The following is a 144,179-nucleotide window of genomic DNA, read 5'->3' on the forward strand; positions in this document are numbered from 1 at the left end:
ATTTCTCAAAGCAATACTTAGTCCCCTTTGAAAGACTAAGTCTGAAGTGATTTAATTACAATCAAATTTATTCGCAAATAACCCCATAAAGCGTAATTATTTCAGCTTAAAATTGTCAGAAACCTCCTTGACAGTTGTTACTAATAAATATATGTAATTATTTTTTGGCAAAGAATAACAAAATTTAAATGTCGCCAACAACATTATGGCTTTAACTGCTTTCTTTGATGCATACTTTAGAATCCAAAGTTCACAATAGGCAATTCCCCATTTCGTCAGATCCACACTACCCATATGGAAGATTTTAGAAAAATCTTTCACATTGGGGAGTACAAATTTCAATTGGAATGAGCACATTAGACATCTCCATTTGAATACAATACAACCTGATCTTACACAGAGATGACTTTCAAATATAGCTGCCTAATATATTCATTCCATTTGAAATTCATACTCCCACTGTGAAAGATATTTCCAAAATCTTCCAAAGGGGTAGTGTGGATATTAAATGGAATAGCACAATTGACATCATTTGTCTCAAGGGAACAGAATTTAAACAATTAATATTAATGCTCTGCGTGCTAGCCATGCGCTTCAACGGAAAAAGTTCAAGTTTTGAAATATTTTCTCAAAATATCAAGAGCTATCTTAAGAACCACTGAACCAATACTAGGCTTGTTTGTACTCATTTTAATGCATCTTTCATACTGATTCCAAATATGATCATGACAATTTACATTTCTGAAATTTTTGAATTAAAATTGAAACATGTCGTCTGCAGTCGACACCCGCGTGAAGGGAATTAAGGATACATGGTCAGATTGACTAGTGTCGGTATAAGACATCGCAGTATCAGTTTCACGTCCGTCCAGGTACAATGTTTAACTATATTACAACAAGGTGTATGGTGTATTAAAAGTTTGTGTGTGGAAAAAAATTATAATGTTATTGTAATCATTTGTATATATCTTTAAAAACAGCCGATCTAAATTTTGTCGACAGAAAGATTAGATAATATACACTAACGCAACACGCAATGTATGCCCGTGTCATTGCACCGACGAATTGATATTTAGTAAACAATCGCATCAAATATGAAATATTTTTAATAAGCGGTCTGTACTTTGCACTTCAAAGATAATTCCATGTTTGGTTGATTAATCATAATTCACCCTACTATATAATTTCAATTTAAAGTAACTTATAATCATACAATGCTGGTTTACAATCCCCCATTTTACGAATGTGATGATCCATCGCTGACCGACCCAGCATCACTGGGTACAGTGGCGGATTGTTGGAGATCCCTAACAACGCTATTTAGGACGCCCAACGCAGAAGCTTCCTCTTCTTCTCTCCGCCCATGACGATGATGATGATGACGTCGGTCTCGCTTATCGCGAGGCTGTTGATCACGACGACGTCTGTCATCGGATTGCCGACTACTCCGTTCTCGCCGTGGGCTTTGCTCGTGGTAGTGAGGTTCGGGATGATGGGGATGGTGATGATGACGTTGTGGTTCTGGACTATGATGGTGGGGATGCGGGTGATGATCATCATGTTCTCGTCTTTCAGCTTCGCGTCTTTCAGCCTCGCGCTTTTCAGCTTCTCGCTTCTCTGCCTCACGAGCATACTTTGTTCCTCCGCATATAATGATAGGATTTGCTCCGTATTGGGCATAATCGCGGCAATTCTTCAAGCCCTCAATCGGAGTGCCTATAACCACCGGGTCCTTTCGTATGGGACTGCGATGTCGCCGACGGGAAGGTGACGGGGACCTATCCCTTGGAGGGTCGCGTAGGTGACGTGGTGGTGCCGGATTCCGGTATCCTCCTTTTGGTTTTATGTAATAAGGAGACGGGCGCTTGACGTAGGTTCTGTAAGTGAACAAAGACAAGAAAACTAGCTACTGAAACATGTAGACTAACTACTGGAACACAAGCGTATACGAACTACCGGTAACGTGGTTGTGCTCTTGAACTATACACAGATTGACGTGGATAGTATATTAATACACTACAAAATACAAACAAGTAAAGAGAAAAAGAAAAGACAAATTTCTATCAGTTTGAGCTATACTGTCATTGCTTTATCATCTTCATCTTGTCAGTAGTTATTTTTAAGAGCAGTTTGCTTTCAGTCCATATATATAGTAGCACGAATGAGGACAATGTGTACATTTTCCAGAATTTGGATCTACTGGGTACCTTTCAAGTTTTGTTTAAGAAAAAAGGTATCTAGTAACTATAATAAAGTTTTTTGAGAGTGTCTTTATGGATTGTTGTTCTATACTGTAGAGTCCCTGTAGAGTACAGCAAAAATTCGAACTAAAATACCGTAAGGATTCGCCTAATGTCGCGCATGTGATCCTTTGTGTAAGGGTAAATTCCACGTACAAATAGAAAGCCCCGGAAGATAGCTCCCTCCTCTGAAAATCCCAATAAGAATTAAGGGTCCGTGCCATTATTTATTTATTGTAATTTCTACAGGAGGCTATTTTTAGTTTGTGCCTAATCTGCCAGTTATGTCAAGAGAGCCCATTGCGCCATTAGGCGAATCTTTACGGTAATATGCGTCAAGGAATATAACAGTCCAAGTTTGTTATTTTTTTCGCACATTAAAAACAATTCAAAGGTAACAGAAACTCCTATCTTACCGACGCACTCCATGACCGCCTGGCCTCGAGCGTAAACACACGATTAGACAGATGGTGATGATAGCCAGACCAAATATGGCAGCGATAATTACCACTAAAAGACAAAAAGACGACAAAAGTCAACATAAATGCTGTTCATAAGGGTACACAAGAGAATGGTACCCCTTACTAGTCTTGCTAAATAAGAACTGAAAACATCTAAAAAACCATATGTTAAGAGTTTACTAGGTATTGTTGGTCGAAGCAGCCAAAAAGATCGTTTTTCATTGTCTAAATCAATATTTTATTGAAAAATAACACCTTGATGTTTTGGAGAACTTGAGTTCAGTCTACAGATCATATACTTTGAAAACTTGCTTGATTTTATTGTTGTCAATTAGTTATGTGGTTTTACTAGGTGATGAGGTTTCAGCCCTCTGTACAGCATAACTCAGGAACCACAGGACTTACCAAAGTATTATCTGTAATATTTGAATCCGTCTACATGCTCGCTATGAAATGATTAATAAAATGCAATTTTTGCCACAGTTAAGGAATCGGATAGCAACGTTTGAACAAAATTTTGTGGGACCTGAGAGTACATCAGACACACAAAACTGGAAGGTTATGTTCCGGGTTATGTTACTCTTTGAGATTGCATGAAATGTTCACAGAATTCCTCATGCCTGCGTATACATTATAAGATGTATCCCTCCTGACATTAAAAGTTAGGTGTCTATAGCTCATTCATTTTAGGGATTGGTTACTATATTGGGAAATATTGCAAATAATGATATGTCATTGTATGTGTGGAGAATAGATATACAGCATGTAGGCAATAGGATGGACAGGTGAAAGTAGACTCTCATTTCCCAGCTCGGACTGCCCCATAAACATTGACGTATTACTTACCAACAATAACCCACACTGGCAATGCCGTATATTTCTTAGCGACTGGCAAAGGTCTTGGGCATTGAAGCAACTCTTCCCCGTTCTCCCAAGTTCCGTCTGTCCTACACTTAAGTACAAAGCAATAGTTACTGTTTATGCAGCAGAGACCAATTTCATCATCGTCTCTAAAGTACGTTCTTCCTCCAGGGTTTTGTAAGGAACCGTTTTCGTCCGTTTCTGGTAACACGCATACTGGAATGAAGAAATCATCAATATAGTGTTATTATAAAATCGACGCGCATTCGTAAAAATATCCGTATAATTATGAACATTATTATAAATTTCGTTGCTCCAACAATGTGTGGAGGGATCCTACAACAGTGTTGCAACGTCGATACACTTTTGTAGAGTTACAACGTCGACACGCTTTTGTAGTGTTACAACGTCGACCAGGTTTTGTTGTGTTACAACATCGACACGCTTTTGGTGATAAAAATAGTTTTTGCCAGAATGTGAAAATGTGTTGTTGATTTGCCCCAACGTTCTCTGAAGAAGCCACCTCCAAAATGAGTATTACTGTTGTAGTGTTTATGACGTCTATGCGCTATTGTTGGCAATATGAGGTATTTGACAAAATATGAACATTATTATGGATTTGTCTACTCCAAAATGTCCAGAAGTGACACATACTGTCTAAAAGTACAAGTAAAATACATTGGAATCGAGTGCCTGATATAAAAGATATCTTGACATGGTCTATTGTATCAGGCATTTTACTTGTACTATCAAGATTGCAGAAGCCAAGTTTTAGTATCGTTTCTTTTTTTTCTTGAGCTCTAATAAGAATCAAAATGTTAGCACTTAAAACTTAAGGTACCAACCGACAAAACAGACTGTAAAGTTGTATGTTGTCCATGTTATCGCTACTGTATGCTGAGACACTTTGAAATCATACTTAGCAGGTTTTGGAGAAGGTTTGACATGCATTCTCTCTCAGATATATTGGTCTATATGCTTTACGTGTTTCTTTGTTTGGTTGTTTGTTGCATAATATGTTCACTCACCTGCCGCAGGACATCGCTCAAGATAAGCTGCATTAGACCATCGTCTACTAGACAGACATACCAACTCAACACAGTCGCTATTCTTATGGGTGCAGCAATGGGTTATTCTGTCTCCTTCGTAGAACACCGCCTTGTAGCCAGTGCCTTCTAAAACACCAGTGTCTGTATTTATGTTTGGCCGATAGCATTCTGTACAACATAGAAATAAGATGTCATTATAAACAAGTGGTAAAGAATAGTGATGATTGAGAGATTGTGATATTCCAGTTGAAATCCATACGTCCTTATGGAATACACGACCCTAATCTTCCGCACAGGAAGATTGATTTTCAAATGGGGTTACCTGAATGGATGACACAATTTAAAAGCTACACTGCCTGTGTGGGAGATTAATATCATGTCTTCCAAAGGGGTGTATGGATTGCAACTGTCATAGAGTTTAATTTGCATTAGTCCAGTCCCTGTCAGTCATGCCTGTGAACGTGAGCATTCTTTTGACATTTCCTCGATTGATTTCAATCAATCTTTGGAGTGGTGATGACAGCTCACAATGTCATAATCACGAACTAAGTTCAAAAACTTAATGTAACTAATGCAAGAACATACAAGACAATCAAATTAAAACCATATTCAATCCGCTCAACTAAACTCGATCGATTCAGTCGATCCAGTACGTGAACGGTGGGTAAAGTGATGCAGTCATGTCTACAGTAGAATTCATCTCGACCTTTGCAGGACTTAAACCCCATTAAAAGCTATTAAACCAAGATAACACTCATTGAAACAGCTCAACTGATTAAATCGGATCTTCTCTGGTTGTGCACATGTGTCTGTTTATATGTGCGGTATCGCTATAAGGTGCTATAATACAGCTTCAGTTGGGAAACTGATTATAAAGGAAACGCAAGGAAACAATGGTATGTGGACCTTTGTTCACGAAATGAGACAATGGCCTGCTTTTTGTTAACCAGCATTCTTGAAAATGAGCAACATAATGATTGTTGACTTAACATGGTTTGGAAATAATTTCTTCATATTTTTGGTGTTATCTGTCGTTTACATATCCTTCCTAAAACACAAAAGTGCGACTATTTCCAAACACCTAAATTAGCTAAAAATTTAGGACATGTTACAAAACTATATTTTCTAGAATTTCACAGAATAGTTTAAATGTAGCTTGTACCGGGTTTTTTTTTTGTGGCATCCTTCAGAACGGAGCGGTCCGTTACCAATACTGCTCAATATTTTCGGTCAAATCTCCATTCAATTAACACGGGGAGTTGGCTCCCTATGAGCTAGCTATGCTTTGCCCTCACTCATATTCTACGAAAGTGCGACTATTTCTGAACATCTAACCTAGCTGCAATTTTAGGTCATGTTAGAGAAATATATTTGCTAGAAGTTTAGAGAATAGTTTAAATATTGGCCGGTTATTTTTCACACAGTGATGTTAACTAGGCATATGCAGTATACTTCTAACATACACTATTTGTAAAGGTCGCGCGTCAATGGTGAGAGCACTGTGTATTGTGTACAGGAAAACGGACAGTAACTGCAGTATGATATGCCAATACATTTCAAAATGCGTGTATTGTTTCCAACATGTAAATCTTGTCAATTTGCATGATTTGTAAGCGCTCTTTAGGAAAGTCATAGTTCATTGAATTTACACAACCGTATGACAAAACAGGCAAAAACACTAACTTTTTGCACAAGATTTGCAATGTAATGGCCATTGGTGATTGGTATGTGGACAATACTAGTATAAGTGTGTTCTTTCATTTAATGACATTTAATGACATACTTAACAGATTTACCACATTCGCCTTGCTATAAACATTAAATTACGTTATCTGTTGACCTAATGTTAAACAATGGGAGGGGAGGGGTAGCTTTCATTCTATAAAAAAAAATCTGATTGGATGAAGGGAACACTTAAGATTTTGATAAAAACCAATCATAGATGTCTATTTTCCACTAGATCTCACACAGTTCTTATGATGCTATGCACTCAATCGTGTAGTATAATCACAAAATGCGTAGAGGCTAGACATTGCTGTGCATGGAAATATCTGTGTGTTCGGGTGTATCGAGGTGGAACCTATGCGTAGATGAAATTTATAAGAGAACCGCATTTGTAGTTCATATGGGGCGGTAACATTACTAACATTACTTACGAGCTATTGGTGGCAAAGGCGGATCTGTGCGAACAGGCGGTGGTGGTAAGGGTTCTCTTGTGGTTGGTACCGCCGGAGGTGGTTGTGTTTGTGGAGGTGGCGGTGCTTGGGTGGGTGGAGGTGGAGGCAGCTGGGTCACCGGTGTTACAGGTGCAATGGTAGTGGAATCTGGCTGTGTAACCCTGATTGCTGTAGATTCGTCGATCGGAAACAGAGGTCGCTTTGTTGTTGGAATTCCTGCAATGGTAAAGATGGTAAATGTTTAATTTATCCATGATTATAAATTGTGTGTTTAATAGATATTAAGTATAGTTTATTTTATTATTTTCAATAAATATAGTTTATTTTATTATTTTCAATTGTTATTAATATTAACAAATACCATAAACCAACTGGCAAGGTTAGCATTGGAAACTAGCTAGGCAGCTTTAGTTGTCAATATAAATAAGTCTCGTCTTATTTAAGTTTTTGTCGTCACCATCATGGAGTAGGCTAAGTGATTGTCGACATTTAAATACGCATATCTAAAACTCCTCTCAGGATTAGTACCAGACTTATAGTGTATAAAATTATGGTATAGCCCAGAATTGCGAAAATAGAGCACCTGAGAGAGTTATAATTACAAATGCGGACATAGTGTATTATAGATTCTCCCAGCACTCACAGCAGTAACACACTTTTGTTACTGCTACAAGTAACACACACCAGTCCATATCTTGGCGGCGCCCTTCAAATGAGGTCAATTTGAGGTCACATTGTTACAATGTTACTGCATGCAGTAACATCTAAAACCATTAAAAAACATGGCTGCCAAGATGAGTGTTACCCTACCAAGTAACACTTTGAAAATATTGGCCATAACTTCCTGTTTTCAACTGACAGTCGCACCTACAGAAATGAGAGTCGCAAAGAAATGAACTATGTAAACATGATCTCAAAGTACCAAGGTAACAGATTATCCAGATAGAATTTCAATCTTTTGATTTCTTTTGGTGTAATAGACCCCCAAAGAGGAGCATAATCACACCCAATTATGACTCATTTCAACACTTTACAAACCACAAGTCCATCTGACCTTCATCAGTGTCCTATGTTTATTTGGGGAAATACTATTCTCTTCATCCAGACACACAACAGTCACTTACTGGCATGATACATTATGTTATTTAGCTCCTATAAGTGTGAATTGTAGAGACTGTTCAGATGTCACTGCTGCAGGTGACATCATCTAAACATGTCACTACCACCAGTAACACATCATGTGTTACTGCTGTGAGTGCCGGGAGAGATAGTTACAGTGTATGATACAGAGTATCGTAGCAGATTAACACCGGTATATGTATACACAGTGACAGCAAGTTCGTTTATACGTTGGTCAACTTACTCGAACATGATCCGTTCCCGACCCACGTTCCATCCAATTGACAAAGAGCGCCGCTAGAGCCTTGATATCCAGGCAGGCAAATCGGTAATGGACATTCTCGTTCATAATAGACACCTGTAAGGGATTGCCAGTTACCCCCCTCGACGATTGGAAGATCACTAGCATAACAATGCTTACCAACTACAAGACAGTATAAAAATAAAGGTGAAATAAAAATTAGGCGAGAAATAATAAAGGTTATGAATATGACATCTTACCGCCAATGAGTAACCCTGGTATTATTTATGAGAGCTAAATTCATATCGAAAAGCATTGCATGTATAAAGTATTAAATGACATGCCTGGTACCATAATAGCTTCCAATAGCCTACCCCACCGTAAATGGCTCTCTTCATTTCCTCGCTGTGCCAATATATACGTGTCATGTACGTAATTTCGAGGCATATTTTGTTCAAAAATGATAGGAAGGGACTGTTTTCAGCCAAAATACTGGCTGTCACCAGATGCAGAAAGGTAAGCGTACTCATTATTAATTCAAAATATCACCTTTTAATGAATTCGGATGCGAAATCCGAAAAGGGATTGACAGGTCAAAATTTTCACACTAGAAATATTGTGAAATAAAATCAAATCAAATTTAGGCTCCGCAAACAACGTCCAATTATTCCCATTGGTGTTTGCTACACGTGTATATAATAAATTATGATTTGAGGCTAAATTGAGAAGAGTTATGGCCTCGAATTTCAAAATACACCATACTCACAAGTATGATCTTCACTGGTAAATTTTGCCATGATTGTACACAATCACAATATGATTGGGTCATCAAGGTCATGCTTTAATAGATGTGAGTAACATGCAAGTCTTGTTCACACTGGCCTTACATTCGAATGTATCTCCATACATGTAAGATATCTATGTAAAATCGTCAACTTGCATGTAGCTACATGCGAGTGCGTTTAGACGGGCAAGTGACTTTACAAGCGATCGTCTGAACAAGCTTATTTTAAAATAATGCCTCCTTTGGCCTCCATGGGCCAGATCGTATTACATATGAAGCATAAAAGGACAAAGTGTGCTATTCCATTTGAAATCTACCCACCCCCTGTGGAATACTTAAGACAAGTCTTCTGCAGAGGATGTTTTTCTAATAGAATTGGCTAGGTTAAATTATTTTGAAACCCACACTCCCTATGTATGGCTTAACATAACTTCCACAGCTTAAGTATTTCAAATGGAAGTGGCTTTACATAACTTCCATGGCTTTACATAACTTCCATGGCTTTATATAACTTCCACAGCTTAAGTGTTTCAAATGCAAGTTGCCCGATTGCCTATTCTATCTAAAACCATGCTACATCTGTGTGTGACTTTTGTTCTTGCACAAGGGGAGTGTAGATTTCAAATGGAATTAATAGCACAATCATGTTACTTAACTCTCTTCAAGCGGGTGTCGACTGCAGAAGACAAGTTTCAATGTTTTTATTAAACAAATTAAGACATAAATTTTCATGACCATATGTAGAATCAGCATGAAAAAATGTATTAAAATGAGTACAAACAAGCCTAGTATTGGTCCAGTGGTTCTTGAGAAAACTCGTGATATTTTGAGAAACTTGGTCCTTTTATGAAGAAGCCTATATGGTTAGCATGCAGAGTATTTAGTATTGATGATTTTGAACTACTTACATTGGTAGTAAATAATGACCCCTTCGTCACCAGGTGTGTTTGGCAAGACATTTGTTTCCACTTCAAACCAGTCGGCAGTGTTGGTTACCCATCGCTCAGGAAGATCTAGGTTTAAATTGCCGGTTAAAACTGCTCCATATTGACGCGCTTCAGATCTGTGGAAAAGGGTGGACATATATTAACGGTATTTGTAAAGAAATTTTGTGACATTAAACATACCAAATGTGAATAAAAAGAGTTAAAATAACAACTATAAGATCAGCAAGAAAAGAACATGTGAAGCGTAATGACGGGGAAAACTGCAGAATCTCAAAAACAGCGCAAAGACTGAATTTCACATGGTGTTATGTAAGATGACTCTGTTGAGATACTGATGAAAACAGAACATACACAAGGGTCATACACACAAGACCCTCGAACATAAGAGCTCATTTTGTGACGTGATCAAGCAAAATCAGCCGGAAGTTGGAAATATTGATTTCAAGATATATCCAAACAAAGGAAATATTTCCTTATGTTTCTGTTGGTTTTGGAAACTCTTAGCTGTTCATATAAAGTGGTTGTCCAATTTCAATGGGGTTTTCTATAAAATACAGCTTTGCAAGTGTTTGTAACAATCCAATAAAAAAACCTGAAAATTAGATATAATCGATTTCAGACTGATTTTGCTTAATCACCACATTTGAGAATTAATAGATGATGAGGACATTGGTGAGCCAAAATGGAAATAATTTACATTTTTCATTCTTTTGGATGAGAAACTTCATGGTGAGAATTGGTAATCCACAGTGAGCTCAAAATAAACAACATCATTATTTTCTCATCCAAAAGAATGAGAAAATTTGGTTCCAAAACGCCCTAACTCCAAAGGCTTTTTTGTATACAATACATCAGTCTGAAGATATTCCCAAGAGTAAGCTTGACAATGTAATGACATTGAACCACAAGAATAGTTATAACAATATTTTGGTTATCTTTAAGGCCCATGAAAGTCAATTCCGAGTTTATCGTCCCTTTTTTTTCTCAGGTTGGTGAGGTGACTTTTTCATTTTTCATTTTTCATTATTTCATCAGATTTCATTATTGACCTAAAGTGCGTGTTGATTTAAAGCCATACTCATACATGTTATTTATAAACATGTTTTTATATGGGCAGGGACTAGAAAAGTTAGAAAAGAGCCTGGTTTTGGTTCCAAGTTATAAATTTATATGTTTTACAAACAAAAATATATGTTTCCAATTGCTAAAACTGGTGAAAACACTGATACTTTGAAAATAATTAATTATTTTGGCATTTTTGAAAATTTGACGCGGGTGTTTTTGGTGTCCAAAAAGTGACGCGGGCGGGGGACGATAAACTCGGAATCGACTTTCACTCGCCTAAACGAATACTTACAAATCTCTTTAAGAAGAAAATAATAAATATAAAAGAATTTTTTGTTGTTCCAAAAGGAGCTAAATCAAATGGAAGCTATTTTTAAACTTTGCCTTGGAAAATGTTACAGTCAAAACGATGTTGAAAATAGTTAGAAAATAAGCTAGAGTTACAAACATATCAATTCCAATTGTTACATGTCATTTATACTTGAATGTTTTAAAATATACCAGAAAAATGTGACACAAGTCAGTTATTAGATTTTAGCGCCTTTTGGAAACAAACTCTTCAATGTATTCTTCACCTCTTTGAAGTATATATCAAACCGTACCTTAAAGTTATGCTATCCTCGTCTGCCAAGTTAAATGACAATATATAGAGCACAGCGTAATCGTAGTCTGCAGGAATAGTTACCCGCCATATTTTATCATCATCACCAGCGTTATAGTTTCTACCCCAACTCGGCCAGATGATGTGTGGAGCCACGTGACCATCTTCTATGATATCCACTGAAACGCAGACAGCAAGTGAATGGATTAGTGAAATATCTGCGTAACGTTAGGGACGCACAATTAGATATTATCGGGGGAGTTTGGGTCAGGCAGAATTTTTTTTTTTTTTCGCTGGCTTTGGAGGCAAAATTGTTTTTTTCGCAGCCTTCGGCGGCGAAGTTGTATTTTTTCAATTTTAATGTATACCTTTATACAGAGTTGGGTAGGGGAAAAAATTTTTTTTTTGCTCATCAATGAGGCAAAAAAATTTTTTTTTACTCATCAATGAGGCAAAAATTTTTTTTACTCATCAGTGAGGCAAAACTTTTTTTCAAAAACTCCCTAGCCCCCCGATAATATCTAATGGCGCGTCCCTTATGTAAGCAGAGTGTACATCAACTGGCAGCACCAAGTGCATTGCGAGGAAATCAACTTGATAATAAGCCCATTTCCTATTGTAACTGCGCATGCGCGATGTACAGGTCCCGGTAAAAAATTAGAGATAAACTGAAAGACAGAGATGCAAAGGTTTTATCGCGTCTGATGTCCGATCTGTCAATCAAACTCGAGCACGGTTTGTTTACAAGTGTCGTGATGATGACTTGCTGAACACGGTGGTATAACCGAACGCCTTATTGTTAATTTTGCCCCTTTCAAAGATACAAACCATCTTAAAAGTTAGGTCTTTATAGTAGAAAACTTTCTTTCGTGAAGGCACCCTGTCAACAATGCCTAGAAATGTTGCTTTTTGTCGTGTAAATGTACGTAATTTTTCGCCATTTTCTGCAATTCCTTTTCTCCGACCGGTACCTGATAAATCGGCCATCATTTAACGCGCTATTAACCTGTGTAAACCAATCAAGGGTCGAAATTGACATTGATATCAGACCCGATAAAATCTTTTTCTCTTTGTCTTTCATTACATCTCTAATTTTTTACCGTGACCTGTACTTCGCACATGCGCAGTTACAATGGGAATGGGGGTTATTTAATGACTGGCCATACTATTAGCAGCTGTCTTCATCAGGTTTTATCAAAAGATAACAGGGACAGGGTGGTGTTATTAATACGTACACAGTGAATTTTCTTTGGATCAGACAATAAGGTTTGGGATTTACCTATCATGTATATTGGGCTAGTCCATTTAAAATCCACACTGCGCCTGTGGAAGATCTTCTACAGTGAGAATATGCATTTCATTATACAGCAGCTCCATTTGAATTTAGTACAACCTATGAGGAAGATTCAACCTGAATCATCTACTGAGGAAGGTTGAGTTTCATATGGAGCTGCAAATGTATTCATTTCATTTGAAATGCATACTCCCCGTGTGGAAGATATAATTTCCAAAATATTCCACAGGGTAGTGTGGATTTTAAATGGAATTAGGCCATGAGTACTGAAATAATGATCCAGATAATTTTGTAGATGATCTTATAGATATTGATAACCACGTGACAGTGAAGTCAATAGCAAATATCCCTTCGTGAATATCGAGGGCTCAGTGCCATAGATAGAAGGAGTTATTAGAGGTTGGGCTCTGTTGCACTGAGCCCTCAGCATAAACACTAATCCTAAGCTTTACTTCATGCTTACCAATAACGATTTAAGTACTCGAAGAAAGTTGCAAGCCTCAAATTGGACATCTTGACCAAGAATAAAAGAACGTAAGGAATGAAAACAAAACTCGACCGGCGGTTGTCCGCCGGTTCCGTCCGGTTTTCATTGTATAGAACAATAGAAACTGGACGGAACCGGAGGTCAACCGCCGGTCGAGTTTGGATTTCATCCCTAAAATTCTAACCTCGCCAACTCAAGCTGATTGAGGGAAAAATTTAAAATATGAAAACAGTCAGTGTACTTACAGTCATAGACGGCCGTTCTTAGATACGCCCCACATTGTTGATACTCATCCCCCGGACAAGCCTCGTAACACTGATGATCATGTTCCATAATTGTTGGAATATTGATGCCATCTGCTCCACAAGTGCACTCGTGCTGGCGAACTCCCGCGTACCGAAATGGCCCTGGGCTCTTTAAGCATGCATCAATACAAGCATCAAGTGTCATGGTCTCAGATATGATTTCATGGTCGAGAAGGAATCCAGGAGTGTCATAGCGGTAACACCCGATGTATCCAGGTACTGTTCGAATAGTGACAAAAAGACAGAATGGAATAACCGTAATTTAGTACCATAAATGTGACGTGTCATGTCAAAAGGAGACACTTTTGGACAGGTTATCAATTTAGAGGTTTTTACATATCTCAAATATAGAGGTAATTTGCTCCACAACACCGTTTTCCCATTGAAATCGGTCATTCCTAAGTGAAGATATTGAGTTGTTATGTTATGGTATCATAAAATTGGAAATTGAGATATCGGCCTTTAAAAATATTATTGACAATGTTGAGAGTAGGAATTACTATGAAAAATGTCTAAAAATACAAGATGCCAGTTATATTCCGGTCTGACACTATCAGACAATATTTTAAACATTAATAACATCACAAATTCGCAACAAACTCAAATTGTGAAAAAATCACCCCGGCCAGATTTTTGGTTATTTCTCCATTTATGATCCTGCCCAAAAATGTCTCCTTTTGACATGAAACGTCACAAATGTATTATTTAGATAAAGTTAGCGCACTTTTGAGGTGAATCACGACGCAAAAAAGAAATGCGGAGTAATGTAGCAAATACCCAATCAACGTCGAATTCATGTTGATGTATCAAGTCATCGATCACCAACCTGATTGCAATCGACGACCAGTTTACGAAATTTGGGTGACTGGTGTTAAATATTATATACCTGACTGGGCCTATCAAGTAGGGAAAACATAAAAAGTTTTACTTCACTTTATATTGACAATCGCATGCAAGGTAAAACGTTACGCTCTTTTAATAACATGTTTGCAAATCAATTTGGCACAAAAGAACAATGCGTTACGTAATAAAATGTCGGCAATTTTATATGTTTTTTTATTTATTTTTATTTTCAAAGCACTTTACATTGTACCGGTATTCCGCTACTTATACTACTGGGATTTATCACACCATGTGGCTACCTACAACAAGGAACCGGTGGTATGACAACCTCGAGCAGCTCTCCATTATACACCTGGGTGGTGAGAATCACACAGACAGTGACACAATGTACTGAGTTTCATGACAAATGACTCAAAACACGGAATGTGAGCTCAACTTACTGTGACAAACTACACCACTGTAACCCAGTTTGTGACCGTCATCACATTCGGATCCCCATCTGATTTGCTCACAGTCCAGTATCCCATCAGCTGTCGTGTCCCTGGAACAGTCTACACTGGTTAGCCGGACACCATCGCTTGGTTTGCCATATCTTTCTGCTGTCTGATTGCCGTTAAGAACCAGCGCCGCACCATCGGTAAATCCTGTAATTTGAATTAATACAAAATGGGTTTTTTCCGTCTCGAATGCGATTTCGGAATGATTTCCAAACCTCTTTCTTAAAACTTCTTGGATATGAGAAGATGATAGAGAGCGGATATTGAACTGAAGGCCTATAGATAATAACATCACTGCTCTTCTAGCTCAGTTGGTAGAGCATCGGTCCGGTGATCCGAAGGTCCCAGGTTCAAATCCTGGATGGTCAGTGAAATTTGTTCACTGGCTGTCATTTATGTGTGTGGAGACTTGTGTTAAAAACCTTCATACTTCAATTAAAGTGCTTACCTAGCTGTTTGCAGAATACATCTGCTTCAGGGAGTTCAAATTGATGTTGATTTGTACCTACAGCGGCACCAGAACTGAAGCATATACCCCTCCAGTCTCCATCGTAGTATACTTCGGCTCGACCTTCCAGCCCTTTGCTGCTTCCAACAAGTCGGACGTCACCATTCTCTGTTCGGTACAAAGGTAAAGGAGAATTACTTTAGTAAACTATCCACTGATACATGTTGCCAAGGTATAAACAGGCTACGTATTTATTTTTTTGCAACCATAATGGGCCGCAATGCGCTAAACCGAACCCTAACCTAGCCCTAAATCCTAACCGTAAACTCTAACCCTAAATCCTTACCCTAACTCTAACCCAAACCCTAACCCTAACCATAAACCCTAACCCTAAGTGTTGTTGGTATTGTGACCCGTTATGGTTGCAGACCGACATAAGCATCCAGGCCATGATGAGGCGTTAGCAATTTCAACGTACTTCATCCAGCCCTTCTTCACTGCCCTTCAGACAGTGTTATCGTAAAAGATCATACAGATCTGACTGCATTGTATGGGTTAATATGAAATGATTAAACCATTGTGTTAATCAAAATACCATATCATCATGGTTTTTATAGTAAATTGTCATTGTCATTTGCATAATGGATGGAATTCGCAATCAAAGTCATAATGGGTCACTATACGAGATACCACAGAGGCATGAGTATAAAATGAATCGTATTTAACCATAGAACTACTGAGCCATATTTTGTAACATGGACTGAACCCCCTCTTCTTCAAATCTAAATACCATTGTATAGCTATTGGTCCCCCTATCAAGTTATACCAACATATTTACAAATACCCCCACATAATGTCGCTATGACATCATAATGTTTGGGCGTCCATGTAAATTTGGAAAATCTGGCTATGTACAAAAGTATAGGCAAAATTGATATTCGGCTAAAAATTCAATAAAAATTCACTAACAAGTAAAAAGTCAGTGGGTCTTGAAATACAAATCATTGATTTTCCTTTACTGTAGAAACCAATGGTGGACCTCAACACTCCCCCCCCCCCTCCGGACATCTACGACTTACACGGTAAGGTACTGGTTGGGGTAAAAATGAGCGCAAAGGATGGATCTACGATTAGCTTAGGTCGTTTGGGCGTAAACGCGTGCTTTTTGTTTTATGACAGATAACAAATCTGTAGCTCTAAGTTTCTACTGTTAAAAGGTACTAATCGATTTTTCTAAATAATTATCTGTCAAAATTAGCATGGTAATAAGTTATAGGTTATTATAGGTCCAATTGGACTACAATTTTTGCCCAATTGGTGCAACAAAATGATTAAAAAAGAAAAGTTCGAATGAGTCATTCTGATCATAAACATGATAAAAGATCATGTTAATTTCATCAAGGAGCGTCGGAGTAGTCATGGTAGTTCAACTAAAAAAATAAAATAAAATAAAAAATATCAATTTTCACTACCTAAATTAGGGTTTAATTAAAAGTTACACCTTGAAGATTTGAATGGGTACGGAAAGCAAAACATGCGCTTTCAAAATTTGCTTGATGTTTTTACATCATAAATCAAGGAGTATAAAATCATAAACCTATATAAATTTGACTGTGATATTGAATTCTTCATCAAGCCTCTTCAAAAATGAAATTTCGCCAGAATTCATTATACAGGATATCACGATCTACCAATTAACAACAGCTAACTACTTGGCAAATAACTTTATACCATGTATGTTGTGATCATGGTACAAATAAATGGTCAACTCCAGATTCGACTTATCACTATCGTATGGTAACAAGTTTTCAAATTCGTTAGCCTTACATGCACAAGATATAGGCCCCATGTTACATGAAAAAATGGTAAATCGCACATTATTTTTGCAAAATCTCTGCTCATTAGTAGATTTTTGCGATTTTAGCTGATTGATCCAAATTTGAAACAATTTTGTAAAATTTACTTCAATTTGCTGTGGTTTATTACAATTGAGCACGATTCGTAGTGATCGGTTACAATTTAGCATAATTTTTCGGCAATTTACTGTAATTTCCAGCAATTGTCGATTTTGGGCAATTTCCCGTTAAATCGCATGTGACATGGGGCCTAGCTGTATGTAAGGCCGTGTATTCACACTCGTCATGTCAATGTATTCATGTTTGTCACGTTTTCACGTTTACCACGGTTTATTATGCTTGTCTTCAAGAATGAAAGTGCGTGTGTCAAATAATGGGTATATGTCCTTTGTTAAAATAATGTCAGCTTTATGATTCTTACATTATATTCATGTTTGACACAGTTAATATCAATGTTTGTTTATAAATTACCAGATCATAATTTTGTTTCGTAAATATAGCACTGTGTTCAACACACTGCTAAATAAATTCTGTCTTTGAAAGCGAAGGGAAGTTCCCTTTAAAGTGACCATATCCCTGATTTGCACAGAGACTGTGGTTATTGACCCGAAGAATACTACTAACAAAGCCATAAAGGATTGTACATGGAAAATAATTACATACGTTGCATGAAAAGTTTACTTTAAAGAATAGGAGCTCCGCAACAAATAAGACATTTAATAATATTAATATTTTTACACAAACAAGAATTTAATATGTAGGCCTATATTCTACAAAGAAGTCAGATATTAATTATTAAACAGTGGCATAAATGAGTAAAATATTTGCATATGGTTTTACCTAGTTTTTCAGTTTGATACTTTTTTTACATAATTATTATCTTTAGGTAAAAAAAATGCTATGTAATTTATTTTACCTAGTTTTATGATATCCTGATACATGAACTTATTATTTAACATAAATTCTTCATTATGTCGTAATAATATCATGTTACGTTCCTGACAACCTGTTCTATAATATCCGGCGAAAGATCAGTGGCGGCGCTAGGGGGACATTTTTTAGTCATATGATATCCCCACGTTGTACCAACCTCCTATGATTTTTTATCAGTCATTTTAAAAAAACGCGCGCGTTTACGCCCAAATGACCTGAGCTAATCGTAGATCCATCCTTTGCGCCCAGCAATCACAGATGACCATAGAGGGAGGTTTGTGAAGCCCGCTATTGGTTTCTACAGTAAAAGCAATGATATTCACTTCGCTCTTGTGAAAATATTCCAAGAGCTACTGACTTTTTAGCTTTTGTGGGGCCTGTGAGAACATCAGACATATCGAATATTTTGAAATATGCGATATAATACACATTTTAATGCAAATGATTAAGAATTGATATATTTAAATTTAACAGTCTGCGAAGTAAATTGTATAAATCTAAAAATCTAATGATTATGTACTTAGAGTGTATGTAGCTGGGATGAAAAGCTGTCCATCATATGAGCATTTTAACCTTCCGCATAGACTATGCCATAGTCGAATTTTGATCAAATATATATTATTATTATTTAATCATGATGAACGCATTCCGTTGAACTCAAAATTTTTTATACTGATGTTTATTAAACATGTTAAAATTAAAGTGTTCAATAGTAAAATGTTCATAAAGAGTTTATATAATTAGATGATTAGTGCCAATAAAAGTTATTGAATGCAAAATATCTTGCATAATTATAATGGCTCACTTCAATACTAAACAATTCTGATTTTGGAATCTACCAGTTTATTGATCGCGAAAGCCCGAGTAAAAAATCCCACTGGGGAAGCTAACAAACAGAGGGAGTATGGTGACTGAAAATATCAGATGAGAAAATCTATCAATTGCACACAAATTAATACAAATAAGTGTTTTTTGCTTAAATGTAATAGCCAGAGTATGCAAAATGGGCAAGTGGACTACGGAGAAGTCTACCTTCCGCATTGAAGATATAGATTTCCCCCAAACACCCAAAAATGCAGGTCAAAATTTTCAGTTGATTTTCGGCTTTTCATATTAGCTACATACACTTTATACACAAGTATATGTCATTAGATTGATAAAGTTTACTTCGAGGACTGTTAAATATCAAAAACTTAAAAAACATCGAATTTTTATTATTTGCCATATTATTTGTATTTCAAAAAATCTAAATTATTTGATATCAGAAGAATATTCCTCGCAATTCGATATGTCTGGTGTGCTCTCATGTCCCACAAAAATACTGTGCAAACATTGCTATCCGATTCCTTAACGAAATCACACGGGTAAGGGTCGGTTCATAGTGAATATTCGAAGGCGAATATTCGTTGTCGAATACTTTTGTGACGTCAAAATATATACGGCAACGAATAAAATATGATGACACGCCGAGTTGAGTCGGATTAAATATCGCGCAACTGATAGCGAGATACTATTGATTTATATGAAAGGCTCGAGGTCACCTGAATATCGTTCGACGAACGATGATTTCAAAAATCCCCAATGAAAATTAACCTGCACAGTTGTGCAAAATACGTCTGGATAGTTCCAAAATGGCTGATAACGAACTGAAAGAAAACGTTATTAGTGCGCTACAAGCGTACCCATTTTATATGACATAAAAGTAAGGGACTATAAAGACGTCCTGAAAAAGGGAAATGCCTGGCAGGCAATAGCATTCCAATGCTGTAGTGATGGTAAGTTATGTTTTATCAGAGAAGATTACATCTTCTCTGGTTTTATGCAAATAATATGATATTTAGGCTTACAAACATAACCTATAAGTGAACGGTTCATTGTTTGCTAAATCCAAGCGAGATCACCCGAAAATCTATGCAAGAGAAATTTCTACTGCTGCTGATGAAAAATCCTAGAGTGCGTTTGGAGTTTTATTCTTCACTTTACCAGTAGGCCTAATAAATTCATAAAAAAATAAAAATCAAATAAACATTTAGAGCGAATGTTTTTACTCACTGCTCATCTGATCCACTTTCCCAGGAAATATCGATACTCCTTTTTTTCCTGACTTTCCAGACATAATTATGAGTAAACATCAAAATTAATGTTTACAAAACAGTCAAATATATACATTCGTTTGCATTTTGTACATTAATATTAATAATGTACAAACATTAAAAAAAGGGGGCCTAAGAGTATGTCTATTTTTAATCATATATTAATTCCGCCATGCCCAAACATATTTTATATATGAAATCGTGTAAAACTGACCCTTGTAAATCTATGGAACCCCAAATTCCAATCAAAAATAAAATAACTTTGTTATCAAAATACACTAGGACTATACATTGTATTACAGGAATTTAATAGATGGTGCATTTTAATAAATAAATAGATTAACACGGGTAATGGACGAGAAATGTTTGGCAATACCGGATTGACCACATAGGCAGTGAATAAAGAAATTAATAAAAATAAAAATAAATTAAATGAGAAAATGAAAGCAAGGACATTTGGTGAAGTATTGTTTTAGAGTGCGAAGGAGTCCTACATGTTATCCTGGCCCAGGACACTGATTAATGTAAATTCGACCCATAGTTATTTTATCCACTTTTGCCAGCATTCAACCTGTTCAAGGTGATTTATGCCTATTTTAAATAAAATTCCGAAATCTGAAGTATCAACGTTGTATCGTGCACAAATTATGATCCGAGGGGTACCCCGGGGTAGGCCTAGCCTATATTATGAACCCCAAAATGTTACATCTCCACTTAAAACGCATGGTCACTTATTGACTTATTTATTGACTTATTTATTTCTTTATTAACTTATTAATTTATTTATTCATTTTTATTTTCAGACATTAAATCATGACAGTAGTTCAATATTGAGTTTACCTATTATTTTATTGACTACGTTATAGAAATTCTCTAATTTTTGCTTACCTAGGTCAACGGGCAATACTTGTTAACAGTCGGGCAACGCTGTGAATTGTAGAAATATATCTTTCTCCGGTTCATAGTTTTATATTCGAAGCCGCATATATTTTGACGACCAAAAAGTATTCGAAGCCGAATATTCGCCTTCGAATATACACTTTGAACCAGCCTTAACAAGTAAAGGCCACTTTACATTTTACTTGATCAGTATTCAGTCTAAACGCAGGACAACCGATTCTTTTGTTCTGCTTAGTCGCGCTAAAAGTCGATCGATACATGTTAAAATCAGCACAATTCCGAGATGCACCTTTTTGCTATGAAATTTATTTTCTCGGTCAAATATAAAGCAAATTTTTTTTTTTCTTCAGTAATGTCAAATAAAAACATAGTGCTTGGATGAACATTTTTTTTAAATCCTGGTGTTAAAATTAAGCATCAAATTGTGTCTTTTAGTGTGATATTTTTGATTTTTATAGGCCTTTAGTTCGCCCGTGAGCTTTTTACAGAATTCATTTTTAGCGTCTCAAACTAATATAGTTTGCTAAAGAAAGATATTTCCCACCTCTGTAAAGCACATCGTGTGGGTCTATATATTATAGTTTTGTCAGAATTTCCGTTTTTATTTTACCCTTTTTCCCTTCATCCTCCGAAAATGTCAAAATCAGTACTTTATCTCGAGAGCAACCAGCTGAATTAATCGATATTTCAATTGTTGTCAACCAGGTCCCTTTTCCATTGAAAACCAGGATTGCCTGACCAGCGATTTGGTAGCCCAAATCCCCAATTCTGGTAAATGAGGTGAATTTTGGAAATTTGCTCCCGTGATAGCCTGCAATTTCAATTTATAGGGATATGGATTCCATGATTATGAAAACCATTTTGTCTGTTTGTTTGTTTGTTTATTTACCTAGGATGAGGTCCATGGGAAAATCCACTGTCCAAACCTAGAAAAATTCGCGTGTTATTAGAGGGGATTTTAATTTTCTGTCCCTCCTATCTCCAGGTGAATTTTGAATGACCCCCCCCCCATCGGGCATCGCGGGTTGGCATTTTCATTACACCCTTCAGACTTGCGTTCGGGTTTGTGTAGGCCTATTTGTCATAATTTAGCGCTATAGGACCTACTTTATAAATGTATAGCTATAGCCGTGCTATATAAATATTATAAGGTACCGGTATGTAATATTATGTAGGCCTATGGGGTGGGGTGGGTACTCAACACATTTTAACCATGACTTACAATGCAAGGCTCATTGTTGCCATAAATGATTTTTCCTTTAGGTCATTATAATAGGTTGTTATAAACTTCCATGTTTAACCTTGTATTGTTTTGGCTGCTTCATTATGACTTTCGGTGGGTTTAAGCAATTTCAAACAAACACAAACTAAAGGCACTATACCCAGTCACCTTCATGACAATTGAAACACCGGGTAATTTCTTTGCTATATTGAAGTTCTGGCAACACTCTATCCAGGCCGGGCACCCAGAGATATCGATCCACAATGCTAGTATTAGCCGAAGATTTCACGCGTGGATTTGAAAATATTTCAGCTGGTAGTAAAAAATTATGGAATCAAAACGGAAATTCTGACAAAACTATAATATATAGACCCACACGATGTGCTTTACAGAGGTGGGAAATATCTTTCTTTAGCAAACTATATTAGTTTGAGACGCTAAAAATGAATTCTGTAAAAAGCTCACGGGCGAACTAAAGGCCTATAAAAATCAAAAATATCACACTAAAAGACACAATTTGATGCTTAATTTTAACACCAGGATTTAAAAAAATGTTCATCCAAGCACTATGTTTTTATTTGACATTACTGAAGAAAAAAAAATTTTGCTTTATATTTGACCGAGAAAATAAATTTCATAGCAAAAGGTGTATCTCGGAATTGTGCTGATTTTAACATGTATCGATCGACTTTTAGCGCGACTAAGCAGAACAAAAGAATCGGTTGTCCTGCGTTTAGACTGTATTATTATTATAAACATCTACCAATAAGTAATTAGTAGTTACCCCCCCCCCCCCCACCACCACCTTTAATGAATGACCATTATATTCCAAAACGGATAAATGTATGCCAAATGTGGGATATGCATTCGAAGCAAGATTCATGTCTTCACATTATGCCGACATTATGGCACCTCATTTGTTGCAGTGGTCCCAATATTGCTGTAGCAGAGTACATTTAAATAAACGTAACCCAAGTTGCAGCGAAATCATATTGCCTTGTATTCAGTGTCCATGGAAGGCAATGTTTTCAGCTCTCTTGGATTAATCTTCTTGTTTCGTGAATTTGGAGGCGGTCAAAACACGTGACAATCAATTTTAAACATCATTATTCACAACAGAGGTCATTATTTATATAATCCCATATTAAAACATGACAAGTTCAATGTTTTTTGGGACCAAGAATATCACGAGAAACGGAAGACGAAGAGTTACATCTGTTGGCAGTACCTCCCAATCAGGAAATGTTGGAACTAACTTTACCTCTGCAATTGTAGACCATTTAGGACCTTGTTGGTCAGAAAAAATCTAAAAATCTTCATGTTACAATTATACATTACGGGAATTATGATTACTGATGTAAATAATGACCATTGTTATTGATTATCACATGTTTTGATCCCCTCCAAGAGCAGGAAACAAAAGGGATAATCAAATGAGAGGTGAACACATTTCCCTCAATGGACACTGAATACAAGGCAATAAGAATCTACTGCAACTTCCAAATATTGGGTTACCTTCATTTAAATCTACGCTGCGGCATCAATATTGGGACCATTGCAACAAATGTGTCATAAAGCGCAGAAAATGTTGGCATACGATCAACCATTTTGGAACAATGGTCATTCATTAAAGGGGGTAATTACTTTTTGGTAGATGTTTATATAGTGTATTGCCATTTTTAAAGTATCATGATCAAGTGCAATGTATGCATGCATGTACAATACATATTTACGGATGTTTTTGTCAGCTTACTCGATAATTTGCGCATTAAGTCATGCAGTTTATTGACCAAGTGCACGAGTAACTTGACAACATAATGTCAAATTAATTATTAGTATTTTATTTCTAGCGTTTCAAGTGCCAAGTATGAACGTACATTGTATTATTGTCATGCAAGTTCAATAATATCAGTATACATAATTATACAATTCAGTTATTTTATAGGTATTTTTATCAGCTTATACTCGATAATTTGACAATGTAATGCATGTTTATTGACCAAGTAAATGAGTGTCTTGACACAATTGTGTCGAATATTGTATGTATTTTATTTCTTTCTTTTTAAAAGTATGAGTGTTTATTGTTTATTTTAACCCAAACTTACGACACAAATACGTAACTAGCATTTATGTAAAAATGTTTCTTTCATACTTATCCCAAAATTAATACTTATTATTTTTAAAACATAATAAAATAATCTACTTACGCAAATTATCCAGTATAAATCCAGAAACTCGAAGCGACGATAAAGCCAAAATAGTGGCAAAAACTAAGACACCTATCGAGGTGTCCTCCATTTTGTTTTTGCCATATGCATACATGTACCTTTGTATATCTTACATTTAGTGTGAACTATACACCAATTGTACATGCAGGGTCACAAAAGGGCCAGATTTGACGGTGCGGCAAAAACTTGAACTTGAAGTAGTCATGCATGTCTAGAATTTGTATGGAACAATAGAATTTAACCTTTGTTCAGTGGGTTTGCGAGGTTATTCCACTGTCACGATTCACGAAGTTGATATTTTTTTCTTGATTGACTAAATTAAATAATATTGGCAGATTTTAATTGCAGAAATAATTGTGATATTTAAATGATTATTTTAATATATGAATGACATGTTTGCAGTTGGTAAGTAGACCTTTGCCAAAAACTAAAGAATAACTCTGATGTTATCCAACATTTGAGTGCGTTTCACAGCTTGATATAAAGTAAAGGGTCTCTAAACATTTAAAAATCGGCATTTAATTTCCATAATAAAAATAATAATAACACTAATAATGATACTAATAATATAAAACAACAACAAAAACAGCAATAATAATAATAAATACTACTACTACTACTACTACTACTACTACTACTACTACTAATAATAATAATAATAATAATAATATATAAAATAATAATATAAAAATAATGATGATAATAATAATAATGATAAAAATATTAATAATAATAATAATAATAATAATAATAATAATAATAATAATAATAATAATAATAATAATAATGATAATAATAATAACACGTAGAAAAACTGTAATAGCCATCAATTTGTTTTTAAAAGTTCAAATTAATGCGAACACATTTCATTCTGCAAAGTTAGGTTTCGAAAACGTCCAAGATTATTTAGATATTAGCGCTACAGCAAAATTGTATTTATAATATCATTGCAGGTCCAACCATATTGTGGCAGCGTTTTTACATTGACATGCTCAAAACTTAAAAACTGTCTCCAGCAATCACAACGTTATGCCTTATTCGTTTTTATGGTCAATATGAGTTTGTTTAAATAAAACCATGTGATTCGTATGATATTTGTTTTTCTAACATATAGGGCATAATGTGATTGCCTGAGTGTTCCTTTAAATTGGCGGTTAACGTGCTCCTGGGCCGCGATAAAAAAATCAATATCGAACTTCTGGCGATTGGGAATGCATGATATTGGCACAGATTTTACGGCATTTTAAAAAGTATGACACGCTCTAAAAGGCTGAGATAAACAGTACAGAAATGTTCAAATATGGCACGTGCCGAGGCGGGGGGGGGGCAAATATATTTTAGCAGGCTGGGAGGGAGAGGGCCTGGGGAGAGGGCAACTTGAGCAATTGGTCGGCCCCATCCCAAAACACACTCTATTCCCTCCCTCTTCTCTCTCTCCCCCTCTCTTCTCATTTCTTTCGAGTAATGAATCACTTGAATAAAAGTCGATAGCTTATATCTGATGTTTCTATCAATCCCCAAGAACATGAATTATTGAATAGATGTTGTTTGCACTAGAATCACCCCTTTTGTAATATCGATAGTAAATATTTCAATGGTCTATATTTTTCATATTGAACCACGTGACCAAAACCAAAACTAAAACTCCTTATTTGAAACGACTGACTGTTCAATAGCGTCATAGGCGGGGGTTTTAAGGGATCTGGAATGAGCGTTATGAGCGTTTCGACAGTATTTTTGGTGGGACATGAGAGCACATCAGACATATCGAATTGCATTCTGAATACGAAGAATGTCTTTCTGATATCAAATAATTTTCTGAATTTTTTTAAATTCACGATATAATACAAATTTTATGACAAATTATTAAAATTTGATATTTTTCACATTTTTGATATATAACAGTCCTCGAAGTAAATTTTATACGTCTAATGATATATTCTTAAAGTGGATGTAGCTGGGAGGAAAAGCCGACGATCAATTGAAAATTTTGACCTTTCATATTGAAGATATGGATTTTTTTCCCAAAAAGACCTAATTTTTTTGGTGGTTTTTTTGGGGGTGGGGAAAATCCATATCTTCAATACGAAAGGTCAAAATTTTCAATTGATCGTCGGCTTTTCATCCCACCTACATACACTTTAAGTATAAATCATCAGATTTATAAAGTTTACTTCCAGTACTGTTAAATATCAAAAATATCAATTTTTAATCATTTGCCATAAAATGTGTATTACATTGCGAATTTCATGTTCCACAATAAATACTCTTCAAACGTTCATACCCCACCCCTTAAAAGCACGAATAAAATATGATACACTCGCATATTGGCAGGCAATGGAAATTGTGTTGATGCGCGCGTGTACATCCAAGTAGTCTACTCATCTATAATAGTAGAATTTCATCTACCAGCATTTCCTCTAAATTAGTATAGGTTTAATTTTACGAATGAGACGAAAGGCAGACACCAGCCACAAAAATATTAAAATATATTGGTCTTACAAACATACATGTTTGTACAGCCGCCTGCATCAGTAATAGTTGCTCAAATTCCGATTAATATTTTTGTAAATGTCTGGGGGCGGGGGTTCTTCAGAATATTTTGTACGGGGATGTGCTATGCAGACTTTCATTTCGGATCCTGACTTTCTCTATGCCTACTTTTTGCTACCCATCAGTATATCAAATAATAAATTTTCAACAAAAATCAGCCAAATTTGCCGTAATTGGGCACTTTTAAAGGCAATTTTTGCCAAAATGCGCCGAATTTGTTGCATCGGTCTACTAAAATCACTGAACGGTAAACTAAAACCATAACACATCCACGTAAACCTTCAACCAGGGAGATCAATGTGCAACGAAGATCAATGTGCAGCGAGTTTTCTTGGCTATTTTTATATTTTTTTTTTTTGCTTTTGCTTTTACGTATTTATTTCTTCAAATTTCGTTTTCTTAGTGTTGCGATCTGTTAAAGACTACAATGCGTTTTACATGTTATAGAAATCCACCCCATGCTATTTATGATGGTCATCGTTGCTTCAACATAAGCAATCAATTTACAGACTATATCTTGGTAACTGAAACTTGCCCAAGTCCATCTTCCTGTAATGCAAAAACAGATTATATTGTTAATATCGTGTTTTTCCAAGTTAACAACAATACATAAGCTGTGAGAAAGATTGATCAAAAGATATAGGACATGCAGAGAAACAGACAAACAAACAGAAACCAAACATAAACAAATAAGTGAACGATTATAACAAAATAACAAAAAACAACGACAACAGCGAAACAACCAGGCTACAGATATCATCATGATTCATTACGACTAAGGTAAACTTTTAAAGACAAGTTTTTTTAATTAATATCCACGACAAAAGATTATTCCCCAAAAGTTAGAGATTGTGGTTCTAGTTAGGCAAGCGCAACAAATGTGTTCCATTTTTGGATCGCCCGTCGATACCGCATCGATGCTTGTTATTAATGAACTATCAACTAGGCTATACCATTCAGCAAATTACTTCAGCGGTGTCCGTCTGCTCTGTCACTAGGTCACTGCTCTAGGTCACGCGTTGCTACACAACTTGACCAGCGAATGAGGTTCCGATGTGATGATGACGTGATTCAATAAGCCAATCAAAACCACACTTCCGTATACGCAATAAACGGCGCCAAATTGGCAGACCGCTGAAGTTCTCTGCTGAAAACTATGATAATCAGAATTAATGCTAAATTTATATTGGTCAATATTAATTGCTACAGGCAAACATTACTATGTCATCACAATTAGGCTAACAATAGTAAATTAATTGATTTCATAAATAGTATGGATCGACCAAGCATCGATGGTCGAACGAAAGGTCGAACTAACTTGTTCCTATTGCCATAACCTACGCAATCTGCCATGGACACCATGCATGCCTCTAATGCTTTGGGCATCGGTTGATTCGGACATTGCATTTGCGATATTTTCCTAACCAATGCAGCCCGTCCGACGGGGGCCCTGAATTGTTTATTGCTACTATACCTAGTAATGGCGTAGACGAAATACCGAGACAAGATTAATAACGTATGTGATGCAACTTTTCGCGCGCACATGTCCAGGTAAAAACATTTTGTTAGCGGGCCAGCTAATTGCAATTTGGCCCGACACAACTGATAACTAGACACTAAGGCAGCACCCGAGCACCAATAAATCAAAAACCAAATGAACGGTTACTTTCAGGCAGGACAGGTTATTTTTAGGAGTAACCTGTCCAACGGACAAGTTGCTTTTTCGCTGAATTTTACACATTGATAATAATGTCACTTGGATTAGATCATGCCACATGTCATTCTGTCTGCCAAGATTTATTTTACAACCCCATTATCCTCAAAAAGCACCCCGCGGAAAATATGCCCCTATACGCTCATACCAGGGTTCGCAGGTTTTTGCCGCATGTGGAAATATCGCGGTTTTAACCGCGGTTAAAACCGCTTGGCAAAAACAGTTTTGCTAGTTTATGCTTGCAAAAATGGCAAAAACTGTATGCAAAAACTGTATGAATATGAATGAAACTGTATGAATATTAATGACACTGTATGAATATGAATGAAAGTGTACTGCGTCGGAATTTCCGACTACCGACGCTCGAAGTTCATACCATATTGTACAACAATAGTTGTTATTGTGCAGCTCGTATCGTTACCTTCTAGACTTGCCAGACAAGAAATATCGAAATGACTGGGATTCGTCAAACATCTCCATTGTAAAAAAAACAAAAAAACAAAACGGAACATATTACGCAAAGGCTTTGTATTTTGTACCTTATCGACAGCGTCATCCTCTATTTTTCTTCATAAACACCAATATGTTTGTATCGCAAGAAAGGTCGCCAGTTTTCTCATCTTAGGATTACAAGTATCCGATTAGTTTAGACGGTGCGAACAAAAACGTGGTGAATAGTAGTATCCAAGCTGGAAGTGTATGGGCCTACTATCCTATGGCGTATTGTTAAACGCTTCTCATATCAAAACATTTGGAGAAGTATTACTCAAAATTTGAAAATATATTGTTCGAATTTAAGGTAGTTCTAAATGTAACATAACAAAGAGAACTCAAAAGATTGGACCCATTTAATTCCGAAATATAGTAACAGATTTCTATCGTGGATTCGAATTCGGGTTTGCTTGGTAGCCCTTTGAAACGAAATAAATTAAGAAAATCTTATGTTATTTGCAGCTACAGACTTCAGTATTCGAGGTAAAATATTTGATGTAACATATCGACGTTATTTAATCTATTCCCATTCTATTTCCAGTAATGTTAATGTTTTAACGAATGTTTGATGACGTGAAATCGATAATATGTTACGTAGAATAATAACTGGTAGAAATATAAGCTAGGCTCAAAAAGAAACTTACAATCTTTCAAATGGCCATATCTCAAAAATCTGTCCATCAAAGTGATCCAAAAATAAACACATGATTACTTCAGTACTCTACTCTAATGACATGCCAATAGCCTATTCAAACGGTTACCTTAGGCGATGAAAAAAGAAAACCCTGTTCTACGGGAGGCTGTTCTGTGGTCCAGAAAGCTGATCCATGTCAGTGCATTTTGATGTTGTGTCAGTTGGGCAACTGCTTGTTTACTGACATGTGTTTAGAGTAATACTGGAGTGTGTAGCCTAAAATAATGTGGTTCATTTTGATGGAGAGGATTTTAAGATAAGGCCTCGCTATGGACCACAATGACCTCCTCCCAATGACATAGTTCAATAACCTCAAGTAAACACTCATAGTGCAAAATTTGACCTCAAGTTGCAGAGTATGAGTTTTTGTATCCAAATTTTCTAAGGTCATTCAATGAATGTACAAATGTATTGGGGTTAAAGAACTGTGCCCTGATAGATGAGCATGTTGTGGATCTTATAGTGCCTTGTAAAAAAATACAAGTTTCTTTTTGAGCCCAGTTTATTATTGATTTTAGGCCATCACACAGTCGTTAGAACTTAAGCATTACGGGAAATAGACGGGAATAAAGTCTGCACAAAAAGTAACGCAGCTGTTATAAACACGCCTATAGCTTCAGAACTAATAATTTTTTCCATAATATTTCTGCATAGAAAGCAGGATGATTTATTTACGCGCATTTTGATACCTTTTGTCAAATGTCGTTCAACATTAACAACACAGTAGTGCCTTTGAAGAAAAATACCCGAATTTAAAAGTTGAAGTTTGCAGCGATCAATGGTTATTACGCAAGCATTGTGGCACGTAAAACCCTCTATTATCTTCGCGCTAAACTTCAAATATCTTTAAAAATACTGATGTGTTGTTAATATTGAACGAAATTGGACAAATGGGGTATCAAAATGCGCGTAAATAAATTATCCTTCTTTCTGTGTTGAAATATTGTGAACACAATTATTAGTTCTGATGCTATAATTATGCGTATTTATAACAGCTGCGTTACTTTTTGTGCAGACTTTAGATTAAATTATGTAGATACGTTACATCGAATAGTCTACACCCAGGTCTGTAGGGTTCTTTAGTGAGGCAAATTACCAAAGATTTAAGTCGAGTTAGAGTATCAACCCTTCAGTATAGTGCACACAAAAAGTATCCGTACACACTGCTTTTACGCGAACTTGCCGCTAGATCCTTAAATAGCACATTATTTCCAAAATAGAACCAGTCAAAAACTATTTCAAAAGTGACAACATTTTTATCCAGAGAAACGCCGTCACGCTAATTTTGAGCACAGGTAGCAAGTGTTGCTCTGTCACGCTGTAGTGATCCCGTTACAAAAGAAGCATTCCAAATGTGTCACTTTTGAAATGCTCGTTTTTTATTTACATTGTTGTAGCTTTAGACAATTAAGTCGCATCGTGTCGAATGATGTGTCAAAATATAGAAACAAAATTGCCCAAATTATTTTAGGCCGTATAAAATCACTGTTTTGAGGATTTTCTTGAATTAATGAGGGAGGGAGGGTTTTTTTTCAATGTAAAACGAGCATTGTCAGTAGTTTTCGGTCTTTTCCAACAGTGCTCGAGGAAACAACGAGGCCTTTTTGTTGGTTTCAGATGTGCGATTCTGAGGAATAGACCCTTACGAAGTGATCCGTGTTCTCTAATAAACTTATAAAGTTTTCATAAATTATATATACCAAAGTCTAAACAAATTGAAAAATTTAGAAAAAAAATGACAAATTCCAGAAATTGAGGAGGTAGGGGACGAGAACCAAAACATTACTTTTATAGCCTTTTATATAGTGATTGTTCTTGTTTTAAGGGATCTGGAATGAGCGTTTTGAGCGTTTCGACAGTATTTTTGTGGGACATGAGAGCACATCAGACATATCGAATTGCATTCTGAATACGAAGAATGTCTTTCTGATATCAAATAATTTTCATTTTTTGAAATTCACGATATAATACAAATTTTATGACAAATTATTCAAATTTGATATTTTTCACAAAATTTGATATATAACAGCCCCAGTAAATTTTATAAATCTAATTATATATTCTTAAAGTGTACGTAGCTGGGAGGAAAAGCTGACGATCAATTGAAAATTTTGACCTTTCACATTGAAGATATGGATTTTTTTCCCAAAAAGACCTAATTTGTTTTGGTGTTTTGGGGGGAACATTGTCGGCTTTCATCGTACCTACATACACTTTAAGTATAAATCATCAGATTTATAAAGTTTACTTCGAGTACTGATAAATATCGAAAATATCAATTTTTCATCATTTGCCATAAAAATGTGTATTACATTGCGAATTTCAAAAAATCTATTAATTATTTGATATCAGAAGGACATTCTTCGTATTCAGAATGCATTTCGATATGTCTAATGTGCTCTAATGTCCCAAAATAAATACTGTCCAAACGTTCATACCCCATCCCTTAAGTGTAAGAATACAATTGTGTGAAGTATAATGATACCCGTTAATGTTAGAAGCTGAAGAGAACACCAAAAGAACGCAAAAGAAAACCAATTATTATAAACAGTATACTTTAATAATATTAAAAACAGACTTATATTACCATTATAATTATCTTAAATATATTTAGAATAAACTATACCACCAAATAAACGCTAAAAACAACACTTATTTATTGCAAACTAATTTGTAATGGTTCTGTTGATCGTACAGTCGATACACACACTTAAGACGCCAGTTGCTTTTAAAGGACTACGAGTGCAAAAATTCGACCAAATGTGAATAAACTGGAAAGTCTATTTAGTGATATCGCCTGGGTGTCGTAGGTTATTAATAACGAAATATTACTGAAAATTATTTTAAAATAAATACTGGATTAATTAATGAATTATATGAGTGCGTAAAAGCATCGTGCTGGTAGGTATAGTAAACATTCTGGGCTATTCCCGTTGAAATCCACACTCCCTATGGAAGATATGAACTTCGTCTCCCACACAGGGAGTGTAACTTTCAATGTGGTTATTACCTGAAAGGGCCATTCCGTTTCAAATATACACCCCTTGTATGGGACATCTATGTCATATATTATGTCTTCCCCTATGGAGGACACGACCTTCATCTCTCACACAGGGAGTGTGAATTTCAATGGAGTTACCTATGGCATGTATGGATGACTCGCGTTTTAAATAATTATATACCCCCTTGTTTGGGAGATTAATGTTATGTCTTCCAGAGCGGGTATATGGATTTCAACTTGAAATGTCGTGACATTCCACAAAACATTTACCACCAAACCGGGATCGGACTTGCCGCTAAAAGGCGCATTTTGTAATCACCCTAAACAATAATAACCATCGCAGCCGGAACCTTTTTCAATAAAATTACATTAGTCGTAAATATTCAGATGCCAGCAATACCCTCTTCATGTAAAAGAGTAAAAAACGTATTCTCCAAAAGTGTGAGAATGAGAATCAGTCCAAAGGAATGAAAATCACTCCTAAAAGAGTGAAAACCCCTCATAAAAAGAGTGGGAACTACTTAATGTAGCCCTATGATAGAAGGGACATTACTCGACAAGTAGTAATGTTCCTTATATTATATACCTATTAGTGGTTTCCACTGTGGTCATTTCCTTACAATGCAGTACCTGGCATTTTGTTCGTATCTCTGGTATTCATCGATCATTATAGGTATTCAGGCATAAATGAGTAGCCAATATTTGTTTCTTGACATTTGACCTAATCTCGCACGCATGCAAGTCTTGGTAAATGTTAAGTAACCGGTCATCTATATAGACTGTACTTAAAAAAATTGTATAATTACGTTTTGAGAATTCTTAATTTAATTGTCATCAAGTCATCGAAAGTTTGCAAGTATTAAAATTGTTGTTAATGTTAAAAATGTTATAGTGTTCACCACTTGTTTGACACATAGTAGCAATCAAGTTTATTTAAGCTGTATATACTTGTTGATTTATAAATCGGTATAATTTATTACAGGAAGAAATCAAAACTCGACCGGCGGTTGAAAACCGGATCCGTCCGGTTGCTATTGTTCTTAACAATGGTAACCGGGTGGAACCGGCGGTCAACCGCCGGTCGAGTTTTGATTTCATCCCTGAGGTGGTTGCGTTAATCAACTAATTTTTAGAGTTAACTACATCTTATACATGTCTTATGTCCGGGTCTAAAAAGGCGGCTACTTTAAATACCTTATACTATTCAATTTTCCATGTAAATTTGATCATCTAAACTCGTTCTGTTATACTCTCGTTGGGATTATACTATACTATTAGCTAGGTTTACCAGATAGAGTTATTAGAAATAATTGTATATGAAATTGCAAAAACGCACTTGTAGTACACAGGTCTTTTTTACCCCAAACCACGGTGTGTATTTTACTTGCATAACATTAGCAGAAATACATAAGGTTTTAGAGAAACAGGCTAAGTGCTAGGTGGACTTTATTTATTTATTTATTTATTTATTTTTTTTTTTCTGTGTCTGTTTTGCTCCGCAAATTCCAATTAAATGGGAAGTTATTATTAGAATGAAAGTGACGATTTTAGCACATAATATTAGTTTATACAGTTTAAATAAAATTTGAAACAATAGAGCTGAGATGTTGCATGCTGTATTCCTATTCTATATTTAATTATATTACATTTTTGATATTTTTTTACTTTTTCTACATGGACATAATTTGTAAACACATCACATATAAGATAAAAGAAGAGAGTCAGGCAAGTATCTCCCTCCTATATCGCATTACACAGATCCTGGAATATGGGTCCACTTCACAAACTATGTACTCCTCAGAATTTACATGATTTGATTTAGAATATATGTAATTAAAATCTTAAAACATTCATCTGTCTACCTCTGGAATTATAGTCATGTTCCTGTATATTGTCTCAATTGTAAGACTTGTATTGTAACCTGTTCACACGAATTGAACGCAAAGTCGCAAGTTGGTGGTTTCGACACCATCGAATTGTTGAGTTGCTGATCTTCCTTTGAAGCCACTTGTATAGTCAGTGATATGCCCTTTGTGAATGGTGACATGACGGTAATTCCGTGTCCAATTCTGTCCCTATACACAAAGGATATACCACTGCCAATACAGATGTGTTTAAATAAAGAACATCAACTTAACAGTTGGTACGTCTCGAAACTCACAACTTGCGACTTAATGCTCATTTCGTGGAAGCAGGTCACATTTATTCATTCCATGTAATTTCAAAGTTTAAATGCAAAACCACATGTAAAAAGTGGGCCCAGTTACATAAAGCTCACACAATAACGATTTGGTCACTTTGCGTAAGACACAAAACATTGCTCAACATTATCATGATTTACATAAAAAATTGTGTTGGTTATATTTGGTTCTTTACAGGTATGCCTGCATACGAAGTTTGCAGTATTAAGGGAAGTATCATCGTAAGTCGGGGCATTCTCTCCAAGTTTAGCTATAGCACAACAATAAAATGATCATAATTTCGCCTTATGAGGTTTATGTAACTAAACCCCTTTTAACATGAGATTTTGCATATGAACTTTGGAATTACATGAGGTTTTTCTTACCCAGTGACGATACGCCAACATTTTGAATGAAGGCAATCCATATACGTCACGTGAGTTGATAGCTAAACACTCCTCTTATAATGTCATTACATATATAAAAGGCAATTTTCAAGACATTTTCTGACGCATGCAGCTTCTTTGAAAGTTGGATAATTTATAAACTCCTCAACAAAAGTTTGGAAAGTTTTTTCAAGCATCTATATCTCAGATTATTTGTGATATGTTCATATCGTGTTGCATATCAATGGATAGCTACTTTATTCCCCTTTATTATCACACCATATTTGAAATCATCACCCTTTTCACACCTACGTATACGTCTTGTGAATGTGGCGGTGTCTTAAACCGAATGTGCCAAATTGACCATTATGATTGCCATCAGCCCAGACCTCAACCCGTGAATACTTGTGAGACCAGCTTGGGATTCGTCGCAGGTCATTAAATGGGGTTGCATTGGCTACTCTAGCACGCACAGTAGCCAATACAACATGATATTAACATGTCACAAATAATCTGAGATATAGATGCTGGAAAAAACTTTCCAAACTTTTGTTGAGGAGTTTACATGACGTAGACACACAACTTGCTTAACACTTTGAGATTATTTGGGTAAACAGATTAACAATTAAAAGTAAAAGTAAAGTCATAATACAGACTTAGTTATTTAAATACTGTTGTCAGAAACAGTTGCATAATAAGCCCAATCGCCATTGGAAGTTTGCAATGCATTGTAGGACAGTTTTTGCAGTTTTAGGACACTTTGTCCTTTGACCTTTCAGAAAATTCAGAAATATTGGGTTTTTGTACGTTCAAAATATAATCTAAAATGTTTTACAGTATTTAAAACAAATATAAAAAATATTAATGCTTTATAAAGTAATTATTTGGTATTTTTAATGATCAAAATTGTGACAATAATAAGAAAATTAATAATAATTACGTACATTTTCTCGATATGTCAGAGGTCAAAGTGTCCCAAAACTGCTCTCAAAAACCGGAAGTTAGAATGGCGATTGGGCTTATTGTGACACGATCCAATCCACTAAGACCAGAGTCGGAAACTAACTTGCTCAGATACTAAGCTTATTATAAGCTTTTTATTTATCTTTTTTCGCCCTGGTTTTACCCATTATCTCAATATCATTATCGCCGACAATGCCGACTCAATGCATGAGATCATGTCACAATTAAGACTGTTTCTTTCACAAATGAAAGACCAGTATAGGAGATCCAGAGCAGTGAAGGCGGCCCAGAGCAGTGTTGGAGAGGCGCGAAATTTAGACCCTATTCGTGACACACCAATGTGAGGGTTAGAATTTCACATCCTCCGCACCTTCCTGTATTACGCCACTGTTGCTCAGAACAGGCGAGATATAAGTATTTCAGAGTTTCCTTTTCTCCCGTTATGCTCATTCTATTTCCACAACTGGATAGAGCAAGAGTTGATTATTAATAATTCCAAGAAGAAAGTCAAAGGCGTGCTACATAGGGAAGATGTTAGCCGGTGTGTCAGAAGGAGTACTCGCCACCGGGTTATTTATAGTAGACATGGAAGAATGTAGATGATCATCGTTCTCTTTGTGTAAGGTTGAAGGTCGTGGTGAGGAGAAAGGTGAACTTACGTCTGTTTCCGCTTCCGGGTTAAAGGTTGGTGGAGGTGGTCCTGGCGGAGGTGGTGGTATGTACCCATTGTTAATTCCTTGGTTAGATTGAGGGAGAGGGCCAGCGAATAATTTAGCTATGGATTCAGGGGGATTATCTTGGGCTTCATAAGGTGGTGCCGCGGTGTTTCCTACATCATATATACCATGACCCATCATGTAGTGGTCGTCAAACGCATTGTTGTAGCGAATACCACCAGAATCACCGCCATGGAGTGGCACCTTTCTGTCGCCATCCATACCGGGGTTGTCGATGCCGTATTCGGTGCCTACAGCTGAAAAAGCATCGTCGTCAATCGGGATAAGGTTGATCTTCTTCTCTTCACCCATCGCTGAGAAGCCTTCACTCTGCTTGAGACTGAAGAATAAAGAAGGTGAGAATGTGAGATTGAATTATTAGGTGTTCTTCGTAGAGTATCCGTGAACAATGAAATGTACAAGGTATCACTTATCAACAAACAACTTTGAAAACTTCGTCTGCGTAATGGGAATAATGTCTATGCTTATATATGATATAGGAATGTTCATACAACGCAGAAGAAAGTCCTTTAAGAATTTTTGGCAAACCAAAATGCCGGGGGTGGGAAGTAATTTTTGGCAGGAAAAGGGGCGATCAAGTAATATTTGCCACACAAATTTATACGGCGTACCTTTTAAATACAACGTTCTAAAAAGGCTTGAGAAAAAAAATACAGAGACGTTCAAAACGTTCGGTACGCTCGCATCATAATATATCTAGATTCTAGAGCATTAGAAATTCTACCCTGGGCTCAGTCATAATTGTTGCAGATCCCTAATTATCTGTGAGCACTTGAACACCCGACTATCATCATTATTGCAGAATGGCCAGATAGAGGTGTACGGATAAGGATTAACAACAACAATGGCGAACAAAATGGCCGCCAAATAGAGTATAATGTAATATTTTACCTTGTTTTGGTGTAGTCCGACGTGCGATGACCAGTGCAGCAGTGGGTTGAGAAATAATTGCCCCATACCAATGCACAGCTTATAACAACAACGAATACACCCAATAGTCCCACAGCCACAACCACTACAAAACAAGACAATATCAGATTATCTTAACAAATAAATAACTTGCAGTTCCCTACTAAATCGGAAATTTTGTGTATCTGTTTGCCATTTCTATGAAACTTTCTCATCCAAATGAATGAGTATTCCAATTAACGTGTCAACAACCTGTCATAAGTGTTAACTTTCTCATTTAAAACAATATGACAGGCGGTTGACACGTTAATTGGTATTTCTCATTCATTTGGATGAGAAAGTTTCATATAAAAGGCAACATTTTTCAATTCTCATACTTTTGTCCAATTCTCATCGAAACGGGTCGATTTAGTTATTAAGTATTACTATTATGCGCATCGTTTGACATTTAGATTTCATGTTATCAAACAATTGTCATGATAGTTCTGTATTTTGGGGGGGATTTGTATTGATGATATTTTTAAGCAAAAGTTTACGGTTATACTTACTCATGATAATTTGTGAAAAGTTAAGACCCTGATGAGGCTCGGAAATATCACCTGAAAGAGAGTGAACCAATGTATCAATTTAGTACATTTAATACTTGGAAACAAGTAAAGAAAAATAGTTACGATTCACAACAGAAGACGGCGTCAGCATGGCCGGTCATTTCAAACGAATGAGCAATTTCTGTTGATGTGACCACAGTATGGTACAGATTTGGTACCAGATTTTTGGTGGGTATGCTCCCCGGAATTTTGAGGTGGTGGGTTGGGATCTGTGAGCGTACAGGTAAAAAGGTGTCTTTTTTGGAGCTGCGAAATGGTAAAAAGGGGCCTTTTGGCGCTGCGAACAGTCAAAAAATCAAAAAAATCAAGGGTATTTCAAACCAGAAATGTGAGGAATGAGCAATTTTGGGGTCTTTTAGAGCTCTTTAGAGCACAAAACCAATGTGTCTTTCAGAGCTCTTTTTTGGTAAATTTCAGGGGTCTTTCGGAGCTGCGAGGTCCAAAAACAGAGGTATTTCAGAGGAGTGTTGAGTGTCCCCTGGGGTCTATCCCCATCCAAGAGGTAAACGGCATCATTTACTGAAAGTAAACAGTCTGAATCACGTTACGCGTTACGTTACAAGTGTCTTACAGAATGTGCCACTTTTCAACCACTTTTCAACTTATTGGTTCCAATCCCAAACCGGCATATTGCCTTTGCTTTTTTTCCAGTTTGGTTGTCCCGGATTCCATTTATATGTTGTCTTGTGTAATTGTTCATTTTTATGTTAAATAAGAAAAAAATATGAAATAGAATATAGTATTAAGCAAATAATTATCTGGTGTACCTACCATCACATTTGATTTCAAAATCGAATTCCCCTGTCTCCAGACATTTCGCTACCATAAAATGGGGCCTGTAGCCAGGGTCACAGTCTACTACCAACATATCACCTTCGTAGAGATGATCCAGGTCTGCGGGCATGATTTTACCATATTTCACCACTGGAATATCACAACGTCGTTTATCTATAATGATGTACAAAGAAAACAACGAAGGCCATTTAGAATATAAAATAATGATACGTATCTTAAAACTGTACCGTACTTGAATAGAAAATCAAACTTTCGGTACCGCGATTTTTGATTAACAAGTACAATTTTTTCTCATCATAGTTAATACAATTAAGTGTACCGAAGTAGGTCTATTGACCTAGTGCTGAATTTGACCCCATGCCCAAAACAGAGGAATACGACTTAAAAACACTGTTTCTCCCACTTAAGTATCAAATTGGAAGCAATCGTGCCTTGAGAACACTCGCGATTGACTATTATGCTGTGACAACATATTCTAATGCTAGGCTATGTTGATTCGATATTCCATACTGAAGTAGTTTGGTCAAGATCTTGCTTTTTGAACTACAAACTGGCTTTCCTCGGAATGGGCACATACCGTAAAATCTCGATAGTTAGCATAATTATGTGCTTACTATCGAGCGCTTTTAAAACATGCAAACATGAAGTGCCATCCACAAAAGTGCTAAGGGTTTTGAGCAAATTATCGATAGTAATATACGAACAAGTGTCTCAACCCCATTAGCTCAGTTAGTAAAGCGCGTAACTTTGGTCAATTTCATGTTTTCAAATCGCCCGATAGTAAGCACATTTGCTAACTATCGACTTTTTACGGTATTACAAATATACAAACATCTAAACATACGAACTCTTACCTCGAGTTGTAACTTGCAAGGAATAAGCACGATTATACTGCTGCCAATGTGCATCAGTCACCGATTCCCCCATATTCATATCATCAATCGCATCAACGAGTGCATCGTTCAATCGCCAAACCAACCACGTAGATGCTTCAGGAGTTGTGCCCCCTGTAGAATACACTAATGGTGACACATCGAAGTAGCTGACCCCAAGGTAGTCTCCTTCGCGGAATGGAATCCACTCGTCTTTCGGAATGAGTTCCACATTGGATACTCCTCTTGGCGGAGTTGCTGGTATGTGTATGCGACCAACTATGTAGTATTCGTTGTGTCTTTCCTGCCTCCATACGCTGATGTTGAATGCGACATGTTGCACATATCTCCACTGTAAATTTGCCACGACCCCTACCTGTCTAAACCCGATTAGAGTTACCATAATCCTTGCTCTAAAAGCATAACCCGTTTTACAGCATGTCAATACTGTCCACTTGACAAATCTAACCAATCAGCGACAGAGCTGCAGCATGGATTCGTTGCCTTAAATAAACACATCATTTGCATAACGAAGGCCCATTCATCAATACGTCACAGCGGAGATCGCATCACCTAGTGTGTTTCTATAACCTGATGGAAAAACGTGAGCGAAAACCTCCGGGATATTACAGAAAATTAACATCTTCAGCTTTGGATTGTAGAAAACAAAGAGAAAAAACCAGAACATGGAAGGAAACTGATATTTTTGATGTGAAAGTAAGTATATTCTTGCATTTGTATCCATTAATTTAGTCGACGGCGAACTGCTTGACAGTGCCGATACGTTGATAGCTCCAGTATTTATTTTGTACTGTAACGTATAAAACTCGATAACCAGCGAACTCTGGACTATTCCAAAGTAGTTAAAGCAGGGGTTTCATATTTAAAGTATGTCGTATAACATGCAATTTATTATGGTTGTTTTTGGAAAATGGAATCAAAAGTTTTTCAAGCTATAATGGGTTACTTCAACAACTTTTTTGTGGGAGTATTTACGTGGAACTTGTTCCTTGACCTAGATACCCATACTGTTGATTACAATTTGGCAATTTCACTACAAGAAATTATATTAATAAAATGTCTAGTATTAAGCTATGATAGTATATTCGTAACATTTATATAGTTTGTTCTTTATCTTTTCCTCTCACAAAGAATTCAAAATTATCCCATTTCCGCCGTAGCTATTTCAAAGCAACGTTGTTGTTTTGGTGATTTTTTTCTAGTTTTGATGTCTTTGATATCTGCTTATTAAATATCATAAAAAAATATCTGTGCCAAGAATCTTAGACGTATCAATGATTGCCAAATAATGTTTCTTCAGCTCATCAACGTTCGCCATCGTTGAATTTGACATTATTTTTTTTTCGTTTGCGTGTTTCTTTTTTTTTCGTATTATATGAAAGCTGTATAGAATTATATTTGTTATGTATGCTACCATGACAACATGTACTTGTGTTCCCGCCGAAAGAAAACTTTTTACACCCATCATTGTTGGTCAATCGGGAAACACTTCAATACTTCGAAGTGTTTTTATTCATATGTTAATTAGATGACAATAGATTAACCATGATGTTCAGAGTTGCCTGTGACTTACAAAGCCCAATATTTAGTGGTACTTAGTAATATACAAAATATTGTTTTAATAAAGTAGGTCTTCACTGTATGATTACAATTTTGTATTAACAGAACCAGAAGGATAAGAAAGTTTCCATAGGCCTAATTATCATTATTGTTTAATATGATTTCATTAACCAATGTGCATCCGTATAAGAATTATTTACAATATTTAAGAGGCGTCTTATTTATTTAAATTTATTTTTTAGTTGTTTTCAGCCCACTCCCATTTCTTTCTTGTCCCAATCATTTTTTATTTGAATCATTAATTTGCATTAATTTAGCTTTCGTAATGGAATATGTTTGTTTTATTCATGTACCTGTATTTTATCTTTTTCAACGAAGGGAAAATTGAATTCCCAAGTGTTATTACGAACATTGGTTATATGGGCATCGTTAAATATTTTATTGACATTAATTATAATGTTTGAGGAAACAGGAGTATTATTTAATGTGCTTCTGTTCATCACTTTAAAATTTCCACTTAATCTTTTTGCGCCCATTATGTTACATAAACCAGGAAGCGTCATCTTATTATTAATAATAGGTTCATGGAACAATAGACTGATGATTGACAGGTTGTCGTTGAATGCGCCCAATTTGGTGTTTTTGTCATTAATCGATGTTGCTATAGTTCCGTGCTGTTGTGTTTAATTAGATTAAGTATCAGAATTGTTTTGATATGAGAATTATTGAATTAAGGTACATATTTTGAATTAATTTGCGGTATTTTATAGACTTATGGAAATTTCGCCCCGTTTTGATAGGTATTATTTAATACTATAGGCCCTACGCGAAGTTGAGAATGAAATTAACGAAATAATTTATAATCAGCACTTTGAATCAATTTAGCTATTTTCTTCATTTAACCCGATTTTTAAGGCTCCCAAAACCAAAAATACCTGATGGCTTTGAACATGTTGAAGGGAAATAGAGACAATACCGTAGGTCATCGGGCAAATTAAATAACATGTCGTTCGCAATTTTTCAAAATTTTGATGAGGGAGGCCCTTCCTTGATGTTTGTTAATTTGTTACATATTTTCTGTTAATATTTGTGTAAAATTGCAATTGGCTTTCTCAACACATCATAAGAATTAAAGCAGCCCCCAATATTTTCGTTATTTCCCAAGGTCGTACCCCTAAAAAATATTGAAAAATATATTTATTGTGTTTAAAAATGATAACTTACCAAAAGTGATATTTCTATTATGTTTTTACAGATCTTGGAAGAGACTCCCACTCATTTTAGAGTCCATTGGATTGGTTGGGATTCAAGGTATGATAGCTGGGTCAGAAGAGACGAAGTAGAAGACCGCCAGACAGGAGATCAACGTGTGGACCTGCCATCGGAGTCCTGCTTCTACTCTTCCCTCCGGTCCGAGGTGAAAAGGAAACTTAAATTCGGCCCAAAAGACACAACAGAAGTCAAACTGAGACTTCCCTGTACCCCTCAACAGTTTGAGAGCATCTGTCAGGTACCGCATACCAAAGAAGGTCGGAGAACGTATATCAAATTGCAGGACTTGACGCCACTTTTAGGCCAGAATTGGTATCTGCGCATTTTGAATGAAAGGCGAGACTTTTGCTATATCTTAGAAGATAGCCTCTACGTAACATTTTCTCGGCAGAGATGTTTGAAAGAATTTATAGTAGACTTAAGTGACCCTACTGGCGTGAAGGCTGTCAGCCATCCATCTGGACATGTGCTCACTATGCGGTTCGTGAGAGTTGAAGGCGCAGCCCAAAAACTGTTATCCATGATTTGAAGGACCATTATAGCTGAAGAAGTGAAGTTTACTTTTTTAACTCTCCGATGTTGGTATGGCTGTTTTTAGATTTTAATATTTAAAGTGACACTCGATTGCCATGTCATAGTAGGCCTACTCACAAGTGCCACAATGGCTGAATTTGGTACTTAATTTGACGTTTTCAATTTCTGACATTGTTTCAGAGATTTGTTTCTAACTTTTACCACGGATTCTAGAAGTCCAGAATCTATGAACAGTATTCATATAGTTGTCTTCTCATTATGTCTTGAGCCCAGCGATGCTAGCTAAATAAGCACATACCCTAGAAAAAGAGGGTCTGTGACGTAAGCGATAATTTTCGCGTACAGTTATTTTCGTGATTTGAAGTATTCTGAATTTTGTGTTAGGCATAGATTCTGTGCGTTTGGGCACAATATTCATATATATATATAGTTGTTAATATTGACGTCACTCATATTCTCATGATGTCTTGAGCCGAGCAATATAAGTAGTAATTTTTGCATACAATTATTTTCGTGATTTGAAGTATTCTGACTTTTACGTTAGGGCACAATATTCATATAATAAATGTCGATATTTCTGTAACTCATATTCTTATAATGTCTTGAGCCGAATGATATAAGTGGTAATTTTCGCGCACAGTTATTTTCATGATTTGAAGTGAGAGTTAATTTGACGTTTTGAATTTCTAACATTATTTGAGAGCCGCTTTTTTTGACTAACTTTTGCGTTATTAGGCATTATTCATAGGCCCTATATAGTTATTGATATTGTACTCATATTTTCATGTCTTAAGCCATTTTTGGTATAAAATTACCTCGTGCAGTGATTTTCGTGATTTGGAGTGAGGGGACATTTTTGCGAGTGGTATTTTCGCAATTGCCAAGTTTTGCCTATACTCGTATTAGGGCCTACATATATTCGCGAGGTGTAAATCAGCGAAAATAAAACCGCGAAAATTGCCACTTATACGCCTTTTTCCTATTAGTTTACAATGTAGCATGTTTGACATCTTGTTAGACTGTTCTGTCAAGGCTTGAAATTTTAAAAGATTATGTGTTTTATATAGGGCCTACGGTATCTTTGGAGTTAACCATGATGTGCTTTTGTGACGCTCTTGCTTGAATATCGCTTTGATCCCTTCCACTTCAGGACGCTCTATTTGCCATTTATTATATGTTTTTCATTTGTTTGTTTTTGAGCAAAATAATTTAAAGGTCTGCTTTTATATGTGTTGAATGAGCTCAATCGTTTCAATATGGAAAGCTTGTGTATTCCTAAGGCATTTGTTTTGGATATACTTTCAAAGTCGCATTCGCTCAATACACCAGCAATTGTACGCAAAGTATTTGATGCCGTTTGTCAATTACGAGACGTAGACCTTGTATTTTCCAAAAGAATTGAAAATCAAATAAAAAGATATGTGTGCAAAGCTCGTGTCGCGTTAAGAAGGAAACCAGGACGCCGCGCAATTAACTTGGTAAAGAGGGCAAAAAAGAAAGCAAAGCCTGAAGTGTGGGGATTCAAAGTATTGCTCTCAGAATATATGGTGTCAGCTGTCAAGGAACAATATAATACGGTTCTCTTACAAAATTCACAACTCAGAAGAAAACTAGCAAAAGTAAAGGAACGTTTAAAGAAACTGAAACAAAAGTACAGGGACAAAAGGAAAAAATCAAAACAGAAGGGTAAGTTGTTAAAGAAAGTGTCATTGGAAATACTGCGTCGCGCGAGGAAAATTAAAGATCCGAAGCCCATGTCCGCCTACTCTCGTTCTTGGCAGCATTCTCTTCGCACCTCTATGGCAGACAAATGCAAAATAGCTCTCGCCTATGTAGGCCTTCGTGGTTATGATTGCCATAATGTAGTGGTCAGAAATAAGTCTACAAAGAAACTTGAGACGCTAACTATTATTGACGACCTTCCAACTGCCGAGAACGAGGGCCATGGATCACGGGGCCCTAAGCAACTTTCACCCGAGAAGCTGGAGCTTATCCAGCTTCTCATCGTTATCAAAGATCGTTATAACATTTCAGATAGGGCTTATTCGGCAGTTGCGTCCATCACAGACCTTCCGACATTGTATTCGGTGAAAGCCGAGATGGACAAAGCAAGCAGCAGTATTGGATTCAACAAAACACCAGGAAAAGAACCTGGAATAGAGAGGGATTTAGAAGGGGTGCTTAAGTGTAGGATTGAGGGACTTGTAGGTAGAGGGAAGCTTGGGGAGGGTGATAATACAGTACGTGTGAAAATTAGTGGGGATGGGACACAAGTTGGAAAGTGCAATCATTTTGTCAATGTTACATGTACTATATTAAACGATTCAGATACTGCCACATCCGAGGCTGGGCATGAACCAGTGGTAATTATCAATGGGGACGAAAAATATGAAACATTGAAAAGTCATCTGGTAAACCTGGTAAGTAGTATTGAACGATTCACAAAATATGTATATATGGGTGTAGAGTATGAAATTGTATATTATTTAGGGGGGGATTACAAGTTTTTACTTGAGGTTCTGGGGTTGGGCGCTGCCAATTCGCTACATTCTTGTATATACTGCAAAAAGAACAAATCAGACTATCACAAGTGCAGTATCATTGCCGATCTTAGAACATTGGAAGAAATTGTGCAATTTTCAAAGAAACCAGTTCGTTCTAAGACTAAATTTTCCTGTTTACGTGAACCAATTTTCTTGTCGATTCCTCTTGAGAGAGTGGTCATAGACACGCTGCATTTGTTTTTACGCATATCAGATAGACTAACAGAGAAGTTGTTGAGGGATTTTGAAATAGCAGATAATATGAACAGAAAAAGCAAAGAAACTCCACATATGTCTGCATTTGAAAGTATGCTTGCTGATTGCGGTATTAATGGAGTGGGTTTTCATATTGATGGGAGCGGGGTGAGGAAGCCGAGAGATCTTAGAGGTCCTGAGAAATTGAAACTTTTTCAAAATTTGGACAAAGTTGAAGCTGTGTTGAAAATGTGTAAACATAGGAGTGATGATGAGGTACAACAGATTATGAATGTATGGAGGGAATTTTATTCTGTGTACAATCTTATCCGCAGTTATGATACGTTTGGTGTACTAGGGGTTGATGGTGTAGAGCAGCTCAGGTCTCTTTCTAGGCAATGGCTACAAATGTATGTGTCAATATTTACTAGCAACCATGTTACACCCTACATGCATCTTCTAACAGACCATGTTGCTGACCTTATATATACGCATGGTAGTTTGGATATCTTTAATTCCCAGGGTTTGGAAAAAAAGAATCACATTATCACAGTTGACTATTTTAAATCAACCAATCATCGCCGTGGACCAGAGGGTATTGAGTCCCTAAGTCAGCTGATCGAAAAGTACAACAGAGATTCATTCTTTTTCAAGAAACAAATTTCAATTCAGAAAAGGAAGAGAACTTGTAGCCATTGCCTGAAAGTTGGCCATGATATTAGAATATGCCCAGAAAAATGAATCTGAGGCACATGTAGGCCTACTAAAGTACTATGTAAGTCTGAAGCTTGAGTAACTGTTTATAAATGAGCATGCACTATAATCACCAAAATATTACGTGATTTTATGCATATTTTCTTTTCATTTATAAATAGGCCCCCATAGATGATTGTTTCCTTGAGATGTGCTCATTGAACAAAACCATTATGCATTTATACCATAATGCATGCATGGTCTAAGTATAATTGGGCGTGGATGATAAGAATACAGCATCGCTGTGCGCATTGTGACGCCCTATTGTTGCAAAATCTATAAACACGGAACTTGTATGCTTGTTATGTGTAATTACCAAATCATTGATCTTTTTTAGATGAGTGTTATTCAGAGCCCAATTGGGCGTATTGTACTTTTGATACTACAGCAATAAGTTACACTGTATCCGTGGTAGTTTATCGATTTGTTTGCATCCAGCAAGTTGAGTATAAAGAGTTGCAATATTAATTATTATAATTATTTTTTTAAAGGTCATTAATGTACGTAATTAATTATTTTTGTGTGTGTGAATGTAAGAATATCTATTAGTCTATGGGGTTTAGACAAAGGTTTGTCTCGTGCCCTATGGCAGTTTCAAAATTTATTTTATATCTATTTTTTATTAAGCACTTCGGCTGTTTGATATTTGTCTTATCATTCTTAATATTCATGATTCTCATAGCAGAAATGTGTCTTCGATTGTGGATGAACTTGAGTTTACAGAAAAAAAATGCATTTTTAATTTTCGGGAGATATTTTATCAACTTAAAAAAAGTTGAAACAAAATTCAGAAACGCGCAATGAAAATCCAACGCGTGCGGAGGACATGAGACAAACCTTTATTATTATTTTTTGTTTTGCCTTATACAAATGTTATAGAATTCAAGTAACCATTGACATTCAAAAAAGTTACTATATTCCGATCGCACAAATGATCCTGATCCCTTGCACCATGTCTGTGCAACTTGTTACCCGGACTTATTACCTGGTCAATTCATGCCGATGATTTTCCGGCAGATTTAAAGTGATAAAGAAAACATAACCTAAAGTTTTAGTTACTTTGGTAATAAGGCTAGGAATTAAGGTGCAAGGAATTTCATCATCAAAAAAAATAACTGATTATGAATACCATGTACTAGAGTGTTTGGTATTAAAATTGCACGCTTGAACATGTGCTGTATATATTTTGATATGAAAATGTTTCGGGTCACGAATGAAGATCAAGATGTTGAACATTCATAATAAAGTAGGGCCCTGTGGATGCTTAGATTTAAGTATTTTTCTGTATATATTTGACATTGTGATGTAAACTTTGCTCGCTATGATTATCAATATCAAGTGAATAATACAGTGTTTCTTAATAAATCATTTTGAAGAAAAACACATGTTTGTGTCGTATTTTTTTCCGGGATTTTTTAAATACTTTTGTTATATAAAGCAGGTCTAGAAATAGGCCTACTTGGTGTTATATTTCAAACTGTAGAAAGTGGGCATTTTTAGCAAAATTACTCGCATCGCATAACCAAATTAAAGCTGAAAATAATGAATTCAAATCAGCAATTGTGGCCTACAATGTTCTTCTTGTCCGGGAATGTTAGCGCATTAAAAGGTATAATTCTTCTACATTCATAAATTCAAAATTAGGCCCTATGTCGTATTTAATTTTGTACAAAATAGTAATGGACAACAATTAATTGTGTACCATGTTTAGTTTAGAAAACTCGTTGTCCATGGAAATAAGCATCTTTGGGCCTCATTTCATCCATTTCTTTGTATTTTTACCGTTTCCGAAGCCCATTTCTATCACCATCCAAACAGACCCTATACATGCTATAGCCGCAAACATTATGTAAAACACAGTATCCCTCTGTCACCCCTGTTTCAAAATGCACGCACCCATCGATTCTCGATCAATATTGCCAATTAAGTCATGCAGTGCAGGCGTGCCATGGTCTGGCTAACTTGGGTATCGAGGAAGGAAAACCTGTATAAAACTGTCACTCATTCAAAGGGGTTGGTCGATCCTCATGAAGGTCCAATGAGGTTAATTGTTTAATAACAACACAGAGAAACGATAGAGCTTTATTGACGTGTGAGTTTCTAAGGGGTGGGGCTTCAGTTTATCATGCAGTGGCTTGATGAAAGTGGGTAAGCATGAGACGAAATTGGTAACAAATTGCCATTGGATTAGCACGTCTGTGTGGCCGTATTTCAGAAACTTTCAGATGACATCGGTCCACAGGAACGCTCGCCTCGCCTATGATCATGATAGTTATTTCTTATTAAAAATATATATTATAAAAGAATAAATTCCCTACACAGTGATGTGAGTTTCTAAGATTTTGAGCAAGTATATTCGACACAACAGCGCTAACTAGCTAGTCGGCTATACCTTCAACACGGGCTCAAAATTTGAGGTCACGCTCTAATTACATGGTTAGTGTGTTGCGTGTATAGGAAAACGGACAATATGTGCAGTATGATGTCTCTCTTCGACCAATGACTGGCTCCGGTGATGAATCCATTACAGCTGAACGGATCGCCGATGTTGATCATCAACACGGAACCGGTTGGATCGGTGTCGATTCTTTGGATGACTTCTGCGCCGTGTGTCTCGCTACATTGTTCATTACCTGTAATATAAGAATTCATGGAAAATATTGCGTTCAATTAGACTCTTTTTTTTTACTTAAAGCAATATTATAACATTTGCTGAGGAAGACGCCCTCACTGAATTTTTAAAATTCCTTTTTTTACACGATTAAACTGTACTTTATTAAACCAATATACCCTGCTAAAATCAAGACTCTAGGTGCTGTAGTTTTGTCATATTCCGAGATTTGGAATAAAACGCCCGAACCGGCGCTTTATTATTACGATGGAATTATTAGTCGAACGCATGCACGATGTTCATAACACACAGTACGTACACGGCGTGCGGGACGGTGATATACACAACAAAAGGTCGTACCATAACATGACCGAAGGAGTGGTACGTATTGGCGACATGTGCGCTGGTAGTAAATTCCAATTTTCTTTGCTTTGCCGTAGTTGTTTGGCTCAAAATTAAAAGGGGATATATCTGACAATAAAAGCTAACATTTTATGGCAAAGAAATGCTAATCCATTTTGTTTGAAAATGTTATAATATGGCTTTAATATCCACTTGTCCCTTTAGTTTTGTATTGTTACTGTTGCAGTTCCAGTACTCTTATTTTCTTTTCTTTATCATATTTTTCATCTTTGTTTGCTTTTTTGTGGTAATTTTTATTCTATGAACTGTATATGGTCGAATCCAACGAAAAGTGTACACGGCATGTTCAGGGCCATAACTTAAAAGTATTAATCAATTGGCATTCGTTTTTGTATTGTGTTTATTCGCCTTGATCATACGCTTCGCGCCATATATAGTAAGACCCCCTTCTGTGAAAAACTTAGACACAGAGACCCCAAAACATGCTATTTTTACCCATTTTTTCAAAATATTTCTTAAAGTGTTTTTAAAAACATCTAAATCAGTTATGAAAAGAAGTCATTGGATTGAATCTAAATTGATTTCCTGAAAGGTGTGTATTCAAAGATTGCCTGTTTAATTTTTCACATATTTGTACATAATTATGAATTTTTTGTGATAATTTTTTGAGTGGTATTTTTTTACATTACCTACGAATACAATTTTTCATAGCACTAGATATATCTTTAAAAAATGGAAACCACAATAAATGCGCAATTGATACAAGCTTTGATATGTCCAATACTGAAATGCATTGCATTCGGACATCTTTATTATTGTGTTTAGCTGCCAGAAATTCTAAATGGCACAAAGGTAGGTTTGGTAAAAAATATGCATTACCTCCGAATACATGTTAAAAGCTGTGCCATTTCCACAAAGTGAGAGAATAGTTATAGTTAAGCAATAGGTGCAGGGTAATACACTCTTTATTTCTACCAAGTTTCAATAACCTGCGTTTAAATATTTCTGAGATGTCAACAATAAAAGCAAGTATTCGTAGGTAAATTTCGGTAACCGAATGTTACCTACGAATACACTTTTTATCATGACAGTATTGTGAAACACCGCCATTCATGCCAATGCCCATATTGGTACATAACGAAGGCCTGTATGTTTGCTATCAAATCATATGTAAATGAAAGTTGCGAATTCACATACATGCCCACCATGCAAAACTGAATACGGCTTAACTGGTGAAAAATATTTACTAAAATAGACGACGGTCTGCTCATTCGAAAGAAAAATCAGATTCAAAGAAGATTAGAAGGGATAAATACTTGGATTTGTCAACTGTCATGTGTGCTTCATTTTAAATGTTTACCGACCTTCTGGTTTCTGAGTAATTTGTGTCCAAATTGATTTATTCGAAGGTAACTTTTGACGTTTTCGCTAAGGTTACCTACGAATACCATGGAAAAAACGACTGTTCTCATTGTCTCATGATCTAGACAACACATTGATGGACCCTGGTATAAAGCTAATTGCAGTTGCCCTCAAACGAAAGGTCACAAGACGTAACTGACTCCAAGATGGACTTCACAAGTCTGCAATAACGGTTTTAAGCGATTTGTGTGCAATTAAGCAAATTAAAGTCACTTTAGTGCCTTTGTTTCTTACTTCAATCCTCTTTCAACCGCTGTGAACCGACATTATTAATACATGATAGGGTCTAAAGTATCAATAAACGCACATAAAGAAAATAATACATCCAAAGTGCTTTATAAAATGAAGTTTTGATTGCGATATCCACCAAAAGTCTAATTCTCACCTACAAATACTGAAATGTTACTTACGAATACAGCATAATACATGACATGTGTAATGAAGTGTCCCTACCAATGGAAATTAATTGTCAAAAACTTTAAGCGGTACCCCAGGACACTATTATTACCCATATACGGATTCATTCAACACTTATTTATTATGTAAAATTGCTGAGTAACTAATTGTATATCAAAATGAAGTGGTCAAAATCTTGCTAAAAGCATCAAAAAAATTTTGATCTAAGGTAATAGCATTTATTCATTTGGACTTACCATCTGGAAGAGATCTAAAAACTACCATTTTATTAATTCATTACCATAATAGCAAAATTTAAACCTATAAACTCAATATAGATATTGTTAAATCGCTCATGTTACCTACGAATACCCGGGTTTCTTCACCTTTTCATTGTATAAAGCGTTAGGTGTATGCGTATAATTCCTAATATTCTTGAAAACATATATCATACTCGTTCTTGTACAATGTGTAAATTGATTCATACTCATTTGATAAAAAAAAAATACAGAAACTGACCTAATCTTCATTTTCAAAAATAAACTAGCATAAATTGACTAAGATCATATTGATCGCGTTATAAAAATAAAAACAAATATTTTCTGGTTGAGTTAGCATTTTCCTGACACCCTGTGGTCTAAAATACAAAAAAAAAGCGTTAATGGGAATATTCCATTTGTTTTAGGTTGATTAGTATTGCGATAGTGAAAGCATCCTAGTGGTATTCGTAGGTAACATTGGGTTTTGATATCACATTTACTATCACACGTCCTGGATTTATTTTTCAAGATTAGTAATGGCACTTTTGGTTCCTATAAGGCCAATATGTCCTCAATCAATGGGCAAAAGGAAAAAATTGTGGAGACATTTTTATTTCGGACTTTTATTTTGGGCCCGTGGACACTTTTGGTTGGATTCGACCATATATGTGTGCAAATTGAGGGCGCTTTTTACATTATATTGTTAATTTAATTTAGCCCAATGATACGAGTTATTCCTTTCATTTTATTATAAAAAGTAGTTTGAAAATTTCCTTGCTACATGATACTCATTTTAATGATGTTTTAATGGCATCATACTAGTGCCTATCCCTTGTAAAGGAGCAAACGAGATTAAAAATAAATAGCGCTATCAGTGTTCAGCTTTGCTTAAAAATGACCACGTTTATATATACCATCAAACAAGCGTTTTCTATGGTTACCTTTACCATGTTTAGTTTAATATCTTTTTAATATAGCCTATAGTTGTTGGTATATTAATATTGGGAGAATATCTCATTCAAGATAAAAACAATAATGAAAACTAATGCAGCGGTGATAGACACCTAAGTTAGAAAGATATAAATATAAACTTCGCTGCTAATATCAGAGACTCAAAAAACAAACAAACAATTATTTTTTAACTTGCAGCAACAACATTCAGACATTTGAAAATGTTTTAACCACGTTTCCTGACCTTTATTTTACCTGATATTTAAATGTTATAAAAAACTTTCAGACCAAACCAAAACACGTATTTTTATTACAGACCTCACACGTTTTAAACGTTTATATTACTGGAAAAAAGCACTTTGATGTTTTGCAAAAGTTTATTCTACAGAGACTTTGAAAACTTGCTTGATTTATTGCTGTTATGTACGCTTTATAAAAGTGTTGTTGTTTCAGCCCTCTTTACAACATAACTCAAGAACCACAGGACCTACAAAGTGTATCTGTGATATTTGAATTCTTCTTCTACACACTCGCTATGAAATAATCAATGCAATATGTGCCAAAGCTCACTACCATTCACAAGATGCTGTGAACTACCAAATCGCGACAGTTTAAAATAGTTGCTAAACCTTAAAATAATTTTGGTGTTTGCTGGGTAAGCACATTTCCCATGGTAATGACCAAAATATAGTTATTTGTTTTCCTTTTGGATCCACTGGTGCACGACTAGATATGCAAATAAGGGAACAATGAAAAATACATCTGAATCCCCCGTGATGTCCTTTTAGATCCTGATTGACCTTTTTTGTTTAACGTGCACGCCGTTATTGAATTCATGTTCTATATAGACCCTCCCTCGGGTCCGTGGAGAACGACTGGTAATGTAGATTACATAGCATTAAAAATCAACCCAATACACGGACCCTCCCAGTCTGTAGGCAATTTGACTTCCAGCTCCCACAAACTGCTGGAAGTTCACTTTTACGGATTTGGAGTCACGCAATCTTTCTATATACCACGTCCATGTTTTCACTACATTAACGTTTGTGTAAGCGACTAAACAACGATATTGTATCCGACCAATCAACGCAGCTTGGCAGCGCGGGGATATTTGAAAAGGCTTCCCTAGCTAAATAATGTGCAAACCCTGGCAGAAATTTGATATAGTTTTGATAGTATCAAAATTGTATCAAAATTGTATCAAAAAGTACTGTATCGAAAGTGTATCAAATTGGGACGTTTTTGATATATATCAAAAATGTATCAAAATATATCAAATTGTATCAAAATATATCAAATTGTATCAAAACATATCAAAAAGTATCAAATTGTATCAAATCATATCAACTTTGATACAATTTGATACACTTTCAAAATTTTGATACAGTTTGATACTTGCAAAAATTTGATACGATTTGATACACTTGAAAGATTTTGATACAATTTGATACACTTGAAAGATTTTGATACGATTTGATACACTTGAAAGATTTTGATACGATTTGATACACCTGCAAAAATTTGATACGATTTGATACACTTGAAAGATTTTGATACAATTTGATACACTTGAAAGATTTTGATACAATTTGATACACTTGAAAGATTTTGATACGATTTGATACACCTGCAAAATTTTGATACGATTTGATACACTTGAAAGATTTTGATACAATTTGATACACTTGAAAGAATTTGATACAATTTGATACACTTGAAAGATTTTGATACAATTTGATACACTGGAAAGATTTTGATACGATTTGATACACTTGCACAATTTTGATACGATTTGATACACTTGAAAGAATTTGATACAATTTGATACACTTGAAAGATTTTGATACGATTTGATACACTTGATTGTTCAACAGCCAGGTTTTTTTTGATACACTATATTTTGATACTAGCTGATATCATATGATAACAGGATGTATTCCAAGTGTATCAAAAACTAATGCATCTATTTATACTTTCTTGAAGCAGCGTAACCCCATCAATGAAACGCTGATTTTCCTTGGGGCCCTATCAAAATCTGTATCAAAATTATATAAAAAATAGATTGTGATTACGGCAATAACATCATACATTATACCCTGCTGCACTTACAGAATTGAATAAATTAAATACGGTACTGCAAACATAAATTATGTATCAGCTCTCTCTGTAATATACATGACATCTTGGTTTATTCAAATTAACCATTTAAATAAAATCTTTCTGAATATAAGTTGCATGACTGGGGCTGGTGTCTGACCCCTCATATCTGACAAAACTCATTTAAAACCAATGTCAGTGATACAGTGTTCAGTCTACACATCTTAAAATGCATTTGCGATTTAAACAGCATTGACAATAGGTAGTCCAGAACACTGTTACATATGTATTTATGTCGGAGTTTCTTAATTATTTTATTTACATTTTCATGTTTTTAACTCGACATTGTGGCCCCGATCTTCATGATATACATGTACCCATATTTTCATGATTGTGGGAAAAATAGTCTTAAAGTTTGTCACTCATATTCCTAATTAAAAAAATGGCATCCCTAATGAAAAGTTCTGAATCTGATGAATCCATTTTCCACAATTAAGACTGTGAGAAAAACAGTCTTTAAATTTATGTTTTTCATGTTTTGTCATCAATTGGAGGCATTTATTTTTTGCATATCTATCTTCGTCACTGTTTTGCAGGGCTGGTAAATGTATTCTATCATCATTCATGTCCCATTGTAGTTTGCAGAGCTTGGGTCCCATTTCAGCAGCAACTGAAAGAAAATTGTACATAAAATTACGAATTAGTTTAACTTAAAAATTAACAAAATTAATATTTTATTGCCACTTACACATCTGGCCGTTTTCCAAAACAACTGAAAAAATATTTTGTGTCAGTGAGAAATTCATAATCATCAAGGGTCTATGGTTAGCCAGGTATTTCCACATCACTTTTTTAGAGTCCGCCAGAGAAGGATACAAACATACATGTAGAGTACTGTCTTAACTTAACCCCCCCCCTTTTTTCCCCTTAATTTTTATATAAAAACTGAGATTTTTGGTATTGGCATAAAGCTCATATTTTACTCGTTAACATTAGTAAAGTACGGTAATACTAAAATTTATCGCCTGAGATAAATTTCGTTTAGTGCATAATCTGCAATATTCTGCATATCCTGTGAGGCATTGTTAAACACACGTTTTGCTTCTCATCAAAACTGCGCGAACAAGCTTAAGCAACTCAAAATTTGGAAACAATAATTTTAATGGTACATTTTTTTTGTAAAGCCTCAATATGTACACTGTATAGAAATAAGAATACAAAATATTTTACCATGTCCCTTCCTTTAAGTTTTGACTTTTAAAAAGCTAAATTGCACTAGCAGTAGTGGTTTTAATATTTAGAAGCAAAAATGTGTTTCACAGAATCACAGTGGACGTAGAAACGTAAGTATATCAGACTTAAAATTTCAGTGGGACCCGGGGGGGGGGCACTTCAATTTGAAATGGATATAGGTGTAGGGCTGGCACTTTTGCACTAAGGGGCATTCGGTGAGAGCAAAATGTAAAAAATATGGGGTCATTGGGTGAGAGCATGATTTTTGGCAGTCGGAGAGAGCAAAATGTAAAAATATGGGGTCATTGGGTGAGAAAATGACAAAAAAACAGCGTCAAAAAACCTCGAAAATCGAATTTTTAGTTCAAAAAGGCTTCAAATTTCTTAGTTTTTTCAAAAATAGGTAACAAAATCAGTGATAAATGAAAGTTGCTGTTCAAATTGAAAAGTAAGGGTCTTTGGGTGACAGATCAAATGGAAAAATAAAGGGTCTTTGGGTGACAGAACATGTGTTAGTAAAAAAAATATGGGGTCTTTGGGTGAGAGCGGCGCTGAAAAGGGGGTCTTAACAGCCCTACATACGCGTCACCTCCAAAGTGGGAGTGCCCCGGGCACTGGGATTTATGAGAAAAATAAAAGAATTTTCTTCAGATTCAAAATTTTGATAAAGCGGCTTTAAATACCGTACCTTTGGTAATCCTCCAGACTACAGTATAGTGATTTATATGTTGGTGTTTGGTGTTGCGACAGGTATGGAACTTCATGGTTGCATATCACAGAACCTGTATGAAAAAAATATAATTAAAATTAAAATGGTATTTGACAATCTAGTCTCTTATCATAAGTGTTGGCCTTTTGGTTCATGGAGAGACAGTCATTTTACTGGGTCAGTCCCTCTCAAATCACCAAATGGGTTGGCTGGTCACCATCTCAGATTTTGTTTAAAATCACTTATACCATAGCCCTAAGTGCCCAATGAACACATTTCAAACGGTACGTCTCTACTCCTTGTCGTTTCCGAGAACCGGCCTATTAAAAATTGGGTCAGACCCCACCCCCCCTTTTTGCACATGCGAGTAGAGACCTACCATTTGAAATGTGTTCATTTGGCACATACATGTAGGGCTATGATATAAGTGATTTTAAACAAAACCTGAGAGGGTGACCAGCGAACCTTTTGTGAAAACTAGGTGATTTGAGATGGACTGACCCTACTCATTATTCTAAAAAGAGCATCTCAATTGCAGACCATGCACATAGCATTTTTTTGCCTTTATTATTTTTAAAGCAATTATTATTTAAATATTAAAGCCATTATTATTATTAAAGCCATTTAATGCAGGGCTGTCAACTCTCACGCATTGGGTCACTTTCTCACGGCCTCACTCCATACAACCCCCCCTTACATATTCTAGGGCTGCTGTGGCTCAAATAATCACTGGTCAAAATGAACATTGTAGTCGGCAAATCCTGGTACGGCTGTCTCACGCCAAGCAATTCCAAAAAGTTGACAGCCCTGTTTAATGTGTGATTTGCTCCACAGTGACATCAATATTTCTTGAATTTATACTTTTTGCATGATTTTAACGCCCAGTGGTACATCCTAGCCCCTTTTATATCACATGAAAGACAAAGTCAAGACAAAGCACGTTTGTGTGCTTATCATGTTAATCAATTCCCGGTTTTATACAGAGTAATAATATGATGATTCTCATTTGCGAGAATCAGCTTCTCATGCAGTAAAGTCTGATTCTGAAGCGACTTGTATGTTTTTGATTCTCGCAAATTGGCATGAAATTGAGGCCCTGCTTAAAGCTCCAGAAGAGCTATTCAATGCTCTCGATCTCCTGCAAAAGACATGTCCCTGTCCCTGAATTTATATAATTTAAATTATATGTAAATATTAAATTATCATTATTTAAAATTACCGTAATCAAAATGTCGATCAACACTGTGCCGCAACTGCTGACCTTGATGAGCAGAAGTGTAGTATCGTAGCACCACTGCAATGTGACTGCATTGTACGTCTGTGTGATGACTGTAGCTTTATGCACATGTTCATGCATGTGTTTTAAGCTTACATCTTACATCGATGTTGATCTAGCTCGATCTTCCTTCCAAGTTCCAATAACAGCTCTCAGTTGTCATGAGCTGTCATGGTTGTTTGAGAATAAATGCACAATGGCCATAGAAACTAACACAGTGACTTTTGATGTGGAAATTACCTCCATAACAATTATTATTTTCGAAAAGTTTTGCAGAGCTCTGTAACCGTTTATTTCATACTGGCTGCCATTTTAAAAACTGTACAAAAAAATTCTTTTAAAAGGGGATGGTTAGCTACATCAGAGTTTTCTGGTCATATGGGAAGGAATACTTGTAGAGTAATCAGCAATGTCAGAGAAAAAGATTCTCAGGGGCTGCAAGATGGGATAATTCAATATTAGTAAGCACCTCCCCCCAGAAAAGGGGGGGTATATAAAAAAAAATTGCATTAAAAACCTTTGAATAAAAAAAGAGCTTTTAAAAAACAAAAAATAATAACAATATAAATAAATGGTTGCATTTTTTTTAATTTATTTATATTTTTTTTAATTATTATTTTTTGTGTATTAAAAAAAGTGTGTGGGGGTGGGGAGCAATTCTGTTAAAAAAAATCAGAATAAAAATGATTTTGCATTAAATTTTTTTAGAAATAAAAAGAATTCGAAAAAAAGAGCATTAAACATAAACAAAAAAAAAGAATAAATAAATAAATGAAAAAAAAAAAAAATGAAGAATGAAAAATACTGAAGAAATTATTTTGTATAAAGAGAAACAAAAGAATTCCAAACCAAAAAAAGAGCGCATTAAACAACAAAAAATATCATAAAATAAAATATATAATAAAAATAGTAAATAAATAAAATGAAACAAAAATAAAGTAAAATAAAATTAATTAGACCTTTTTGTATTAAAAAAAATGGGGGGGTTGGTAGGTTGAAAAAATCCAGAAGAAAAAAAATAAAAAAATGAAGACATTTGTTTGGCATAGATAGAAATAAAAGAATTAATAAAAAAAAAAAAAAAAAGATAGCTGCAGTGTTTACCAATCAAATCCTTTATAATTATGTTCATGCATGTATATTCCTTGGTTTTTTTGGTGTTTTTTTTGTGTGTTTTATTTTCTTATTTTTTTGGCAAAATTGCATCAAAAATGGAAAGTTTTGTAATTTCAGGGTTTTACTGGGGGAACAGTAGGGGAAGAGTACTGATTGGGGGCATTTCCCCCATGCCTGTGTGGGACGATAAACACACTTCCATGCTTTAATGTTTATAATTTAATGTCCAAATCCCTGTGCATGCTCATCAATGTTTAATGTAAAAAAAACTAGTTTGATAGCCATTTCAGTTAATTTTCAAAGTTCAATTTGATACATTTTGATATTGTCATTTCTATAGCAAAATATTCAAAGTCCAATTTGATACAATTTTGATATAGCAATTTATGTAACAAAATGTTCTAAGTCCAATTTGATATGATTTTGATACAGAAATTTTTTTCAAAGTCCAATTTGATATGATTTTGATACAGAATTTTTTTTCAAAGTCCAATTTGATATGATTTTGATACAGAAATTTTTTATCAAAGTCCAATTTGATATGATTTTGATACAGAAAAATTTGTCAAAGTCCAATTTGATACAATTTGATATGATTTTGATACACAAAAAATTTCAAAGTCCAATTTGATACACTTTGATATAGATTTGATACTATCAAATTCATATCAAAAACAATTTGATACAGTTTTGATATACTGAAACTATATCAAAACTGTATCAAATCAGGATTTGATACAGTTTTGATACATATTTGATATGAATTTGATATAGTTATTTCTGCAAGGGAACATTTGCAAACCGCACGCGATAATGTACGCAATATGGACAATAGGCCTAAGTCCGAGTCGAGTGGTTGCCTTTTATTATTGCGCGTACCATGGGTCTATCAGACGCGTGCCACTTGAGCTCAATACCTCTCAGTTGTTGACAAGTGTCCCATCCGATCTTGCGTCACATCCCGCGGCATAGCTTTGTGCTACCATATTTGAATTGAAACTGGGGCGGGGCTTTCGTAATTGACATCGGAATCACCGTGCTTCGTTGAACGAATATTTGGAAGTCAGTTAGCAACCTGGACAACAGATTCTTTTGTTTAGCAAGACTCACTCAGTCATTTAATGTGGCAATACAAACGATCGAATTTGGTGTTGAAACGAGCTAAATTTTGAGTTACACCTTTTCAATGTAAAATTAATTTTCTCGGCCAAATGAAATGCAATCATTTTTATTTTTCAGTAAATGTCAGGTCAAATTGTAGTGCTTGATACTGTATTTTTTTTTCCAATCCTAGTGTTAAACTTAGGCGTGAAATTCAGTCATTTCGTGTGAGATTTTCGATTTTGATAGGCTTAAACTCTGTCCGCGAGCCTTTTCTTGGATCAACCTTTTAGCTTTTCAAAGTAATCTAGTTCGCTAATGAAGGATTTTTCCCAACTTTCTAACGCACATCACCGTGAGCGATATATCATAGTTTTGTCAGAATTTACGTTTTGATTTCACCATTTTTTCACCGGCTGAAATTTTTCAAAATCAACGCGTGAAATATAAGGCTAATAATACTAGCATTGTGGATCGATATCCCTGGGTTTAATAGGAATACCGGCATGATACAGTGTTGCCAGAACTTCAATATAGCAACGAAATTCCCAGGCCTAATAGCGCTCCTATACTGATCATGTTTATAGCACGATGAGGATATTTCATCATCACGTGAGTGATTCGGACCAATGTGTTGAAATTTGCTTCTCCTCAAAACAACTTTGCCCGAAGGCTTACATGCAATTGGGCAATATTTTAAACAAAACTTTCTTTTACAAAACATTATATTACGCTGTATGTTTTATGATCAAGCAAACTGTTTGGAACACACTTCCAAAGAAATAACCTTCGTAACGCCCCGGCGTAACGCCCCAGACTTTCGTTATTTAAACGCCAGAAATAGATTGTCCTTATAAGAACCATCAGCGATTGTGGCTTATATAAGAACCGTTCATTATCATTGTTAACTTAAACAGGTTTTTGTTTTTAAACATCTTTATAAATTGATTGTTTTTATGTTTGTTTGTAAATTTCGTGCTTTACGCGCTTTGAGAGCCTCATCAGAGATTGTGCCTTATAAGAACCATTCATTTTCATTGTTAACTTAAACAGGTTTTTGTTTTTAAACAAAAACCTGTTCAAGCAATTATTTAAAATTGCTTGCCTAAAAACAGAATAACTTGGATGTTAATACTTGACGTAGTGTTTCAATTGTCATGAAGGTGACTGGGTATGGTGCCTTTTGTTTGTGTTTGTTTGAAACTGCTTTTGGAAACCCATCGAAAGTCATAGGCCCTAATGAAGCAGCCAAAACAATACCAGGTTAAACATGGAAATTTATAAAACTTATTAAATAACCTTAAGGAAAAAAAAAAACATTTGTGGCAACAATAAGCCTTGCATTGAAAGTCATGGTTAAAGTGTGTTGATTACCACACCAAAGTTTCCCTACATACACCCCACTACCCACCTCACACACCTCTGCACCCACCCCACCCTATAGGCCTACATGTACATGATATTACATAATAATATATAGCATAGCTATACATTTAGGTATAGCGCTTAATTATGACAAATATGGTTTAGGCCTATATATAGGCCTACATGTCAAATTAAAAACAAACCCGAACACTGATGAATCTCTACAGAAACCCGAACACAAGTCTGAAGGGTGTAATGAAAATGGCAACCCGCGATGGGGGGGGGCAGTGGGTAGGTCATACAAAATTCACATGGAAATAGGAGGGACAGAGGATTAAAATCCCCTATAATAACACGCTAATTTTTCTAGGTTTGGACCGTGGATTTTCATGAACCTCAAGCGTGCGTCTCTTAATATGGACTAACCTAGGTAAACAAACACACAGACAGACAAAATGGTTTTCATAATCATGGAATCCATATAGATTGAAATTGCAGGCTATCACGGGAGCAAATTTTTAAAATTCACCTCATTTACCAGAAAACCCAATTGGGGATTTGGGCTACCAAATCGCTAGTCGGGCAATCTTCATGATCTTTGCTTTTCAATGGAAAATTGCCCTGGATGACAACAATGAAAATATCGACTATTTCTGCTGGTTGCGCACGAGATAAAAGCACCGAGTTTGACATTTTCAGAGCATGAAGGGAAAAAGGGTAAAATAAAAACGGAAATTCTGACAAAACTATAATATATAGACCCACACGATGTGCTTTACAGAGGTGGGAAATATCTTTCTTTAGCAAACTATATTAGTTTGAGACGCTAAAAATCAATTCCGTAAAAAGCTCGCAGGCGAACTCAAGGCCTATCAAAATCAAAAATATCACACTAAAAGATACAATTTGATGCTTAATTTTAACACCAGGATTTTAAAAAAAATGTATATCCAAGCACCAAGTTTTTAACTGACATTACTGAAGAAAAAAAATATTGCTTTATATTTGACCGAGAAAATTAATTTCATAGCAAAAGGTGTATCTCTGAATTGTGCTGATTTTAACATGTATCGATCGACTTTTAGCGCGACTAAGCATTTCTAAAGAATCGGTTGTCCAGGTAGGTGACTGAAGTGAGATCTCTAACAGATTGGACCAGTCTCGGAATCAGCGCTCAATGGACTTTCGCGTTCACTTATAATACGAGTATATTTCTATATTGCTGCATGGTTGACTGTGGTGGGTGTAATTAGTGGCGTCGATTTGTGGATGAAGAGGAATGGGTTTTTGGCATTGAAGAAAATAAGGGGGGAGTTGGCATTTTTTTCATAAGGCATTACGTAATTATTTATTGTTACATTATCCAGAGATGGAACCGAACCGAGACTGGGGGCCAGTCTATGTTCTATAGAGATTGGCGGCTTGACTTGAGGTACATAGCATTACATGATAGTTGCATTAATAGTCTGACATTGATCTCTTGGCTATTGAAATTAACTTATCTTTATGCACTTTTTTTCTTTCTATATTATTAAAAGCCGTTTGGAGATAATATCAAACTGTCCTCGCCACCCTGCATCCGCATACAAACGACGATTGTTGTTTTACACGCAACTTTTTTTTTTTTTTTTTTGGAAAAATTAGAACAAGTATACATAAATCATTAAACATCAATCAAATCACAAATTGACATCAAACATACACAAAAGTTCTGTGACCAAACATATCAGATTGAACCATGCGAACATACAAGATTTACCTGCCACCACAAAAGTGGGCATACTTAAATTACATGTACATGTACAGGAAGAGCATGTAAAAGGTGATTTATAAACAGTACATTTACAACCAAAAAGTGAAATCAAAAATCAACACTCCATTTACGGAAGTGTTGAGATAGTTTCCCTTTTTTCAAAGCAATTTGATACTCAATCTTACGTTTGATAATGATAAAGGATTTAAGACCACTAAACGAGGGAGAGACATTTTGGAATTTACATTTGTAAATAAAAAATTTGTAGCATAAAAATAAGAATGTCAAAAAAGGTTCATCCGGTACACCAAACATTACATCAATCTGGTTGAAATTGTAGTCAGAATGCAGTTTCATATTAATAAAATTTTGAAGAGCCTGCCAAATGGGATTTACTTTTTCACAATCACAAAATATATGTAAAATGGTCTCAGGATATTTATCACATAAGGAACATAGAGGTGAATCCTTTCTCCCAATTTTATGAAGGAACTTATTAAGTGCAATAGCCCGATGAAAAACTTTGAAATAAAATGCTCTTAATTGTGTCTCAATGGTACAAGAAAAATTACGAGAGTGAATATTTTCCCACTCCCAATCCATAGCCTCCTCATTACTATTATCATTAAGCAATTCATCCCAATACAGTTGAGCTTTATCAGGAGGCGATTTGTCAACCATAATTTGGTAACAATAACGAGGGACTTTAGGTGCCAACAGAATATTGCTTGAAAATATATTTAAAAAATCACAATCTTCAACAGTGGCATCATCAAGCAATTCCCTTTCAACAATACTATTAACCAATGTATTGTATTTCCTCCTGTCTCTATAAGGGATATCAAATCAAATTCAATAATAAGATCATCAAAAGACTTCAGAACTGGAGTGGGAGTGTCAGTATAGAGCAAATCAGTAATATTATAAATTCCTCTTTCATACCAGGCTGCATAGTAGAAATACTGTTTTGATTTGGTGCGGACATGTTTATTATACCAAATTCCCCCCTGTAATTTCAATTCGTTCAATTCAAAGCCAAGATCTTGAGCTGCCATATCCCTAAAATAATACCAAGATCGAAGCGAATCAGAAATTTGAGTATTCTTGAGCTGTGTAAGAACTTTTTCTGGGGCATAAGCTTTCCAAAGAAGATTTGTATCTGAATGGAAGCATTTAAGGGCAGATAATTCAATTGATTTCCATGTACAAAAATAACTATCATCCAATAAATGTTTAACCCATGTCATTTTTTGTGACTGGGCAAAAGTAAACAGGTCAACCATTTTGAGTCCGCCTGATCCATAACCAAGGCATAAGATTGACCTTTTAACCCGATCATTTCCACCATTCCAGATAAATTTATAAAAATAGAATTTAGTTTCTTAAAAACAGATTAGGAACTTTGATACACAGCACTGAAAAAAGATATAAAAATTGAGGCAAAATGAGGGATTTAATAACAGAAATTTTACCAATAAGGGATAAATTCCTGGCCCTCCAGCAGTTTAAAGTTTTTTCGATAAGGTCTAATTTTGGTTTGTAATTCAATTCATATAAAGATTTTATATCCAATGAGAATGTAATACCTAAACATTTAAATTTGTCATTTTTCCATTGCAATCCTTTATCTCGGAATGGAAAAGTAGCAGCACCCTTTTTTGAACCAATCCAAATTGCTTCAGATTTAAGTAAATTAATTTTACAACCTGAACATGTTGCGAAAATGTCTAGAGTTGAAAATAAGTTGTCAAATGATTCAAGAGCACCATCAATGAAGCAGGTGGTATCATCAGCTAACATAGATAATTTAAGCTCCTCACCATCAATTGGAATTCCACCGATATTGGGATTACCCCTAATGGCAATCGCGAGCACCTCCATAATAAACAAAAAGATGTAAGGGAGATTGGGCACCCTTGAAATATCCCTCTGCACATATCAATAGAACTTGTAAGGAACCCATTGTTAGTAACATAAGATTTCCTGCAAGAATAAAATGTTTTAATCCAATTCAGAAAATTATCGCCAAAGTTAAAATGCTCAAGGACTTTAAAAAGAAACTCATGACTAACGCTATCGAATGCCTTTGTTTTACAACTGTTGCGATTTGGTAGTTCACAGTATTTTGCGAATGGTTGCATTGATCATTTCATTACGAATGTGTAGAAGAATTCAAATATCACAAATATACTTTTGTAGGCACTGTGGTTCTTGAGTTATGTTGTAAAGAGGGCTGAAACAACAACACTTTTGTAGAACGTACATAATTCATTAACAACAATAAATCAAGCAAGTAAGTACATGATTTGTAGAATGAACTTTGGCAAAAAAATCAAAGTGTTATTTTTGAATAATATATTGATTTAAATAATGAAAATCGATTTTCTGGCTGCTTTGACCAACATATCCTTATTGCATGGTCACCAGTCAGGGTTTGAAGTACTTTGAGTATAAAAAACCTTTTAAGCTTCGTTTACCACATGCACACGTTTTGACGGCAAAAGTTAAAATTCAGATACATGGGTGTTGCACCTCAATTCCCAAAACATGAAAAATGCTTAGAACTTTAAAATTACTAGCCTTGATCAAGTCTTCCTCTTTACTTTTTCTCCATTCATGCTATTCTTTAATAGGACCCATGGTCGAAGTACTGCCATTTACTGGGCTCCCTCAGATTTTTAGTCAGGTCAGAATTTTTGTGTAGGACGAAGCAACATGAGCTAGGGAGGAAGTATGCCTTTTGGGCATGGTGTGGATTTTGCTCAAACACTACCCCTACAGTGCACAGTATGCCTGGGGTAAAGTCGGGGTAAAGTATGATAAGAAAGTCCACTATCTAGCAATTCAAGTGTCAAATAGATTTTCACAAAGTCATGATGGTATTTACTGAATAATTATTTTGAAAGAATAGATAACTTCAAAACTTTGGAAACAAATAGAAATTTTTGGAAGATGTGGCAAAGCTTCCATGAATTTTACATTCACTAACTATGGACGCCAAAGGACTTGAATCAAGTCTATAAATTTACAGGTGCTATAATGCATGGTAAAGATGTTAACATGCTCTTTAAATTAAGTTGTCTTGCAGTTACGTTGGTGCATGTTTAACATGAATTTTCCTGTAAACCCCCGTTTGGGTCACATTTGTTACTTTTTTGAGTAAAAAAGGACCTACATTTTGAATCCCCTTTGCATTATGTTATTTCATGTTTTGTTTTGTTTTGTTTTTTTGGTTTTAAATTACTCAAGGAATGTTCAGTGAAATTTACATGCATATTCTATGATGTTTTTCATGTTTGTTTTATGTTGTTAATGTATTTATTTCCATCTTTTTGGGCGGACAAACTGCAGCACGAGTTACCGTAGCACGAGTTACCATGTTTTTTTGCAAGCAAATTATAAAACTGTAAAGGGCAAATCTAAATATCAAAATAAACCTAAACATAAACCTAAAATAAACTTCAACATATCAGTTACTTATCATAATCAATTAGGTTATTAGTTGTTTTTTGTTTTTGTTTTAGGACACCATCAAAATAAAAGTGAGTGATTTTAGCATGTCCTCTGCTCGTAGCACGAGTTACCGTTTTTCATAGCTGTCCAATACGTACAAAAGTTGGTATCTTCATTATATATAATAGCAATACTATGAAGATCTAGCCTTGAATGCTGGGTATTAAAATACAACAAAATTAAGGTTCCACTCAAATGAGTTTGAAAGCTGGAGCATAAAGTTTGTAAAAGGATGCTCAAAAGTGTAGCACGAGTTTCCATGAAATTGCCGATATATAGGCCTATATACGCATTTCATCAGTGATGACCCGTAAACAGGTAAATCAATTGAATATACGCACATTGAGAGCATGTGTGTGGTGGTAGGGTGGAATATTGAGTATTCAAGCTTTTTGTGTGAATGGTCAATGAAGCTTAAATTGGTATTACAAATGTTGGTGTAACTTACCTGAATATGTTGGAATTGGTGGTAATGTCTGTTTGGTAGTGGGTGGCTGCGTTTGTACTCTCGTTGTCTGAATCATTGGCTTTTGAGTTGTAGCTTTTTGAGTAGTAGTAGGAGCCGTTGTTGGTGGAGCAGTCCTTGTTGTTGCTGCAGTGGTGGTAGCCACAGTAGTTGTTGTTAATGTTGTAGTTGGTTTAGAAGTTGTGATTTGAGGAGCAGATGATGGTGGAATGGAGGTGACTTTAGAGATAAACAATAGACAATAGTAAAACAATAGAGATAAGCAATAGACAATAGAGATAAACAATAGATATATAAATGGTGATACCGACCCTAATGTACAAGGTGTGCGTAATGTTTTTAACTGAACAGAACTTGAACATGAATGTTGATATGTTAATTTGTGAATCCCACAAAAGTTTAAAGTTCAACGCTGTAAAAAGCTTTCATCAAAACATGAACATTACAAACACTACGTGGGAGCAGTTGTCATGCATGGGATAGTCGACTCGTCTCTTCTAGTCTCCGCAACATTACTGCTATCTTCAGTAGATAGCAACAACACGGTTTAACTCAGTTGACTTGTCTCTTCTAGTCATACGGGCTTAGGGTTAAGTATGTGTTAGGCTATTACAAAACTACTTCTGATTTAAGGCCCGTCTGAACAAGTATAGTGTTAACAAACACGACGCTAAACACGAGACACCACTAAAGCGATCAATCAGTGTTAGCTCTATCTAGCAATGCTATTTTAACATGGTATAACCGTATACTCAGCTAGCTTAGTGTTAAGCTCGGTGGGAAAGGACTGTGTGAACAAGTATCTGTGTTTTAAAGGATGACCTTGCACTACCCCCATTACACTAACACAGAGGTAGGCACCTGTGATCGTGGCTAATAGCATCTAACACTGGCTAACATAATGGTAAACAAGACAAGTCCCTGGACCGTTACGTAGTCATTGTAACCAGAAAATGACAAAAACTTATTTACAAAACAAGACAATTATGGAGGAATTCAAAGGCCAATACTATAGGCCTGATGGATAGCCCTTCTCTAAAAATAAAGGGTTTTCACAACAGTTGTTCCCGGGAGTACTTTAATTGTTGAAAACAATACGGACTTTTTTTTAAACTTTGCCATGCAAGACACACTTTTAACACACTGTAACATTTCGGCTGAGTTGTCATATTAAAATCAAGTTCAAGGCCTGTTGAAAGCTCAGGTCAACTTTGTAACGCTCCACTAACCAAGCATGAATTTCCAGGTTTTACCAACTTATGAAGGACAAATATTGTGTAAAATGTACACTATGACAACACAAACTAAAAACCTTTGTGACGTATTCGGGTCACCATATTATTCAACTCCCGACAGTAATATAACCTCCCGGGAAAATATCAATGTTGTGCTCGTCTTGAACGATGTGAATTGTATGGACAAATCAAATGTTACAATACAAATACAATACAATACAATACAGTACAATGCAATACAATACTTTGGACTGAACACGATTATGAACCATTTGAAATGTATATAGTTAATTGACACTCTGAACCAAGAATATAAAGTGCATACATATGTACGTAGGTTGAATAGAAGTGCAGTTGAAGTTGTTACGACATTATTTCAAATCATTGGGACATGTGTGATAGGCTCTGCTGTTATGTTTTTTTAAGTGTCTTAACTACCTTCAGGTCAATTTTTTACGAAAAAGTTTTGGGTCATAATATCACTAATTGAAAAGCCTATTAAATACAAAGGTATACGCATGCCCTATAAATGTTTTGAAAGAAAAATCGTAACAGCTTCGACTGCTGTGACAAGATCAAGAGTTAAATCGGATTTGGTTATGGATGTCACTTGTTCTTCCCAATCGTTTTCGTTGTCCCGTCCCCCTCCGGGCCGGTCATGACAAACAATCACAGAAAAACCACAATCTTTGGCCAATGTTATGATTTATTTTCTTCCAATTTTTGCCCTCCCCCTTAATCCTAATGTCGTCATTGGGATGTCACAACTTACCATCATAGTGAAGAAGAAATCCTTTCCCCTCTGGTTGAAAGTAGTTAGTCATAAACAACACGTCAAGTCTCTCCGTTTCTTTGGACCACCATACCTCAGGAATCGGCCCTGAAAAGAACACACTTATATCTCCGCTTAGCTCGCCTGACACCGAGACGTAGTCTCCGCCCATGACATCAAATAAAGAAAACCAGACTTTTGCGTGAGATGGTTGAGAGAAGGTGATCTCCCAAGCCACTGTGACTCCTTGGGTATATGCACCAGGATAGTTGGGAGAAGATATGATGCCTCGTTCGTCTGCTGTGTTGTATCCAGGAGCTCCAAGCGAAACTGAAAAAGCAAAAGAAATAAGAAGAGGTATAAATGTGTGCGTTTTGGGGAAAAAACTGGAAAATCATGTTGCTTAAAATATGCCGGTTAGTCACCTTAGTTTGGAAAATCAGAAACATAGCATATGTTGCAAGATTCACAAATTGCAACGTGGTTTCTATATTTTAGGAACAAGAACACGGCATCTTAAGTTGCACTATTTAGAAAAAGGAGCAACATCAACATGATCAACAACAACGCCACTAATGGGATTTACAGCGTGATCACAAAAAGGCGTACGTTGTATTATTATTATTATTATTATGCTTTAGAATAGCACAACAAAACATCAATAATTGTGAAGACTATACATGGTATGGTTCACCCAAACTTCTCGTTGATAATACGCTACAACTTTTAAGTTTTAAAATTGCCCTGTATTACGGAGAAATTGCTACAAAATGATCTTCCATGAAGCTACTACGGTTGAACTTATACACAATCAAACCATAAAGCAATATCAATCTTCATTGAGTCAACGTGGTAGTTTGATATTGCGATCAGGAGATTGTGTGTTCACCTGTCACGTAAATGGCTTCACTAAATACCAAACGATAGCAATTTCACCAAAGTCCAGGATTTCCAAATCTGGAAAACAATTTTGAGGGGTATTCGCATAAGACAAATGCATAAAATGTACATTCTGCATTTAATGTCTCGTAAACTATGACATCAAATGAGGGGCATTGTATAATATTGAATTTTAATAGACATGTATCGCCCACGCGTAAAATTCCTGTTAACATGTCAAAACAAACTTCCATATTTTCTTCTTCTCTTTCTTCCTTTAACTTAGTGGCCTCTGAGAGCACAATTGCGTCTTACTTGGCTTCGTCGAATGTTATAAACAAATGAAATGGAGCACAATAACAGGACACTCTATCTCTTTAATGTACTACATAATAAAATAAAATGCGTTCAGCCAATAAAACTTTACGAGTGATTTTTCAAGTCAAATTATTTCCATCAAATCATTTCCAATTTTCCATAACCTCATCCGGGAACATCATACAACCAGTACATACATATTAAAATACATTTTGGTACACTTCTACAGGGAGCTTTATTTACATGTTTACGAAAAATTTAGCTACTTTCACATTTATCATTTTCTCTTTTGGGACAAAGGCAATGCCTCCAATGGGCTATTCCAGATGTATTCCGCACCCCCCTATGGAAGACACTTCCGGAATTTGGGGCTAAATTGACAGCCGGAATTCACATGTCAGGAAAACCCCATGGAAGACACTGCCGGAATTGTGGTAATATGTCGAATATGGCCAGCCGGAATTCACGTAAATGTAAATGTCTTCCATAGGGTTCCAGCTGGAATTAGAACATTTTTTGTTTCCAGCCAGAATTCAAGTAAATGTATTTCATAGGTTAATCGAGATGGTGATCATAAGTGAAGATTCTGCTGGAATTGGAGCATTTTTGACTATTTTCCAGCCGGAATATTAAGGAATGTGAATGTCTTCCATAGGCACATCATGGCCTTTCACAATCCCCACTCTTGTTTTTTCGTTTATTTTAGCAGCCGGAAGTTCACCTAATCTCAATGTCTTCCATACCCTCCAGCCGGAATCTTTGCTAAAAATGACTGCTGGAATTCTAGACACATCTCAATTCCAGCTGGAATTGTATTTTTTTTAAATGTCTTCCATAGGGGGGTGCGGAATACATCTGGAATAGCCCAATGACAATACGAGGTAGGTTAGTCAGTGCATAGATCCTAGAAAAGAAGAGTAAGTTGGGGTGTTTTTTTTTTGGTTTTTTTTTTCTTGGTTTTTTGTATACAGTACTAAAAGTGTTCTTTTGGGCTGATTAGAATCTGAAACATTACAAAGTTAATGTAGGATTATGGTGTTTTTCTGAGGTTTACTGTTTTGCTGGTCTTGTCTTGTCTTGTTTGTCGACAATAAGTCAGGTCAATTAATTAGATTTCCCATTAAAACATTCATATTATATTTACTACAAAAGGTGACAGAAACCTGGATGGATGACAAGTTAGTCAACATTATTGTCTATTAATAAATGCAGCACCTGATTCCATTTTGCGTCAATTTTGGTCCAACAAATTTTCAACTTCACAATTCCCCCCACCCCTTCCTTTTTATTTGACTTACCGTCATAGTAACTCGTTATCTGTTGCGCTCCTCCACAACTCTGAGTAGAATCCCCAGTACAGGGCGCATTGCACATGGAAGTAAGAGTAGGTGTGCCGCGGTTTCCACTATCGTTACCACAGACGCATTCTGAGCCACTGTAGAGAGCTGCTATCTGATGGTTATGCCTCCTGCAGGAGTCCAAGCATCTTTCGATGGTAAGAGCTGATATTGTGCTGGATGAAAGGTGCCATGAGATGGGTCTGTTAACATAGCACCCTAAATACCCAGGTACTGGAGCAAGTATAAAAGACAAAAAAAATCATAAAGACAATTCAAGTTGAATTCCATACATCCCATATCCGGGGTGGGTGGGGGGGGGGCTTCCAAAACAATTGTACTTGGATGTGCTGACTTTCTCCATACCAACTTTTTACTGTTTTGCAAACCATATTATACCAATTTCTCACAAAAAAAACACCCAAAAAGAACAGAAATTTGGTGCTTTTAATGGCACTTTTGCCTAAATGCGTTCAATTGGGCGCATTGGTCTCCACTGAAAACCCACCCATCGAAATACCAAAACCGTGGCACATCCCTGTATACCCCCCCCCACGGCACACTGGGGGAAACATGACCTATAAATCTTCCACATCAGGTGGTGTGAAATTCAAATGTGACTCCTCGCCACAACTGAGCCCGGATGTCGCCAGTGCCACTATTGAGATATGCTCCATCGAACTTAACAATAAACAATAGGAAAGAAAGGATTTATTGACTGTTTTATTGATTTTTCACTACTTAAATGTCAAGTACTATAGACATGATATACATCATTTTAAAGCTAATTTCAAGCAGAATATTTTGGTTGAATATCTCAAAAATGATGATTGGCGACATCCGGGCTCAGTTGTGGCGAGGAGTCACAAATGTGGTTACCTGAATGGGTGACTCCATTGAATCCACGTCCCCTGCCCTGTGTGAGAGATGAGGTCATGACTGGGATAGGGGATGTATTGATTTCAAAAGCCCATTGAGGCAATTATCGAGTTTTGTTTGGACGAAGATTTGTTTGGACGATATGATAGATCGATGAGGTCAGAATTTCGGGTCACGGGAGTGGTGGAGCTTTAACATGAAACGGGGTCATCATCATAATGTATATTTTGAGCCATTTTGATCGAGTTTGTATTGAAAATTTGTTTGGAAGATATGATGGATCGATGAGGTCAGAATTTCGGGTCATGGGAGTGGTGGAGCTTAAATATGAAACGGGGTCATCATGATATTAATGTATGATCATGATCACAGTAAATCCATATTCAGTGTCTATAGACATTGCTGCTGTTTAGTAGGCCTAGTAAACCTTCAGGCTATCTACATGTACTGTTGTGTGTAATAGATTCATGCTTCACGTTTTGACGTCCAATTAAAGTTGGAAATGTAAAGCATTGGGTGATTTCACTTTCTGTTTTTGCATTTTTCTGGTGCATGGTGGTGATCGGCCTACTTTTAACTCGTATCAATTATCGGTTGCCTATTTGTGTTCAAGTGAACAAATGGGACATAAAATATTTGGTATAGGCCTATTGTTCTTGTTTTTTATTCACACACAGTTGACATTGTTTTAGTTAAATTCGTCAATGTGTGTTAAATTTGCATTAAGGTTTGTATGCAAATTCTTTGGAATAAATGCTAAATGTACATTAAACCTGTAGCACGGCATGAGTCATCGGTTTTATTACTCATGTAAACCATGGAAGAAAGTGTAAACTTTGTCCAGGGGCTTTGTTATGCTTACACATGTATGTGATCTGTAGTCACATACTAGTAACCCGGAACATGACGGCAGACATAATTTTGAAATAAATGTTTTTAAAAAGGATCGTAACCAAAATTGGCAAGTTTCTAAAACTATAATTTTTGTTATATATACTCGTAGTATGTATTAATTTGCTTTTTGGCTTGTATTAATCTATTTTCACTATTCAGTGCGTTAATTATTGGTGGAATTAGCTTTATTTATCGGAATTACATTAAACCAAATTTCTTTTTTTTGCAAATAAGTCATTAATTATCGTAAAAGAGACTGAAATACATGTAAGCATTATTTTTTTTATTGATACCTTGCTTTCGGGAAATTGAAGTTTTGGCTATAAAGCAATATATTTCTATACGGCCAATGTTTTTTGTTTGTTTTAGTTTGGAAGTTTTTAAAAGTTATTAAAATAATCCATTTCTCAGATTTTACAAAGCCGACTTATTTTGGTACTATATCGATATATTAAAAAATTTAATGCAAACTTTGACATGTCAGTTCTTGGTTTTGGAACGGGTCACAAATTCAATTTGATTGAAGGGAAAAGGTGCATCCATTTTATTGACCTTTTCTACCATGGTTGGGTGACTATAGCCCACTCTTCGCACTGCCATTCACTAATTGCCTCTGTAAAGCCGAGGAATACTTTTGACGTAGATTAATCGTTGGTAAAAAGACACATTTTTTCAATATACGATTTCAACTTCGTACAATTGTGTGAGCTATAAGCTTCTGCTTTTGCCACCATACTTTGTGGTGCATTTTTGCCACGATAGGTTTTTTTTATATATCAGAAAAACTATGGCATAGCAAAAATGAACCTTGCTCAAAAAACTCATATATAACTCTCAAAAGTTCAAACAGGCGTCAATTGTCGAAATTGCTCAAATCTTGTTGTATACCCCAGAATGAGTCTTGTCACAAAGATTCAGAAAAAAAGTATAGTTTGGCCTATCTGTGACGAATATCCCTGGTAAGATATAGGCCGGGGGGGCACTCAACACAAATGACCATACGGATATGCTCCCCCGGAAAGACCCCCCTTTTTGGGTTTCGCAGCTCCCCCCAAAAGACCCCCTATATTTGACCAAAATACAGCTCCGAAAGACCCTTGATTTTGATAATTTCAGCTCTAAAAGACCCAAAAATTGCTCATTCCTCATATTTCTTGTTTTTTCAGGCGATTTTCAACCAAAAAGCCAAGAAAGACCATTGATTTTGACTTTTCGCAGCTCCAAAAGACCCCATTTTACTTGTTCACAGCCCGGTTCGCAGCTCCGAAAGACTCCCTTTTACCGGTACGCCGTCAGCTCCCAAAGACCCACCACCTCAAAATTCCGGGGAGCATACCCACCAAAATTGTTTGTTTTTGATGTGCCCCAGGGGATATAGGCATAACTGTTTAAGCAACCTGAGCAACAAAAAAAAGGTTTCATCACAGATTGACATTTTGTTTGCAAACTACAATATGCATGTATGATCATGATGACGGTTATTCATGAACAATGTACAATGTCTAAACAACATTTTAAAATAAGAGCATGAATCATCAGATCATGAATCGAACATGGTTAGTCTCGTTTGCCGACTGTACAAACTTCAGAACAATGCACGAAGTTGGCACTTAGTTGAACGGTTAACCTCTCGGATGTTTAATTTGAATAAATATTTGGCAAAAAGCTTACAAAAGGTCACCCCTAGCTGAACAAATTTTAAATCTTTACCCAGAGTAGCCAGAGCACATAAACGTTTTTTAAACGTTTATGTACGCTAACTGCTCTGGGTAAAAATCAATTCAAAGAACTAAATACATGTATTATTTTATCTATTCTAAAACAGCTTTAGGCTTATGGACAATCGTGTCTACCAATATATTCATGATGTTAAGTGTAGTTTTCAAGCAAACCAATTATTTAACTGATAGAATTCTTGGAGATTGCGGAGCATTCCAATATGGATCGTAAACAGTAAATTAATTAATTCCGGAGGTGGAAGTTGAGGTCGGGCGGAATGGATTTTTTGTTCGCCGTCGAATTTTACCTCATGAGAAAACCTCCTTGACAGTAACTGTTACTGTTATTACTATAGTATGTGCTCTTAAACACTTGAGAATGTTCTTGCAATCTTAATAGTTCTTACTCATGTGATATGACACGATATCACACACTTTAGCGCGTGCGAGTCGACGCGTTACTCGTTATTTGAACCAATCGGAGGTGCATAGCAACAACCGGACTGATCGATTTTAACTAAGCACTAGGTAATTCCTTGTAAAATGTAGGATTCAATTTGATTAAAATTTGGTATATTTATGATTAATATATTTATTTAAATTAAAGTGTGAGAATAAAGGTATTGTTTTTAGCCGCTGTCGTGCATCTATCGTTTCATATAACACGCGACATCATTATCATAGTTTCGGCGTAAAGCAACTCGGCTTCGCCTCCTTGTTTTACTTAAAATAATGATGTCGTTATAAATTATGAGACGATAGATGCACCCCAGCGGCTAAAAACAATACCTTTATTCTTTCAATAATTTTTTTGGCAAAGAATAACAACATTATTTTTACCAAGATCGTACACATTTTAATTAATGCAGATACAATCGATATGATGTGTAAAATACTGACAATTTTCCCACGCGATTTTTTTTGATATCACTCAAAAATACGAATATCATAGGCCTATTGCGTGTCTTGAATATTATAAATTTAGGCAAATGCATTTACAATAGGGCTATTTTATTTTGAAATCCATGGAAGACACAGTTTCCACGGGGAGTAGTTTCCACAGGGAGTAGGTCTATGTATGTGAGATTAAAGCCATATTATAACATTTCTGTAAAAATAGATCAGTATTTATTTTCCATAAAATGTTAGCTTTTACTGTCAGATATGTCCCCTTTTAATTTTGAGCCGAACAAGTAAGGTAAAGCATAGAAAATTGGAATTTAAGCGCCCATGCATGTTACTCCCGCGGTTGTAATACGGTATGATCCTCTGGGTGTGTGTGTATGTGTATCCCGCACGCCGTGTACGTACTGTGCATCATGTGTTCGACTAATATTTCCATCGTAATAATAATAAAACGCCGGTTCCGTCGTTTTATTCAAATTCTCGGATTTTGACAAAACTACAGCACCTAAAGTCTTGATTTTTGTATCTTTATCGACTAAAGTACATTACAATCGTGTAAAACCCAGAATTTAAAAAAAAATTGAGGGCGTTCTCCTCAGCAAATGTTATAATATGGCTTTAAGGTAGACTACTCTGTAGTCCACTTACCCATTGTGCATACTCTGGATATTGTATTTAAGCTTAAAACTCTGATTTAATTAATGTGTGCACAATTGATATATTTTCACAACTGATCTTTTCAGTCACCGTACTCCCTCTGTTTGTTAGCTTCCCAAGTGGACTACTGACTTTGGATTGCGGTTAGCATTTTTAACACGGGACTCTATGGAGAGTTAGGCCAATTTCTGGCCTAACTAAAATTGTTCATGATGTAATGCATCTTTAAATGAATCTGGCTTGTGATTGGTCGCCCAGATCTCGTTATTGTTTAAATCCTCCCGACACGTACCATTACCATTAACTATACATGGTACACAACTATCTGTGGCATGCGGCGCTTTTGTGCTGGCGCGAAAGTTGGTGGATGAACGTACGCATCTAGCGGGTATTGTACCACCATGCTTAGTCTTGTGGTTAGATTTGATGATACACAAGTATGATTGACAGTGTGTTTTAGGAACGAAGTCCCGGGGTAAAGTTCAGCATAAAAGTGAAAGTCCATAGTCGATTTTTAACTCGGGACTTTCGCGATTAATACTGGTAGATTCTAAAATCAGAATTGTTCAGTATTGAAGTGCCAATATAATTATGACATTATGATATGTTGCATTCAATAATATAAGCCTACGTACACTTTACTTTTACTGTCACCAATATAATTATATAAACTTTTTCATAACAATTTATACTAGTATTTTGATGTTATAAATATCAGTATAATTTCGAGTTCAACTGAATGCTTTCATCATGATTAATAACATGCTTTTATTTATCAAAAATCGACTATGGCATAGTCTAGCTTTAAGGTCGTGTCTTCGATATGGGGTGTATGCATGGTATGGGTTTCAACTGGTTTAGTTTTTTGCATGCTGATGTTTTATTTTAAATAATTTTGAATCCAACTGCAGTGTGCCCACTTTTCTCAAAAAAAAGTTGTGATTTGTATCCCACAGTTAACCTCTGGCTATACATAATTATGTTTATGTAAAAAAAAAATCTTGCCGATTAATTTGTTCAGCAAAAATTTGTTTATGGAGCAGTGTAATACACATTTTTTTAAATCTTACATAACTTGCAAACGCAAAATTAGAATCAGCTAAAATTTTGGGAATACGCTTTTGTCGTGGATATCTGCTGAAAAATGTCATAAAAAGAGATTGCTATGATTACGAAATACTCCTTCAATAATAGGCATGGTTAAAAGGCAGAAAAGACAAAAAGACAGAACAACTTTGCAGTTATGAATTAAAGAGTTGACAGGGGACCGTTCACAAACACTTGTTAGGGGGCCTGATGCAAAAAGGGGGTCTGAAATTTTTTACCCTTGGGGGCTGAAAAAAATGACCAAATTTTCCTGGAAAAATTAAGTTTATATGGTTTTTATGGGGTTTATAATTTTCATGTCAAGGGAGGGGGGCCTGAAATTTTTGAGGTCTGTAAAGGGGGCGAAAAATAGTTTCGCGATGAAATTTTGTTTGCATGCGGGAGTTAATGTTTGGTTTGCTGTTCTCATCATTGATGGTTTGGTGGACTGTCAATAATACATGGTGGGTGTAAGAGTGATCCTAAAAAAAATGCCTTCCACCCAAACTAATTACAAGACCTCTCCTTCATCGAAGCTGGCTTTCTTTTTAAAGGGAATTTTTACTTAATGATTTTGCATGCTGATGTTTTTTTAAATAATTTAATTATGAAGTCAATAAGGATGATATTAATAAATAGATATAAACTTACATGTACACGTGACAGCGACATCTTGCCTATTGGTACATGCAGCATCTATACCATCAAAAATAGTTTTGGCACATTGCGATAAATTATTTTCAGTACCGTCACACTGTACATTCTGATACCAAACAGTACGTGCAATATTGGTGATGTCACTATCTGAAGTCACATCGTATGTGGAAGTGGCACCTTGATAACCTACGAAAAAGAAATAAAACAGTAACGTTATTTATTTGTGTGGTAACCGTTGTGCTGATTGATAATAATTGTTTAGAGTTGCTTTTGCTGGTTCTGGTTTGATCTCACATTCACTGCAAAAACAGTTTTTAGAAATTAAACACTTTTCTAAACATAATTTTGCCTTCACATCATGTGTCAAATTTCTTATTCTAAACATTAAGTTGGTCAGTGTTAGTGTTCAATTTCTAAGCATTGCTCTCCATATTCTAAACATAACGTTTCTAAACAAATTCTTGCCTTCACTTTCTAAACACTATTTTTGCAGTGTAATAATCCAATTTACGGTGAAACCGAGTGGAGGACCATTGTCAAAAAAGGCGCAGCCCATATTTGTCGTTATATTTGGAGGGATATAGCATACTCCTGACATTTGTCTAATTATAGGTTAATAAATGCGTATCATTTGTCGGGAGCGAAATTGAACAAAATAATGCACGCGTACTGAGATTTTGATGCGTCTAATGCACGAGCCCCGCAGAGGAGTGCATTAGACGCATCAGCATCTAAGTACACGTGCATTGTCTTGTACAATGTCACTCCCAACAAGTAATAAAATTGTCATTTACTAGGTTTGTCAACTCCCCGGGTTAGCTCTTTGGCTGCGATGATCATCATGATTAACAAACTAGGCCTACCCACGTACCATTACCATTACGGAAGTGTTCATACTGTTGGCATCACAAACATCTCACTCTGTATCCATATTGCCTTGTACCTCCACCTACCCTTTGAAGTATAATCTGGGTGCGATGGTTTAATCATATGATCACAGTACTGCGTACTTACCGAGTTGTTTACACACTACGTTAGCATCATTGACATCCCATCCTGTGTTGCATATTGTTCCCCATTGGCCATTGTGTTCTACCTCCACCCTCCCTTTGTACCCACCCTCGGCCTCCCTTTGTAACCAACCAGCTAACCTCACATCACCATCTGAAAATAAGCAAAGACAAAATGGAGGAAAGTTACAAATCATGTTCTTTTGTTTGATGTCCATTGTTTCACGTGTAGAATAACACCATCACTCTCAGAACATTGGATTAAAAATGGATGGGCAGAAAACAGTTGGTTAAAAAACGCCCAAAAATGGTTAAGATTTTTGAAGTTGGGCAAAATACAGTTTTCAAACTGTATTTTAAAATACATAGATGGTCAAACCTGTCAATATATAGTATTTACACAGATTGGTTGAATTCAGCGTTCAAAATTGTTGGTTAAAATGTACATGATGTTTTTACCAACCTTGGTAAAGAACATTCTTTTCCCGCCAAAAAAGTTGGGCAAAAATGGTTTTGCACAACCATGGTCACATGGTGTTCCTTTGCGTCTCCTTTTAACGTTTTCATGACCTTTATATTACCCGACACATAAATGTTATTAAAACGTTTTGAATCAAACCAAAACCCGTTTATGAAACGTTTATAACGTTTTAAGGTGGTACTACATCCCTTGATAAATTTGTGACTATGTTTGCATTTTTCTCAAAAACTAATAAAACCCTGGTAACAAAAGTTATGTATATTATAGGGGCAAGGAATCCAGTTACTATACTGGAATTTCAGAAAATAGGCACAAAATTGGTCAGGGGCGTAGTACCACCTTAAGAACATTTGTGTTTACTGGGTTAGTATATGGATGTTTTAATGAACATAGAAAGTAGTGTCAGAAACTGGTATTTGAATAAAGAAAATAATATACGATGCAGACAAACAATAAATCCGACGTAATAGGCCTACTTGCATGACATTTGGCACGACAGATGCTTTCATAAATATGCAAAAAGTATACATACACGTTAGCTCTGTTTATTATTAAATAATACTAGGGCCTAAAAGGCAAAAAAAAACACCAGTTGGTCGTAACCGTCCGATTCCCCTTGGGGATTCTTATTTATTTGTTTGTTTGTTGATGTTTTTTTTAATTCATTTCAGTCATAACTCTTTTTCTAAAAAACGTTGCAGAGGGTAACATAATTATGCAGGGCCGGATTTACCATAGGGCCAGATGGGCCCGGGCCCAGGGCCTCCAAATTTTTGGGGCCCCCAAACTTGCCCTGTCACGCCTGTGCAGTGTGCATCTTCCATTTTAGCCGAAAACGCCGTGTTTTGGGCCAAAATAGCCTACAAAAATTGCTAAATTTTGCGCGCTCAGCTTCAAGTTGGGTTAAAATAGCCTTATGTTAAAAAATTTTCGCACGCTTTGCGCACAAATGTCCTAGTAAAATCTAAAAACTTGGCCACTTGAGTACACATGCTTTCCTCACGGTGCGTTTGGGGCCTCCAAATTTTGGCCTGGCCCAGGGCCCCCAAAAGGTAAATCCGGCCCTGTAATTATGGACAGTAGGCCTATAGATTTGTTTTGTTTCTGTCCAATAAGCATTTCAAAAACACCCCAGATCCATCAAATAAAAAAATATTGGAGTAGGCTACAAGTTACATGGTGAATTTTGAAAAAAAAAGATCCATGGTATCTTTTAAGGCCATCCTCCACCTCTTCTTGAACAATCCATACAATCAACTGGTAGGCCTATAATCCGGGGGGGCACTCCAACTTTGGAGGTGACGGGCTGTTAAGACCCCCCTTTTCAGCGTCGCTGTCACCCAAACACCCCATATTTTTTTACGAACACATGTTCTGTCACCCGAACTAGAAATTCGATTTTCGAGGTTTCTGTTGCGCTGTTTCGGCTCTCACCCAAAGATAATTCCATTTAATAAAAAGGTCATGCTCTCACCCAATGACCCCATATTTTTTACATTTTGCTCTCACCGATTGCCCCTTAGTATAGTGCGAAAGTGCCAGCCCTACACCTATATCCATTTCAAATTGAAGTGCCCCCCGTATAATATCTTTTACTTGACCTAATCGCTTCCTATATAATTTGAAGTGGATGTTTCCTGTGTTTTCTGTCAATAACAGTCCAAACGTATTACAAAATTGATCAGCTCTATATGATATAAAATAATATGAAAACAAATCAATCCAGTCCTGAATACAATCATATGTCAATAATTCATATTATTTGGAATTTAAATTAAATCGATTAATCAACAGGGCCTATCTCACGATGAATGGACTAGGCAGCGTCCTTAATGATTGCAACATATGATTGATGCCCAATCGGGCATATGAAATAGCGAGAAAAATGTGACAAAATGCGCAAGAACAGATGAAAAATCTGTTAATCAATAGTTTGTGGAAGGAGCATGCAGAAATAAAATATTACCGAAGACAATCCCTATTAATACACAGATATGTAGCGTACTATACGCGAGCCACAAATAGTTATTTGGTAGAATCAAAATTTAATATAATATAGGCCCTATAAATATTAGGTATATAATAATTATAATAATATAATATAATAAAAATATTTATATAATGCAATAAAATCATAACATAGTGTAATATAATTGATCTATATAATCTTATTTTATATAATTGTATTATATTATATTATATTATATTAGGGCCTATATTATATTATATTATATTATATTATTATTTATATTATATTATATTATATTATTTTATATTATATATTATATATAATATTATTTATATAACATTTATATATAATATAATATATATCATAATCATATAATATAATGGGATATTGTGTAAATTTCTCACAAGTATAATATAATAATATATATAATATAATAATAATGTATAATATCATATAACATTTATATAATATAATATAATATAATATAATACACAGGAAGCTAGGTTTTATGGGTCATCCTGGCATTTTGGTGTCTATGTTCTTTTTGGTGTGCAACTTTTCATTGTGTTAAATTATGTATGTTTGTTTGTACAGTTTTGTGTCGATTTTTGCCAAATAAATATGAATGAATGAATGGATAATATAATATAATATAATATAATATAATATAATATAATATAATATAATATAATATAATACAAAGATTAGATTATAAGATCAGATGAAAGATGTGTGAGATAAGATAAATGAAATACTATAATTATAAAAATGCCATTTATACTTGATATTTTCTCCATACATACAAAAAGTCTTAGTTTTAAAATGTCAGAACTCATTCGTTTGTATTACATACACCCATCGAATGTGTGTCATCAGCCCTCAGATCGGCCCTCAGACTGTAGGAACCCATGGATTCGATCCATGTATGTATTACATGGAACTGATTTTTGTTATTATTTTGGTACTACACCCCTCGATAAATTTGTGTCTATTTTTGCATTTTTCTCAAAAACTAATAACACAGTGGTAACAAAAATTATGTATATTATTGGGGCAAGGAATCCAATTACTACGCTGGAATTTCAGTGACCCAAGACAAGCGGTTCGTTATTTATGATAAGAAATAAGGTACCGCTAGGATGTACCTCATTTCCTATCTTCTATACTGAATCGCTTGTCTTGAGTCACTGAAATTTCAGTGTAGTAATTGGATTTCTTGCCCCAATAATATACATAACTTTTGTTACCAGTGTGTTATTATTTTTTGAGAAAAATGCAAAAATAGTCACAAATTGACCACAGGGGTGTAATACCCCCTTAACACATTAATTGTTCAAGTGTTGGGGCCTATCTGGCAAAATAGTTTTAGCCTTAACTCAAATTCAGAATAACTATATATTTATTTCAAATCAACGATTTAAAAGGAAAATTTAATTACCAAGAATCACAACAACAAAAAAGTATATGTAAAACAATGTATGGATGTGGTCCATTTGAATATGATAACAAAAAAGGCAAAACAAGAAACTTCTGATTTCAGAAGCAAAGTAAGATATTAATTTTGTAATGATTTTTAATGTAATTAATGATGTAAACTTGTTATCAATTAATTAAGGTAATTAATTAATTAATTTGGTAGACGAATGTACTCATGCGACTACTTTCCCCATCTTCCTCTGCATGTACATGTACATGTACACACAATACGTACACACCATACAGGGTTTAATCTTGTCATGCTATTTCGCTTAAAAACAGCTTTTGATCACATTGAATATTCATTTGTAAGAAAAAACTTTACAGGTATGGTACATTTTTACATTTGTACAAACATGCCTAATCATAATATACACCAGCATTTATGTACATGTACAAAATGTATACATTATAGGTCAATTATACAATGTCATGGGTTTACTTGTTTTTAATAATTATATCGTGTCACGTAACACTTACCTGCCGCTCTTGAAGACTGGAAAAGAAAGAAAGCTATGTACAAAGATAAAGTCCTGATGATCATAATTTGGCTTGTTTCATCTCTGAGTCGTAAATTGCAGGCTAGTATTATTCCCAGTCTGGTTATATTTTTCCACATGCACTGTAAAAAATCAGTATTCCAAAGACCACGTACTAATTACAATATAACGGTGGTCCACTATACTTCTACAGGCAGTAAGGTATTTCAGTTTGTAGAACACTATTTGCCTATGAAACGTTATTGTGTGTGTACATGCAGGCCAGAGTTAGCAGACTATACGGTTCAATACGTAAAATCAATTCATAACTTATAGTCACATAAAACTAACTATTTGTCAATGACCGAAACAACTGCTGCGTAACTCAACTGCATGCAAGTACAGGGTGGTTTGATTGGACAAAAGCAATCGTCCGTATACAAGCGGGCGAAGCGACTCAACTATAAACATAGCTTCAATTGTGATTCATCTCTATTGTGGGCCAATCAATTGTCTACCGATCCCCTGCGTTGAGGAGGCTCATATTACTTTTAATGCCATGCTTACAGGAGGATAATGATCGATAAAAGTTACTTGGGATCAATTTCTTTGCAGCTACTTCCCACAAGGTGTGACCTCATACTAAGGATTCAACGGAGCATATCTGCGAACAGAGTGTCTGTGAACAATATGCATAGTACTAATAATTGAATATGCTTGTAATAATTTGAGAAAGTAAACAATAATACAAAAATTAAAGCCTAAAAAATAAAGAGGGTAAAAACGAAAGAAAAAAAAAAAGGAAAAAACAAGAAAATGGAAAGAAAGCCTTAGAAAGAAAGAAAGAAAGAAAGAAAGAAAGAAAGAAAGAAAAAGAAAGAAAGAAAGAAAGAAAGAAAGAAAGAAAGAAAGAAAGAAAGAAAGAAAGAAAGAAAGAAAGAAAGAAAGAAAGAAAGAAAGAAAGAAAGAAAGAAAGAAAGAAAGAAAGAAAGAAAGGAAAGAACAAAATAAAAACTAAGAGAAGAACTTGTTTATGGAACAGTTTGAACAGTTGGCCCTTACATCGTATGCTGGTACCCCCCTTCGCACTGGTATCGTTATGTTGATGACACTTAAAGCTACGTAAAGATCAACTAGCCCCTTTCTACGATCATATCAATAATGTCAATGAACATATCAAGGCACGCAGGAAGAACTGAAAGACAACAAACTTGCGTTTCTAGACTGTTTGGTTACACTGCAAAGCGATGGCAGCCTAGAAACATCGGTCTACCGCAAGGACACGCACACAGATCAGTATCTGTTCTTACTGAGTGTTTGAATCACACCACCCATTGGTGCACAAACTTGGTGTAATACGCACTTTATTTCATAGAGCGAACACTATTCCCTCTAGTGAGGATGCAAAGGAACAGGAACGTGAACATCTACAAAAAGCACTGAACCTTTGCGGTTATCGTAATTGGACCCCGGGGGGGGCACTTCAATATGAAATGGATATACGTGTAGTGCTAGCACTTTCGCACTAAGGGGCATTCGGTGAGAGCAAAATGTAAAAAATATGGGGTCATTGGGTGAGAGCATGATTTTTGGCATTCGGTGAGAGCAAAATGTAAAAATATGGGGTCATTGGGTGAGAACATGACCTTTTTTAAATGGAATCTTTGGGTGAGAGCCGAAACAGCGCCACAAAAACCTCGAAAATCGAATTTCTAGTTCTAAATGGCTTCAAATTTCATTGTTTTTTCAAAATAAGTAACAAAATCAGTGAAAAATGAAAGTTGCTGTTCAAATTGAACTTGTAAGGTCTTTGGGTGACAGATCAAATGGGAAAATAGGGGGTCTTTGGGTGACAGAGCATGTGTTCGTAAAAAATATGGGGTCTTTGGGTGACAGCGATGCTGAAAAAGGGGGTCTTATAACAGCCCTACATACGCGTCAAAGTTGGAGTGCCCCCCCCCCCCCCGGGAATTGGACCTTTCACAAAGCACTTGCTCAGACCAAATCTACCGACAAAACCGCTCCCGCACGTAATACGTATAGGATGACGGTGAGGTGACTCGCGGTAGGAACATCACTATCCGCTACATCTCCGGACTTTCAGAGAAACTCCGTCGGATTTTTCGTGACAAAGGGGTACCGGTATCTTTCAAACCCAAGAACACTTTACGTCAAGCGCTAGTCCACCCCAAGGATAAACAACCTAAAGACAAGCAAAGCAACATTGTTTACGCGATTCAGTGTCAAGACAGCGGATGCGAAGAGCTGTACATAGGGGAGACTAAACAAACGCTTGCTAAACGCATGTACCAGCATAGACGAGCCAGCACTGGTTGCGGTGACTACGCCGTCTATACGCATTTGGACATTACAAAGCATTCTTTTGATAACGAGGATGTGAAAATCTTGGACAGAGAAAGCAGATGGTTTGAGAGAGGGGTCAAAGAAGCGATTTACGTGAAACGGGAGGAGCCTTCACTTAACAGGGGAGGCGGCCTACGTCACAACTTGACCGGGGCCTACAGTTCAGTGATCAGGAAGATACTTCTCAGGTTGAACTCAAAGGTGGTGACCTGTGATACTACAACATCCGTTTCACAGGTCAATGAACTTTTGCCGCCAGACAATCAGTAGGGCTGATGATGCGTTCAGGATTGGACGTGAAAATTTCCCCACTCAAAAATAGTAAGTCCAGTTGACTAGATTATAGTTTAATATTAATACTGTTTACTACCTGGATGAATGATAATCTTCACAAACGTACTAAGAGAAGAAAGAAAGAAAGAACGAAAGAAAGAAAGAAAGAAAAGAAAGAAAGAAAAAGAAAGAACGAAATAAAGACTAAGAGAAGAAAGAAAGAAAGAAAGAAAGAAAGAAAGATAGCTAACGAAAGAAAGAAAGCTAAAAAAAGAAAGAAAGAACGAAAGAAAGAAAGAAAGAAAAGAAAGAAAGAAAAGGAAAGAACGAAAGAAAGACTAAGAGAAGAAGAAAGAAAGAAAGAAAAGAACGAAATAAAGACTATTAAAGAAAGAAAGAAAGAAAGATATATAGATAGATAGATAGATAGATAGAGAGATAGATAGATAGAAGGAAAGAAAGAGAGAAAGAAAGAAAGAAAGCACGCACGAAAGATATAGAACGAAAGAAAGAAAATGACTTTTCAAAAAAAATCCCAGTTTAATTAAAATTACAATTAAGATTTCAATCTAGTTTTGCAATAGCAAAGATGAAGTTAAGACTACTTGTTTGACTGGATGGGAGACACCCCCGGGCGGCACTAATACCAACAAGTCTGTGATTACCGGGGGCGTAGGCAGCTTTTTTGGTCAAGGGGGGCAAAATAAAAAATTTGGGGCACAGACGAAAAAAAAATTCAGTTGCATCATATCATACATAGAGATAAAAGGCTTTATTGGGACGATGTGCGCGTGCAGCGCGCAAAAAAAAATGGTATTTTACCCCGGGGGGGCACTCCCTATCTGAAATGGCAGGGATGTGCCTCGGCCATGTTAAAAGTAGGGGGCATTCAGGTCAAATGTACAATTACAAAATATGGGGTCATTCAGTACACAACCTGAATAAAAATGGGGTCATTCGGTATGAAACTTTGAAAAAAGGATGGTCATTGGGGTAACAAAAAGTAAAATGGGAGTCATTGAGTACAGGATTGCCAAAAGAGTATCATTAAGTACACATAAATAAGTGCCAAACTGCGTAAAAACAACTTGGCCACCTTGGAAATGTGAAAAATCTCATTATTTCTGGAGGAGAACACAAATACCACCTAAATTTGGGAATTAAAAGGGGGGTCATTGGGTATAGCAGGAAATAGAAAAAGGGGGTCATTATGGATTTTTTTTAAAGGGGGTCATTGGGTAATAGGTAGGACCATAACACAAAAAAGGGGGTCATTGGGTACAAGCCGGTTTGAAAAAGGGGGTCATTCCCGAGGCACATGATGCGTATCCACTATGGAAGTGCCCCCCCGGGTATTTTACACTATTTTTGACCATTATCAGGATGCAAAGCCTTAATCCTCGCAATATGCTCGCGTAGCGCGGAAAAAGTGTGTATTTTCGGGCTGAATTTTGGTCAAAAGGGCTTCTTGCCCCTTTTCTTTTCCTTTGCCCTCTTGATTTTCCCTTTTATTTTTTTGTCAGAGGGGCACTTTTTTCTTTCATTTTTTGTCAGGGGGCACTCTGCCCCCCCCCGCGGGCTACGCTACTGGTGATTACCTAAACTCCTAGTGCATTTTCAACTCCATGAAATCAACAAAAGACTAACATAACAATGTTGATATACATACTCTACCAGTTCTGCTCATTTATATTGTATGTGCTAAAATGTTCTGGTCACAGGCCTATCTGATAATGGTCTATTTCTCATCCATGTTTTCCATGCCGCATTTTGTGAGTAGTGAACCGAAATAACACTTTCTATTCGAGGGCGTACTTCTGTTCATATTTATATAAACCCGGGGACACAGGGGCAGGGTCGATTTAACTTGTGTCGTGAAGCAAAATGCTCCCCATTTTGCACAAATTCAGCGGCTAAAAACAATACCTTTATTCTCTAAATATAACAGGTCACTGTGACTACTAGTACTAGGAAAGACCAGCTGACTTTTGGGGAACAGAGTACCTTTTGACACCGATTTGCAAAGACCAGTGGCGTAGATTTCTTTTCAACATTGGGGGTGGGGTGGCGTTGGAAGAAAAACAAATTCTTGAAGTATAGTCAATCCAGCACCTTTTGGCGACAGAATAAGTTTATGGCACAATTGTGCGCGAAACGCGCGAAAAAAATTACTATTTTTAAGCATGTTAAGCTTAATTGATGGAATATGGTGTAAAAGTATAATGAATGATCATGCATGTCACCATGTCATGTGTGTGTAAGCTTAACGGTACGGGCAATTTTAAATCGATTTGCGAAAAGTTTTTTGATACGTTCATTGATTTCTCAAAAAGTAAAAATCGCAGTTTAACAAATAACGGTTCAAATGAAAGCCAATATTGGGGGCTAATTGTTGTATCACTATGAAAGGCCTGACACCGATATAAACATTTGTTTCGGTGACCCAAGTTCATGGTCATTTCCGCCCACGCACTTTTTTACAGATGGCCTGGAATTTCATATTTCGGTTTCAGCGATTGCCCGAAAAAAGGTGGTATGTTTTTGAAAACGGTTTCCGCTTGGAATGTAGATAGTTATTGTTGCTATTACCCTTCGCGATTTTAATTTTTGCACTCTTTAGCCAGCAATTTTCAATGCATTTTACATATTAGAAATGTCGCTTGCATAAATACCGATATTTTTAACAGTATCGGTTTTGTTAACCAAAATACCATCCACATTAGTTCCCAAGACTTTGATGAAACCATAGATACCAAATCGGACTGCAGGTGATGAACAGATTTTAAACTAGAATCAAACGAACCAGCGTAGGCCCTCTCAAAATGTACTTTTTTAATATATCGCGTTGTGATAAAAATGACTGCTTTTTCCTTGTTTTTTATAACAAGATGTGTGAGACTTTCTGACACTATATTCACGGTTTTTCTACTAGCTATTCAAACCTATGACAAATTTGCCATCATGCTACTGATATGATCTTAGGATTTAATTCAGCAAAAAGTTGGATGTCATCCGCGTAAGCATGAAAAGAAACATCATGTGCACGAATGATGTCACAAAGTGGGGCGGTATAACGTAAACCCTTGTGGGCCTATCATAGAGCCCTGAGGAAGTGAGTACGTGAGCAAATGCTCTTTGGAAAATGTGTTCGTGACATTGACCTATACAGTGCGGTTATGAAGATAAGTACTAAACCAAAATTTAACGACACCGCCAGTAGTAATATAGCCTTCAGAGACATCTACTTCCGGTTCCGGGTCACGAGGTCAACGGAAGTGCCGCCATTTTGAAAAGGTCAACCGGAAATACGGCCATTTTGAAAAGGTCAACCGGAAATGTTACCATTTTGAAAGGTCAACCGGAAGTGCCGCCATTTTGAAAATTACAAAAAAAAATTCAAAAATAAAAAATTTCAAAAAATAAATTTCAAACAAAAAATTTCAAAAAAAAAATTTCAAAAAAAATTTTCAAAAAAAATTTTCAAAAAAATTTCAAAAAATTTCAAAACAAATTTCCCACAAAAATTTCAAAAAAAAATTCATACAATTTTTTTCAAAGCGACCTTTGACCCGAAATGATCCTAACGGGGGTGTTTTTGTTCTAGAAACACCGAATTTTTAAAATAAGAAAAACAATTTTTGCCTAATTTGAAACGTCGTATCGGCCGTTCTATGGAACGTATCGGCGTCAAATTCGGTATACAGGGTGAGGGTCGAAATACAAACTACCCGCGGGGTCGAGAGTTCGATACGCTTAAAATTTATTTTGTCTAGGGAAATATCATATTTTTCATTCTATTCCCCGTATCGAAGTAAAACTTAGAGGTACGACCATGCAAACTGGAAGTGACCTTTATCCCGGAAGTGACGGTCGACCCTGGATGACCCTTGCACGATCTTTGACCCCTACGTGACATTTCCTCAAATGCGCCAATTGCACCAAACGCATCATTTATTTATTTATTTATTTATTTGGAAAACGTCGTCAAATGCGTCAAAGCGTAACGAATTGCGTCAAAAATGCATCGTGAAATGTGTCAAAGCGTAACGAATTGCGTCAAAAATGCATCATTGCGCCGTAATTTGCGTCAAAGCGTAACTAATTGCGTCGATTACGCAACGAAATGCGTCAAAGCGATATAGATTGCGTTAAAATGCGTAGATTGCGTACCAAATTGCGTCGATTGCGCAACGAAATGCGTAACGCAAAAGGGAGGTTAGAGGTTTAAAATTTGGGTAATAACGAGTAAAAGAGTCAATTGTATTTTTGTTTCTCTACTTTATTAGCTTTAAAAGTATGCGAGTATTTGCGGGTTAATCATCGCCGCCTTCGTCTGTGGCAGACTCATCTACGTCATCATCTTCGTCGTACTGGAACAACCCGTCAAATTTAGACCGATGTTTGGCCATCGTTCTCTTCACGGCTTTGTCTACCTCGACACCTTTCTCCATTTTCTCCTCAAGATCGTCCGTGATCTCAGTATAAACGTCTTCGTCTTTGAGACGCGCGTGACTTCGTAGAAACGTGCTGTACTGGTCGAAAATGTCACGTTTGACGGCCCATACCGTTTTCAGGTAGGCCTTTTCCCTAGCCATCTCCGGGTCCATGCCGTCTTTGATGTACTTTTCCCTCCTCATGTCTTCCGTAGCTTCTTTAGCTCCCTCGTACCATTCCCGATAAGCCTCGTTGTCTTCCAGTTCGTCGTTGTCTTCGTCCGACACTTCGCGCTCTTCGACCTCCGAGTCGTTATCGTCAGAATCCATCTCCTCATCTTCATCTTCCTCTCTTTCCTTGGAGTGTACGTGTCGCTCGTGTCTCTCGAGATCGTACTTGCGCGAGAGCGTCCTGCCGCACAGGGAGCAAGGGTAAGATTTAAAGGTATTCATGTTGACTCGTTGAAGGTTTGGATCGAAATGACCGAGAGGTTGAAAATAACCAGCTTATATAAGCTTTTGCGTTACGCATTTCGTTGCGCAATCGACGCAATTTGGTACGCAATTTACGCATTTTAACGCAATCTATATCGCTTTGACGCATTTCGTTGCGTAATCGACGCAATTAGTTACGCTTTGACGACGCATTGACGCATTTTTGACGCGACTCGTTACGCTTTGACGCATTTTGTTACGCAATCGACGCATTTGAGCATTTTGTTGTATATTTGGTGGTGGTGGGAGGAGAGAGGAGAACCGGTTTTAACCGGTTCCATATCACCATCATGCAGTTATTGTTAACTACATGTATGCACACAACACAGGGGCACTCACAATAGGCAATTGAACCCTACTGGTAGCGCCGTGTTGTAGCTATTGAGGACGAACTAGTTAGTATCATATATCAAAAAGTATAAAAGCTATGATTTTAGTACTTTTCTCTGTTTCAAATACTTATTCTTTTCCAAATATCTGAATCTTCAACCCGGTACAAGCTTTAATAACGGGGAACATACATTTTATTAAAAAGAAATCCTACCATCTATCCAAACTCGCCGTGTTATTCCAATGCACATTTTACTTCACCGGGCAGCCATTTTTTGATCGTATTTTGAATATTGGCGTCATAAAACTGTCATAGGTACAAATTTAGTACTTTCTGTCAATCAATAATAGCTTATTCTCTACATGTCAATCTTTAAATAATTGGCATAGTCCTTATAATAACGGTACTCCGCCTTGATGAGTAAATGACAGCAAATAGCTGCAAACCAGTGAAAAATATCCCAAAACTCGTTCAGTGGGGCTCCGTTCGTACATGTCAATAGAGTCATTATCGATTGGATTAGTCGTCCGTAGCGGACAATTCGGTCGCTCATTGGATCAATATTATCAGGTGGTAATAAATTTGCATTGGACAATAGATTACTATATAATGGTTTAGTACTGCATATATCGGTTTAATCTTCAATAAGCGGGTTTATGGCTGGAAAGGTCACGGTGAATTTGCCATGGACGTAAGTGCACTATGCGAGTCCCTTGACTAGTAAATACCCCTCAGAATTCCCGTTTGTTCTTAATCCTGCTCATTGACTCATTTCGTTGCTCATTCCCTGCTCATTTTACTCATTGACATGCTCGCTCATTGACTCATTTCACTCCTCATTGACTCATTTCACAGCTCATTGACTCATTTCCCTGAGAAAATTTACTCATTTACATGCTCATTTACTCATTTCACTCCTCATTGACTCACTTCACGCCTCACTGACTCATTTCACTCCACATTGACTCATTTTCCTGCTCATTTACTCATTTCACCGCAAAATTGATGGGGTTGACGATGAATGCAAGCCAACTTAGTATTCTTTTTAGTATTTTAACTTTAGTATTTTAAGTATTCTTTTTAGTATTTCTGTTTGTATTGTTAACTTTTGTAAATACTTTCAGTATCATCTTTTAATTCTTGTTAACTTTTGTTTATATGGATGCACCACCAAGACGGTGGGTGCCGCTGTTATAAAAGCGTTTTCCAAATAAATAAATAAATAAATAAATAAATAAATAAATGATGCGTTTGGTGCAATTGGCGCATTTGAGGAAATGTCACGTAGGGGTCAAAGATCGTGCAAGGGTCATCCAGGGTCGACCGTCACTTCCGGGATAAAGGTCACTTCCAGTTTGCATGGTCGTACCTCTAAGTTTTACTTCGATACGGGGAATAGAATGAAAAATATGATATTTCCATAGACAAAATAAATTTTTAAGCGTATCGACCTTTCGAACTCTCGACCCCCGCGGGTAGTTTGTATTTCGACCCTCACCCTGTATACCGAATTTGACGCCGATACGTTCCATAGAACGGCCGATACGACGTTTCAAATTAGGCAAAAATTGTTTTTCTTATTTTAAAAATTCGGTGTTTCTAGAACAAAACACCCCCGTTAGGATCATTTCGGGTCAAAGGTCGCTTTGAAAAAAATTGTATGGTTGACCTTTCAAAATGGTAACATTTCCGGTTGACCTTTTCAAAATGGCCGTATTTCCGGTTGACCTTTTCAAAATGGCGGCACTTCCGGTTGACCTTTGACCTCGTGACCCGGAACCGGAAGTAGATGTCTCTAAAGGCTATATTACTACTACCGCCTATGCCAAACCTAGTCTGAAGTCTATGATGTAAGATACTATGATCTACGGTATCAAAGGCAGCGGACATGTCCAGTAGAACCATGAAGACAGCATTACCTTTGTCAAGAGACTGCAGGATATCGTAATTTCATAATGATATTGTGAACATCTTCGAGAGTGAGTGACTTAAAACTACACATACTTCATGTACTTAAATCTACATTGTCCGCAGCAGTATCTTGATCAGACCTTACACAAGAACTACCTGAGCACACATTATTTCGTATTTTCTCAACCTTTTCTATGAAAAACTTTAGGAACTCATCCGCCAGATCTTTTTGAAAGTCAGGGAAAACTGTGTGTGTCTTATTTAACAGTACATTGATTGTATTATACATTTCCTTTACAGACGCATTTGTACATTTATTAGTAAAGTAATCGATTTTAGCATTTGTTATAAGTCTACAGACATGGTCCTTCTGATCTTTGAAAGCGGTCTCATCTGCTTCAGAGCGACTTTTCTTCCATCTACGTTCTAGACGCCGACGGATATTCCTCGCTTGATGGATGGTATCATTATACCATGGAAGTATAGGTTTAATGGTACAAGTTTTTGTCATAAGAGGACAAACCTCATCAAGGAAAGAAGATGTAATAGACTCATATGAAGCGACAAGAACATCAGGATCTTCAGTCTCAGGGAATTCTGCTAAGCGCTCTTCAAGCAAAGTGGTTAATTTATTTTGATCCACTTTACCATACTCACGAGAAGTAGTGGTGACTACTTAAGGGGGAGGTTTTGCACATTGGAAAATGCATGGCACAACAAAATGCAAATTGTCAAATTTGACGTTCTGAATAATATCGTCATCCAGGCGAGCAATAACAAGGTCTAATATATGACCCTTTATATGAGTGGGTTCGAATATACAATTACAATTACTCTGACAAATAAGGGACCGTTCACAAACACTTGTTAGGAGGCCTGATGCAAAAAGGGGGCTTAAAATTGTTGACCCTTCTAAGGGGGGCCCTAAAAATGGCCACAAATTTTCCTGGGAAAATTGAGTTTATGCTTTTCTATGGGGTTGACCCATAATTTTCATGTCAAAAAGGGGGTGGGGTGGGGCTGAAATTTTTGAGATCTCAAAAGGGGGGCGAAAAATTTTCGCGATGAATTTTTTTTGCATCACCCCCCTAACAAGTGTTTGTGAATGGTCCCTAAACACAATCATTGTTTTACTTCAATTGTATTGCCTTGCCCATAGTCGTTTAAAAGTATCTTTTTGTCTATTGGCCATTAACGTACAATAGTATGTGGCATTCGATAACACATACTGTATTTTTGTAAGATTTCTTTTCGCGTCTATTATACCAGAGTTGATGTCTCCTACACATGAGTTATATAGTATATTTTGTTTACTTTTGAAATATTGTAAATCCTTTTGAAAATTTGGACCATATGCCCTGATTTTCTTCCACAATGTTTGATTGAAATGTTCATACAGGCTTGTGTCTGCTACATTCAATTTTAGTATCCTGTTTTTCGTTGATTCCGATAGGGGCTGTGAGTGAGATGCATTTGGTCTAACGTTTTGTTTTAGGTATAAGATATCATCAAATCTCCAACACATCAGCTTACGGAGTAACAGCAAAGATTCGTCAAAATACTCAGCAATAAGCATAAGATCAATTTCACGAGAAAGCTTCTTAATATGCAACGAAACCGCTGATTGGTTTCTGAAAGCCTTTGCTGGTAAACCCATATCGAGCATTTGATTATTGTCGAGATAACACTCATCATGCTTCGATCCATTGAACCATTTGTTAATTTGTACCTCCGTAGATCCCGTCAAATTCATACGATAACCGTAACCAAAAAACACAAACGCAGATTGGAACTGATGCACTGGATCACGCAATATTGAAATATACTTTGTGTTTTTTTTCATCACTTCATCCAGGAATTTGCGATTGTATTTGAAATGACCTACGGACATGTCGAAATTGTTCCTATATTCATCATAAGCATGTTTCTTTACATTTACTGGTGGAAGCAGTTTAGCAATGGCCATGTTGGTGTATCTACCGTGTCCAGTTCGATTATCATTCTTATTAAACACGAATGAACTATTATGATAGTAGCCGTAAATTTGAATTATAAGCTGCAACGTGCTACTCCCTGTCTTATGTGTCTTAATAAAACTATTTGATCGCGGGGTTTGCATGAGCCGTTTAGTGAATCAGACTCAGAGCCCAGGGTTGATGTAATGATGCCATGTTCTGTTTCTGGTTCTGGTCTTGGTTCTGAATGATTGGTCCGATTTTTGGAATCCGGATGTGGTGGTGGTGGTGGTAGTGGGACCGACGACCACTTTTGATATCTGAAACGACAAACGCATTAATGATAATCCCATGAAACAACTAATTAATTATAGAATTGCAGATTCATACGTAGTGGTAATAACAATGAAATTTATTAATTTAGACTTCAACACTACTTGTTTATTTCGCTTACCGGGAGCGCTTTCGAGTAACTTCCTCGTCATCAGCCGATGTTGTTAGCTCTGATGTTTTCTTGGAAACGGCTAAGGACCAACCTGATCAGTCTAACTTAATAAATTTCATTGTTATTACCACTACATATGAATCTGTAATTCTATATAAAAAGCGAATTTGGCAGTGATTGCCTTCGGCTAGTTAGAAGATCTGAGACAACATCGCTCAAACTTGCTCGGTTCAAAAACCATTTACGTTTCAACTTGACGTGTTTCAACAATCGGGTCACACCAAATTACCTCCGTCTACCGACGCCGGAAGTGAAAGGGTATTATATCGTGCTCGTAATATCATTCAGAAAGCAGAAAGATCATTGCTCAACGAAAAGATTCGTCAAAACAATTTTACTTTGGACACTTTAAAGGACGAATACCAGGCTTTAGAGACTGAATTACGCGCGGTTTTACAGGAAAATGCATGGCTGAAAGTGTCAGAGTTCATTTAGCATGTGCACAAGACTGAACATGACCTGGTAAAAGATCGCCAAATTCGGAAGTTTCACAAGCTACAGAGTGATAAGAAAAACGCCGATAATTTGGAGAAGGAAAGTTTAACATCTGGAAATATGGACAAAGTCGACAAGTGGGTTGTTAATATCTCCTCTCGGAACTTAACCGGGGACGAAGTACATGTGTTAGAACGTGGTCTAAACTTCGCGGTAAGTCCGGAAGCTTTACCGGTTAATGACATTGTCATACAGGGTGTATCAAAATGATTGGTACCGACGACTTTTCATTTTTTACCGATTTTTTAAACTAGTTTTTGTACCAGTTTGGGGTAAATTGTTTACATATTTGTAATTAGAGTAGTTTTATCTTCTCTTAGAATTTTAGATCATAAAGATAGCACATTTTGTTAAGAAGTTACATGATTCTAAAGGAAAGTATGTGTATTTACACTTTTCATCGTAACGCTGGATCAGTAGCGCACCATTTTCAAAGCTCTATTTTACTACAAATACCTTGTGAGAATGATATGTTGAAAATCATGGAAATGTTTCCTTGCCTATTTCTTCATTCATAATACCTATAAATGTTCTAATCAATATTTATTGGTTGACAGTAATATTATTGACTTGAATAATTTAGGTAGGGTGAAATAAAAATGTGAATCAACACCTTCAAGGGCAGTAATTTAAATTGTAGTATTGTGATTACTAGTAGATGATGTAGCAGAATATCTATAGACTGTTGGCAGTGTATAGGTTAGGTTAGACCTGGTAAAAGTATTCCACAGTATTCCACACTTCAGCGTGAATTCATAGTAAGGAATCGCTGGTTGACACGAAGCTATGGAGAAGTGCAGAGAAGATTTTAAAGACAGTTTTTAAGCGCAAGGAGTATCCCATGCAAACATGCTATAACATGCAATGTTTTACAATTTGATATGGGCAGTTACAGAACGGATTCATCCCAGGTGTTAAGTTCATTCAAGATAGGGCTTCACCTCATACTGCCAGAGTCGTAAGGCAGGAACTTCAGGAACTATCATGTGTAAAGCATTTTTTTGTTATGTAGACTGAGGTGAGATATTGAAGAGTATGTATGCAATAAATAGTTCAAGCAGTGAATCTATTCATCTTGTGTTGTGTAAGCAAAACCACGATTACGTCGATCTTCGTTTAAATGACAATAGCTCCCAGATCCATCAACCAATCAACTTCAGATTATTAGATCAATAAGTTAACATATGCCCCTTTCTATTTATAGTACAAAAACTATATGAATTAGCAATTTTATATTTTTGATATATTTTTGAAAATATCACATAGCCCGGTGCCAATCATTTTGATACACCCTGTAGCCACTGAGTCGGCATGTAAGGACCTGGCTGGCGATAAAGCAACCGAATTAAGAGCTAGGGTTGTGAATATAGTGAAAAATTCCAACCCCCGGTTAGCAATATATCCAAGAAAGAACGGTCAGCAATAGACTCACTTAAGAAAGACACTAGCATTCAGATATTACCTGCGGATAAAGGCAGAGCAACTGTGGTAATTGACAGTTCAGATTACGAAGAAAAAGCCTCGGTTTTACTTCAAGATCAGAAAGTCTACGATGAGTTAAAAAGCAAAGATCCAACTCAAAAGTTCCAAAGCAAGCTCATTAAGCTCTTGAAAGAACTGAAAGAGCAGGGTGCCATAGACAACAAGACATATTGGAAATTATATCCAACGGTAGCGGATGTCCCAAGATTTTACGGACTGATTAAGATACACAAAGCCGGTGCACCCATCAGGCCAATTGTCTCGAGCATTGGTGCAGTAACTTACAATCTTGCTCGGTTTGTCGCAGACATCCTCTCCCCGCTTATAGGTAATACGAAACATCACATCACCAATACTCAGGCATTTGTTGAAAGAATCGAAGATCTTAAATTAGAGCCTGATGAGTCTATTGTGTCTTTCGATGTATCAGCTCTATTCACCTCTATGCCGGTGAACGAGGCCCTTACGGTGGTTCGCGAGTTATTGGAAAGTGACGACACCTGCAAGAAAGAGACAGCAGAAAATCTTGATGTGGACAGTGTTATCCAACTACTTGAATTGTGCCTGAACACCACCTATTTTGTATTCAGAGGTAAGTTTTACCAGCAGAAAGATGGATGCGCGATGGGAAGCCCCTGCAGCCCGTTGGTGGCCAACGCGTACATGGAATTCTTCGAAAGGAAAGCTTTGTCATCAGCTCCTCACCCGCCCCGGTTGTTTCTTCGATATGTCGACGATACATTCTGTGTGTTAAAGACCGCGCACGTGGAAGAATTCACCAGTCACATCAACAGGCAGGATAAGAACATTCAATTTACCAGGGAGGAAGAGGAAGACGGGCAACTTCCTTTCCTCGATACTTTGATCGTGCGGGTTAGCGACAGCAGTGTGAAGATCAAAATCTTCAGAATACCTACACACACTGACCAATACTTGAGTTTTGAATCGCACCACCCTCTGGAACACAAACTAAACGTGGTCAGAACCTTGATTCACAGAAGTGAAATAGTGACGGATCCATCGGATAAGGAAGAGGAGGTATCGCATATTAAGTCAGCGCTCCGTAGTTGCGGATACAGAGACTGGACCTTCTTACGTGCTCGTGAAAAGAAGGATAAATCAAACCCACATGAAACTGTGTGTCCGAGTCCGCGAGTAGGGCCTTCACTGTCACCTTGCCTTACATTGAAGGTACCTCTGAACGTCTACGTAGAGCGCTTAATACACCAGGTGTGCCTACCGCTTTTAAACCCCATCAGACATCACGTCAGACCTTGGTCTCGCCGAAACACAAGGTAGACAAGTTGAAACAGTCGGGAACAGTCTACAAAATTGCATATGCTGATTGTCACGCCACATACATACATACATACATACATACATACAATATTTCTATAGCGCTTTTTCGCAGTTCAAAGCGCTTCACAATACAAAGAAAAACAAATGAAATTACAACAATTCAAAAAGGTGGGTTTTAAGATGCCTTTTAAAGATCTGCAGTGACGGGGCCTCTCTGATGGAAGTGGGCAGTGAATTCCAGTGGCGAGGACCGTACACTGAGAACCCACGGTCACCTGCAGATCTTTTGGTCTTGGGAATAGCAAGTCTGGTAACGTCCTTGGATGAGCGAAGATTACGTTTGCTGGAATGGGTGTTATACATAGATATTAGCTCAGACAAGTAGGTAGGGGCACTGTTATTAATACACTGATACATGAGAACAAGGATTTTGAAAGTAACTCGCTGCTTGACTGGGAGCCAGTGGAGACGGGTGAGGTAAGGTGATATATGATCGCGCCTACGAATACCGAAAATCAAGCGAGCAGCTTTGTTTTGAATGCGTTGAATTTTCGCGAGTTGGGCTTCGGTGATACCAGCAAGCAGCGAGTTACCATAATCAAGGCGGGAGCTCACGAGGGCTCGAACAACATGATGACAGTTTTCTTCATTGAGGTACCGCCTTATACGAGAAATATTTCGGAGTTGAAAATTAAGAGTACGGCATAACCCATTTACATGATCTGACATAGACATAGTACTGTCAAAAATAATACCAAGATTACGAACCTTATTAATAGATTTAACGGTAGTTGTACTTACTTTAAGACTAAGAGCATTAATAGATTTAAGGTTATGAGGTGAGCCTACAACAAAGAACTCTGTTTTCTCCATGTTTAACTTCAACTTAGCATGAGTCATCCAGCACTGAATATCAAGGATGCAGTTCTGAAGCCGATTTATAGCATCGGTTTGATCCATGGGTTGTTTAGGGTTAAAAGCGGTGTATAACTGAGTATCGTCAGCGTAAATATGGTAAGAAAGTTTGTGCTTACGAATGATCATGCCAAGAGGTAAAGTATAAATTGTAAAAGACAACGGTCCCATGACAGATCCTTGAGCCAGCCCACAGTCAAGGGAGACAGCAGCAGAAAAAGTGTCGTCGATGTTGACACGACTGTGTCTGTTAGACATGTATGATTGAAACCAATCTAGGGGTGGTCCAGAGACACCCATAGTACGAAGTCTGTGAATGAGGGTGGCATGATCGATGGTGTCAAAAGCTGCGGTGAGGTCTAACATGACCAGCAGCACAACGTTACCCTCATCCAGCTCGTGCATAAAATCATTTTTAACTTTGAGCAAAGCAGTTTCTGTGCTGTGCCCTTGCCTGTAGGCTGACTGAAGGGGCTCACTGAGTCTGTTTGATGACAAATAATCTTTATATCTAGCTGCAACAATATTCTCAATTACTTTGGATATGAATTGGATGTTAGAAATAGGCCTGTAATTTTTCAACACATTAGGATCAAGAGACGGTTTTTTAAGAATGGGGGTGACAATAGCATTCTTGAGGGAAGTTGGAAAATTACCGGTGCACATAGAGACATTTACAATTTTGGTGATAATGGGCACAACAAGAGACAGGTTCTGTTTCAAGAGCCATGTGGGAAGCGGATCAATAGAACAGGTCTTGTTAGGAAGTTTGACCAAGACCTTTTCAACTTCCTCCAGAGACGTAGGTTCGAAAACATTCAACCTGTGCCCTGCTTGCTCATCACCTTCAATCTTGTAATCAATGTCATAATTGGGCATAACAACAGCATCTAAGTCCCTACGGATCTTGTCCGTTTTACTCTTGAAAAAGTTGGAAAACTGTTCACTCATGATATCTGAAGAGCTATAGACAGGTAATTGTTTGTTGGAGTTGTTGAGCAAGGTATTAATTGTACGAAACAGATCTTTGTCATCCCCACTGGCTATTTTGGTTTTAAAAAACTCAGTTTTAGCACTTGTGATCATGTCGTTCACCAAGTGCAATTGATCAAGGTAACATGTGCGATCGTGTTCTGACTGAGACTTTCTCCATTTTCTTTCGAGCCTTCTGCGAACTCGCCTAGCCTAGCACAAGCAATGTCTTCATTAAACCATGGTAGCCGAGTGCGGATGGACAAAGATCTTGTTTTGAGAGGAGCATGATGGTCAAGTAATTTGGTACAAACGACAGAAAAGTGGTTGACCAATTCATCGGCTGATGACAAGGAGTCAGGAATTTCAGAGAGCTGACATTTAAGGTCTTGGGTAAAAGATGTAGGATCAAAACCCCGGAAGTCCCGTTTGGTTTTGGTTACCTTCTTGGGAGGAGGTTTGTTATATGCCAGAATGAACTCAATAAAAAAGTGATCAGATATCAGTGACTTCTTAACACTGTGGGTGACCACAATGTTGTCATCAGGCCTGGATATCAGAAGATCAAGGGTATTACCACTTATATGGGTTGGAACGGTGATGTGTTGTTGAAAACCATTTATGGATATGGTGTCATGAAAATGACGAACATCTGGTAATTCAGGTTTATTAACGTGGACATTGAAGTCCCCTACTATAATCAATTTGTTTGGCATAAAAGAAACCTCATCCATTAAATTATCAAATTCCTGTAGGAAATCTGATATAGGATATTTGTTAACCTTTGAAGGTTTGGGTCTATACACACATATAAATGTTAAACCAGAATCAGAGTCAGTAATACACATATGTTCAATTATTTTCAGGTTACAGGTTGTCGGAGTTACAGTTAAGTTCAGGGTTGATTTAAACAGAGCACCAACTCCACCTCCACCCCGAATAGATCTTGGGACGTTAATGAAGTTGTACCCAGGTGGTGTAAATTCACCGATTTTGGTTGTGTCATATTCATCGAGCCAAGTCTCTTGCAGAAACAAAATGTCTACATCATGTTCGATAACATAGTCACACACATACACTGTTTTGTTTCCTATTGAGCGGGCATTCCATGATCGGATGTCTAAATACTGGCCATGTCGTGGAAATTTCACCAGGTGGTTATGGGTTGTGACCGGCATCAGTTTTTCGGGTCTAGCAAAAATGTTAGTTATGACAGGGATGGAACATTCGACAGGAGAGGGGTCCAGCTGGGGATGGGCGGCAGACGGGTAGTATTCTATGGGTCTCGATCGCACTCCTCCACGTCGCCCTCTATGAGTGGTTGGAACATTGTTTATGTCTAGTTCAATAAGTCGAGCCCAGACGTCAGGGGACAGATGGGTCGTCTTGTTGTAACATTTGCCGATTTCCAAAAGTCTGTCACGGCTGTAAGTGACAAGTGCAGGGAATGGGGACCTATGTTCATTTGTATCAGGGCCTGGATTGGAGCTAATGTCTCCAGCTATCGGAGAGTCGGGCAGGAAGCTAGAAAAGCGACTTGCAGAACATAAGTCGAAAGCGGCTGGCTCTAAATCGGCTGTACAAGAACATGTAAAATCGAGCAAGAACACGCACTCACTGGGACAATGTAAAAGTACTGGAGAAAGACACAAAATAATTACCCAGGAGGGTCCTGGAAGCTATACAGATCAAGCAGCAGGGACCTTCATTGAACTGAGACACAGGATTGGAACTAGATCCTGTGTGGGACAACCTGATCAAACCCAGCGGCACCAGGGGCAGGAAACTTCCGACTTCGGTGACGTCATCAAGTGTGATGTCACCTGATCAGGTTGGTCCTTAGCCGTTTCCAAGAAAACATCAACTAATTGTGGGGGGGGGCTGATGCACAATGGAGGGGCCCTTAAAGTTTTGACCTTCCTAAGTGGGGGTCCTGAAATATTGACCACAAATTTTCCCAGGAAAATTGAGTTTATATGCTTTTCTATGGGGTTGACCCATAATTTTCATGTCAAAAAGGGGGGGTGGGCACTGACATTTTGAGGTCTGAAAGGGGGAGGGGGGGGGGGGCGAAAAATTTTCGCGATGAAATTTGTTTGCATCAGCCCCCCCCCCCCTAACAAGTGTTTGTGAACAGTCCCTAATTTAAAAACATATTGAATAATTGTATACTTACCTTTGTAATGATCCTATGAAATGCATTGCAGTAAATCCAATAGCCACCGTAAAGGCGATGAAGAGTGTGACTCTCTGGGAATAATTATTAGAAATTAATGAGGAATTAATGGATCTAAAAGAAAAACTTTTTCTGACGATGACAATGATTATCATCATTGTTATCGTCGTCGTCGTCGTCATCGTCATCATCATCATCATCATAAAATAAATTTCTTAAAATAAATCATCATTATCATTATCATCATCATCATCATCATCATCATCATCATCATCATCATAGTTGCAAGTCATTCTCTAGCTAAATTGTATATATGTTACAAATCGTGAACACCTAATTTTGTTTATATGATACATTTTAAGGCATGCGCAATAGAAAGATTAAAATGTAAATATATTACATTTTAAGAAAAATCCGACTAGAGTTAGGGTTAGGGTTAGTGGGTTAGGGTTGGTGGGTTAGGGTTAGTGGGTTAGGGTTAGTGGGTTAGGGTTAGTGGGTTAGGGTTAGTTAGGGTTAGGGTTAGTGGGTTAGGGCTAGCGTAACCTTAAGGGTGACGGGCTGTCTCTACTAGGTGACGGGCTGTCGATAACGGAAATGGTTATCGACAGCCCATCCATACTTAGAGGCAGCCCGTCACCCATTTCATACTTTCAACTTCTTTTAATTTTTACCTCATAATTTCCCTCATACTTCAGGCTCTGCCCTCTATCGGTGGCTAATTTACAGTTTAAGCTTGTTTGCTATTGTATTGGGAGCAACATTGTTTCTTTGTAGGCCTGCGGCGCAACCTTGAACAACATTGTCTTTGAGCTAACGCCCCGTAGCCATAACGGAAATGGTTATCGACAGCCCATCCATACTTATTTTTCGTATGTGATGCACAATAAATATGCTATGCGCTACATTTTTAATTTTTTTGATTCTAATTTCTATTTCTTAACTTTTTGTAATTTTTGTCTTGGACACCCTGTGTATACCTTGTTCATGGTGTAAGTTTACACCATGCAACGCTTCCACTCCGTTAAAATTTATCATCATTTTTCGTCGGATCCATTTTATATTCAAAATAGATGTTGAAAGAACTTCCCCGTTCAGGCAATCACCAGCTGAACTCGGATATGACCATCATGTCGTTTCCGCCAATTATGGTTGTTCAGTCAATAATAGTTTGACCTGTATAATAATTGCGAGTGAAAGATTTTTGGTTGTCAATATCTATATAAATTTCTCCTGAACAACATAATCATAAAAAAAAAGAATTAAAATTGGTTAAGAGAAATTGTTAGTTTTTAAAAAAAACCAATGTATATAGCCGCTTATGTAGAGGTAAAAGTGTCACTGTAAAGGATGTTCTGATGATCATGAAAATTTAAAATTTATAACATATTGAACCTTATATGGTCAAATATGGTTTAAAATTGGAACATAATTCGAGCGAAGCGGGCCCAAATAGCGCTATATTTATCTTAAATCTTGTTTCATATTGGTAAATTAAATTAAATTTAAAATATAGATAACCCCAGTGTAGATCAAAGAACCTTATTAATGCATCCGTCTCAATTGTTCTTGAAACCTTCTACCACCAACCTTCCTCGCTTGATGGCTTGTCTCAATTTTGCTATCAAAATCGTATGATATATGCCTATGATTGTGGGCCTATGTTAGTCCCCCTATATATTATACGTAAACCAAAACTTGGCCACTGACTTGAGTGCACATGCTTCCTCGGCACGTGAGTTCGGGGCCTGGGCCCCCATAAGGTAAATCGGTGTAGGGTCTGTCCTTCGTGTAAGAAGAAGACCAAACAAATCCCAACTCCAATCCCAGTGGCGTACCGTGGCCGCACCTTCCCCGGGGGGGGGGCGAAGAACAACCCGAAAAGCTTGCCCCAATTTTTTACGGTCGTTTGAAAAAGTAAAGCGAGAAAAAAAAAAGGATTTATAGGCGCTACCGCCCCAAAAGCAACACATTTTGATGTATAGTACAATTTTTTCACATTTGCCGCCCCTTCTTCTTCCGCCGCCCCTCTTTTTGCCGCCCTTCTTCTTTCCGCCGCCCCTTCGATTTGGTCGCCCCCTGCTTTGACCCCGGGGGGGGGCTGGCGCCCCAAAGCGCCCCCAAAAAAATACGCGCATGAATCCTAACCCTAATCCTACCCTAACCCTTACCCTAATTCCTAACCCTAACTCTAACCCTATTGGTATTTCGTGCTCTCTTACACTCAGGATAAACCGGTAAATCCCGCCCCGGTTAAAAGGGCCGGGCACGTACTGCTCCTTGTGAAGTTGTCCCCGGATGCTCTTGCAACGTGCTCACGGGGGTGAATCTGCCCCTCCTCCCCGTGCAATCCCCCGCCTTTGGGTATGCCACTATATGTCTATGCTAATTTAATCTTAATCTTGTACTTACATGTATGTACGTAACGATCTATGCCATTATAGAGTGTAGAAATGTGGACCTGTCAGCTTATAATGTGTAATCGATCAGCAAGAGCATTCAATTTTATATTTAAATGAAGCGCCTATTAGTCAGATGGGTGATACAAGTCGTGTACACGGTCAGAAATAAGTGAGTTATTAGAGAGCTTGCGAAATGACGTTACGTTAACTTTAACTTTAACTTCTAGAGGATTATAGAGGATTATGTATTCAAAACCAAGATGGGTTTGAATACATAATCCTCTATAATCCTCTATAAGTTAAAGTTAAAGTTAACGTAACGTCATTTCGCAAGCTCTCTATTACCGGTATAAGGGACTTATTGTACCGGTTTGTGAACACGACTAAAGAAGATTGCATCGACAGCTAGGCTGCGATCACATAGAAGTATACTATTCGGGTATACGGTGCACGTTTTGCAGGTTCACGCGTATAGCTTAAATCGAGCAAGGCAATTTCATAGTACCGGGTCACATAAGGCTACGACCGCATAGAAGTATACTATTCGGGTATACGATGCACGTTTTGTAGGTGCACGCGTATAGCTTAATTCGAGCAAGGTAATTTCATAGTACCGGGTCACATAAGAGCTATTCGAAAAGGCCGTATACCTGCGTTTAGTATATTATAGTGGGAATTCGCGCGTGTGCGATTTTAGTGCAGCGTATACCGTCCAAATTTTAAAAACCTAAACCATATGTGGGTAAATTCGTTTTTTTAATAGATGTACTATCTAATTCTGCACATTATGACACCTCATTGAATGCAATGTGACCAAGAAGTAAAGTTACAAGCATTTGATAAGACCCGGGGGTCACTCACTCCCATTGTGGCCTGTACACCATCCGCGATAATCAACTTTTGAAAAGCACCCTAAACAAGGATTTAACCCTTGGCTAAAACAATACCCTAAACGGGGATTTTATTCCTTGCATCAAATTTCATACCCTAAATTTCATTTCCGCGTATTAGCAAATGCAATTTTGTTACCCTTTTTTCCACTATTTCATGTTTTTGACACCCTAAACGCGTCACGCGCGTATCGTGCTTACCCACGAAAAACTACCCTTTTTACGCGTTTTCATTATCGCGGATGGTGTACATGCCACAATGGGAGTGACCCCCCGGGCATAAGACGAAGAAAATGGGTAAACTGACATACTCGCTATTCGCTATACGAAATACGCTCATTCGATCAGGCTGAGTTCACATAGTATACTCCTATATGAACTCAGCCTGATCGAATGAGCGTATTTCATATAGCGAATAGCGTATACCGTATACTTCTATGTGAACTCAGCCTTATCGACTCCAGACCCGCACAAGCACACATTTGGAATACGTAACTGCAATCAATGTTCCATCATTGGTACCACTTGACACATGACTTAGACTATAAGCCATGCGTCTCTACGGCCCTTGGTTTTCCACTTTCGTTGTCCACTCTTGGGCAGAACATGAAAACACAACAAATCAAGAGTTAAGATATGTCTGAATTAATATCCAAAAAGTTCCCACGTTTTACTTTACTCATTTAGGAGTTATTTGGGGTTAAAAATGTGTTTTTCGTGATTTTTTTCCATTTTTGCCCAAAAATGTCAAATATTAAAATAGCTGTAACTTTCAAAATAAATTGAGTAGAAATTTCATTTCTATTGTAGATGTTACATATCACATGGATGTCTAACACTGGTGAATAAAAATGTCACAGCACAACTCTGAAATATAAAAAAATGGCAAAAACCATATTTGTTGTGCTATGTTGGCCATTTTTGAGCTAAAAATGTATTTTTTGCATGGGGAAAAAAATAAATATATATTTTATTGATTTAAAAAATATGTCATTATGTCAACCTAGTTATTCTGAACAAAAAAGTTAATGATGGTGAATGCCTGTGACCTATAGTTTTTGACCTATGGCCCTTTCAAATTCACATATGGACTAAAATAGCATGTTTTTGTTCAATATTTCCAATATTACGCCAAAAATGGTCCTTTATGGCCATTTTAACCAACTTGTTAGTTTTTGGAAAGTGCGACCTTCGACTTAATAATATGAACATGTAATTGTACTTTAATGTTAAGCTATTTCAAGATCCACTGGTATGCCCACTACCGGGGTAGCAGCAATTTTATCTACTTTCAATGCAGTAAAATGATGACTAAAATGATTTTGCTGCATTGAAATTAGTCAAATTGACCGATATAATTGCTGCTGCCATGGAAACCGAGCTACCAGTGGATCTACAACTAGCTTAAAATGAAAGTACTATAATATAATCCATAATATATGTGAAGTTCCCACTTTCCAAACACTGAAAATTTTGTTAAAATTACAAAAAAGTACCATTTTCAGCCTAATATTGGAAAAATTGACAAAAACATGCTATTTTAGTCCATATATGTAAATTTGAAAGGGCCATAGATCAAAAACCATAGGTCACAGACATTCACCATCATTAACTTTTTTGTTCAGAATAACTAGGTTGATATAATGACATATTTTCCAAACCACTAAAATCTATATTTATTTTTTTCCCCATGCAAAAATTACATTTTTATCTCAAAAATGGCCAAAATAGCACAAAAATATGGTTTTGCCATTTTTTTATATTTTATAGTTGTGCTGTGACATTTTTAATCACCAGTGTTGGAAATCCATGTGACATGTAACATCTACAATAGAAATGAAATTTCTACTCAATTTATTTTTAAAGTTACAGCTATTTTAATATTTGACATTTTTGGGCAAAAATGGAAAAAAATCACGAAAAACACATTTTAACCCCAAATAACTCCTAAATGAGTAAAGTAAAACGTGGGAACTTTTTGGATATTAATTCAGACATATATTTACTCTTGATTTGTTATGTTTTCATGTTCTGCCCAAGAGTGGACTACAGAAGTGAAAGATAAATGCCCATGTCTCATAGTCTAACTGCCATTACACATGACTGTAGTACTGTCAGGCGGCTGACACTGAAAAATTTGCATATCCAAATGACCCGTCTCCTCCGCAGCCAATTTGGTTCCGCTCCTTCGAACTCAAGCTGGTCACGGAGGAGACTACCCTCCTTGTGTTTGTTCATTTGTGTATGGAGAGCCCTTTTGGAGTCCGGAATGACTTAGGCTACGCTCTCAGCTAGAGTCCGACGCTGCATTTCACTAGAAATACCTTTTCTGTGAAATCGTTATAGAAACCAACCGGGAGCACGTATTCGTTTTGAAAATATAGCAGTAAAATTAGTATCACCCTTGTGGCCCCCGTGCAGTGGAAAACCTTAATTCTTTCATTAAAAGGAAATGAAAATTAAAAAAACCACGGATCTACCTGTGCACCAATAAAATTGGCACAGCAATTTGTCTCAAATCTGAATGAATTTTAAGAAACATACGGGGTATGATGAACATTGACCTGACGCCATGATAGTAGGATCTATTAGTCGTTTTATATATAATGTATATACCGTATTGTCATAATACCAATATTTGTCATTATATATAATGAGTAATATTTAGCAACGTAAATGTGCAGTTCATATGCACAAACGAATACTGATCTTTATGATATTCAGGTTTTTGTACATCACATATAACATGTCACATAGGAGGTCATACGTGTTGACCTTCATCTATTGTATTTGTTCATCTGTGTATGGAGAGGATTAGCGCCATTAGACGCCATTAAAACTCCATCAGTATTAGGGCGTAGTTCAGTGAACTCACCGGATTGCTATTCCAAGTACTTTGATAATACAGATAATATGTATTAATGGGTCGAGGCAATTGCATTGAAAAACCTAATAAATTATTCATAACAGTTACGTAATCAATCGATAGTGCGGACACTTTTCATTTGCAAACCACCAAAATTCGTGATCTTTTAGCGTTGGAAAAGAAATGACGTGAATAGAGTGCCCTCTCAAGAATATCAACTCTCTGGTACTGTGGACGGGTGGTCACTTATCGGGTCACTTATATATATTTTCCTGAATTCTGAGCCTGTCCATTCATTCATTCATTCATATTTTCATTCATTCATTCATATTTTATTTCCATAAAAATCAAAGACATTACATAAAAAATAATTTATAAACACGGTACATATGGAGGAAAAGGCTGGAAGACCAAAAAGGTCTGAAAGTTAGCCTTTCCTGAAATCAAATGAAATTAACAAAATAAATCAACATCACATAACATAACCAAAAGACAAGGGAAGGGGGTGCTCACGGAAAAGATTAATTATATATATAGATCAGTTTTGTTTTGAATTGATTGCGGAAATGTTTAACAGATTTTGAAGCTTTCAGATGTTTATCTAAAGAATTCCAAAGAATGGGACCTCTTGTACGTATGGCATGATCAGAAAAGACTTTCTTATTTTTGGTTAGATTTAGGTCATTTACATATCGTGTCTTGTAGTTATGTATGTCAGAACGTTTGGTAAAATAATTATCAAATGAACAGAGCAGCTCATTTATAGAGTGCCTGTACATGAATGTACCTAATTCCAGTGCATATATATCTTCAACTTTTAATATGTTATAATTAGCAAACAATGGCGCTGTGTGGTCTCTATAGTGAACGTTTGCCACCGTTCTAATAGCCCATTTTGAATTTTTACAATTTTATTTAAGTAAGTTTTACATGTATTTCCCCCATAAAAGTACTCCATAATTTAAATAAGGCAATATTAACGTACAATAAAGTGTAAATAAAATACGACTTGGAACAAAATGTTTCAATTTATTCATGACACCAACATTTCTTGAAATTGTTCTAGATACGCAATCTATGTGACATTTCCAAGTGAGACATTCATCTATTAGTACACCAAGGAATTTAGTTTGATGCACTCTTTCTAAAGTCGTGTGATCTAGTGTGATTTGCAGGTCTTGATTCATCGATGTCATTTTGGGTGTGCCAAGTATCATGTAATTTGTTTTGGTAGCATTAATTGACAATTTATTAGCTTTTAACCAATTGCTTATTTCATTTAACTCTTCATTAACAAGGTTTGTCTGGCGGTCTACGTTTTTATGGGAGTATAAAATGGTGGTATCGTCTGCAAAAAGGACGAATTCGAGTACTTTAGATGCATTAGTTATATCATTGACATAGAGTATAAATAAATCAGTCCATAAATCAGTGCAAACGTTATTTGCGGCAATTTGCCAACTGAGCACCATTCCGTTATTGAATAGTAAATGGAAAAGGTCACGATAATGTTCAGTCAGCCAGCAGGTCGTGCAGCGAGCGTTTAGGTTTCTAACTTCCACGACCCGTGCACACAGCGTGACCCCTCGGTAGCTCAATGCAGTTGCATGGTAGAAACCCCAAAATTGCTTTTTTGCAAAATATTATATCTTATTATATACTATAAATTTAGTGTTTGATGATAAAAATTATGGCTTAAAACATATTTTGGAAGGTCAAACTTACCTCGGAAAAAATTCATCATCATTCGCCTCAAATTTCGGTCAAGAAATGTGGTTATTTTTCACATAATATCGGGTTTGATCTGTTTTCCACATAATACAAGTATTCAATTTCAGCTATGGCACGATTTAGGGTGTAATTTTTGTGTGAGGATTTTGTGCCGCACTCACATTACCGCCCTCAGTCTACTCTCTCCACATTTTTATGTATTCTATTATTTTGTGATTGGATTTCTTTTGTTTTATATTGTTTTGTGAGGCGATCATTTACAGGAGAGATACAAAAAACCACTATTTATGTGTTGTATTATTTTGTGATTGAATTTCTTTTGTTTTATATTGTTTTGTGAGGCGATCATTTGCAGGAGAGGTAAAAAACCACTATGTTATGTTTTGTATTATTTTGTGATTGGATTTCTTATATTGTTTTGTGATGCGATCATTTGCATGAGAGATAAAAAAAAACCACTATGTTATGTTTTGTATTATTTTGTGATTGGATTTCTTTTGTTATATATTGTTTTGTAATGCGATTATTTGCAGAAAGATAAAAAAAACACTATGTTATGTGTTGTATTATTTTGTGATTGGATTTCTTTTCTTTTATATTGTTTGTGAGGCGATCATTTGCAGGAGAGGTAAAAAACTACTATGTTATGTTTTGTATTATTTTTTGATTACAAAATAAAACAAAACATAAAATAATGGGTTTTTTTTAACTCTCCTACAAATGAACCCCTCACAAAACAATAAAAAAGAAAAGAAATCCGATCATTTGCAGGAGAAATAAAAAACACTATGTTATGTTTTTATTATTTTGTGATTGGATTTCTTTTGTTTTAAATTGTTTTGTGGGGCGATCATTTGCAGAAAATGTTAAAAAAAACCCACTATGTTATGTTTTGTATTATTTTGTGATTGGATTTCTTTTGTTTTATATTGTTTTGTGATGCGATTATTTGCAGAGAGATAAAAAAAACACTATGTTATGTGTTGTATTATTTTGTGATTGAATTTCTTTTGTTTTATATTGTTTTGTGAGGCGATCATTTGCAGAAGAGGTAAAAAACCCACTATGTTATGTTTTGTATTATTCTGTGATTGGATTTCTTTTGTTTTATATTGTTTTGTGAGGCGATCACTTGCAGGAGAGTTAAAAAAACACTATGTTATGTTTTGTATATTTTGTTATTGGATTTCATTTGTTTTATATTGTTTTGTGAGGCGATCATTTGCAGAAAAGGTAAAAAACACTATGTTATGTTTTGTGATTGGATTTCTTTTGTTTTATACTGTATTGTGATGCGATCATTTGTATGAGAGATAAAAAGACCACTATGTTATGTTTTGTATTATTTTGTGATTACAAAACAAAACAAAACATAACATAGTGGGTTTTTTTTATCTTTCCTGCAAATGATCGCCTCAAAAAACAATATAAAAGAAAAGGAATCCGATCATTTGCAGGAGAAATAAAAAACACTATGTTATGTTTTTTTAATATTTTGTGATTGGATTTCTTTTGTTTTATATTGTTTTGTGAGGCGATCACTTGCAGGAGAGATAAAAATAACAATATGTTATGTTTTCTTTTATTTTGTGATTGAATTTCTTTTGTTTCGTATTGTTTTGTGATGCGATCATTTGCAGGAGAGATAAAAAAAACCACTATGTTATGTTTTCTATAATTTTGTGATTGGATGTCTTTAGTTTTATATTGTTTTGTGAGGCAATCACTTGCAGGATAGATAAAAATAACAATATATTATGTTTTGTGTTATTTTGTGATTGGATTTCTTTTTAGAGAATAAAGGTATTGTTTTTAGCCCCTGGAGTGCATCTATCGTCTCATATAACACGGACAGCATGGTATGAAGGGTGTCTTTTACTAACCATGAGGGCATAATATCCAGCAGGCATGACTTACTAGGAAATTTCATAATGATATTGTGAACATCTTCGAGAGTGAGTTGCTTAAAACTACACATACTTCATGTACTTAAATCTACATTGTCCGTAGCAATATCTTGATCAGATCTTATATAAAGAACTACCTGAGCACACATTATGTCATATTTTCTCAAACCTTTTCTATCATCCGCCAGATCTTCTTGAAAGTCAGGGAGAACTTTGTGTCTTATTTAACAGTACATTGATTGTATTATACATTTCCTTTACAGACGCATTTGTACATTTATTAGTCTACAGGCATGGTCCTTCTGATCTTTGAAAGCGGTCTCATCTGCTTCAGAGCGACGCGTTTTTGTCATCATGAGGACAAACCTCATCAAGGACGAAATATGTAATAAAATCATATGAAGCGACAAGAACATCAGGATCTTCACTCTCAGGGAATTCTGCTAAGCGCTCTTCAAGCAAAGTGGTTAATTTATTTTGATCCACTTTACCATACTCACGAGAAGTAGTGGTGACTACTAAAGGGAAAATGCATGACACAACAAAATGATCAGAGTAATGCAAATTGTCAACTTTGACGTTCTGAATAATATCGTCATCCAGGCGAGCAATAACAAGGTCTAAAATATGACCCGTTATATGAGTGGGTTCGAATATACAATTACAATTACTCTGACAAAAGAAATCGCAATCAGACACTTGAACTGCCACTCCGACAAATAAGGGACCGTTCACAAACACTCGTTAGGGGGCCTGATGCAAAAAGGGGGGCTTAAAATTGTTGACCCTTCTAAGGGGCCCTAAAAATGACCACACATTTTCCTGGGGTTGACCCATAATGTTCACGTCGTCAAAAAAAAGGGGGTGGGCTGAAATTTTTGAGTTCTCAAAAGGGGGGCGAACAATTTTCGCGATGATTTTTTTGTATCACCCCCCCAACAAGTGTTTGTGAACGGTCACTAAACACAATCATTGTTTTACTTCAATTGTATTGCCTTGCCCATAGTCGTTTAAAAGTATCTTGTTGTCTATTGGCCATTAACGTACAATAATATGTGGCATTCGATAAGACGTACTGTATTTTTGTAAGATTTCTTTCCGCGTGTATTATATCAGATTTGGTGTCTCCTACACAGTAAAAAATATTTTAAACAACTGTTTAAAATTTGTAAACAACACTGTTTACGCCGGTCACTCTAACAACTTCTGTTCAACAACCTTGGGTTGTTTAAACTTTAAACATCCATTGTTTAAATTTTAAACAATTTTTTAAACAACAGTTTTTAAACATTTGGGTTGTTTAACTTTAGTTGTTTAAATGTACACAGTTGTTTAAAGTATTTTAAACAACAAATGTTTTAAACAAACAGTTGTTTAAAGCTGTTGTTTAAAACAATTGTTTAAAACATACATAGTTGTTTTAACTTGTTGTTTAAAAGTTTTAAACGTTTTTGTTTGTAAAAATCAATTTATTTGGGAGAATAGGCAAGAAGAATTGACTGTAAAACATGCACATCAGCCCCATTCATCTGTGCATGAGCAGTGTGAATGTGATACATTCAGAGGTAAGTGTTTGGTTTAAATATTGTTTGATGCGGTTAAGCTTACACTCACACTGTACTTGTCACGGCTACATACTACTGCACAGCTTGCATCATTTAGCATGTACAACACACAACTGTGTCTTCATATAATACTCTATCACATCAAACAATATTTAAACCAAACACTTACCTCTGAATGTATCAATTAGGTCTGGCATTTCCCACTTCTGGAGCAAGTCAATCACATAGTCATCCGCCATGATGATGAATCTGACCCTGATTTCAAGGAAGAAAACCCCTCTTTTGCAAAATTCGATCTTTTTAAACAACGTTGTTTAAAAGTTCCTTTTTTGGTATTATTCATGAATTAAACACACACTGTTTAAAATTCAAGGACTGTCTTTTAAACAATGTTGTTCAAAGTTTGAACAACATCGTTTTAAACAGTGACATTTTAAACAGTGTTTTTGCTGTGTACACATGAGTTATATAGTATATTTTGTTTAATTTTGAAATATTGTAAATCGTGTTGAAAATTTGGACCATATGCCCTGATTTTCTTCCACAATGTTTGATTGAAATGTTCATAAAGGCTCGTGTCTGCTACATTCAATTTTAGTATCCTGTTTTTCGTTGATTCCGATAGGGGCTGTGAGTGAGATGCCGTTTTGTTTTAGGTATAAGATATCATCAAATCTCCAACACATCAGCTTGCGGAGTTAGCAATAAAGATTCGTCAAAATACTCAGCAATAAGCATAAGATCAATTTCACGAGAAAGCTTCTTAATATGCAACGCAACCGCTGATTGGTTTGTGAAAGCCTTCGCTGGTAAACCCATATCAAGCATTTGATTATTGTCGAGATAACGCTCATCATGTTTCGATCCCGGGTTTCGATACATTGAACCATTTGTTAATTTGTACCTCCGTAGATCCCGTCAAATTCATACGATAACCGTAAACCAAAATACACAAACGCAGATTGGAACTGATCCACTGGATCACGCAATATTGAAATATACTTTGTGGTTTTTTTTCATCACTTCATCCAGGAATTTGCAAATTGTGGCATATGGCATATCAAAATTCGGAACAGGTGTATGAGCCCAAGCTTGGAAGCTCTTGGATCAGTAACCAATGGTTACTAACGTGTACTACGACAGCGAATACGCTAATTTTACTGGATTCGGTTGACTGATTGCGAAGAAATGAGCGATTACATAACGCATGCGCCAATTCACTTCATTCCAAGTTTGAAAGAGAGGTCATTCCACACAATGCGCACTAGTGGTTAACTCTCAATGGGCTTCATATTTTGTTCGGTGAAATCCGTTTTCGTTCTTTTCAAACAATCTGTTTCTTGCAAAACATCTCATTAGATTTTGTTCAAATTTGAAAAACTACGAGATTGAAAATGAAAGCTTGCATGTAAGAAGATGCTCGGTACTTGTAAATATCATTTTTTAGTTGATGTTGATATAAATGTTGCATAAAGAATTCCAGCTGGCTTAAATTTCTCACACACATTAATGTTTTTGGAATAATTCCAAGAAATTGTGATGAAAAGTTTAAATATTTTAAAACTTCAACAGTAATATTGCATGGTATCAATCAAAAATCACACATACAGTACAGCTGTAAGCACTTGATCAGTGTCATTCTTGACTCAAATGTTCTTTGGAAAGTTAAAATATAACATATTTGCACAACCTAAAGAATTAAAGTTGGAAAGCTTCCAATTGCAGAAATCAAAGTTTTCTCGAATAAACTGTTATTCATCTTCAGTGAAAGTATGAATAACATAACACCGTCGGATTATAAAATAGATAATGTGGACTAAATTTAAAGAGATACACAAACTTTAGGAAGCGGTGAGCGAGTATGAAAAGCACCTGTTGATCAAATTTGGAATGAACTGCATTGATGCGCGCATTATGTAATCGTTAATTTCATCGCAACCAGTCAACTGAATCAAATAATTTTTTTGTATATAATAAATAGGCTATGCGCTACATTTTTATTATTTTGTTTAATCTGATTTCTATTTCTTGACGTTCAATTTATTCACTCAGTAATTTTTTTTCTGGGACACCCTGTATATACCTTGTTCATGGTGTAAGTTTACACCATAATATGCAACGCTTCCACTCCGTTAAAATTTATCACCATTTTTCGACGGATCCATTTTATATTCAAAATAGATGTTGAAAGTACTTCCCCGTTCAGGCAATCACCAGCTGAACTCGGATATGACCAGCATGTCGTTCCCGCCAATTATAGTTGTTCAGTCAATAATAGTATGACCTGTATAATAATTGCAACTGAAAGATTTTTGGTTGTCAATATCTATATAAATTTCTCCTGAACAACATATAATCATGAAAAAATAATTAGAATTGGTTGGGAGAAATTGTTAGTTTTTTTAAAAACCCAATGTATAGCCGCTTATGTAGGGGTAAAAGTGTCACTATATCATAAAGGATGTTCTGATATACCACGATGATTATGTACAGTACAGGTATATTGCGCCAAGAAAGTATCCTTACACTTGGAAAAATAATCACAATTTCAAAACTGAACCATATTTGGGTAAATTTGGTTTTGTAATAGATGCACTGTATAATCCTGCACATTATGACACAACATTGAATCCAATGTGACCTCAAGAAGTAAAGTTACAAGCAATTGAATAGACGAAGGTCCAGTTTTAAAAGTGACAAATATTGGCCTGCGCAAGGCGCAAAAAGATTCCAACAAGCGCAACAAAGAGACTATACAGTTTCTTCAATGACACTTTATTTAAAGCAGTATTTATTTCAGTTTTTACTTCTCTGTACTTTTCATAACTTGCATTTTATTTGTCAGCTCTTTTGTTTCAGTTTTCTTTTGTTCCTTTTGTTTTAAATTAAAGGCACACACAAATTAGCCACTTACCACTCTCAAACCAAATGTCTAGTCCGTGGATTTTTGAATAGGCCAGCGTGTCACTTTTAAAACTGGTCCTTCTTTCTAATCAAATGCTTGTAACTTTGCTTCTTGAAGTCACATTGGATTCAATTTAGGTGTCATAATGTGCTGGATTAGATAGTGCATCTATTAAAAAAATTACTTTTCCCCAATATGGTTCAGTTTTGAAATTGTAATTTTTTTTCCAAGTGTAAGGATACTTTCTTGGAGCAGTATAGTTTGATCAGACGCATAATACAGATATCCAGCAACTGGGGGTAGGGGCAATTTCTTAGTGAGCTAAGAAATGATCATGAAAATTGTAAATATATAACATATTGAACCTTTTGATGATCTAGTATAATTATCACTTGATGAAAAAAAAAATTGTTTTCAGTTTGAAGTGTACCAAATCAGGGATATTTTGTCTCATATCCCTTATAACGTGTTACATTCAAAAATTTCATGCTATAGAGATAAAAGATATTTTTAGCCACTAGATTATATGTTCAGCATCTGATTATGCTACTCTCAGATTGGACTGCTCTATATTAATGGGTGTGGTCAGGGACAGGATAGGAAATCAGGGGCAGGGGCCAAGAAATCCAGGCGCAAGAGTAGTACATTGTCACTACGAATGAGGCGTAAACTCGGCAAATTGTATTCTGAGTTACAGTGTAAAATGTGCGTGAAGGTTGTATTCACCTGTATCTCAATTCGGTGAGACAAGTATCTCATCAAACACTGTTTAAACCAATCAATAATCATAAGCTTCTACCTATTTCTATAGAATCCTTAAGTAGTTCTTGTCTTTGTTTGCTTTGGCTAATCCTGTTCAAGTGATGGAAAACAAAGCAGTGTATTTTGTCTAAGTATGTATAACCAAAAATTAACAATGAGAGGACATTCCTGAACCTCGTTGACTTGGGAATGATTTGAAATGACCGCCAATTATGACTGTTTGATATTTATTACCAGAAATGTGGAAAAAGAGACACATGTAGAACCGAAAAAAGTACAATTTTGTTGAAGGAACAGAGTTCAACAAACAATAACCCTGCTAGCGCTTCTGGGTATCGTTTGAAGTCAAATATGCTTTAAAAAGCTTATAATATATATTTTCTAAACACGAAATAAAACAAAGTTGACCTGGGGCCGACTTCACGGCTGATTCGTGGTGTCCAGTCACATATGAGGCTCATAATAAGCCCTGTGTCAATATTCATATGGATTCACTATCTTTTGACATGTGTTGGTCGAGAGCTGTTATCAACATTGCATTAGCTTTAACGGTACGGGCAATTTTAAATCGATTTGCGAAAAGTTTTTTGATACGTTCATTGATTTCTCAAAAAGTAAAAATCGCAGTTTAACAAATAACGGTTCAAATGAAAGCCAATATTGGGGGCTAATTGTTGTATCACTATGAAAGGCCTGACACCAATATAAACACTTGTTTCAGTGACCCAAGTTCATGGTCATTTCCGCCCACGCACTTTTTACAGATGGCCTGGAATTTCATATTTCGGTTTCAGCGATTGCCCGAAAAAAGATGGTATGTTTTTTGAAAAGCGTTTCCGCTTGGAATGTAGATAGTTATTGTTACTATTACTCTTCGCGATTTTAATTTATGCACTCTTTAGCCGGCAAATTTCAATGCATTTTACATACTAGAAATGTTGCTTGCATAAATACCGATAATTTTAACGGCATCGTTTTTGTTAACCAAAATACTATCCACATTAGTTCCCACGACTTTGATGAAACCATAGATACCAAATCGGACTGCAGGTGATGAACAGTTTTTAAACTAGAATCAAAAGAACCAGCGTAGGCCCTCTCAAAATGTACTTTTTTAATATATCGCGTTGTGATAAAAAGGACTGCTTTTTCCTTGTTTTTTATAACAAGGAAAAGCTTTACTTATCCCAAACTTCTCACGTAGTGTTGTCTCAATGTCCGTTGCTGGTTGGTATTATTCCGATTATGCGATTTTCATGATTTAGGCCTACTTAGCCTACATTTGACCAAATATTTGCCCACACAATGATCGAATATATTCCAAAAATGGCATTCGGTGTCACATTAACGACAAGGTTATGCTAAGATGTGTGAGACTTTCTGACACTATATTCACGGTTTTTCTACTAGCTATGTTCAATACCATTTTCACCCTGATGTGACAGTGACGTCACGTCAGTACTGTATGAATTTTATTAGGTGCAGTCTCACTCGCTAGAGTTCGATCAAAGCGCTGGTGTACATACGCACGCGCTTAAAGACGCCGCATAGATGCGCGAGCGAAACAGCCGTTTCAACGCGTTGACGCACACCGTCATCATCCCTATATCTTCGTGTTAAAAATTGCCGTGATAGTACGATGAATCCTCGCGTTTTTCAACAACTACGCAATGATTTTGTTCGAGATAGGCCGTGCGACTCAGGCTAAGCATACAATTTGAGATTTTGAGAGCCTGCCACACTGTTTCTATTCTATGTTTTACGATTTTCGCATGATCAATATATGGCTGGTCGTAACCGCCACAACGTGGAGCTGCTACGCGTAGGCTTACTTTTCGCTTCGCGGAGCTAAATTGACCAATCATGTTAGATCTTTTCATTACGCGGAGCCAGTGGATGCATCCTCGTCAGAGAGAGAAAACTCTTGCCAAAATTAATGTTTACTATGGGGATTTTAAATGAATCGATTGTAAATGAACCACGACCAGTTGTACAGGATCAATAGGGGCCTACAATTGTTTGATTAGTGTACCTTGCATGCATGTGTCATGTGTGTGGCGTGTTTGTTTGTTTGTTTGTCTACTGTGTCAGGCCAGGATCACTGACACCCACGGTACTGATACTCTCATACTATCACGGTGATCATATTGTTGAATGTTGTTGACTTTAAAATAATCATGATGCAGTCATGTCTACAGTAGAACTCACCACGACCTTTGAAGGACTTAAACCCTATTAAAAGCTATTAAACCAAGATAACACTCAATGAAAACAGCTCAACTACCGGTATGTTACATCAGATCTTCTCTGGTTAAATACACACTGCACTTGTGTCTGTTTTACCTGTGCAATGAGCAATGAGCTGGTATTATAGTTTCAGTTGGGTGAACGATTATAAAGCGAACGCAAGGTAACAATACTGTGGGCTTTTGATTACAAAATGAGACAATAGTCTGCTTATTGTTAACCAGCGTTCTTGAAAATGAGAAGCTTAATGACTAAACACGGTTTAGAAATAATTTCTTCATATTTTTTGGTGTTATCTGTCGTTTACATATCCTTCCTAAAACACTAAAGTACCAATATTTCCCAACACCTAAATTAGCTAAAAATTTAGGACATATGTTACAAAACTATATTTTCTAGAATTTCAGAGAATACTTTAAATAGTGGCCGGTTATTGTTTACACAGTGACGTCAACTAGGCAATGGCCTATACTTCTAACATACACTATTTGTAGATGTCACGCGTCAATGGTGAGCGCACTGAGTATTGTGTATAGGAAAACGGACAGTAACTACAGTATGTATGGCCTACTACTAGTATATCAAGTAAATCCGAACTGGTTTGCAGTTTGCTGGAGGTCGAATTCCGCAGGGACACCGCGCAAGTTACACAAATTAGCTCCCGGCGATACACTGCAGATCGCAGAACTGTGTGCATAGTTTACCACCACGCTGCCTAGCTATATAGTTATGTACAATACTGTATGAGTTTCTTATGAGTGCATGTCCATCTTAATAATAAGTCAGTTCGTACTTTTCATAAACTACTTTTTGAATCATAACTTGCAACTACGTGACGCTCGTCTGGCAAATTCTTAATGAATAAATTCGCTTCACGTAATGAGTAAGTCGTACTTAATTAGTCAGTTTTACCTCCGAGTAATGAAAAACTCTAACATGATCATGATTGGTCAATTTGGCTCCACGGAGCAAAAAGTCAGCTACGCGTAGCAGCTCCACGTTGTGGCGGTTGCGGCCTACCATATCAGTATCCCATTATGATATTTCTATTGCAAGAAAATTTTATTTGTTGTCAGGTTTTATCTTAAATACACTAACTGGAAATTAAATACACTAATTAGTGAGGACCAGTATTTTGCTGTGGATATGTTTAACTGCAATTTGAAATCCTGAGTAAAAATTGTGATCATTTTCAACTCTTTGAGAAAAAATTTATATAAAAGAATGCATGTAAAATCCAGCTGCAATACAATGTACATTATTGACACACTATCACTCTCTTTATCTACGGCAATAATAGAATATCAATTTCAATCGAATTGAACACATTGCTCAGTTTTGAGTTTGTAGTTGACTACTAAGCGACCTAAGCGATCGATTCAGTGCTAGCCAATCAGATAGAACTCCTTTTCTTGAGTTCGGTGAAATACCAGTCGCCCGTCGCTCACCAACGGAGTATTAAATTTATATTTATCGTATAGGAAGTCGACACTGTGTGACGTCACTGCCATATCGGGGTGAAAATTGTATATGTAATAGATGACTATAAAACCTCAAACTCGCCCCTCGATAAAGGTTGGCAATTGAAGCAGGCCTCAGTTTAGCGAACTTTGCCTGTTTAATGCGATGCGAGTGCAAGCGCCGCCCGGACTGTGAAGGTTTCTGCATACCGAATATGGGTTTAGGTTAAGCCTGTATCATGGCCTCTAGGCCCTATGATTTATTTTTCGAAAATAAAGCCTAATCCCGGAGCCTAATCAATTGAGAAGGGACTGGATTTTGTCATAATAATATAAAAATTAATACTTGTCGTCCATAACAAGAAGGAATATCCAGTCATAGTATTTAATTGATTACACTGAACATGAAGCTATATCTCTTCTACATGTAGTGAGTACAACATTAGATTGTATTGTGTTTACAAGAAATAATAAGCGCTGCCTCCTCGAAATATCTTATGCCAGCAGCTTTGATGATCAAATATTATCTACAACCAGGCACCTGTGTTCAAGGCCTTTCTTTTATCTATTGACCTCAAAAGAAGGGATTAGAATTATCAGAATGCCGTCCCTGACCTGTTTCCACACATTATTAATGAGTCGATAAGGGACAGTGCTACCGTTATACTTCAGCGAATACGTGTGGCCTCTACACAGTTCAATGGCCTTATTGTGATCTGGCGGGCGTTTTAAAAGCACGGTCCCTGAACACAACATGGCTGCGTGGGTAATCCGGGCAAGGAACAATAGAGACAAATTGCCTGGCAATGACGTCACATGTAATCCCAGTCTATAGTGTGATAAGAACATTATAGGCTGGTGGTCATTTATAGTACGATCAGTACAAAAAGTCCACTGCGATTTGTAATGTATTTTCTAAAATTAAAAGAACCACTTTTTAGCGGTTACACAGCTGAAGTTGTAAAAGGGTTGAAAGACTACACTATTAGGGCTTAAACAAGAATGTGTTTGTTTGGTCTTTATTCCTAAAGCCACATCCCTTAAGGTCTGTAATTGTAAATGTAGTAATTCTGGTAGTTTTAGCAGTATTATGTTTAGTTATACCACTTTATATCTTTTAGTTTTTTGTTAACCGCCCGCGTCCAAAATTAATTATTTTATTTTTATTTTGCCTTTTCTTTTTTTAAATAACTTTTAATGACCTTTACTTGCTACTTTCTAACATGAATCATATCAACAATAATGATGAATAAACAAACAGCATAACTGCACCTTATACCATGTGTAAAAGTAAGCATATTAATAAAATAATTAAATGCGGACTTTCGTCAATTGGTTGTGATAACTAGTACTAAATAAAGAAAATAATAGATAATTAATAATTAAAAGTCACCTCGTCCTGTTTTTAAAATCATGAACAGTAAACTCAGAATCAATTGTGAAGGGCCTTAGATCTGAAGAAGAACATTTTAAATGTTCGAAAGCTAAATCAACTTCGTATGATTTTTCTGCTACGTTTCGCCCTATATATAATATAATTTTAATATGTAATGAGTATGTATGATTGCTTGAAGCCCGCACAGTGTCAATACCCTATATTATAAATATTTTTTTCATACAGCTCCATACTCCGTTGGTAAGCGACAGGCGATTGGTATTTCACCGAACGCAAGAAAAGGAGTCCTATCTGATTGGCTAGAAATCGATCGCTAGATCGCTCAGTGGTAAAGCACAAACTCAAAATGTATTCAATTCTATTGAAATCAATATTCTATTATTGACACAGATAAAGAAAGTTTACATATGCATTGTGTTATAGACGTGTGATTGAATATTCTATACAAGCACCTGGATCTTAGGTGAATGGGCTAAATGTGTTCCTTTATATAATTGTAATTCTCAAAATTAAATATATCACAATTTTGATTTACGATTTAAAAATCGTTACGCATAAAATGCAGTAAAATATATCCAGAGCAAACAGCAATGGCCGCTAATTAGTGTATTCAATTTCAAGTTAGTGTATTAAAAACAAAACCTGGGTTTTACCTGAAAACAAATCGAATTTTCGTGGAATAGCAACATCATATGGGGTACTAGAGCATGCGCAAATCGTAATAATGTGTAGAATAGAAACTTGGTGGTATATCATTATGATAGTCGTATGGTGTAAATGGTATGCTTAGCCTGAGTCGCTCGGCCTATCTCGAACAAAATCGCCATGCGTAGCTATTGAAAAACGAGAGGATTCGCCGTACTATCACGGCAATTTTTGACACGAAGATATAGGGATGATGACGCTGTGGCCCGTGCACTCATCACACAAATTACCCATTATGTAATAAAATTATAATTGCGTATGGTCAAGGTCTTGCGTTTGACCATGTCCAATGCTGTAAACCTCAGGTTGTCATTTACAGGTAAAGGATTTGATTATGATAGTGAGACTCCAGCTTCGACTGAGGTCAAATATTTTATTTTAAAAAAAACATCTCAGGCTAAACACGTACTTTTTCAGCATAAATTCATACAAACTAGAAATGTGCTGTGCTGTGGTATCTGTTTTCAACTTTAAAACATGGCAAAATCAGGAATACAGGTAAGAACATTTTATGATTGTATATGGTTTGGCAAAACACCGCGTTAATTTCAGTACTGCCCGATGTTTTTTCAGGGCGTTTGTCCGTTGACAGATTTCTGATTTAAATTATCATCAGTTCATCTCGACGACGTCGCTTCAATTATATAAGTATCTGCGTGAAACGCTATGGTAACTATGGTTACGTCGGTAAGAAATAATACAGGCCTCTAGATTCAAAAATTTACCATTGTACATTTTGCTATACTGTTATTTTTATCGTTTATTGTATATATTAAATTTTAGAGAATTTGTATCTTGCTTTATGATATTGTATTTGTAAAGCGCCTTGCCGTTGCGTACAATATAATTTTTATTGTTGCATATGTATAGGGCTACTACAGTACTCTTTAATTTTTAAATAATTAATAAAAAGCTGCCCAGGAATGCTGCAATATCTTTGTTCTCTCCCGTGTTCTTCTTTAGTGCTGACATTTTTTTTAATGTGTCATGTATATAACAGATTATTATCATGTTATCACTGTATTGACAATTCTGATTTCTATGTTTTTTACAATATTAAAACAATGTTCCATTGTGATCATAAATGGATGATTTGTATCTAGTGGTTGCATTTGAGTAGGCTACAGTGAGTACTTTACAACTTGACAAAGCATTTCCATTTATATTTATTAAAATAACATGGTAATAATTTCATTGTAAGCCTATACATAAATGGTCGCATGTCATAAGGTGGTCCAATTTTGGTAAAAAATCTTCATTTTCTTTTTATAGCATATGGCATCTGTTTATCACTGACAAAATTTTAACCTCAAAATACGTTGCGTCGTTGGACCAAAACATGTCGTTAATACACAAATTTCTTTGTCAATTTATAAAATACGTTTTCCTCAAATAGGATCCTGATCATAAGTTTAAAATTTAAACGTGAAAAGTTGTATAAATTCTAGCATTAGAACATGTATGTATATTATATTCATAGCAAGATACGAGGGGGTGTCAAAAAGTTTTAGAAATTGCCCAGAAGTGAAAGAGCTATATCAATGAAATTTTGTCAGTGCAATCACTGGTCCTTATGTACACTATGATGCAAAAATGGTCTCATAAGAATATTTATTTTTTTTACAGGCGCTAGATGTCAGTACCTGCCTATGTAACCGCATAACCAGCAAAATGGAGAAAATTGAGGCATGTAGCATGATTAAGTTCCATTTTAAGGGTTACAGTGCCCAAAAATCTGTGATGAAATAAAATTCATTTTCCAAAAAGCAACAGTGACAATATCACTATCACCACCGATGATAACTTTCATTTCATCATCGATTTTCTAGGCACTGCAACCCTTCAAATGCAGGATATTAATAACGCTGCCTGCCTCAATTTTCTCAATCTTGCAGTTTATGCGCAGTAACTGGGGCAGCAGGCTATTAGCATCTAGCGTCCCTTGTAAAAAAAGTAAACATACTTATGATACCATTTTTGCACCATAAGTGTACATAAGGACCAGTGATTGCACTGACAAAATTTCATTGATATAACTCGTTCACTTCTGGGCGATTTCTAAAACTTTTTGATACCCCCTCGTATATTCATAGTTAGACTACCGACTACGTTTTGAAAAGAGTGCTTAATCCCAGGAAGGGAGGGCGTATAAAACAAGTTGGAGGGGCACTCCAACTTTGGAGGTGACGCGTATGTAGGGCTGTTAAGACCCCCTTTTTCAGCATCGCTGTCACCCAAAGACCGCATATTTTTTTACGAACACATGCTCTGTTACCCGAAGACCCCTAATTTATCCATTTGATCTGTCACCCAAAGACCCTTACAAGTTCAACTTTCATTCAAGTTATCACTGATTTTGTTACTTATTTTGAAAAACCAAAGAAATTTGAAGCCATTTAGAACTAGAAAATCGATTTTCGAGGTTTCTGTGGCGCTTTTTCGGCTCTCACCCAAATATTCCAATTAAAAAAAGGTCATGTTCTCACCCAATGACCCCATATATTTTTTACATTTTGCTCTCACCGAATGCCAAAAATCATGCTCTCACCCAATGACCCCATATTTTTTACATTTTGCTCTCACCGAATGCCCCTTAGTGCGAAAGTGCCAGCCCTACACCTATATCCATTTCATATTGAAGTGCCAAAAATCAGCTACTTCTATGCTACTCAAATTTAGTAACTCACCTGAGCGCTTGGGCAACCGGCGTCTTCAGCATAAAATGTCTGAAGATTTATTGTTGCTAGTAAGTAGTATATGTTGTTGAGAGCCTTCGACAGTGATGACGTAAAAGGATTAATTACCATAGCAATAGATGAATACAATTTTTGAATATATCGCCCTGCACTACAACGTTTACGCGATACCCACACCGCTCTTCGCCCAGCATACATTCTCCCAGCAACAATTCCCTAACATAATATGAAATTAAAAAACAAAAGAAGTTTATTTTGTCAGAAGCTGCACTGCGCCGTATCTTGTATACCATATCACCAGCGCCTTAGACCGCTCGGCCACAAAGACTTGTTGATGCCATCGTGAAAATGTAAACATATAATATTAATAAATCGCAACTTCATTACTTCAACATTCAACGTGATCATATTTTGGAATTTTATCTGCTTAAAACATTAATGTGTATTATAATAGAGCTACCATTATTTATATTGTTGAATTCTCAAGCGCATAGAGACAATTAATACGAGCGGCCTATGATACATACACAATACATAAAATCGATTTTGATTTCGGCCACGTGCTCTGCTGTGGTTTCCTGCAAGTTGGCGGAAGTTGTATTACGAACTGCGTCCGAACTCCATTTTGAAGTAAATGCTTTTGACAAGGCATTGGATTGTTCCAGTTTGCATTCAAAATCCACATTAGACCCCTAATTTTATTTACGTAATCAATAGATTATATTATCATAACAACAAAGCGGTAATCTTTTGTGGGGTCTAATGTAAATTTAACATAAAAAATTAACCGTTTTTACAGAATTTATTCTCACTTAATTCCAAAAAAAGGCGTATATAAGAATGAAATAAATTCTCTACCTTCTATACTAGATCAATTCTCGCGTTTCACAATAAGGGCGCCGCCAGCGGTTTGCGATGTAATCGTGATGTATCATGGGAAAAGGTCGACATCCAAGTCCGCGCAATACGAATATTACCATGCTATTACATAGGAACACGTGACACTATATTTCTAGTTTGTCAAAATAAAGCTGTTACACGCGAATCGATGCTCAATAATACTTAATAATGTGATTTGAAATGTGCACAATTTATCGATTTGCTTGTAATACCGTTATATTGACAAACTAAAAAATATTGTCACGTGTTCCTATGTAATAGCATGGTATTCAAAACTATATTTCTTGCATTTTCAGCGATTACCATTAATAGCGCTCTTCCTCGGATTTGTGCTGGCTTACATCGGATTGTATTATTTTAAAGGATCATTACCAACGTAAGTGGCCATGCCTTTTGATCTGGGTACACTATGAGGGTTGAGCAGTACTTTTGTGCGAGATTTGTTTGCGATAATTCTTCGCGCCGGGTTCGAACCCCAATGAGTTAGCTTGAAATTCCCATGGACAAAGAACTTACTGCTAATTGTCTCGTTGCAATCCGTACGAACTTCGAGGAGCTGATCCTATGTGAATGTCTAGGGTGTTCTGTTCTTAGCTGCAAGTCCCTGTATTTTTGTTTAATGGTTTATGGAATGATGTGGGGCCGTAGTGGTCAGCGACCACCTGCAAAGTGTACTGAGGCTTGTGGATGAACGTTGTGTCTGTGTAAAGCGCTTCAAAATCACTGCGCTTTTATACTATCAATCATGTTAATATAATAACGATAATCATATCATGACATTATTTGCTTTTAAGTCAGTCATATTTTTTTATGTTTTTGTCATTTCAGATATCAAGAGCAGATGTTTATTCCACCAGCACCATGTCCAGCTTTCAAAAACTGGACCAATCATTTGATTCCAATTGGAATATTGAGAGGTATTCAACTTGAATCAGATACAGATGAGTACCAGAAACAGAATATGATCCGTGCAAATCCACATATCCAGATTCCTACTGGACCGACCGCTTGCTTCAGAGGGAACATACGGTTGAAACTGTCGTTGCGAAGTGTACCACTAGAACCAGATATCGAACCATGCAGACGACACGATCAATTAGTTTTTTATTAAGGGCTGGGGTATGAACGTTTGGACAGTATTTATTTTGGGACATTAGAGCACATCAGACATATCGAATTGCATTCTGAATACGAAGAATGTCCTTCTGATATCAAATAATTTTGATTTTTGAAATTCGCAATTTAATACACATTTTATGGCAAATCATTAAAATTGATATTTTTGATATTTAACAGTACTCGAAGTAAACTTAATAAATCTGATGATTTATACTTGAAGTGCATGTAGGTGGGAAGAAAAGCCGACGATCAATTGAAAATTTTGACCTTTCGTATTGAATATATGGATTTTTGTTCCAAAAACACACAAAAAATTAGGTCTTTTGGGAAAAAAATCCATATCTTCAATATGAAAGGTCAAAATTTTCAATTGACCGTCGGCTTTTCTCCCAGCTACATACACTTTAAGAATATATCATTAGATTTATATAATTTACTTCGAGGACTGTTATATATCAAAATTTGAAAAATATCAAATTTTTATAATTTGTCATAAAATTTGTATTATATTGTGATTTAAAAAAATGAAAATTATTTGATATCAGAAAGACATGCTTCGTATTCAGAATGCAATTCGATAGGTCTGAGGTGCTCTCATGTCCCACAAAAAATACTGTCGAAAAGCAATAAACGCTCATTCTAGATCCCTTAAGACACAGAATTTTGTTTGTTATTCTATATTTTATCGTTTTCAATTGTATTTTATTTTGTTTCGGTTACTCAATATTATCAAATTTTCCCGCCACTTTTGTTTCTGTTCTTTTCAGCCACGCAACCCACGGCCAGGGAATTGTCCGACTTCGTCATAAGTCGGACTTTTATTCATGCTCTCCCAAAACCCCTGGTGCGTGACATAATTTTTGGTGGCAGCGGTGGGATTGATTAAATCATGCTTTCACCTTTCCTACAGTGAAATAAAATTGCTTCACTGTTTTGTTTTGTTTTTGGGTTTTTTTTTAATGTTTTTGTCAAAGTCGAAAATTGCGCATTCGTCCATTTGCACTTGGATAAAAATGTCCTATTTATCGCTGTGAGCATATAATTTATTTTGGTAACAATTTTTGATGTTTCAAAACATAATGAATTTTTTTTGTGCGACTAACGGAAGATATTGGAAATATTAATGATGGATTTTTTTTTAATAATTGGTGCCAACTATTTTTCAAATAAAATTTATTGTGTATTCCACACAAATTATTGTGCATGTTAAACAAATTATTGTGCATGTTAAACAAATTATTGTGCTTGCTGAACAAATTATTGGGCATGATAAACAAATTATTGTGCATGCTAAACAAATTGTTGTGCATACACACAGAATTGCATGCAACTTAGTGATTAAAAATAAAAACTGTAGCTGATTGAACTTGGAACATCAAGATCTGCCAATGGGAAGTGGAGCTGAGGGACTGCTGATGAGAAAGGGGGACAAGGAGGTTGCGCGATAATGGCGAATTCGCCGAGTGTTAACAACTTTGGGTTCAACTTCTGATGTACATGGCACGTAACAGTTTGCTGCCACATTCCGAGACGAGCAGTTCTTCAACATATAATAAACTTTGTTATAACTTTGTTATTGGGAGTCCAGCGTTTCTTCAACGTCAAATTCAAACCAAACTTGAACTTTACCAATCGTGATGGCCATACATACATTTGTACATGGTTGGTTTACATACAACAAGGAAATTGAAGAACTTTGTTAGCAATTCTTCGGTGTGCAGTCTGGTGGCTGAAATTAAAGACTTTTATCAATGCTGACATCGTCATCGATATCATTTGCTGGGCTGTTATCTTCAGAAATGGAACTTTTACTTTAAACCAAATCTTAGCTTCTAGTGACTTTTCGAAAGCCAAGTCTTTATTTCGATCATCTATTCGTCGCTTCGAACACCAATCTTAGATGTAGTTTGTGTCAGGTTTAACAAGTTAACAAGCTAGATAATTTGTTTAATTTTTAGGCTTATATATTTTTTTTCTTCATAATTCATTTATATTAAAATTTGGTTGGCCGCAATTTCTGCATGAAAAGTTTTGTGCATCACCTTTAAAAAGGAGTCTTGAACTCCGGGTGATTATGAAGAAAAAAAATATATAAGCCTAATAAATTTTCGTAATAAACGAAAAGAATTTGCAACTAAATTTCGTGTCTCGAGAAAATAAAATTGCATATCAAAATATCTCAAAATATCACAATCACTATCAAACATATCCAAAACGTTTCTTCAAATCATCACAAAACAATTTTTGCAAAGGCCTGAAATTATTGCCAAAGTATTCTACACTTAATTAAATTCCGTCATAACTAACTCCCTAAAATTACTTTAAACTAACCTAAGAAAAAGACCAAATATAAATACCCCAAATAATTTTTATGCCATCTCCGGTCAAGGAAGGGTTTACAGTATAAAATAAATTTTGTTTTAGGATGCCAACATTACTCACATTCATCAGCTTGCACACATCCCTTTACACACAAAAGTCCTGCAGGAAACATTTGCCCTCACACTCCCAGGTATATCCATCTCGTCCAGTCATCAGCTCACATACTGCCCAACAACTAAAAAGAAACATCATTAAGGGTACTTGCCCATGAATTTCATTTAGGGGGGTGTTTGAAAAACGGCACAGCGTATTAATAAAACGAATAAAAAATACTAAAATTTACACCAGGGTTCGAACCACTGCCGATACACTATGCTGAACAGTGAACGATGCCACTGTGCCACGGCGGTACCTGTGGTTAATGTCTGACGATTTTCATAGATATACATATCAACACGTTTCTAGTGTATTGAAAAGCAGATTTTGGTAGTAATACAGTCATAGTAAGACATTGGACTCTACTTGTCTGTTTGTTTTTCATTTAATACAAATTAATTTTGATGAATTGAACTGGTATGACTCTTAGGACTCGTAATAAACGACGATGAATTTTCTAATAAATATAATAAAAACGCTGGGTCATTCAAGACGTCCTTGTAATTTATGTCAAAACCAGGGGAGCGACAACACACCTCTACGTGTATAAGCCTACTTGCGCGATCGATACTCAATGATCCAGACAATAGCATTTGAATATACCGCCCTTATGTATGCATCTGCTTGACATGCCTGGTACCATAATAGCTTCCAATAGCCTACCCCACCGTAAATGGCTCTCTTCATTTCCTCGCTGTGCCAATATATATGTGTCATGTACATAATATCGAGGCATATTTTGTTCAAAAATGATAGGAAGGGACTATTTTCAGCTAACATATTGGCTGTCACCAGATGCGCAATGGTACCGGGAAGTGTTGCAGAAAGGTAAGCGTACTCATTATTAATTCAAAATATCACATTTTAATGAATTCGGATGCGAAATCCGAAAAGGGATTGACAGGTCAAAATTCTCACACTAGAAATATTGTGAAATAAAATCTAATCAAAATGAGGCTCCGCAAACAACGTCCAATTATTCCCATTGGTGTTTGCTACACGTGTATATAATAAATTATGATTTGGGGCTAATTTGAGAAGAGTTATGGCCTCGAATTTCAAAATACACCGAGTGTCGTTTTTTGATCATAAACCTCGTCAATTCAAGACTCTGTAAAAACAAATCAAGAATTTTCTGGGATAATTGCAACTAAAGTATATGAAAGTTATGATCTAAGCTACCAGATGCATCATTAATTTCCTGACTATGATATTTAGTTGTGGGAAAAGATTACTTTAATATTTGTGCGGGATTATTTCCCGCCAAAAATTTCAACCAAAAAGAGCATGTAGCCTTAAACTCCTAAACAAAATAATCTTTTCAAAATCAATATACAGACTAACAAAAGAGACACTTACAAAAAAAATGCAAGATGCACCAATCACAGAGAAGAGAAGCAGTGAAGTGAATCAAGAGTGAATACAAAAGTAAAACAGATGTTAAACAAAAAGATGAAATTGAAAGGAGATGAAAGGTAAAAGGTCAGAAAGTTTCAGATAAAGACAGAGGGCAGCAGAACAAATCAGTAGAAGTAAAAGCAGCACCCATAGTGGGTAGGAGAACATGAAAACTTATATGAGATACTGTATTAGGATCACATATTAAGTATCATGTGAGAGTATACTCTTGTACTCCAGAAGACAGGATCACATATTAAATATTTGACACTATAGAATATAAAAACTAGTAATTTGATAAGTTAAAATAAGATTTTTAACGGAATAAATCTAAATAATATGATTATGCAGTTTATTCCGTTAAATATTTACCCCATAATTTCCCTCATTCTTCAGGCCCTGCCCTCTATCGGGTGCTAATTTAAAGTTTAAGCTTGATTGCTTTTGTTTTTTTGTAAGCCTGCGGCGCAACCTTGAACAATATTGTCTCTTTGTAACCTGCGGCGCAACCTTGAACAATATTGTCTCTTTGTAAGCCTGCGGCGCAACCTTGAACAATATTGTCCTTGAGATAACGCCCCGTAGCCACCCCCAGCCAGCCCCATACCTCATTTCAATTTTAACATACCCATATCCTGCTTTTTATATTCCATAGTGTCGCACACTTTAATATGTGATCCTGTCTTCTGGAGTACAAGAGTATACTCTCACATGATACTTAATATGTGATCTTAATACAGTATCTCATATTAGTTTTCATGTTCTCCTACCCACTATGGGTGCAAGCAGAGGGTGATGGCACATCCAACATAAAAAAAAACATTTTTATACAATTAAGGGAAGGGGTATGAACGTTTGGGCAGTATGTATTGTGGGACATTAGAGCACATCAGACATATCGAATTGCATTCTGAATACGAAGAATGGCCTTTTGATATTAAATAATTTTGATTTTTGAAATTCGCAATGTAATACACATTTTATGGCAAATCATTAAAATTGATATTTTTGATATTTAACAGTACTCGAAGTAAACTTTATAAATCTGATGATTTCTACCTAAAGTGTATGTAGGTGGGATGAAAAGCCGACGATCAATTGAAAATTTTGACCTTTCGTATTGAAGATATGGATTTTTTTCCCAAAACACCAAAAAATAGGTCTTTTGGGGAAAAAAAATCCATATCTTCAATATGAAAAGTCAAAATTTTCAATTGATCGTCGGCTTTTCATCCCAGCTACATACACTTTAAGACTTTATCATTAAATTTATCAAATTTACTTCGAGGACTGGTATATCTCAAAATGTGAAAAATATCAAATTTTAATAATTTGTCATAAAATTTGTATTATATCGTGAATTTCATAAAATGAAAATGATTTGATATCAGAAAGACATTCTTCGTATTCAGAATGCAATTCGATAGGTCTGATGTGCTCTCATGTCCCACAAAAAATGCTGTCGAAACGCTCAAAACGCTTATTCCAGTTCCCTTAAACAAATTTTTGCGACAATACTAATTGTTATGTGTTTTAAAAAACAAAGGTAAAAACTTTATTGATCGTAAGTAACAGTCATCTAAGTCATGCATGAGCGGAGATAAATAATAGTTGCGGGATATTATTGACCAACCCTCGTAGTCTTTGTGCCAGACTGATTTACAACAATTCGCAAGTCTGAAGAAATTGAATTAGGGTTTTTTCCAAGTTCGATAAATAATAAAAGTCGTTTGCTCTATTAGTATAACTTACAATAAAACCATGTAAATGTTATGCTAATCTAATACGTTATTTGAAGAAAGCTAATTAAATTGTAGCCTTTATTTCAACCTCACCACGGTTTTAGTCAATAAACATAACTATTAGCACATGATTAGGTATATACTTTGTGAGAAATAAGCAGTTGGTTATCTAAGAAGATAATAACTCGCCAGTCTAGTCCACACCCAGGACATTAAGGGGTGGGGTATGAACCTTTGGACAGTATTTATTTTGGGACATTAGAGCACATCAGACATATCGAATTGCATCTGAATACGAAGAATGTCCTTTTGATATCAAATAATTTTGATTTTTTGAAATTCGCAATATAATACACATTTTATGGCAAATGATTAAAATTGATATTTAACATTACTCGAAGTAAACTTTATAAATCTGATAATATGTACTTAAAGTGTATGTAGGTGGGATGAAAAGCCGAGGATCAATTGAAAATTTTGACCTTTCGTATTGAAGATATGGATTTTTTCCCAAAACACCCAAAAAAATTAGGTCTTTTGGGGGGAAAAATCCATATCTGAAATATGAAAGGTCAACATTTTCAATTGATCGTCGGTTTTTCCTCCCAGCTACATACACTTTAAGAATATATCATTAGATTTATAAAATTTACTTCGAGGACTGTTATATATCAAAAATGTGAAAAATATCAAACTTCAATAATTTGTCATAAAATTTGTATTATATCGTGAATTTCAAAAATGAAAATTATTTGATATCAGAAAGACATTCTTCGTATTCAGAATGCAATTCGATATGTCTGATGTGCTCTCATGTCCCACAAAAATACTGTCGAAACGCTCATTCCAGATCCCTTAATGTTAATTAATATACTATTATTACATACTTTATCATTAAATACATAGTAGAACTTCGAAGTGAAATAGGTCCCTGGGACTATATGTCTTCTGCATTACATCAAAGCCAGGTAGTTTTCAATACATTTCATGTTTTCAACTTAAACATGGCAAAATCAGGAATACAGGTAAATAGAAATAGCCTATAGAACATTTTATGATTACACCGTTGATTTCAGTACTGCCCGATGTTTTTCAGTACGTTTGTCCATGGGCGGATTTCTGATTTAAATTCTAACTAGAGTTACGGCGGTAAGAAATAAAACAGGCTTCTATTCAAAAATTTACCATTGTACATTTTGCTGTAATATTATTTTTATCGTTTTAATATTGTATTAAATTTTAGAGTTGTATCTTGCTTTTATCTTGTATTTGTAAAGTGCCTTGTGTTGCGTGCAATATAATTAAGGGGCTTAATATATTGTTGCATATGTATACATCTGCAGCACTCTTTAATTTTAGATTAATAAAAAGCTGCAATATCTTTGTTCTCCCCGTGTTCTTCTTTAGTGCTGACATTTAACAATAATGTGTCATGCAGAACAGATAAATATAACTGTATTTTGACAATTCTGATTTTTTTACAATTATAACATATGGCACTGCAAGACATAAAAAGGATGGTTATAAATTATACAATGCCTGGTCAAGCACTCGCACATATCCGCCATCTCAAATCTCAGCTAGCATCCCGGTCTGTCAATTTAAGCTTCATGAGAAGCCTATTTTAGTTGCAAAATGAGAACACAGAATGGTCGATTTTCGTTTCTTGCTAGCATTTAAACCCTGAAAGCATCACCACTAACAGATAGGCTAACAGTAGACCTATGTTAATTTTGGATTTCCTTTCTTGTGTATTGTTCAGTGCCTCATTTCAAATGTTTAGTTTTAGTTTTGGTTTTGGTTTTGGTCACGTGGTTTCCTATTGTCCTGCCTAACCACTTGAATCATAAGATATCGAACTCATTGTTTCTACCTTTTGTTAAAAACTGAACATTTGTGTCAGTCAGTTTCGGTTTTGGTTTCCGTTTCTTATAAGTGATGTGAAGAAGAAAATTGTTTAATTTGAAGTTACCTACTCTAAGTATACAAAAGAAATGTTTAAATTTCGCAGTGCAATATTCACGAGGAGAGAAATCGAGCATGGTAATCTACATTGAAAGACGTGGTTTACACAATCGAATAAGCCTAGGCTATTTCACCTGTGAAAAAATATAGACCATCGAAATATTTGCATTCGACATTACAAAAGGGCCACTATTGTAATTGTATAGGTGCTATAAACAAAATCGATTCATGTCCTTAATCCCATGTACCAGAATCGATGGAAGGCCATTATATGACCTCTAATAACCTAATGATTTTTACTGAAGCAATTTTTACTGCAAAAAGTAGAAGATACAGGGTGTCCCAGAATGATCTATACCGGGAAAGATGGAATTTTTTACATATGAAGGGCATGTCTATTGGTCATATTGTTGTGTATTTTAAGTTGTACATATATTTAGGTTTCTCAGATTTTTTAGATTTTAATAATTGGACGTTTTTAGTAGAAGTTATAGAAGATTGCGTAAAATGGTGAATTCTAAGTTTTGATAATGCAACCTATTTTGAAAATCTGTAAAATTACTAACCGTTCAGCACAAAGTTATTTGGGAAAAGTTATGCAGGTATTTTAGTTCATATTTCCATTAAATAGCCGATATCCATCTATTATTTATGACGTTACGAAGCAATCATTGAGCGGCCTAATCCCATTCTCTCTTTGGCGGCAATTTTGAATATAGGTTGTGGTACAGAAAAGATGGCTCCTCAATTTACTGTACAGCAGCGTGGATTTCTTTCAAAAACTTATTAGCAAACTGGCAGCTCTGTTGAGACGCAAAGAAGATTTATTAGACTATTTCCGCGAGCACGCGTTCCTGTCAAAGGAGCGATAGTGTATAACCTAAAGAAGTTCGACGAGCACGGAACTGTCAGGAATCGGCAGAGTGAAGCTTCAGGTGCTCGTAAGACTGTAAGAACTAGAGCGAACATTGCAGCTGTCCGGCAAGCTTTAAGGCGCAAACCCAACAGTAGTTGTCGTCGAAATGCTGTGCCAAACACCCCACATTTGTTTGATTTACATTAAATGTACATAAAAAGATGCATGAGTTGATCAAGTGTGTTGTGCCATTTTTCAAGGGTATGCGATTCGTTTGCGCTGAAAATGAAAAGCAGGTTTTTCATCGACTTTACATTATTGCATGCCACGCCAAAACAAATATAGGTAGCGTGCTGAAATTAACAGAATAAGTAGGAGACATATCCAACATTATAATGCAGGTATCAAAATAGATACACTGCCCGTCTTCTATTTTTAGTTATTTTTGCAAACACGGTATAAATCATTCTGGGACACCCTGTAGAGGGGAGAAGAGATTGTGTGGTGTGTGGGGGTGTGTGTGTGTGTGTGTGTGGGAGGGGGGGGTGGGAGAGGGCAAGGGGGATGGGCCGGGAGAAAGAGAAACAGATGGGAGAGAGCATTGGAAGTGAGGGGAGAAGGAGGTGGTTATATAGGGCGGGGAGCCCCCTCTTAAAGAGGTATGGGTTGTGCTTCCCGGGATAATAAACTAATTCATAATCAAATCATCTCCATGCATCGTTTATGTTTCATACAAACAAACAAAGCCCCCACCCCACCCCCATCCTTCAATATACGCGCATGTATATGATTTCTAGGCCTAGAACTCGTGAGTGGGGATATGCCACCTTCGACAGAGAGCATCAACTGTCGCCCGCGGGATAGATTTCCGATCAATCATGATAATAATTATTAGGGCGGGTCATAAATATGGAAGGTTTTTATTTCAAATCGGCCATTGCCAAAAGGTGTTCCACTTGACCCCACTTGAACAAATATGCACTTTAAAAAATAATTGAAGTGGGTCTTCAGACCCCACCACCACCCTTATTCCCCTCTATACTGAAATATGCACATTTTGTCAGATATTCAAAGAACAGATACATAATGAGAGGACATGTTGCTTCAAAACGTACATTTTATCCACCCAGAAGCACTTTTCAAACACAAATTAATCATCTACTATAGAAAATAGTTTATATACAATACTTTTCTCTGAATTTCATAACACTTTGTATGCTAAGATGTCAAATATTCACCAATATCGCATAAATATTACACATACAAAACTGGGTAACTTCTAATAACATAGCCATGACAAATTAATTAGGTTGATGTATTATTACCGGACTTGCTTTAAGGGAATTAAATGAATCTGTAGCTGTTTATATGTGACCCATCATGACAAAACCCGTCATACGTCGCCACTTTTAAAGATACATCCCAATAAACATTACATTTACAAAAAAGGAATTTTGACGGGAAAATTTTATATTTTCATGGACAAAAAATGTAGCAAATATGACAAATGATATTCCACTCATATTAGCGGTTTACTGTTTACCTTCAGGAAATCAAAAGTCTTTTCAACCATTTTTTGTGTATATATACTGGACCTTATAAATCATCCTTGTATATTTACCTTTCAACACGTTTAATGTCACTGGTGATGCAAATTATTGTCACCTGACACTACACTTGAAAGTCTTCCTTTGATTCAAATACGTGATCGGCGGATTTGACGAATGTAACCATCCCTTGCCTTCTGCCCATATACCTTCTCACTGGCTTCAGACACCAACTTTATCGCTCTTTCCACTCTGCAACATTGACCCACAGGCCCAACCTCATTTGGTGAAAAAATTGGTAGTCAACTCATAGAGCACCTATCTTCAAGGGACATTGTTGATTTCAAACCAATCCGCAATCCAGACTTCCCCATTCTTTAGTAGTTGAAGATCCAAGTTGGTATCAAAAACTGTTGTACAAGTTTTGTATGGCTGTGATCTCAGGTAACTGGTCAGAAGATCTACTCTATGAACCAGGTGGTCTCAATCATTCACGTTGGCTAACAACTGCAGAACAAATTATATGCTTGTATATCAGAACACCTGAGCCTTCTGTTGGACTGACAAGATTGGCAAATATTGTTGTCAAATTCTATGCCCCTATGTGGTTCACAATCAAAAGCAATCCTTCTATCACAGATGCACCTAGAAACTTCTTCCAGATGATAAAACTTTTGCGACACTTGACAATCACTGAGAAGAACATAGTCAAGAGGGCAATACAAAGAAATGCCTTTTTTGCTCACCCAGAAAACCTCCTCCTTGAAATGGCAGCTGACAGCACTCAAATCATTCGTGAAGAGGCTGTTAGATGGATACTTTCTGCACGGAAACACGCGGTCAATGTTGCAGAGCATTTTGACGGCACAGGTGAAGATGAAGCAGAAGGAGCCACGTTTCCTGATGACGACTTCCCAACAGATGTAACGGATGCTTTTTCAAAGCCCCTCAGATCAAGTTTGGAGCATCGGCTTACAGCAAAATGATAGATTGGCGCAAAGAGCCTGTCACTGAGCCACCTCTGACAAAGCACCTAACTGATGAGCAGGTTAAAGATATAGTAAATGTCCCACTAAATGTACCCAAATATCTATGCCAACCACAATCAGTGGAAAGAGCGATAAAGTTGGTGTCTGAAACCAGTGAGAAGGTATATGGGCAGAAGGCAAGGGATGGTTACATTCGTCAAGTCCGCCGATCACGTGCCTTAATGCCAGTATTTGAATCAAGGAAAGACTTTCAAGTGTAGTGTCAGGTGACAATAATTTGCATCACCAGTGACATTAAGGGATGGGGGTATAAACGTTTGGACAGTATTTATTGTGGGACATTAGAGCACATCAGACATATCGAATTGCATTCTGAATACCAAGAATGTCCTTCTCATATAAAATAATTTCGATTAAAAAAAATGATTTTTTTGATATTTAACAGTGCTCGAAGTAAACTTTATCAATCTGATGATTTATACTTGAAGTGTATGTAGGTGGGATGAAAAGCCGACGATCAATTGAAAATTTTGACCTTTCGTATTGAAGATATGGATTTTTCCCCAAACACCAAAAAAATTAGGTCTTTGGGGAAAAAATCCATATCTTCAATATGAAAGGTCAAAATTTTCAATTGATCGTCGGCTTTTCCTCCCAGCTACATACACTTTAAGAATATATCATTAGATTTATAAAATGTACTTCGAGGACTGTTATAAATAAAAGATGTGAAAAATATTAAATTTTAATAATTTGTCATAAAATTTGTATTATATCGTGAATTTCAAAAAATGAAAATTATTTGATATCAGAAAGACATTCTGCGTATTCAGAATGCAAGATCTACATATTCATGTCCCACAAAAATACTGTCGAAACGCTTAAACGCTCATTCCAGATCCCTTAAACGTGTTGAAAGGTACATATACAAGGATGATTTATAAGGTCCAGCATATATACACAAAAATGGTTGAAAAGACTTTTGATTTCCTGAAGGTAAACAGTAAATCGATAATATGAGTGGAATATCATTTGTGATATTTGCTAAATTTTTGGTCCATGAAAATATAAAATTTTCCCGTCAAAATTCCTTTTTTTAATGAAATGTTTATTAGGATGTATCTTCAAAAGTGGCGACGTATGACGGGTTTTGTCATGATGGGTCACATATAAACAGCTACAGATTCATTTAATTCCTTTTTAAGCAAGTCCGGTAATAATACATCAACCTAATTTTGTCATGGCTATGTTATTAGAAGTTACCCAGTTTTGTATGTGTAATATTTATGCGATATTGGTGAATATTGGACATTTAGCATACAAAGTGTTATGAAATTCAGAGAAAAGTATTGTATATAGACTATTTTCTATAGTAAATGATTAATTTGTGTTTGAAAAGTGCTTCTGGGTGGATAAAATGTACGTTTTGAAGCAACATGTCCTCTCATTATGTATCTGTTCTTTGAATATCTGACAAAATGTGCATATTTCAGTATACAGGGGAATAAGGGTGGTGGTGGGGTATGAAGACCCACTTCAATTTTTTTTTTAAGTGCATATTTGTTCAAGTGGGGTCAAGTGGAACACCTTTTGGCCATGGCCGATTTGAAATTGCTTCCACTGAAATTGCTTCCAACTGAATTGCCTCCAGCAAACAGTATCCCAGATGAAAAAAGACTGTCAACTTGTGACCTCCTTACAACAAACTCTCAAAATCCTACAGAAGGAGAACCAAGATCTGTCTGAACGCATAGTAACACTTGAAACAAAATCAAAACAAGACTCTACCCCAACTTCACCTAAGAAATGCAGAACACTGATTATAGGGGACTCTATGTTACGTGAAATTCCCAAAGCTGACTTCTCAGATGTGTGTGTTAAACCAATAAGTGGTGCAACAGTCAAAGACATTTTTGATGAGATTTCTGGGATGACAGATGAGCTTCAAAGTTTCAGCGATATAATTGTACATGCTGGAACCAACAATGTTTCCCGCGGAACAGATGTTAAAGAAGTCACAGAAACAATGGAAGCCATTCTAACAAGTCTTATGGTAAAAGTACCAACAGCGACTCTTCACGTATCAGCTGTTTGTCCCCGGACATCTAAACGCGAGGAAATAGGGACCTACAATGAAAGCTACAAAGATCTAGCCTCTCGCTTATCCTGCGGGTTCATCGACATCAGCCCAAAGTCACATACCAGGATGGTACTATTGACTCGGGTAAATTCACAGATAACATCCATCTGAATGAAAGTGGTACCCGTATTCTCCTGAACTGTTTCGCTGCCGCTGTTCCCTCGCTAGGCCATTTAGCTAATGAAACGTGGGCTACGGTTGTAAAGAAGAAAAAGCCCCAAAACGGCAATATCGGTAATCCTGAAATAAATTGCAGAAAAGGACAGTCTCCAATAAACAAGTCGCACAACCGCAATATTGGTAATCCTGATTACGGAAAAGGACAGTTGCGAATAAACAAGTCGCAAAGTATGGCAAACCGAGGGCAATCAAAGGCTCAGATTTACAGGTCCAGAAACCAGCAAAACCTTAGATATCGCGATAATCGCCGGGAAAATGTTGAGCATTTGATAATTGATAATGATTGATAGTGGTGGCACGTATCACACTTCGCTCTTGCAATAACATTGAATTTCCTAGGATTTTCTTTGATTGTTGATTTGCTTTCTTCACAACTACCCGTGTGAGTACCTAAAGACACTTTTGAACTGGCGATTTCGTCATTTTTGATCTGATTCAGCCATAAATATCTTGCAATTTTTATCGTGTGTCTTCAAGTTACATTGCTTAATACACGTATATAGCATAAACTGTACAGTACTCTACGCACTCGATGAGTTAATTGATTATTGAAGTGATTGATTGGTGATTGATTTTTGACTTTGTGAGTTTGAACACTCAAGTGCTACCATCTCGTCTCCCAAGATCCTTGTCTGAAAAGGCGTGATCAACACTTTTATGTCAAATTAGTCAAGCGAAGACCAAGCAAAGATGCCCACTAAAGGAAAAGCCAGTTCGTGTCACGACTGTCACACCACATCAAATGATGTTAGTAGTCGTCAAAGTGACTATATCAGTCTGCCGCCTGGACAACCAATTCTTTAGAAATGCTTAGTCGCGCTAAAAGTCGATCGATACATGTAAAAATCAGCACAATTCAGAGATACACCTTTTTTCTATTAAATTAATTTTCTCGGTCAAATATAAAGC

The 144,179-nt window shown here is 36.2% G+C and overlaps 3 protein-coding genes and 1 long non-coding RNA gene across 7 annotated transcripts; all 4 read right to left on the minus strand.

Moving 5' to 3' along the window:
- Window positions 1-770: 770 nt before the first annotated feature.
- LOC140140067 (uncharacterized) lies at window positions 771-24,783 on the minus strand. Its single transcript, XM_072161881.1, has 12 exons — window positions 24,631-24,783; window positions 15,420-15,587; window positions 14,915-15,118; window positions 13,572-13,850; window positions 11,547-11,724; window positions 9,841-9,995; window positions 8,152-8,331; window positions 6,768-7,004; window positions 4,591-4,779; window positions 3,548-3,778; window positions 2,657-2,750; window positions 771-1,877 (listed from the first exon to the last, which is right to left on the minus strand). The coding sequence occupies exons 1-12, from the start codon at window positions 24,743-24,745 to the stop codon at window positions 1,238-1,240; spliced, it is 2,670 nt and encodes an 889-aa protein (XP_072017982.1). The 5' UTR covers window positions 24,746-24,783; the 3' UTR covers window positions 771-1,237.
- A 7,859-nt stretch (window positions 24,784-32,642) lies between these two features.
- Window positions 32,643-85,103, minus strand: LOC140140066 (uncharacterized). Of its 2 annotated transcripts, none has more exons than XM_072161880.1 (12): window positions 84,820-85,103; window positions 80,418-80,567; window positions 79,398-79,589; window positions 72,568-72,840; window positions 70,073-70,402; window positions 68,048-68,191; window positions 49,915-50,066; window positions 40,538-40,886; window positions 39,660-39,836; window positions 38,829-38,879; window positions 38,263-38,386; window positions 32,643-37,690 (listed from the first exon to the last, which is right to left on the minus strand). In XM_072161880.1, exons 1-12 carry the CDS (start codon window positions 84,956-84,958, stop codon window positions 37,153-37,155), a joined length of 2,619 nt encoding a protein of 872 aa, XP_072017981.1. In that variant the 5' UTR covers window positions 84,959-85,103; the 3' UTR covers window positions 32,643-37,152. The 2 variants fall into 2 exon arrangements, with proteins under 2 accessions (XP_072017981.1, XP_072017980.1); XM_072161879.1 differs by having other exon boundaries at window positions 68,048-68,284; window positions 84,820-85,101.
- LOC140140073 (uncharacterized) lies at window positions 54,283-59,076 on the minus strand. The gene is made up of 3 exons (XR_011857209.1): window positions 58,695-59,076; window positions 57,455-57,548; window positions 54,283-56,203 (listed from the first exon to the last, which is right to left on the minus strand). It is a non-coding gene; the product is annotated as an uncharacterized lncRNA (long non-coding RNA).
- Window positions 85,104-94,552: 9,449 nt separating the features above from the next.
- On the minus strand, window positions 94,553-117,942 carry LOC140140063 (uncharacterized). 3 transcript variants are annotated; one of them, XM_072161875.1, is made up of 4 exons: window positions 112,308-112,401; window positions 105,405-105,600; window positions 104,425-104,498; window positions 94,553-96,900 (listed from the first exon to the last, which is right to left on the minus strand). In XM_072161875.1, the coding sequence occupies exons 2-4, from the start codon at window positions 105,411-105,413 to the stop codon at window positions 96,675-96,677; spliced, it is 309 nt and encodes a 102-aa protein (XP_072017976.1). In that variant the 5' UTR covers window positions 105,414-105,600; window positions 112,308-112,401; the 3' UTR covers window positions 94,553-96,674. The 3 variants fall into 3 exon arrangements, 2 of the variants coding, with proteins under 2 accessions (XP_072017976.1, XP_072017977.1); XR_011857207.1 differs by lacking the exon at window positions 105,405-105,600; XM_072161876.1 differs by lacking the exons at window positions 105,405-105,600; window positions 112,308-112,401 and adding an exon at window positions 117,869-117,942.
- Window positions 117,943-144,179: the final 26,237 nt, after the last annotated feature.

This window comes from Amphiura filiformis, chromosome 18 (genome assembly GCF_039555335.1).
Source record: "Amphiura filiformis chromosome 18, Afil_fr2py, whole genome shotgun sequence".
In the NCBI taxonomy this organism is placed as follows: Eukaryota; Metazoa; Echinodermata; class Ophiuroidea; order Amphilepidida; family Amphiuridae; genus Amphiura; species Amphiura filiformis.

Bases quoted from the DNA above. Each gene is read 5' to 3' on its own strand.
- LOC140140067 (XM_072161881.1), bottom strand. From the start codon at position 24,745: ATGTATGCATATGGCAAAAACAAAATGGAGGACACCTCGATAGGTGTC. The intron at 11,725-13,571 runs GTAAGTACACTG...TCTGCGTTTCAG, and splicing joins AAGAACGGCCGTCTATGACT to TGGATATCATAGAAGATGGT. The intron at 3,779-4,590 runs GTGAGTGAACAT...TCTTCATTCCAG, and splicing joins TGAGCGATGTCCTGCGGCAG to TATGCGTGTTACCAGAAACG.
- LOC140140066 (XM_072161879.1), bottom strand. From the start codon at position 84,958: ATGTGGAAAAATATAACCAGACTGGGAATAATACTAGCCTGCAATTTA. The intron at 79,590-80,417 runs GTAAGTACGCAG...TCTTTTTCGTAG, and splicing joins CGTAGTGTGTAAACAACTCG to GTTATCAAGGTGCCACTTCC. The intron at 37,691-38,262 runs GTAAAATATTAC...TTTATTCTTCAG, and splicing joins TCGGACTACACCAAAACAAG to TCTCAAGCAGAGTGAAGGCT.
- LOC140140063 (XM_072161876.1), bottom strand. The intron at 96,901-104,424 runs GTAAGTATACAA...TTGTCGTTTCAG, and splicing joins TTCATAGGATCATTACAAAG to ATATCAAAAGTGGTCGTCGG.